Raw genomic sequence first — 112,273 nt, 5'->3', positions numbered from 1 at the left:
TACATTGATTTGTTTGAAAATTGAGGTCGCCAACTTCAGCCAAGCAAAATAAGGGACAATCTTGTTTCTCTCTAGGAAAATAAGGGACACTTAAAATATTTGTACTGTACCACATAGTGCATGTAATTGTCAGCAGCTGGGTAAAAAAAGTCTCTTTTTGCCTGAATTAAATGCTAAAATTATTCTCAAACATAAACACATTTGTTTTGCTTATGAAGAATTTAATTCTAAAAAAGAATTTTAATGTCATACTAAATACTAAAATAGTCACTATAGATTTGCGACTTCACAATTATAAGGAACAGATTCTGTTCTTTTAAGGTTGTCCTTTTTTATACTTTTTATTATACTTTTAACACAGCTGTAATAGCACAGCTTATTTTTTTATAAACAGCAACTGATTAAATGTACAAATGCTACTTATACGGTAAATGTAAATGTTTTTTTTTTTCTTATATGCATTACATTTTTATGAAGCAAACAAAAGTGAAAAAATTCACCTGATTGAAGTGTGAACAATTATTTAAACTTTTTTTTTCACTAACTTTTTTCCCCCCATGAGTAGGCTACTTCTCTTTTTTTTTTCATTTTTCGTATGTGCCATGAAGTAACCTACAGTTTTGTAAAATTTATAAAATGGTGTGGGTTACTCTTACACACATACACACACAAACACATACATACATACATACACATACACACACACACACACAAACACACAGAAACAAATACACACTCCATGTTACCAGTATTTTACAAACATAATTAAACTTGAGTAGTAGGCCTTTGTTACAATCAGCTAGCAGCTGTTTCTTTGTGATTCCAAGTTTTTTTCCTAATACTTTCATTGTAGAATGACTTATAGCCAATCATCTGGTTGTCATGACAACAAAGGGTCGCTTGCTGCTGCCCTCTGCTCAGTCAGTCTCGTGCTAGACAGACAGTGAGCTGATACGAAAGAAGGGAGAAAAACATACGGGCGCAAACTGAAAGAAATGAGGATGATTTTCAGTTTCAGGTAAGAAAACATTACCTATTTTTTAGGTTGTGCACTTAAATCATAATTAACACTTTTGTTTTTTTTGTGTTTGGTTTGTTGTTTTTTGTTTTGGAATAAAAAATTAAATGAAGGTGCAAAGTGGCCTGAATGTTTCCTGTGATGATTTTTAATTGCAGGTAAGAAAAAGTTCCTATTTTTAGGTTGTTAATAGAACTCATATTTAACAGTATTTTTTTCTTTTGCTCCTGTAATAAAACATATATTTATATATTTATAATATAAAAATAATATATTTAAAACTATATACACTTATTAAAAATGACATGCTTTTGTGTTGACCAGGAATACAATATATATATATATATTTCAAAATTCTTTAGAATTTTTTTTTTTTTTTTTTTTCATGTTAATGTAAATGTCAAATATGACACAACAGACTTTTGGGGAACATTTATTTGTCCATCTCCCAATTATCATTGATTTGCAATGAATTGCATATGAGCCATAAAGCCTAAAGCCTGTATAAATATGATACTCAACAAAAAAACACATATGCATGCATACAGTATATATACACAAGTTTTCATGTGTTTTTTGTTGAGTATCATATTACACACACACACACACACACACACACACACACACACACACATTTATACATCAGGCTTTTATGGCATATATATGCAATTCATTGCAAGTCAATGATAATTGAGAGATGGAAAATATTCCCCAAAAGTTGTCATTTTTGACATTTACATTAACATGAAAAAAATTTGAAAAGAATTTTTAATATTTAACATAAAAAAAATAATGAATGAATGTTTTCAATGAATTTATACCCCCAAAGGGGCGACGTATCCTGGGACATACAAACATTTACAAACAAATTATGAAAAATGTAAAAATTAAATTCATAAAATTTCAACATAAACATAATAAGCTAACACTGAACAACAACTTTTTAAACATGTAAGTCCCCTCTAAATATTGTCAATATGTGAAAAGTATCAACTTTTATCAGAAGTTTAGTAGATTTCCGGATACCTGCCAGACTTTCTTATGGGGGGGGGGTTCCTAATGCCTTATGGGGGGTCCCGGGATCCCCCCAGCCCCACCTCAATTCGAGCACTGTATGGAGTCCTTAGTTTACCCAAAAATGAAAATTGTGTCATTTACTCATCCTCATGTCATTCCAAATCTGTAAGACTTTTGTTCATCTTCAAAACACAAATGAAGATATTTTTAATGAAAACTGAGAGATTTCTGTCCCTCCATTGACAGCTATGTGATTACCACTTTGACGCTTCAAAAATTTCATAAAAAGTTCGTAAAACTAATCCATATGAATAGAGTAATTTAGTAAATTTTCTGAAGATACACAATCACTTTATATGGTGAACAGATTTAATTTTTTTAGCTTTTATTCATAAACATTCATCAACGCACGCATCTATTATGGTAAACGGAAGCTCAAGCATGCTTGCTTGATGTGCGAGTACCAATGAGGTTCATTGCCATTTGTTACGCAGCACATTTGAGCTTCAGCAAGAACCAATGAGGTTTGTTCTCACGCATCAAGCACACTGCTCCAACGTTTACACTGCTGCTTTGAAATATGAAATGTGCATGTTGTTTAGATAACATATAGGCTACAACTTCTTCAATGATAAATGGTCTCCATCCAGCCACATGGCCAATAATGTGAAAAATATCCATATTTAACAAGTTATAAAGTAAAATATCTAGATTCCACCAGACCGCCTTCTGTATTCAACCTACAAAAAAGTAAGTTCTAAGTTGAATATGGAAGGCGTAGGACGTGGCATAAGCATTTTGAACTGTGAGAGGTGTTACTCTGTCTTCATAAGTTGAATACAGAAGGCCGTTTGGCGGAAGCTAGATATTTTACATAATAACTTGTTAAAGATGGATATTTTTCTTACACAAACACATTGCTTTGCTTCAGAAGAACTTTATTAACCCCCCGGAGCCATGTGGAGTACATTTATGATGGATAGATGCACTTTCTTGAGCTTCAAACTCGTTAGCCCCATCTTGGGGTAATTTTCATTTTAAAGTGAACTAATCCTTTAAAGGGATAGTTCACCCAAAAATGAAAATTTGATGTTTATCTGCTTACCCCCAGGGCATCCAAGATGTAGGTGACTTTGTTTCTTCAGTAGAACACAAATGATGATTTTTAACTTCCGTTGTCAGAGCGCGTTCAGACCTCATCAACCGAATGCGCAAGGCAGTTGGACATAGTGGTATTTTAGAGGTAAAAAATGATATAAATACTGTTCGGTTTCTCGCACAAACCGATCATTTTGTGTCTTAGGACATCAGTGTGTCGTCATGAGCCGCAGGGTTTAATTTGGATTTGTCTGTGTATGTTTTTTTTGACTCTTATAGATGGAGTTACCATTGACAAGCATTATATGACTGACAGACTGCAACGGTTGGAGTTAAAAATCATCATTTGCGTTCTACTGAAGAAACAAAGTCACCTACATCTTGGATCCCCTGGGGGTAAGCAGATAAACATCAAATTTTCATTTTTGGGTGAACTATCCCTTACGGAACAAAAATATATGGGAATATACTGCAAAATATAATGCAATATATTATATAATACATTTCCATATATGGGAAACTAGTGCTTATATTTTTCAGTATACTGCAATATATGCATTGACCATGTATGGCTATATATTGATACATATAAAATATTTATAAATGAAGACAAAAATAGCATTACATTCATAAAGTTTTATCCTTTATTGTGTACATTGCGCATACATGTTCCCATATAAATGTGAATGTATTGTACATATATATATATATATATATATATACACACATTATTGGAATGAGTTACAATCAGTGGTTACCACAGACTTCTAGTTCCCAGCATGCTTTGCTTCTGACTGTTAAAGGAGAGTAAATGTTAAAATGAAGTGTTATTTCATGTGTTTTGCTCAATATTGACATAGGGGGAGATCTGTTAGTGTTTAAAGTTCTATTATTTTGGAATTTAAAAGGTTTTCTGGTATGTGTGGGTTTTTGGGGTTACCATTGTGCTGAAGAGTAGAGCCTGTGGTTAGGTTTATGATTGGCTGAACACCATTAAGCCTATAATAACTTTTTAAAAAGTAATAGAGTAGCACAGTGATAGTCTCTTTGGTAGAAACTTTAGTACATGCAGGTGTGCTTTTGTTAACTAACTTAAAAATATGAAACATTTAAAATGTAAATAATTATAAAATATAAGAAATGTGTTACATAATATGTTTTACCATATATGTGTTTATACTGCATGAGTAAATATATCTGTGATATATTATGCATGCAGTACCATATCTGATCACATATAAATCTATATATTATGAAGTATATTACTGAATATAAAATGACATACATTATGATATATTGGTAAATATATTATCACATATTTGTCAATATATGAAAAGCGGCAATTCCTTATGTATTATTCAATATATTGTAATGTATTTACGCAATATATTTTCAAATATATTGTTAAATCATGTAATATATTGATCATTCATATATAGGGAAATATATTTTCTTTCCATAAGGGATCCCTTTAATGTGCTTGGCTGTTTCTGACACCAAACGTTTAACATTGCCATCTGCTGGCTCTTTTGAGGAACACATTTAGTTCTGGTCTGAAAGAAGTGTTAAGTAATCAACACGAGTGTGACTGCTGAAGAGAACAGCACCTGACATTAGTAATAGTGCTCTAAAATGCTCAGTGCTTCCTAGGCTAAATCTGAAAAGAAAAAAATTCTTCTAGAATAAATTGAGATTTTATAGTGAACATTAGCCTTCTTGTAACAGAAAGAATGTCTAAAGCCTCTGAAGACGGTCTCAACTCCACTAGATCAAAACAGCTTTAAAATTAATAAAATTTTAAATGCTTCCTCAGGTCAGGTCAAGTAATCAATTTGATTATTATATTGATTATATATCAATATGATTATTATATTGCACTGGATTCATTGGAGTACAATTATGTGGATACTGTATAGGGTAAATGGACAACATCTGCCATTTCTGTCTCTGCCTGGTCAGTTAGGCCTATATCACAAAAGTTCAAAAACCACATCAGACAATGGATAAGTAACACTACCATATAGTTTAGGTTGTATTTTAATAAATGTGCATGCATCAGATTCAGTCACATTCACAGCTGTTGAAGTAGGAATTAAATTATAGCTAAGACACAAAGCAAAATAATATAACACAAAAATAATATAACCAAACATTAAAAAAAACCTAAATAAATAAATAAAACCATTATTAATCAATACAGCATTGACACTTGCCTGAATGTATGCTACTGGTTTTATTGTTTAGCTTAGGCTATTTATTTATACAGAAATTATTAGCCTACAAAACATGATGGAATTTTAGTTTCCAAAGAGAAAATAAAACGAATTCACACACACGCGCGCACACAGACACACACTTTGTTTTTGTAATCAATGACTGGAAAACCCACAGTACTTTATTCATGAGAATAATGATTTATTTTACAATTGACACTATAGCTTCACTCATGCATAATTGACAAATGTTCAATAAATAGAAGTGACGTGCATTTTGCTCGGGTTATTACGGTAACAACACCCGGAAATGCGCGAATATTCATATATTCTTACGCTCGTAACTTCGTATCCTCTATAAGCAAGCATGATACATACATCTATGTTGTTTATATGCAATGTTACAACCGGCACTGTAGCATAGCCTAGTATTTCCGCGTTAACACGTTTTTGGGTGACTGCGCCTTCCGTGTAACCGTTTCTGTAGAAACGCGGCTTGTAGTCTTTTGTGACATTGTTGTCGCTGCTATTCCACGTGTTGCAGAACAGACAAATACATTGCAGACTGCCGCCACCGAGCGAGCTGCATCGACAGCTTTAAGTCATCGCTGTCATTGCAAGACATCACGATTCTGTAATCTTTTTCAATTCCCTCTAAAGGCTGTACAATGAGTGAATACTTCTCGCTGTCGGAGTGTGATGTGATTGGCTTTGATTTGGACCACACGCTCTGTCGATACTATTTGAAGGAGACCTCCAGGGTGAGTCGTACTGGCATCATGCATATCATGACACAATCGACCTTAAACGCATAATAAGGCTCACAGTGCGCGAACACTGACACGTTGTTATAATAAATCAGAAGTATATGATTTGTTCTGTCTGCTTTACATTACTGGAACTGAAGCGGAACAGTCGCGTGTTGATGCGCTGATGTAAAAGATCGATCTATTCTGCAGGCCTTGTTAGAACACAGTGAGAATGAGAGAGAGGAGTGTCTACTTTATCTGTCATTTTAGGAGGACGTTCATGCATTCACCATTTGTATTGATTGCATCTGACGTGTAGTTTACGGGCAGCCTACCTATAATAACACGAGGTGAAGCTTCAGTTATGGTTAGGCCTGACATCTTGTCACTGTACCTCATGTTAGTACTTACATTTATTTCTTTTTATGTCTGTGTGCAGCTGATCTATGAGAGTTTTGCACGGTATCTCGTGGAACACAAGGGATATGATAAAGATCTACTTAATTTAACACCTGCTACTTGGGATTTCTGGTGAGTTGTTTCAGCAATGCACACACAGAGAGATTAATCTAAATGACTAAGAATACCTGCATGAAACCATGTTCTTCAAGACCAGACTTAACAATTACTAATTTACTATGACACACACAACTCTCACTCACACTTGCACACACAAACACACACATATTCATTCAGATCACGATCTTGTTAGGTGAGAGTTCTGCTGAACTGAAATAAGTAGGTGCATCCCAGGCTGTTTACGCGACAATGTACTAAAAAGTTTTCCTTTGCATTTTTTACGTACAGAGTGACGACAACATTGTCAAAACAATCCCTGTTCACGTGCATCTGCGAAAATGACTAAAAATGCTGTATTATGCATGCTTGGCCAGTAGTTGCCACTTTGTAAAGAAACAGTATGTGCATATAGAACATATAAACACATAATACGCTTGTGCATGATGTTACCATTTTTACAAATTGAAACCCGTTTTCAAAAATTTGTGTTTTCAGGCCCCTAAAACGCTGTTGTCATGTAAATGAATGGCCAACGCATAAAAAGTTTTCAGTTTTTAGTTGAAAACATGTCGTGTAAATTGTCCCTCGATCAGCTCCCTAGGTTGTGAATCAGTATATCGTGTACACAAATTCGGGCACTGGTGAGGACCGTAAGGACACTGCCTCACTACACATTGGGACACTGATGGCTCTATTTCCAGCATCATGACAACATGTACAATGAGTACAACATCACTACTAGTATTTATGAACAACAGCAGAACTGATATTTTTCTATATGATAAATACTTTGATTGTTACATATACCTGATATGCTCATATACCTAATCTATTCAGACATAAATTAGTTATATATGTTAGCTAGATCATGGCTACATCTGAAAGCTTAAAAATGCTGCCTTTGGAGGATGCATTCCAAGGTAGGAAGCCATCAAGTCATGTCTGAATCCAAATTCAATGTTAGCTTCACTTTCTGTCTCCTGAGATACCTTCATAATTTTTTGAAGGCAGCATAGATGTATCCTTCACTGCCTTTGATTATCCCACAATCCTGTGCTTTCCATTCTGTGACAGTTGAGCTAAAGTGCTTTATAAATAAAGTGAATGAAATGAATGAATGAAAAAATAAAGATGGCATCTGAAAATTGCGGTTGGTTGTCAGTTTGTGTGTAAATGTATATTTTTAAAAGTACTCAAAATTTGTGACAAAATTGAAAATGAAATTAAATGAGTTTTTATTTTAATTTTCATTTCCACGGTGACAATACATCATCCCTGTCAAATTGAAAAAATAAAATGCAATTGGTGATTTGACATTTCATTATCAATACAAGGCAAGACTGCCAATATTAAAATGAAAAGGCAAAAGTGAAAAATTTTTTTTGTGCAAATACAGTTTTTACAAAGATTGTTATTAATGCTCATGCAATAATGGTGACACAATTCAAATTAAAATGTAAAGTTTAGTTTTTATTTTATTTCCTCTTTAATTTCAGTTATCGTTTTCATTTTTAAAGTCAGCCTCTATGCAAATTCTATGTTAATGAGTGGGCAGGGCTTATTCGAGTAACAGAGAGTGTCTGAGGGTGAATGAGTGAGTGCAGAGCTATCATGTCGTGATCATTTTGTATTCAAGACGAGTCATGATGGTGAAATCTGTAAGCCAGCTTTTGCGGGAAGCTGTCGCAGCCTTGGAACAACAAGAGCAGAACACCACAAGCCAGAATGTCCAAGCCGCAAACCCTGTCTCTCAGCCAGAGAAACTGTTCAGCGTAAGTAGGCCATGTCACTGTTATGGCTCGTTTCCACTGAGCGGTACGGTTCAGTACAGTACAGTACGATTCGGGATGGTAAACCCTGATCCGGCTTTCGTTTCCACCGCGATCAACGTTATTCTTGCGTGAAAAAGAAAGTGACAGTAAAAAACAATGTAGGACATACAGCAGCTTTGTTTGAGCAAAGGCTAAAGGCTGCAAGGAAAAACAGCCAAAAAATACACATTGTGTTGCAATGGTATTCCTCTTGTAGCACGCACAAGTAACAATTCTTTGTCAACCAATCAATGTTCTGCAGTGATTGTAGCTCCACCCTTTTGGTGCCGGTACTATTGTGCTAAGTACCCCAACGGAAGGGTCCCAAAAAAGTTCGGAATTAGGGTACCATTCACAACTTTTGACAATGGAAATGACAAAAATTGCGTACCGTACTGTACTGTACTGAACTGAACCGTACTGCTCGGTGGAAACGATCCATTGTTTCCTTTTCCGTTGTCAGAAGTTAACAAAATAACAAACTGTACCATACCATTTTTTTTGGGACCCTTCCGTTGGGGTACCTAGCACAATAGTACCAATAGTACCGGTACCAAAATGGTGGAGCTACACGGACTGCAGAACATTGATTGGTTGACAGAAAATCATCACTTGCGCATACTACAAGGGGAATGACAACACAATATGCCGTTGCAACACAATGTATATTTTCTGGCTGTTTTTTCTTGCAGCCTTCAGCCTTTGCTCAAACAAAGCTGCTGTATGTCCTCCATTGTTGTTTACTGTCACTTTCTTCTTCATGCGAGAATGATGTTGATCGCTACTTTCCGGCATACACCACGCCTATCAAGTAAGGGTACTGTTGGCGGTGGAAACGCAAGCCTGATCAGGGTTTACCATCCCGTATTGTACTGTACTGTACTGAACTGAACCTTACCGCTTGGTGGAAACGAGCCATTAGACTAAGACCATAATCAGTGAGGTTCATTTATGTATTAGCCTATTTTGTGACATCAACCCCTTGGGTGTGCTAAAATATTTGAAACACTGACATTATTACCCACGATGGCTTTATGCAGAGATATTGTATCCAGCTATGACACTGAGGACCTCAGGAAATGTTTCATATTTAATGTTTCATATATAAAAATAATGTGAAGCTATATAAAACCAAATAAAAAAAAATCAGCTGTGGAAAACTTATGCTTGAGTGTCTGCATGTATAATTCAGTACGCCTACACCATCTCTCGGCATAGCCATAGCTGGTGATAATGTCACTCCCTGGCTATAATTGTTTTAGAATTGTGTTACAAAGATTTTAGTCTGATTTTTAGGACAGTCTGGCTTGTGGTGTTCTGCTCTGGTTGTTCCAAGGCTGCAGCAGCTTCCCACAAAAGCTAAAGATGGCTTACAGATTTTGCCATTGTGACTCGTCTCGAATACAATATGATTATATTCTCGAATACAATATGACATTATAGTTTCAATAACTTATACGCACTGCGCACTCATTCACCCTCAGACACTCTCCGTTACTTGAATAAGCCTCACCCACTCATTAACATATGAACTTGTCTGCCCATTTTTCATATGGTCCACACCATTGAAGTTGTATGGACTGGAAAATTAAACTGGGATCAAATAAACATATATATGCCCTACATCTAAAGAACATGGCTTGTGTTCAAAATTGAAATATGAACAAATTAAATCTTGTTTCAAGCAGGTATTCTTGTAATTAAGACAAATTGTGAAAATAAATTAATGAGGTGTGTGTGTGTGTGTATATATATATATATATATATATATATATATATATATATATATATACGTAATCTTGTTGTTTATGTAAGTTGTTGGCTTCCAAACAAGTAAGTTGTTAGTATGAGGTTGTTTGTTTCTCTAGTACACAAACACAGTTGCTTGTTGTCATGTGACCAGTTTTAAAGGTCTTGTGGTGGACCTTGAGGAGGGTAACCTGGTCAAGTTGGCAGAGGATGGTACTGTCTTGCGGTGAGTCAATTTTAATATGACGTGTGTGTTTGAATGATTACTCAGCAGTAAAATTTTAGTTTTTTTTTTTTTTTTTAAATAATTTATACTGTACATAAGGAATATCTAAACTGCTGTTAATTAAGCTGTTAATATATTTAAAACATATATTTGTAGGGCAACTCATGGCACTAAAAACCTGAGTACTGATGACATCATAAAGCATTATGGTCCAAAAAGAGAATGGAAGCATTTTAATAGCCTTGATACCTCATACACACGATCTGGTAAGGCTGTTTTGTTGTTGTTGTTGTTGTTTTTAGAGCTAGTTCAATTTAGAATTTCTGATGACAATATAACAATCAGTTTATTGAAATTGAGTATTTATTTTTTATAATGTATATAACTGTCTTTACCTAAATATGTGATTTAGTTCACTCATTTGTTGCAGCAAAATACTATTTTTATGACAACTATTTTGACCTCCCTGGTGCGCTTCTCTGTGCCAGAGTGGTGGATATGTTGCATAAGGTAAAACTAATTAAATTAATTCAATGCTTTTCAAAAATGCTATATTTCTATTTTAGATTTTAAGTAGCATTTGTTAATTAGTTGTATGGTGAATGTTAAATTATATAACAAAAATGTATGTTGTCATTTGTTGATGTTCATTTTTTTAATTAATTAAAAAAATTTTTTAACCCTAGCGAGGAGCCGAAATCTCATCTGACTTGTGGAAAGACATTGTTGCTGCAATTGACCATAATTACAACACATCTGCATTTCGGGGTATGTAGAAAAAACCTTTTATACCATCTTACCATTTGTAATCAGTATTTTAAAATGTAATTTAATTCTGATATTGTATAATGACTATAAAGGTCTTACACCATGTCTACACCAGACGCGACAAAGCAACATAGCATATCCATTTGTTCTTTGTGTCAAAAGTAGCACAAGCTCTTGAAGTTTGTCAGAAATAGAACGGAGTATCAGTTTACGGTCGGAATTTGTTGTGTCGCACTGTGCCTCATTCAGTGTAGACAGTATCACTGATTATAATGGGTTCAATTTGCTATCAAAATAACATTTTAAGCCCATTTTAGTCTAAGATGTTGCTTATGTTGTTCAAAGATAAGGTTAGGATTAGTACTTATTTTTGGGAACAGTTTAACCTTTTACTATAGTCATTAGTCAAACACAAACAGCAACACTGGCACTGAAACTTTATTTGTGTTGATTATTATAATACACACCTTGTGACATTACAGAGTTACAAGAAGAAAAAAAAAATCATAATTTTTATTATTCACTTTGAAATCCATTTAATCAAAAACTAGCTCCTTTGTCTTAAAGAGGCCTTTGTCTGCTAAGAGACTGTGTCTTCAAAGCATACTAAACACGGGAACCTTATGCTAAAATGTGGGCATGGGAAAAAGGTAAACAAACAACACAATTTCAATACATAACCATCAGTTCAGGTTCTAGGCAAATGCAATAGATCTGTTGTCTAATTTCTTGGATAATTTTTATTTGTGTTCCATAATAATTGAGATTATTGAAATATTTCCATACAAGTAGGTCTATGTAGATCAACAAGCTACAGACATTTTTTCTAAATTAGTCTTCATTTTGTACTCTGCATGACTTTATCTCAGGGCAACATGAACATGAGTATAAATGCAGACAATTTTTGAATTAGAAAGATTGAGGTTTTCTTGAGTGTGTTTATCACGTTGTGGCAATCAAGAAGCCAGAGAAAGAACAGTGAACATTATCATCAGCATAAATGCCATTGGACTGATCATCTGGAACCTGGATGTACACTGTGTCATGGGATTCCAGCATAAGGACAGCACTGCCAGACAACTGGTCAAGGAAACCTTTGTTGTACTCGTCATATGAGAACAGGACTGGCTCTTTGTTTTTGTAAAGTGCTACCAATGCATTTGCTCCATTGACATGCATATGGAAAGAAAAGTAGTAAAGTCCTGGAACCTGACAGGTGAATATGCCAGAGTTAGGATCATAATGGTTCTCTCCATTGTACACAATCTGGTTGAAAACAATTGGTGTTCCTGCACTAGGATAAGCTGTGGTAAGAAGAGCTGTGAATGCTGACATGGCTGGCTTAATCAGCTCGTGACTAAGAGGCATTACCATCTCATGGGATTTAATTGGCATGCTTTTCTCGTGGTGGTAAACAAACTCGCCTGGGGGGCCAGGTGGCCCAGGAGGTCCTGGTTGACCTGGGAGACCATCATGACCTCTGGCACCAGGGATACCAGGAGGACCCTGAGGTCCAGAAATTCCCTTGGCTGTGAGCCCTGTTGGGCCAGGGGGGCCTGGAAGTCCTGGATGACCCTTAAGCCCTGGTGGACCAGCCGGTCCTACTGGACCTGTTGGTCCTCTTGCTCCAGGGATACCATTTTCACCCCTTCCACCCGGTGGCCCTTGTTGTCCTGGATGTCCCTTATCACCTGGTGGCCCCTTGCTACCTGGGATACCTGGAGCACCGGTAAATCCTGGTTCTCCCTTGGGACCCTGATGTCCCATATGGCCCATTGGGCCTGCAGGACCTGCTGCACCTGGAATACCAGGTTTTCCTGAGAAGCCTTGTGCTCCTTGTTCACCCTTTGCACCTCTTGGGCCTGGTGCCCCAACCATACCAATGTCACCTTTAGCTCCCTGTGGCCCCGATTCTCCTTGAAATCCCCTAGCACCTTGAGGACCAGGTGGACCTATTGGGCCGATAGCACCAGTCTGACCTGTGTGACCTGTTGGCCCTGGTTCTCCCTTTTGGCCTGTTGTACCTGGGGTTCCTGGCACTCCACGTTCTCCTGGAAGTCCAGATGATCCAGGTTTGCCAGTACCTGGCAGACCTGGAGCGCCTGGCTGTCCTGCTGGTCCTTGAGGACCTTTTTGTCCTATTGACCCAGGCAGACCTGGAGCGCCATTCTGGCCTGGTTTTCCTGGTGCTCCTATTCCAGGTGCCCCTGTATGACCCTTTGGTCCTGGTATGCCCATAGGACCTGGTGACCCATCCCTACCTGGAATTCCTGGCTTTCCAGGCTCTCCAGGATATCCAGTTGGTCCAGGTTTTCCAATTCCAGGCTGACCGGGCTGACCAGAAGGCCCCTGAGGGCCCATTGGACCTGGGCTACCAGGTCCTCCTGGAATACCATGGCCAGGTTCTCCTTTCTGGCCTGGCAGTCCAGGAATTCCAGGATGACCTTTTAAGCCAGGTTCTCCACGTGGGCCTATTGCTCCTGGAATACCATGTGGTCCAGGCTTTCCAGGAGAAGAAAGGCCAGCAGGTCCAGGGCTTCCAGGTGATCCTGGTGCTCCTCTTGCACCTTGAGGTCCTGCAGGCCCTGGATGTCCCTTCTCGCCTGGAAATCCAGGTGCACCTGATTTTCCAGGTGAACCTGGGCTTCCAGGTTTACCAGGTGAGGAGTATCCTGTTGGACCTGGTGGTCCAGGTGGACCAATCGGACCAGTGTGTCCAACACCATTCTTTCCAGGAATTCCTGGTGGGCCAGGTGGGCCGGGGGGGCCAGGTTCACCTGGGGAACCTGGAATACCAGGTTCACCAGCAACAGCTAAAAATAAGATAAAAATATTAGGTAATTCATACACAACTCTGCATAATTTTAAAAATAAAATGAAAATTCTTAAACTGCTTGTAAGACATACACTTTTGGCTCAGTAACATAGCACTGACTTAAATCTATGACATTTGACTAGCTGTCCTCAGTAATATACTACAACCTGTTAAACACTGACTAGTCAGCTAGACCTCAATAGTTAAAATGGCTTATAAATTGGGCAAATAATGTTTTTATTTAAATCTTGTTTAAGTTAAAAATTGTTTTGTTAAAATTTAGGGGTAGGGGTCGAGATAGAAAACATCAACCTGATATAAAAACAATGGATATATCCTCACTAATATACTGAAACAAACGTGTGTGATAATGTTTGTAATTTGCAGTACACTTTGGTTCAAGAGTGATTGACAAGAGACATCCCAAACTGCAGATGATACTGTAGTCAGCACCTTTTTGTACTTGAGCTGAACTGTTACTTTTAAATATGTTATGTGCATTATGATTATCATGATATAAAAACTCCTGCATAAGTATATTTTGGTATAAAATATGTTGTTTAATTCATTATATGTAGTCATAGGTGCTGCACAGTTGGATTGGATTGTTTGACAAACTAGAAAACACAGGGAGTAGCCTTTTTTCCCTCCAATTTGAAAGTGTGCTTGTCCAGTAACTAATGGTATAATTTAACACAACAGTGTGGCTTATTTTGGGTATGCCTGTTGTATAAAGTGGTTACATCTGTTTTGGTGATTTTACAATTTTCGAAAGTATTGAATTGTTTATGTTGTGGTGTATACCAACGGAAAAGTAATTAACTAACAGTATTTGTGCACAAGGACTTTATTTGAAGTTAACATATTCTGGGCAATAAATGCAGTTTGGCAATTAAAGAGGGGCTAGATATCTAAAGAGTTGTTTGATGTATGTTGACTTTGTGTATGCACAAACTACCTGAGCGACTAAGAGACCTTTTGTGGCAAAGAGGTTAATCTAATTTCATATTCATTTGTATATATGTACATGTATTAGGCACCCCAAGCTCCCTTAGTTTACTGTCTCTTAATGGTGCACCTGCTGCTGTTATTCTATATACATATTCTGACTCATTCCACATTAGTTACGAAGTACGTTAAGTATGTATGGACCAAAAGTAAACTCACTGTGAGATTTTGTAGGATAAGGCTGTTTCTTCACATGATAGTATCTGTCAGGGGTCGCCTCAGCCAGTACCACAAGGAGAAGAAGAATGCTTGTTACTCTGAGGTCCATTCTCTGAAGCTAAGCCTGTAAAGAAATGATGAAATGAGAGCAATGATGAATGAGTGACAAAGAAATGAGAGGACAAACATCTCCTCATAGCACTTGAAAAATGGACATTTTAAAGAAGCATGTTGTCTCAATATATCTAAACACGTTGTATAAAATGAACATAAATAACAAATTACTAAAGAAAGCATCAAGTACATTTGAAAACACTCAGAAAAAAGTTCCCGTTAAATTGCAGACTTCATAAGTGTGGCCAAGGAACTCACTGACACACATACAATGTAGCAAATAAATTATCTTCTCCTCACACCCATTCTAGCAATACCACACACTCCCAAACCAGCATTATGCTGCCGCAGAAAGCCATAGTAGCAAGTGGCTGTACCCACCAGCAGGCCGGAGCTCCAGAAGTCAGAGGGGGTCGGGCTGCTCTCCCGGCCAATCTGTATATTTGTAAGTTTCCAACTCCTGTAAGTCCTTGGAACTCCTGTTCACAGGAGTGGATTCTTCTATTTATACCAAATTTGCTTCTCCAGCAGCACCCAAAATCTCCCTCCCTCCCCCTGTGATGTCAGTTTTAATGAAGGGTACTCCCTTGTGAGTGCATAGCAATTCGGCAGTTCCCATTATTTTAATCTGTGGTCATGGTTTCTTTTGATCCATACAGGCAAAAAATAAATAAATAAAAAATAAAACAGAAATAAAGGATGTTAAACACTGTTCTCTAAGGGGATATGGTTTTTATTTTAGTGTTGTGAATATTGTATAATACTTTATAAGAGTTTATGCATTATTTTGTGAATCTCAGTCCTTGCAAGTTTTAGCAAAGATGTTTTATTTTTTGTTATCATTTTATTTTAAAATGTTTGTGCTGAACCTGTAAAATAATAAGATAACTGGTTAGAAGTATAGCCTTTGTTTGTGTATTTTTTTTTTTTTTCCCCTCCATTTTGCCTTTTAGATTTATTCCTTTAAAACATCTCAAAATCAGTGTCAAACCACAGCTCAGAAAATGTGTGAAAGTGTGGTTAATTCTACTCTAGAACAGCAGAGGGCAGAATTGAAGTCCTTTTCGTCCTCATGTGGGAACTGTGGGGTGCATCAATATGCACACATGACAGGGGTCATGATTAAGGTTATTTTTAGAATTTTGATGACAGGAAAGTGTTAGAGAAATGAAACTGGTGAAGTAGAATTCTGTGCTTGTAATTACGGTTAATGCATAGCTGTCAATCATTTGCCTGTGCTGTTTGTCTTTGTGGAGTTTTCACACAATTTTAAAATGAGTTAAACTTAATATAAAGTATATATATAATTTTTTTTTCTTGAGTATCTGATTGAGAAGCTGCTCAGTTTTGCGACCCACAGCTGACCACCAGCAGAACCATGGTCCTCCGACAACCCCATTTAGTAAAATAACAGATCTCAAGATTTAGAAGTCTCTCTTTTAGTCTGTTCCTGATGCTGTCTCTTGAACCAATAGAAAAGACTGCACAGTGGTGTGCATGTTTACTTATTTTGATGACAATTTTGGTTGGCTTATCAGAATTTTAAGCATTCCATTCTAAAAAAAAAAAAAAAAAAAAAAAAAAAAAATTCATGATTCGGTAAGAAGCATTTGTTTGTGTGGCTCAAAGGAGTGTGTTTGTTTCTATGTATTTGTGTTCCATTTTTTTCAGGTCTGGAACACTTTGGGGACAATATTTTGTTTAAGTTATGTTTTTGGGCTTTTGCCTTTTTAAATAGGACAGTTTGAGAGAGACAGGAAGCAGTAGGAGAGGAGTGAAGGGAACAGGTTCAGGAAAGGACCTCAAATATGATGGAATGCTGTCTACAAGGCTGTAGCTTTGACCAAAATATTATGTAATTCTAAAATCATCAAAAGTAGCTTAATAACTTTAAATAACTTGGAAATTTAAAGTAATAGAAGTGGATTAATGTTTTACAATATCCCCACAAACCCTGAGCATCCTCATTATTGGATTGCTGCTATTGTAGGGTTGCCACAATGCCACCCGTCCCGTAAAATACGGGATTTAACGGTTAAATGATGCGTCCCGTATCAAATCAATACAGGACGTGATTTGTCCCATATTTTACATAGGCCCATACATACTTGAATTAACAAAAAAGCATATTGCAGTGTGGATAATACTAATAGCAGCAATAATGAAATAAATTTCACAAGAAATAGCAAAATAATCTTTGTTTCCATAGAAATCTGCGTGTTTTAAAAAAAAAAACAAAAACAAGTCGAGCTCGCATCCGCCATTTGAACGCGAGACGGTCTCCGGATATAGGGCTGAATGGGGAAAAAGTTATCACTCGGGTCATAAAAGTAACTTATGATGAACGCAAGACAAAATGTACTGTTAAAGCAGCATGTGGTGGCAGACACATCCATGCTTATAAAATTTGGATAATCTATTAATATAATATTCCATACACTTTCGTGGGCTGGTTAGTCAGATAATTATTATATTTTTAGACATTAGTAGACAGATTAATTAATGTTATTGATTTACCATTCATAATAATCATATACATACATAATAAATAATCCTCTCTGTCATATATAATTTTTGACATTTAAAAAAGTTTTTATTTACATAAAAATGGGGCAAAAAATTACTTAATAATGTAGTCCTAATTTAAGTAAATTAAATAAAAATTAAAAATTCATCCCATCCAGGTACAAACCCGATTCCAAAAAAGTTGGGACACTGTACAAATTGTGAATAAAAAAGGAATGCAATGATGTGGAAGTTTAAAATTTCAATGTTTTATTCAGAATACAACATAGATGACATATCAAATGTTTAAACTGAGAAAATGTATCATTTTAAGAGAAAAATAAGTTGATTTTAAATTTCATGGCATCAACACATCTCAAAAAAGTTGGGACAGGGCCATGTTTACCACTGTGTGGCATCCCTTCTTTTTTTTATTACAGTCTGCAAACGTCTGGGGACTGAGGAGACAAGTTGCTCAAGTTTAGGAATAGGAATGTTGTCCCATTCTTGTCTAATACAGGCTTCTAGTTGCTCAACTGTCTTAGGTCTTCTTTGTCGCATCTTCCTCTTTATGATGCGCCAAATGTTTTCTATGGGTGAAAGATCTGGTCATTTCAGTACCCGGATCCTTCTTCTACGCAGCCATGATGTTGTAATTGATGCAGTATGTGGTCTAGCATTGTCATGTTGGAAAATGCAAGGTCTTCCCTGAAAGAGACGATGTCTGGATGGGAGCATATGTTGTTCTAGAACTTGGATATACCTTTCAGCGTTGATGGTGCCTTTCCAGATGTGTAAGCTGCCCATGCCACACGCACTCATGCAACCCCATACCATCAGAGATGCAGGCTTCTGAACTGAGCGCTGATAACAACTTGGGTTGTCCTTGTCCTCTTTAGTCCGGATGACATGGCGTCCCAGTTTTCCAAAAAGAACTTCAAATTTTGATTCGTCTGACCACAGAACAGTTTTCCACTTTGCCACAGTCCATTTTAAATGAGCCTTGGCCCAGAGAAAACGCCTGCGCTTCTGGATCATGTTTAGATATGGCTTCTTTTTTGACCTATAGAGTTTTAGCCGGCAACGGCGAATGGCACGGTGGATTGTGTTCACCGACAATGTTTTCTGGAAGTATTCCTGAGCCCATGTTGTGATTTCCATTACAGTAGCATTCCTGTATGTGATGCAGTGCCGTCTAAGGGTCCGAAGATCACGGGCATCCAGTATGGTTTTCCGGCCTTGACCCTTACGCACAGAGATTGTTCCAGATTCTCTGAATCTTTGGATGATATTATGCACTGTAGATGATGATAACTTTAAACTCTTTGCAATTTTTCTCTGAGAAACTCCTTTCTGATATTGCTCCACTATTTTTCGCCGCAGCATTGGGGGAATTGGTGATCATCTGCCCATCTTGACTTCTGAGAGACACTGCCACTCTGAGAGGCTCTTTTTATACCCAATCATGTTGCCAATTGACCTAATAAGTTGCAAATTGGTCCTCCAGCTGTTCCTTATATGTACATTTAACTTTTCCGGCCTCTTATTGCTACCTGTCCCAACTTTTTTGGAATGTGTAGCTCTCATGAAATCCAAAATGAGCCAATATTTGGCATGACATTTCAAAATGTCTCACTTTCAACATTTGATATGTTATCTATATTCTATTGTGAATAAAATATAAGTTTATGAGATTTGTAAATTATTGCATTCCTTTTTTATTCACAATTTGTACAGTGTCCCAACTTTTTTGGAATCGGGTTTGTAATAGCTGCAGAATTGTCAAAAAAGTGATGGCTGGTTCAGAATGACTGCTTAAGTCACACCAACATATATTGAAGAGTTCTTCAGAAATAAATAAAAAAATCAAATGTAAAATAATAATATAAAATGTGCTCTTTTGCAAGTTCACATAGGCTACTTGATCTCATGTGTTTTCATGTTTATTGCTGAGATGTCGATATTGTTGAAGGTCGTAAATGGGTGTCCCTTATTTTGCCTTACTGAAGGTGGCAATTAAGAGAGATTACTGGATTCCTACACAACACTCCAGACTGTGCAGTGAGAGCTTTATTTCATGTAACGTGACTGGCAATACAAGAGATGTGCTTTACTGACATTGACAATTCCATTCAGTGATACTTGCTATTCATGTAACTATAATATCATTAACCCATCCTGAGTTGAAGTAGTGGTAGTCTTTAAAAGCACGTGCTTTTAATGCCTTGAGAGCTTCGCCGGTGTATGGGATTGTGGACGATGTAGACGCAAATGTCAGCAAACGTAAAATTCGGCAAGTTTTACTAGACTTTAGTGGAGTCAGCAGTTTGCGTATAGTAAGTAAGAATCTAATCCTAAAGTATCTATTTTCTTTAAATACCGTTGCTTTTCGTCAATGGTGAGGTGTGCTATTTTGGTGTGTGACATCTTTTCGATCACCAGTAAATTTCATGGAAGCCCTTCTCATTTCTTAGTGTAGAAATGACCTGAGCCACCTTTCTGGCCTCTTTGTAGGCAGTCATACGATCCATATTTGTTGACTGTAACTCTTTAGTCAGTGGCTGTATGTAGCCTAGAATTTTGTTTGTTGTGACAGCAGTGACAATTGTTTCAAACGACTCTATACTGTGTCGTAGGTTGCTGACCTTGTTGGAGTTTGATGATGTTTGTGATTCTATTTCTATGAGGGCAGAGTGGGCTGCATTGACATGATCCAGAAAAACACCTACTGTCTTCCCTCTGGAGCCCCAGTGTGTGTCGGACATGAATGGGATGCCTCCTGTTTTTCTTTTGTCACTAGCCTGTGTTTCCTTGCTTCCTTGTGGTTACTCTTGTAACATGTTCATCCTAACAGCAGATGCAGAGAAAAATGCTGCAACATTCTCAATGGGAGCCATGGTGTTCCTTATGAGGGGGATATCAGAACATCCATGGACAACCACAAGGTATAGTGCGTGGCTTCAGCAATTTGTGAATAGTGCCTGTGGTTGAAGCTCTCTGATGCTTTGTTAGTACTCCATTCACATGTCCACTAATGGTTCTGGCTCCATCATAGCCCTGCCCTCTGAGATATTCAATCTCCAGACCCCACTTCTCCAACTGTGACAGGATGGCTTCTGAAATAGATGCAGCATCTTGTTTGGCAAGGGGACAGAAACCCAAGAAGTCTGCATATTTCAGCTCCATTGTTATGGTTGATGTAGCAAATGCAGACAGACAGTCCCACTCACATCTATTGTTTCATCAGCAAGGACTTTGAAAAACTTGGCTTTTTTATTTCCTTAACTATGTTCTCCTGAATCTCAGCTTCAAAGCATGGATTGCCGATAGGCATGTGAACACAGTGGCCAATTAAAGGTGTTTACGAATCCGCTCAACAGCGCTCAAAGCCTCCCCTTTTCTAAAATTTCAGTACCGACTTGGTACCAAAATCGGTACTTTTGACAACTCTAGTCTCAAGATGATGTTTCAGTGTGGCGTCGATTTCCATGTGAGGAAATTATTAAATTATTTTTATAGGAATTTTTTTTTTTTTTTTCTGAAAATTTTAGGAAATTATTAAATATAAAGTGCCATCTTCACTTTCTCCTGTCTGTTGTCCAAACAATGCTATGTTTCTCTTTGACAGATTGATTACAGCAGAATGGAAAGGAGAGCTTTGCAATTCACACTAACCTTCTCTGCATAAGCATTGCTTAGAACAGAATTAATGCTTTTCTGTTGCCTGAAATGATTCCCCACTTCTTTCCAGTAGCATTTTTCTAGTCACGAAATCTTTAGTTTATGAAAATCGTGTTTATTGTTTTTTTGATAAATGACGTACAAATAGCACAGTAGGTGGAATCTTCTGAAACTGAATATCTAAGCCAAGCCTCCCACTTCATATTATAGCATAATTGCTTTTCACCAAACTTTATTTTAGGGTAATTATGGTTATGTTTGAACCATTTATTTTTTAGAAGTCAGTACTTCTCTATATCTGTTAGCTGTTTATTTTTAAATTTGGCAGGATCAAATGTAGATATGCGCCTTTTTGGCTGCCATCAGTTCTCTCCACTCTCTCTCCTCTCCTCTTGTCACCTTGTTCCCAGCTTTGTCTCATCTAGCATTGCTTTATTCCTGTGATTTCCTGGAGTCTTTTCCCTTTGTATCTCCTCTTTTTCTGTCTTTCTGCTTTCTATAACCTGCTCCCTCTCCCTCATCTCCTCTTGTCTTCCTGTCTTCATCTCCTCTTGTCTCCCTGTCTTCAGCATTACAATATTTCTGTTTCATTTCAATTCAATTTTCAATTCAATTTTATTTATAAAGCACATTTAAAATCAACCTGAGCTGGCCAAAGTGCTGTACATAAAGTTAAAAAGAAAAAGAAAAAAGAAGAACATAAATACAAAAGAACATGTACAAATTACCAAGAATTAAAAGCACAGGAAAAAAGATGTGTTTTTAACATAGATTTAAATTTGGCAAACATGGAAGCAGTTCTGACTGGTAGTGGCAAGCTATTCCACAGCTTAGGGCCCGCTACTGCGAAAGTTTGGTCTCCCCTGCGTTGCAGGCGAGATTGTGGTACCAGCAAAAGATGACCATTTTGGGATCTAAGTGATCTGGAAGGATTGTACATAACAATCAAATCAGATAGATATTTGGGAGCTAAATCATTGAGAGCTTTGTAAACGAATAACAAAATCTTGTAGTCGATACGGTATCGATACGGACTGGCAGCCAATGCAAAGAATGTAAGATTGGTGTAATATAGTCTCGTTTGCGGCTACCTGTGAGTAGACGGGCAGCCGCATTTTGGACCATTTGAAGGCGAGAGATGGAAGAGAGAGGTAACCCAGAATACAAAGAATTACAGTAATCGAGTCGAGTTGAGATAAAAGCATGGATAACAGTTTCCAAACTTTTCCTGTTTAAGAAAGGTTTGACTTTAGCTAGGCGGCGAATATGATAAAAACTGGTACTAACTATGGTGTTGATTTGTTTGTCTAATTTAAGACCATTATCTAGGTGAAATCCTAGATCTTTAATATCAGAAGTAAGATAAGGAGTAAGAGTGCCGAGGTTGGTTGAGTCTTCATCTGGGTGCTCTTTTGGCCCAAATTGAATGATTTGGGTTTTATCATCGTTAAGTATTATGAAATGCTGTGTCTTTTGTATGCTGAGTTATCTTTACATTTAATACGTATATAAAGTTGTGTGTCATCCGCATAGCAGTGATACGACACCCCAAATTTACACATAATTGATCCCAGAGGTAACATAAATAGTAAAATAATAACGGTGCTAAGATCGATCCTTGGGGTACACCACAGGTGACGTGAGCCACCGAGGATGAATGGACACCTAAATTGACTGTAAATCTTCTGTTTGACAGAAAAGATTGGAACCATTTCAACACTGTACCAGCGTTTTCTCTCTCCATCCTGTTTTACTCTGTTGTCTTTCTTTCTCTGAATTCACTGTCTGTCCCTTCCTCTGACTCCTCACTTGTCTCCTGTCAGTGTATTAAAAATAATTTAGTAAATTATATATACTTTATTTTATCTGTAAAACTTTATCATACGGTTTCATTGTTTAACATTAGTTAATGTATTAGCTAACATGAACTAACAATGAACAATACATTTGTTAGTACAATATTTATTAATCTTTGTTAATGTTAGTTAATAAAAATCTAGCTGTTCATTGTTTGTTAATGTTAGTTTACAGTGCTTAACTAAGATTAATAAATGCTGTAGAAATATTGTTCATTCTTAATTCATGTTAACTAAAGTAGTTAACTAATGTTAACTAATGAAACTTTGTTATGTTACCTTTTTTCTTTGTTTGTTTTCATCATTTTGGATTTAGATGATAGAAATGTCTCAAACAGTACATACACATAAGAAAAATGTGTTTTATATAAGAAATATGTATGAACATCAAACATCAGTTTCAGTGACTTGTTTCCTTTAATGAATGTTTTTGAAATAATTTTCAGTGAATGGTTCAATTGCTCACTCGTAAGATAAAAATTGCTCAAAGATAAAGAAACATTTTATTATTATCAGTGTTGAAAATAGTTGTGCTGCTAAATATTTTTGTGGAAATTTATTACTGTTTTTATTGTATTTTTGATCAAATAAACAGCTTTGGTGAGCATAAGAGACTTCTTTCAAAAAAAAAAAAAAAAATCTTGATTCCAAACTTTGCCATAATTACAAATTGATTTTTTTCATTATTCAAGATGTCGCCTGTGTTGGCTTGCTGTCTGCTGTCCTCTATGTTTCTGCCTTTGGCATTTGTTATTCTTTTATTTATCTCCTTTTTAATCACTAATTGTAATTCCACCTTGGTTTATGACCGCCTTGCTTGACATCCGTAGTGCGGTTGCTAATTTTACTAAGAGTGATGTTAGTGGACCTTGTCTACTCTCTCTGAATCTCCATAATCTCCGACCACTGTGTCGAGCAACACAGCTGGAAAATGATTAATCTGCAGTACTGAAAATGGAAAAATCAACGCACGGCCCCTGGTAAATAAAACTTTCATTTTAAACAACTTCTTTACCATGCAAGCATTGGACTTCATTTGTGTTACAGAAACATGGATTAAGCCTGGTGAATTATGCTCGCTTGCTGAACTGGTACCTCAAGGCTGTAATTTTTTAAACACCCCACGCTCATCTGGTCACGGTGGGGGTCTAGTGACGGTTTTCAAAAACACTTTTCCTTGTCAATATCTTTCTACTGTCTTGTATCGCAGTTTTGAGGTGCCATTATCTCAAATACTGCTAGTAGGCTAAACCCTGTCACTGTTGCTCTGGTGTATCGTCCACCCAAACAAAACATGGACTTTCTTGACGAATTTGCTGCATTTGCAGGGGATTTTATTGCTGCTCATGACAAATTATTGCTGCTGGGGGATTTTAATAATCATGTCTGTTGTCTATCTAAAATCTTATCCATGGAGTTTTTAAATCTTATTGTGTCATTTGACTTTGTTCATTGGGTATCTGGCCCAACACATTTACATGGCCATACTCTGGACCTGATTTAACTCACGGACTGTCTGTTTCGGACATTGCAATTAGCAACACAACTTTCTCTGATCATATGCCTGTATCCTTCTCTGTTCCATACTCAGAAATCAGCCCATGGTGCGTAAGTCTCGTACCTTTAACTCGCGCTCTAGTGAAGAGTTTACTGTCGCTTATCATGAAGTACAGGTTTCTTCAGAAATGGAATCTACTCTCCACAACTTGGATGCTGAATCTCATTCATTTTAACTCCACTTGTGCCTTCGTTCTGAATAGCAATGCACCATTGAAGCTTAGAAATCATAAGTCAGCGGCAGTTCTCTGGCATAAGGAAACAACGCGCACTCTCAGACAGGCTTGCAGACATGCTGAGCGCAAGTGGAAAAAGGACAAACTGCAGGTTTCTTATGAAATTATGAGAAATTCTCTTACTATGTTCCAGAGGGCAGCCAAGGCTGCAAAGTGCAAATATCTTTCTAAACTGATTCTAAACTAAAAATCGGCACAAACTCTTTTCCACTATTAACTCTGTGCTAAATCCTCCTGTTAAACTTTCCCTGAGCCTGAACGTTTTTTCACAAATAAGGTCACGACTATTAAATCTCAGATGTCTCAGAATGGATATACTTTGCCTGATGTTCCTTTATAGTCCTCTATATGGTCTGTGTTTGAGCCACTCAACTTGCACTCCTGTGCGCATGGTCTGAAGCGCATGGCGCAGGTGCTCTTAAGGCATGTCCGAACCCACTTTTGCTAGTTTAACGATGGAAAAAAATTAAATACATGTGTGTATTGCCACGATTGGTCAAATAATTAGCCAATTTCATTCGTCATTTCTGCAAATAGGTTATTCTGATACATGCAATGACTATCCATTATGACATGTAGGCATTTTTATCTTTATGTACACAATAATAATCTTTTACATTGCAATCCTTTTATTTTTAATATTTGGCATGTTTGTGCGCTGCGTCCCTGTGTGAGTAACAAACAGAGTGTACACGTGTTGTGCACCCGCTTATAGGCGCATATTACTAACGCACCCTTTAAATAATGAAAAAATACTGCTCCATTGACTTTAGACCAGGTTGTTGTTCTTCAATGGCGCAGTCGTTTTCAGTTGCTTCAAAATAGCAACACGCCAACAATGTGCCTGAACACACCTAATTTTCAGACCAGCACCCCTATTGGCGAACAGGTGACCATGAGTGCATTTGCTATTTACATAACGTGGGCACTGGACATGAAAATGATAACTGCGTCGGGCTGGAACTAGCAAAAACACATTGCGCCGGTTGTATGATAGGGCCCATTATGCCCACAGGACATTATTCATCCGCATTTCTTATTATTCCTACTATTATGGATGCTGTTGGTCCGGGTCTGTTTTCATTAATTAATAAATGCTTACTTACTGGCATTGTTCCAGCCTGCCTTAAATATGCTGTGGTAACACCATACCTTAAAAAAACCTAATATTAATCCTACGTCTCTTCCTAATGTTCGGCCCATCTCAAACCTGCCTTTTATCTGAAAGATCATGGAGAAAGCTGTACTGGCCCAATTACAATCCTTCTTGTTAGACAATTCCATCAATGAAGTTTTTCAATCAGGATTTAAAGCTCTATATAGCACTGAAGTTGCTCTTTTAAAAGTCTCAAATGACATCTTTCTCACAACAGGTTCAGGGAAATCCATGGCTCTGGTCCTTTTAGATCTAAGTGTTGCATTTGACTTAGTTTACCACAACATACTTCTGTCACACCTAGAGTCCTGTGTGGAATTTCATGGTACTGTATTACAATGGTTTGGCTCTTATTTGTCAAATAGGTGTTTCACTGTACATCTGGGGCATTATTCATCTTCCAACATACCTCTTGGCTGTGGTGTTTCGCAGGGATCAATCCTTGGACCTGTGTTGTTTTCCCTGTATTTGTTCCCCCTGGCATCTATTTTTGAAAAATATGGCGTCTCCATTCATTTATATGCCGATGATACTCAAATCTATCTTCCCTTATAACACAACAATAAATATTCTACTGTTAGATTGCCCAAACGAACTTAAATCATGGCTTTAAAGCAATTTTTACTCCTGAATGAAAGTAAAACTGAAATTATTATGTTTGGCCCTAAGGAAAATGTTTTCGTTTTGATCTCTGCTTTCTCGCTCCATATAATACACATTGTGCCAGGAATTTGTGCATCCTATTTGACTCCAGTCTAAAGTTTGACAAACAGATCACTGCTGTTGTCAAGTCACGTTTTTTTACCAACTTCACCTTCTCAGTAAAGTTAAGCCCTTTTTATCCAGGAGCAATTTTGTCAATCCAGCAAAACAGCAATCCATGCCTTTTGTAACATCTCGGCTTGACTACTGTAACTCGCTGTATTATGACATTTCTCAGGTCTCCATCTCTTCAGCCGCTAGACTGCTTGTTGGGAAGTGAAAATATGACCATATAACACCTATTGGAATGTCTCTGCACTGGCTCCCTGTCAAGTATATGATTGATTTTAAAATGCTGTTACTTGTCTAAAAAGCTCTCAATGACCTGGCACCTCGATACTTAACTGACCTATTGCTTCCATATACCCCATCTAGAAACTTGAGATCTCACAATCTTGGCCTACTTACAGTTCTTAGAATTAAACTTAAAAATCGTGGTGATCACGCTTTCGCTACTGCTGGACCAAAACTGTGGAATAGCCTTCCTCCCTATATTAGGCATGCCCCATCTCTCACTACTTTTAAATCTTATCTCAAGACATTTACTCTCCCTGGCTTTTAACACTCCTTAGTACATTATCCTGGGTTTCCCTTGCATAATGTTGATTGCTTATGTTTGTTTATTTAGTTTTTTGCTTAATCTTTTATTCATTGTGTTAGTTTTTTTTATTCTTTGTAAAGCACTTTGGTCAATCTTGGTTGTGTTTAAATGTGCTCTATAAGTAAACATTTATATTTATCATTAAATTATCATATTGACTGTAATACAGTCACACTGGTCCCACTGAGTAGTTTTTCATTTATTAGATTGCAGCTCCATTGTAGGGGGTTAAAAGTAAAAAAAATAAATTGTCGCTATCTTTATCGACTGTGAATGATCTGTATCTGCCCTACACCCCTAATCAAAAGTTACACTGAAAATTCCCTACATATTGATACCAAAACTTTGACAGTCTAATCTCTTACTATGTGTCTGATTCAAGAACCAGAAGCAGACCTGACAGGGTTCCCATAATGAGTTCTCCTGTGGTTCACCCAGGGCCGTCAAGAGTTTAAGTTTTGCTGTCTGGTGAGGTAATCTACCTCCTCTCTGATGTGGTCTTCCGCTGAGGTTCTGTCTTTAGTGAAGAGGTGGTGCTGGAAAAACTTAATGCTCATTTACAAAGCTCCTATATATAGTAAAATACACCACTGTCAGTTTCCATATGTGATACCATGTGATTTCCATATGTTTGCTTGCACTGTGCTGAATCCTAACATTGCCATTGTCTAACTGTACCCCCTGAATTATGGAACAAAAACAAAAATGCCTCAAACCAGTAGTATACACATGTAGAAGTGTCTCATATAAAATGATCTCATAGGCCATTTGTTAAAAGCACTGGTGTACCGCCTGTATTCAGAGAAAATAAACAAAAAGATAAGCTCATGATTTCAGCAGTCACAAAGCATAAGACATTACAAGTCAATGGAACCTGTTCTTGTTCTTCATCGTGTGTTCTCTGCAACCCAGCTTGACAATCTGTGAGATAAGAATAAATGGAGTACTGTGCGAAATATGTTATGCCCACTGTTACCCCAGTTTTTGGAACCGAAAGATGAGGTTATCCACTTATCCGTAAACCTACCCGAGTATGTCTCATAACCTGCTTTCTGGAATATGCTCTGGCACCAAGCCCCATTGCCCAACATCTCTTTTATGAATGGGGAAAAAATCCACTGTTATAGGACCAAAGGGAGGACAGACTACAATTGATTGTTTATGTGTCATATACTGTACTGTTGACCACTAGTTCTTTCTTTAAAAAGAAGAAGATCCTGCTTCAAAATTGTAATCATAATAATGTTTGACATGGGTCAGAATGAAAATTTTGCTTTTAGACATGTCTCTAGTCTTATTTGTTTGTTCATTTAAGAAGAGCTGGCAGGCTGTTTTTAGAGTTCTTTGAAACAGATGTCTAGAGAAAAGAAAGACTAATGAAAGGCTGATGAGTGTGGAAAAGCTAAAGATAGTGGAAAAGATAAAGATAAATAGATAGATAGATAGATATAAATTTAACATTTTAATAAACCCAGTGTGCCACTAAGAGGCATTTGTAATTTTATGGATGGAGAGATTGACGGAAGAGCTTCAGGCAGAGTTATTGCAATTACAGGGATCAAAAGACAAACTGTGCCAAATCACAGCCGGAAGCTTAACCCAGCAATCCAGACACTCAGAATAGGAGCTGAGGCTCAGAAGTGCCATCCACTCATCGCTTTCAGATATTAAGACATTTTGAAAAGCTCTTGCATTTATCAGGGTGTGCCATTTTAATCAGATGTGTATTTACTTTGCATGCTTTTCAGTATTCTGCATTAATAGGGACCAGCATAGGATGGCATCATCCATCTCTCTGCAGGGTTATGCAATAGTACATCTTCCACGATGTCATGGTTCACTGTCTTTACTCTTTGTCCAGTTTCTAAACACAGGGCTGCCACACACATCTGACTGTGCCCACCCAAGTTAAAGAGGACCCACATGTCCTCAAAACATAAATGTTCATTCATCCTAGGAGCTGCTTGGCATGGTAGTGGTTCAAAGTGCAGAGGAAACATTACTGCACAAAAACACAGGTTCGTGTTCATATAAACACTTGCGTGGACCTTATTCATGAAACACGAGCAGGACGGATTTCTGATTTATCAGTAAGTTCCACTAAACTGGATGAAAAAATAAACCATTTTCATATAAACCTGCACAAACCTGTTTCATAAATAAGGCCAGCTGAGTACAGTTTTAAGATAATGAGAGATATGAGCAGCAAACACTATATTGATGTATAGATAGTGTGTGTGCTTATGTGTATTTATTCTCTGGAAACCTTGAAATTGCTGACTAGATTGTTTATTTTTTGTTCTTGATTTTACACACTTAGAAATTATCTTCATTGAAGCAGTAAAAAGAACTTTTTCCATCTGTTAGACAAGTAGTGGAATTAAATTGTCTGTGTCAATAATTTATTTTTCTTTTGGCCATTACTTTGATTTTCTTAGATCTACTATTTAAGAAGAAACTTAAGTGAATATTTTGGAAAAGTCGACAATGTTAAAAAGGTGAAATTAAAAATTTAAGGTAAAAGTTTTTTTCCCTTTCTGTTTTGGACCAACCCTCCAGCTTCTAAAGTCCAGAGACTGCATAAATGAAAACTTGTCTGACAAAAGAATGATTGAGGGTATGTTGGGCTAGAGTCAAGAACTCTTAAAGATAGTGTTGATGAATCTTGTTTGCCAAAATGGATGCTTCACATGTCCAGCAGCCATTACTCGGTTGTTTTCTGCGCCAAGGTTGTTTCTGGCTGATGTGCTGCTTTTGTATCCTGGGACAATTAACTCTTTCTTGAATACTTGAATAAATGTGAAAGTTTTCAACAAGATACTTAACTACCATTTTAGCTTCTGTGTTTGTGTTTACATTTGGGTTGTCAGTAAACAATTTTGCTCTATAGTGTCCAGTCACATGGTGCCCATTTGCAATGCCCATTTGGAGTTTATGGAAATGTTAAAGTGGCTGTAATGGAGTTGGAGAAGCAGACATTGACCCTTAATGAGAGGCTATTCATTTGAATCAGGCCACCATGGAAAGACCCAGCTCACTGATGTGAGGGTCACTATGAAGGCTTAAATTATTCTTCCTTGAATAAACCAATAGCTGGCTAGCCAAAATGCTGTAATTGCCATAGACTCTAAAATGGTCCTGTAATAACCATTGGTAAAGGCGTTGGTTGTGTGGTGGATCCAAAATCACTTTTAGCAGAATTTAAAGAAGTCTGCGTAATTTTCTGAAATTTGTCTCTAACTCTCTGACCCTGGCTGCATTCACACAGCAGCAGGTAAGGTGGCCAGTCCGTTCGTACATGGTTAGTTTTGAGAGTGAGACTCCAAAACTTTTGGAGAGCAAGTTCAGTTAATGTGTAGCATGTGTTGTGTTGAACAGAACGACATTCAGTTAGTTGTGTGTCAGGTCATTTACATGTGTGACATCAGCACATGCTACAATGCCATTTAAAAAAAAAAAAAAGATTTTCTTCTGGTCATATGTACATTAACCAATTCAAAATTCTCACTCTTAAAATGTTCATCCCTTGTCATTCTAAACCCTGGGTTTCCTCTTTTCATGTTTCACACTCTTAAATCTTTACCCTGGATTAGGAATTAATTTTCAGTGTTGATGTTTTACATTCTTATTTGCATATTTGCTGTGCCAATATCATTGATTGGATGAACATAGCATGTGACTAGTTTGAAGAACAGTTTGAAGAGCTTCCACATCACATCTGGTTAGGACATGGTGTGATGCGGAAGAGTGAGACAAGGATTCCAGTGACTGAAAGGAATTTGTCTGTCCACACCATCATTCAATCATTCAAAAACATCACAAGTGCCTGTGGGAGGAGCTTTCACTGCACTCGCAATAAAATGGATTGCTACATAATCAAATTCATAAATATTACTCCATTTTAGCATTATTATAAATACATACTAAGTGACTGAAACAATTTTTCTCATAGAATACACTTGTTTGTTTACACTGTGTTCATTTTTGAATGTTGATTTTCTTTTAATTTTCAAGATCTGAGGGGATTTTTCCATTTTTGTTTTCAGTATGGCTATAAAGGTCATGCAAAATGATATTCAAATTCACATTAAAATCTTTTAACATTAAATAAAGCACATAATCAGTACCAAAGTACTTTGTATGTTGTTGCTCCAGGTGTGACGTTGCAGAAATAGAAGCCATTTCTAAAATAGAAAAACACTTTGATTAACATGAAAAAGATACCTTTTAACATGTCACATCTGGTTAGGACACAGTGTCAGCTGCACATGCATTTTCCAGTCTGTAACTGCAAAAATAACATGATCACTTCTTTCTTCCAATGTCACTATTTGACATTTTGAGTGTTCCCTCAAGCACAGAAATGAAATCCAGCATGTGAATGTTTCTGTGACTGTACAAAGCACGTGAATATTTAATGAGGCAAGTGCTGTTCATTTTAAGACTGATTGTTTGTTGCTTAAGCAACTACATTGTTTCACACTGTATAGCACACTGACACCACAGTGTGGGGTTAATTCTGCAAATTTCATAAACCAGGGTTAGCGGTACAAATATTACTGAAAGCTTTAACAAGTTGGAAAATGAGACTGACTTTTGTTACCTGGAGCACAAAATAGCGCCAAATTGCTTTCAAAAGGTTATTTACTCTATTTTTGGGTACTGCTTGGAATCTTTATATGCTCTTAGATATCAAGATAACTCGTAAAATCCAAGCTTTCTCATTGTAAAATTAACATACAGTACATACAGGCCTAAGTATTAAAACATGTCCCTTACAGTGGACTTAATTTAAATTTCTGTTGATTAAACAAATTACCCATAATTGCTTTAATTCCAGAGGTGTATTTCTATGTTCTACATAGTGTGTTTGTTAGACCTTGAAGATTTAACCTCAAACACATACTGGAGACATACTGGAGAAATGGGCTAAACCTAGATTTTATCATGGCATTCATAGCATTTACTATTTCTAATGACAAGTTAAAAAAAATACACATGCATTCTTTTCATTTGTCAGGTGATTTTTCTAGAGAACAATGTTTCTTTATATGTATATTTTGAGGGTCACGGTCCACTGGTTCAGAACCACTAGTGAAGAGTGTGTAGATTTGCTGAAGTTTTTCATCTAAATGATATTGTGTGTGGCGGTCTGAGTTGTTGGGCCAGTCGTGGTTCTGTTCTAGAGCTCTGCACAGTTGTCACCCTGTTTTCCTCTCTATTTAAAGCCAAATGTTCCACCCCAAATCATATGTGGGGAGAACACATATAATTATGGCATGCTTTGTTTACATCCTTATTTTCTACTTGTACTGTTTACATTGAAGGATTTTCTGCGAGAGGATGATGAGTCATGATTGTCTGCCTGTTGTCTCTCAGAAGTAGTTTGATGTTGTTAAAAATGAATTATGTTTGCTGCTGTGTGTTGTTTTTTTCCTCAGAATAGCATTAGCTTCAATGCTTGTTTCTACTTCTATTTGGCTGCACCAATTATTTCTAAAAAGACAGCATCATGACTCCAGTCTTCAGTGTCATGTTCCTTCAGAAATTATTCTGATATGCTGTTTTTCTGCTCAAGAAACATTTTTTAATATTATCCATGTTGAATATTATTAAAACTATCACTGTTGTGCTACTTAATATTTTTGTGAAAACCGTGATGCATATTTTTTTTAAGATTCTTACATGAAATGGAAATTTGAAATACAAATCTTTTTTTTAACGTAATCTTTGTAATGTAAATGTCTTTATTATGACTTTTGATCAATTTAATGTTCTAGCTGAATAAAAGTTTTTTTTTTTTTTTTTTTTTTTTTTCAAAAAATGTATAAAATATATTAATGACTCCAATCTTTTGAATGTACGTGTATCTTCTATCAATCTTTAGCTGTAAAAGTGTATCATGTGAACAAAACAGGTTGACAATTTTCCCACTGTTTATGTTTTGGTGCATATTAAACTTGTCTAATGAAGCAATGGTACTATTATGAAATTCTTTTTATGACCCAAGTAATTTTACAGTGGAAAGTTGTTAGTCTCTGCTTTGTCTGGAGTCGTTAGAGAAAGAAAAAGAATCCAAACCACTCCTACATAAATACAACTTGGCTATAGTGCTGTTAAATGAACTGTACTGTCTCACTAATGATTAGGGTTGTCAATTGCCCATATTGAAATATAAAATGCTGTGTCCCTTATTTAATCACTACAGCTTTTTACAAAAACAAAACAAACAAAAAACATACAGTAGTGGCCCAAAGTGATGTCCAGCCTAGGAAAATCGACATCTTCACCCTTTATTCAAATATTAGGTGTCCTTAACTACTATGCACTTAAAAAATAAGTACAATGTGTTTTATTGCAAAACACTTTTGCAGCTATTGAGGTGGGATATGGGTAAGGTTAGGGACAGAATCGGTGGTATGGTTAGGTTTACGGGTGGGTTAAGGTATAGTGGAAGACTCAGCAGTGTAATTAGGGCCCGAGCACCAACGGTGTGAGGACCCTATTGGAATTGCTCCATTTATTATTTATATTCTAATGGCTCAATAGCAAAACCTACAAAATTTCAATGAAGCACCCCTCACGCTACATTTCATGTACAAGTATGAAATGGGTACACACATGTAACAGCCCAATACCTACAAAAAAGTCTTTTGGAGCAAAATCTGAAAAGCAACAGGAATTCAGATATTTTGAATTTTCTCTGCAAAAGTTTTGCAGTTTTTGCCATTTCCAGACATTGTACTTTAACAAACTCCTCCCAGAGATTTAATCAGATCAACATCATATTTGGTCAGTCTAATCTAAAGGCCTTTGCGACGTTAAATTGCGAAGATCTTGAGTTTTTGCTGAAGGGTGTACAATGTTTGATCTTCCCCAAACTCCAAGTTTGATAATAGTCCTGGCCTGAAGACATCTAAATGGCAATATTCAGTTGTAGTCAAAGCACCACCTGCTAGCAGCAGGAAGTGTGGCACATTAAATTGACTTACGGTGTCCTCCACAATTATTGGCACCCTTAGTAAATATGAGCAAAGGCGGCTGTGAAAATAAATCTGCATTGTTTATCCTTTTGATTTTTCATTCAAAAAATTCACAAAATTCTAACCTATCATTGAAGTAAAACAATTGAAAATGGGAGGAAACGCTCATTATGAAATAAATGTTTTTCTCTAGTTCATGTTGGCCACAATTATTGGCACCCAATTATTGCAACGTCCTTTTCCCAAGATAATAGCTCTAAGTCGTCTTCTATAATGCCTGATGAGTTTGGAGAACACCTGACAAGATATCAGAGACCATTCCTTCATACAGAATCTCTCCAGATCCTTCAGATTCCCAGCTCCATGTTGGTGGTGCTGTTCTTCAGTTCACTCCACTCATTTTCTTAAGGGTTCAGGTCAGGGGACTGGGATGGCCATGGCAGAAGCTTCATTTTGTGCTCAGTGACACATTTTTGTGTTGGTTTGATGTTTGTTTTGGATCATTATTGCGATGGAAGATCCAATCACGGATTTCTAGCAGAAGCAGTCAGGTTTTGATTTTTATCTTTTAGTATTTGATAGAATCCATGATGTCATGTATCTGAATAAGATGTCCAGGACCTCCAGCAGAAAAATAGGCCCTCGATATTAAAGATCCAGCAGTATATTTAACCGTGAGCATGGGGTACTTTTTATCCATGTGTGCACCAAACCCATCTGGTGGGTTTGCTGCCAAAAAGCTCTTTTTTTAAGTTTCATCTGACCATAGAACCATGTCCCTTTTGAAGTTCCAGTCTTGTCTGACAACTGAAAATGCTGGAGATTTTTTTTCTGGATGAGAGCAGAGGATTTTTCTTGAAACCCTCCTGAACAACTTGTGGGGATATTTACTAAGGGTGCCAATATTTGTGGAGGGCACTGTATATATTGCCAAATATTGCCATATTTCTTCTATATTTACCTATATTTACTTGCTTAAATGCATCTTGACCACTGTTCACTGTTTTCCTAAGGCCACCGAGTGGCAGTGGCCCTGGGTGCGAGGGCCCTTTTAACTAAGGCTGGGACGATACACTTATCTCCTGATTCGATACTATCACGATACTTGTTGATATGATATATTATTTTTATAATTTAATGTAATTTTTTTTTGTAGAATTGTAATTCTATATTGATATTGCAATGTATTGCGATTTTGAGAAAAAAAAAAAGTATAATTAATAAAACAATTAATAAAAAAAAAAAAAAAAATCAACAGATTAATCCATTATCAAAATAATCGTTAATTGCAGCCTAGGCTTTTGTAATGCCAGTCACAAACCATGATTTGTTACTTGCTTGTCAATTACAGGTGGTTTTAGAGGGAGAGAGATTTTACATTCTAGAGAGAAAAATCTATGTAGTGCATCATGTCATCACTATTTTTGGTTATTCTTACTGGAGAAAGACTGCGAAGTTTAAATGCATATACTGTATCTGCTAAAAGTTTTACATGAATGCATGACCTTACATGACCTTGCACAAATTTATAGGGTTGTGCATATAAATGCACTCAATGTTAGAGTAGTGAACCAATGTCAAGGTCCCTCAGTTTAACATGGCGGTAATTGGCTCTGGGTGGGAACGTACACAGCATTACAGTTAATGTAAATACTGGTTGATGTTGTTTGGGCTGTAGTCTCTTTAGCACTGGCTATGAGATAAGTAAGCCAGCTTTGTTATTGTTCGATCAAACACAGGCCGGCAACATTTTTGCAAACATATTTTGCAATATTTGTTTGTGGGGAGGGTGAAGCGATTATTTATTTCATCAAATTAGGCCATGTTTGAATGTGTTTATATATTGAAATAAGCTAATCATTCTGTGTCATGCAATAACTGGACCTTGACCCTGGGCACGAATTTCAAAGCAGGTCATTTTGTGACCGCAGTAATTTTTGCATTTTAATGGCCTCTTAAAGTGCCCCTATTTGGTTCATAACTTTGTTTTGGAGGTCTCCTACAATAGATTTACATGCATTCAAGGTAAAAAAAAAAAAAAAAAAAAAAAAAAAACACTTTAATTTTTTCATAATATGCATCACCTCTTTTGTCAGTGTCTGAAACTGTTCGATCAAGGTTCTGGTCTAAACCCTTCCTTTTTGATAGCCTACTCTGCTCTGATTGGTCAGGTGGCCCAGTCTGTTGTGATTGGTGGACCACTTACAGTGCATGTGTCAGAAACGAAACTCCCATTACCATATCGTCCCCTTGGAATTATAATTATAATTATTCTATCTGACATTTTGGTCAAAATTGAGTTATTCACATGTTCTTATTCTGTGACAACTTATTTACATTATGTGATGTTTTTTATGTTGTATACATTTTGGGACTTTTTATTTAGAAAACAAAAAAGGTTCTATCTACAAAGTTAAATAGAATGCAAAAACTTTGAAGCTCAATATCTCAAAACTGCAGATAGAACTTATAATTCCAAGGTGACGATATGTGAATTTCAGCTCTGGAGGCTTCCTCAGTGCTTGTATGCACAGTGAAACGAACAGTAACGATGGCAACTTTTTTTTACTGTACCGGATTTGCTTTCGCAGTGCAGGAAACAGCGTCTTCTCGACCTGTCAACAAAACAACCCAAACTCATCCAGGCTTCAGCTACAACTGTAGTTTTTCAGAGTGGGTCAAAGTAGATGTTCTCAGGCAGCCAATTAAGACCATAGGTGGGGATATGCAGATTTGTTACAAACCTGCGTAGGCTCAAGCAAGAAGTAAAACTGGAATTACTGACTCATTTTAAGTATTTCAGGATTGTTTTTTTCTTTTGGGAAACAATAACTCCATTAGTCATGCACTTTGATTTTTGAAACTTTGCAGACCTTTTACATTCACAAACAGTTATATTACACGCTACATTAAAAGGTAATATTCAAAAAAGCAACTTCAGCCCTGCTCTAATCCTGACTGAAACCCATTAATCTAAGATTCATCTAAAATTAAGCTTTTTTAACACCACCTACCTTTCATTCGAGGTAGTGGTTATCAACTGATCCAAAAACGGCCCGCCGGTCTATTCTGATGGAATACACAGGGATGGAGAATTTGGTTGGACTTTTAAGGTGAGCTTGATTAGGGATGCAGCATCTAGAATTTTGCGGTGTTAAAATTCTAGGTAAGGTGCTGGCTTTAAAGCCAGCATCACATGATCAAACTGTCAGGTTTTTTTCTAATATCCACTGTTTATATAATATAATTTACTCTCTGCAGCAGGTCATAACAAAGTGTGTTGTTGAAGAAGGTGTTTGACAGGATGGAGTGGGAGTAAGTTTCTGCAGTGGTTTAAATATTATTCAGTACTCAAAATTATTTAATTTGTATTACAGTACTTGACAGGGCTGCCCCCTTAGACTGTTAGTATTTGCTTTCCCTGCTTGAATGCTTTGGTCAGGTTTATTGGATAAAAGCCTAAAGAAAAATAAATGTATGTACCTTGTTGTTAGTGTTCCATGCCATTATAAAACACCTTTTAAAACATATTAGTTTAATTTTTTTTTGTACAAATAAAATATGATCCAAGTGGTCTAACTCTTCTTCAAATCTAGACCTCATATTTGGAATGGTAAACATGAAAGGTCTAAGCACAGCAGTGGCATTGCCCTCCCCCAAAATTAAATTTTATTATTGGGCAGAACAGAAGATCTTGGTCAACTAGTCTCAGAAGACACACCGTGTCCTCCTGTGACCCCTTCATCAATGTGTGCTAGGCATTCGCTCATACAGTTTAAAGTAGTGCACTGTCCAAAGTTAGCTATATTTGACCCTGAAACTAGCCAACAATGATGCTAATTTGCAGATGTTTCATTTATGAACATGTTCTGGTCCAGGACCGTCGCAAGAGGCCATGTGTAAAGCTGACGTTTGAGGTCCTTTGCAATGGTGGGGGCGGACAGAATGCGCTGGGAAGTCTACTGTTGCTATTGTAACAAATGTAACTTTCATTTAGCCGTCCCTGGCCTGCTTGGAAGAGGTGGGCCAGAGCGCGGTTCGGTTGGGCTCGAGCGCTGTTCGCATGCAGTGTGAGTGCTAACCTTGCCTGAGCACGGAACAGCTTCTACTTTGTGTGCGCTACTGTCATAATTACGGTGGCAAACATCTTTATTACTACTTTGATAGTACAATTTTCAATTCATGTACTTAATTCGAGTGTATGTAGGTTTATAACGGGTCTGGTTCTCACCTTATTGATGAACAGGAATTGTTGTTAAGCTGCAGATCGAGTAAAGCTGCAGATTCCTCCACAGGACGTTAAATGCAAGATGAGTGCAGGCCAGCGGGGGAGTGCCTAGTGTGAGTACACCCTAAGACTCTCAACAGTTATTCAGCACAAGCTAGACCCAGACCCAGCACTGTTTGGAGTTGCCCTGGAGGTGGTACTTGACCTGAAAAGTTTGACAACCGACCAAATAAAATAAATAAATAATAAATATTTTTCATGGGGTGTACATACCTATAAATCGCATGTGTCAAACTCCACTCCTGAAGGGCCACTGTCCTGCAGAGTGTAGCTCCAACCAGCTCCAGAACACCTACCTGGAAGTAGGGCTGAACAATGTGATGACCTAAAATTAAAATCTTGATTAATTGAACATTTTATCTCGATTACGATTAATGAACGATTTTTTTTGTTTTGTTGCTTTGTTTTTATTTTTTTGTTTTTGTTTTTTGCTCTCATAGTTCACTGACAAGGTTTGTTCTGTAAATATTCTTGACTATTAAAGATGGAATATTTTTTCCTGATGAAAGAGTGCTCCAACATAACGGCTCACTTTCAGCAGTTATTTTATCTATGGTTCGTAACATTTCTTACAGATTTCTGCTCATTGTATATCAGATACCGATAAATTAGCACAGTACCAGTACATTTATTTGAATGCATTAATGAGAGAGCTATTGCGTGTGTATTAGTCATGCTGTCTCTCTATTAATTGTGAAGATGTGGGTTGTAAGTAGTTACTTCAAAAGTAGAAAAATATATGCTATAACTTTTGAGTTTCTAAGCGGTAGTATGTTTTTAAAGGGAAAGTATTAACAGGATTAAAAAAACAAAATAACTGACATGGGAAAATTATGTCATTTAGAGGTTCTGAATTTCGGTTTCGATTACTTTTCAATTAATAGTTCAGGTGTGTTTAATCAGGGTTGGAGGGAGCTAAACTTTGCAGGACAGTGGCCCTCCAGGAACTGAGTTTGACACCCCTGCTTTAAGGAAAGCCTGTTGCCTCACTGGAAACCATGGATCCATGGTTTCAAAAACGACTCAAACGGAAATTCAAGTTAATTTCTGTTTCGGGGGACAGGACAGATTGATGTTGTCTTTGAAAGCGGGCTGAAACATTTTGTAAAACTATTCAGTTGCCAATGTTACACATTACACAGTTAGGCTTTGTGTCCACCAAAGTGTTTTTTTTTTTTTTTTTTTTTGTATCGAGGCTAACATGTTTTCCCAATTGTTTTCAATGGGAGCGTCGAGTTTTTAAAACGGCAGCAGCATGACGAGGCACTGAGCATCTTAAAAAAAACGCTGCACTGCCAAAGTGCTCTCAAGCGTCTAAAGCTAGGCGTTTGCAGCAGAGCACCTGGCATTTTCAGCTGGCTAAAACTACTTTGGTGTGAACACGGCCTTACTGCTGACAAAATGTTGAAGAGAAAACCCTAACTAAGATCTAAATGTTTTATCAGCATTATTTCAAATCCTATGTCAAATCTAGATGTTTCTAGTGGTGTATAGATGATAATCCTTTCCATTTGGATGGATTTTCCTTTGCCTGTCATCAACCTAAGTACTGCCTTTCCATCTATATTTTAATGACCGTGAGAGAGTGAAAGTGTTTGATTTAAGATGGAATTACTGACTTATGCATCTTACTGACTCATACAGCAGTTACAATCATCATTGGCTAGGTTTAAGAGAAGGTTGCCCACTCCAATCTCTGAAAGATTTTATGTTAGAATATATGGTTTAATTGCAGAGTCATTTTTCAGAAGGATTGCCACAATCCATAGTGAAGGTGTGCCAGATCTGAAAAGGCTCCAGTATATCAGTTGATTTTTCCTTAGTCTATTTTTAATTTATTTTTGTCAGCATTTTCTTTCTGACTGCTGGTCGCTGTTTACAGGCATGATTGTCAGGATGGCACAGTGGGGTTTGTTAGGGGTCCAAACAAAGTACAGAAATCTCTTTTATTAGGGGTTCAGGCATGAAGAGCTTTTTTTCTGCCTTGAAACAGAATGTAGAGACTAAACTGCATCTGATTTGTCCAATCAACTTGAAATTTTGCGTACAGTGTCTTTCTTCAAATTTCAATCATTCATTATGGAGACATTCACGTATGATATTCTGAACAATAGCGCTCATGTGATGTAGCTTATTTATATACCTAATTTTAGGAACTAGCCCAGGTTGTTCAATTAGAACAATGCCTGTAAGTTGGAGTCTCAATAAAACAGTTATCCAAAACATTTAAACTTTAAGTTTTATATCACAGCCACTCACATAAATAGTAGTTACTTAATATTCCATAATACTGCATTTAACTGCACTGACACTATTCAATGAGAACAAAAACTTGAACTGAACTGAGCTTGATGATGACATCACTGTCTTCTGCAGAGCTGCTTTATAGCTGAATCACCTTTGTTTTATAATAGTTACATTTTGCAACACTGTTATTGAACTACATTGAATCAGCATTGAAGTGACTGAAAGTGAATAACGACACTATTGTCTTCTGTAGAGCTGCTTATAGCTGAGTTGAACTCAATTGAACTAAATTTTCAGCATCATTACTCCAGTCTTCAATGTTAAACAGTCCTTCAGATATCATTTTGATATGCTGATTTTCCTGCTCAAGAAACATTTCTTTATCATTATCAATGTTAAAAACAGCTATGCTGCTTAATATTTTTGTGGAAACCATGATACTTTTTATCAGGATTCTTTGATGAATAAGAAGAACACCATTTAGTTATTTATATTGTGAAGCATGTGTGAAACACTTTTCTTGCAGAAAGATATATTCTTCAAAAATAGTCAAACTTTTAAAATAACACATCTGGAGAGCCCTTCTGTTCTATTGTGCTCCCTCTAGCTGTTTTTGAACACAAGAGCACTTCTTGTCTAAAAGCTTCCTAAGTAACATGTCCAATCAAAAGGAGGTTAACCAGCCTAATTATACAGACTTCCTTAAGACTGGTTTGTCAACTTGCCTAGTTTGCATGATTAATGTGAATAGCATGTAGATATGTGTATGTGTTATTTTATAGTATTCTTCGCATCTGAAAGTCTTTGAGCTAAGCACAGATTCTGAAGAACTTTTCCTTCACTCCCAGAGATTTGGAAGCTTGGTTGGGGTTTCTGTAATGACAGATTGTTAGGTCTACAGTTTTCCGCAGCCTCAAGGGACAAGTTAAGGGAAGACTTACTTTGGAACTGGCGTCTGAGACTCTTAAATCTTAACCAAATCCCACCCTTAAACCCAACACCCTGTTTAACTCTTGTGCCATTCATTCTTCTATTATGCTATTTCCCATCCATTCAGTTTTTAATTGTACTTCTCGTACAATATGTAGTTCTGCTTGGCATAAGATCTTTATTCTTTTTTTATGTGAGGAAGAATAGCATATGCACACGTAGGAAACCAAAGACAAACCTACAGGTTTCCAGAGAAAGAACTTATGGCTGAGCACTTGTGGTCACAAAGCATGACCTTTATTTTACCTTTATCTAAACATTTACATTGGCCATTGATGCTTTTTTAATTTAAAAGGAAATTATACATGACTGGCTGGCCAAATTATTTTATGTAAATATATCCAGAAACTTATCCAGCTCACTATCCTCTCATCCTCTCATTAGACAGGTTTTGCTGCTGCTGCTGCTGCTGTCTGTCTTGTCAATCATGTTGCATTACATTATGAACGAGTGGGCTGGCAGTGTAGATAGGGCATTATATAGACAGCTTCATTGATTCTAATTAACATGTTTAATTAGTCGGAAACAAACATTTCAAATTATTATTATATGGAAGTAAAATAATGCCAATGATTTTGAAACAAATCAGCTTGTTGAATTGCACTTGAAAAAATATGCATTGTGTTAAATGTGCATGCTTGGGCTGAAATTCAACATGGTTGTATATTTAAGCTATGAATATTTCACTTCAAAACATTTCACACACATTTTCATTATTAAAAATTCAATAATCTATATTCAAATTTCAGATTTCACTTCCAAAATATTTGGTCTGTTTAAAAATACAACCTATAATATTCGGTAGGCAATTTGTCGGTCCATTTTATTTCGCTTTACAAATTCGCTTCCACAAATTCAGTGGTTCAAATTCGACAGAAAATTCAACATTGCACATCCGGGAACTGCAGGAATAGAAGTACATTGCAGATGCATAATCTCCATCTGCTGTTAGTCGGCCTCACCAGCAGGTGCTGCAAGCAGCTGTTAACGAAGCCCAAAGCAATGGCTAGAGAAAGTCAATTCATTCATTCATTCATTCATTCACAAAAACAGATTTACAGAAATGAAGCAAGCAGTAATTATATGTGATGATTATCAGGGCCAGTATACTGTATATGCAATGTTGAATTTTCTGTCGAATTTGAACCACTGAATTTGTGGAAGCGAATTTGTTAAGCGAAATAAAATGAACTGAAAATTGCCTGCCGAATATTATAGGTTGTATTTTTAAACAGACCAAATATTTTGGAAGTGAAATCTGAGAGGTGTATATAGAATATTGAATTTTTAATAATGAAAATGTGTGAGAAATGTTTTGAATTAAAATATTCATAGCTTAAATATGCAACCATGTTGAATTTCAGCCCAGATAAATGCAAGCCCTAAAAATATAATGCATTAAAATGCAAGCACTGTTAATGCAATGCATATTTTTTTCAATTAGTGCAATTCAACAAGCTGTTTTGTTTCAAAAACATTTGTCATTATTTTAATTCCATATTATTATTTCCTGCATTATAGGTGCTGGTGCTTATGGTAAAATTATGCACAATACTAGTAAATGCGAGCCAAAATTCAGACCCTGGATATACTGATACTTGGTGTCTGTGTATCGATATAATATCACACAGAGTATTGCGATACTATGCTGTATTGATTTTTGTTTTTTTGTCTTTCACCACCCGTACTTTTAAGTCCCCACTGAGCAAGCCAACATTGCAAAGCAACCATTTATGGCTGCTTTATAAAAATTAGAATAATATTCTGCCAAATAGGACTTAAGATGTGCATGAATTGTTTTTCAGGGGCAGATTTGTAGAGGCACTTTGGAGTAAGCGTGTTTGATTTATTTGTTTGTGGTCAAGCTGTCTGTTTGTTTATGTGTGCAGTCTGCGAGGACAGCTCAACACAAAGTCTTCTTGCCTTTAATTTAAAGTTGCATATGTCTTTGACCCTGTGTTATAGGTGTTTCTAATTTCAGCTGATAACAGTTAACATCAGTTGACATAATAGAATATAATTTGGAGAATTAGCTTTACCTCAGTCTCATTTATGCTTGCATAGAGGATAAAATGACGACAAAGAAAAAAGTGGCACAGCTTTCAGCACTCTCCAATATAGTGTTACTAAACTTTATATATTCAAAAGGAGTTTCACATTCAGTGTGTTTAGCAGTTTCAGCTGGGTTTTATGATGACCCTTTGGGACTGCTCATTCAGTTCCCCTCTTGTCTTTTAGCAACCACAGAAAAATGCCACATGGGAGACATGCATTCATTAGTGGCCTTGCTGCTAAAAATGGTGAGGGTTGGTTTCTTCAAGCTGTTTTGCCAGGGTTCAAACAGGTGTACAGCGGAAAGTAATGCAAAGTCAAGTAAGGTCACTGCATCCTCATGCAAATATTATACAATCAGCTGTGCATCGTGCAGATAACACTGACTGCGCAGAAATTAAAATGGATGTCCTTTTCCCAGTTGTCATAAATAGAGACTGGTTGCTATAAAAATATAAATAACTTTATATTGTAAGAGATGAATAGCACGTCTTCCTGGGTGTGTGTGCTTTTCCATCTTAAATGGTCAGTATCTCTTTGATTCATTTCTTTATGAGGAGGTAGCTGAGCTCTCTCTTCCCATAAACTGTGGTGTGAGTGGTTCTAAATGGAGTGGCACAGCTTATTTTATCATCTTGCATTTAGTCTTTGAAGTATTTGAGGATCTAATCCAAGCATCTCACAGATGCTTGGCAGTTCCACTGCCAGCCCTGCACAGCACTAAAACACAGTAAAGTAAGTTGACATAATAAAGCATAGAACTTTAGAGTTCTTTAAAACTTTGAGTTTTTAACACATTTTGATATAGGTTAGAATGGGGCTAAAGGCGCATTTAATTTGATTTTATTCTAAACCACTAGACTGCAAAATTCACCACTGTACTTAACTGAACATTCTCGGTTCACTGTGCACCTGGAAATTTGGCTGGCCCTTGATGTGATCGCAAGCAGCAATGCAAATTCAATTCTTCTCTGAGTTGATCTAATAATTTTTTTTTCTTTTTCTTTTTTTTTTTAAACTCTGTATTTATGAAGCAAATGTTAAAATTACCAAAAATATTTTGCAACAAAGGTCTTGTCAGTGATTTAATGGTTTGTTCAAGGATATGTAAAAGTAAAAACATCCATAGCCAACTTATTTTTTTTCAATTATGATTTTTAAATAAAACAAATTACTTGATTTCTTTTCCCACAAAATGTTTTGCTCTATCAAGTTTGTTGCTGTGTCAATTGTGGTAATTAAATTTACAATTAAATTATGTTTCATTTATTATTATTATTGTTAACAGCAAACGAACTGAAAAAAATTAAGAACTTCTCAGAGAGTTACATTGTGCTGATCATTTCATAATTGATGAATTTTATTATTTTCCTGTTTATTTCTGTGAGGCTGCTTTGATAGTCTGTGTTGTATAAAGTGCTATTTGAATAAATGTAACTTGACTTAAATTGCAGATTCTTTATAGCATGTTACTCACTCCTAGGTGACTGTCAGACAGATTATGAATTTAAAAATTGAATTATTAATTCACAATCATGTTGCAGTATACAAAGGACTCAGTGAACTACTGGATGCCTTTAACTGGATGTTGTATGTTTTGGAGAAAGGGTGTGTTGTTGAAGTTGAAGCAAAACATCTGAAAACACTTATAGCACATTTTCTGAAGTGTTTTTAAAATAGCACAAGAGCAGGAACTGAACACAATTTTTTTTTTTTTTTTTTTATTAAGCACATACCTGTAAAGCACAATGCAGTCCATTTAAAGGGTCATGAAGCCCACAATTTCAGCACCAGTTAGTTCTCACTGCAGTATTGAGAAATGCTACAAAACTGGATGTGGTAAGCTGTGGAGTGGAGGCGGATGAGTGTACAACAGATTCAGATCCAGTCCCGGTTTTTTCCACTCTCATTGAGTTAAAGCATCAAATATTCCCACAAATCAGGGGTGTAGCCATCATTTCAGAACTGAGGGGGACAGAAATGTCAAGTGTAATACCATTTTTTTTCTTTTCTCTTGCTTTTAATTGGCTAAGAAATCAAATACACTGCTGAACAATAACAAGCAATCTGTATTCTATATATATTTTTTTTTTTCACAGTATAAGAAAATATATAAAATAAAGTTTCTATGCTGTAATAAAGACTATGTCAATTAGCGCTGAATTATTCATATACTTAATTGTCATGAAATACACCAAGATGGCTTCACTAGTCAAAAAGTTTGCGCTTTTTATTCAGCTACCTGCTTTTGTCCATATAAGGAATTTCCTGGAACGTCTAAGTTATTGCTTCTTTGAGTCCATTTTGGACCTTTTTGTGCGAGGGCTCCCTCCAGCTTTGAGTGTAAATGAAACATACATTAAATGAGAAGGTTTAGCACTCCATAATTCTTACATGATGTAGGTCTAATATGAAACGTATATCCTCGTTTTTATAAATATTTAATGTCAGGTCATGCATCGACTATGTTGTCTCTTTGAGTTTAAATCTTAATGTATTCAAATTGGGACATGAAAACCTCTACATGAACGCACTCGCCCTAAAAAAAGTGCGGGGGACGAAGTTACGTTTTGTGCGTAACTTGTGCGGGGAATATAGGCATATTCTACGCCAATGCTACAAATGCACGCTGCAATTCACCATTGCACGCATGAAAATGAATAAATATATTTGTATCCTCACAGTACATTACACAAATACCTACATATTCTTTGATAACTATAATTTAATGCACAAATAAATGCACAGCTGTTTGTATTTATACTCCACATTGAAAATATATGTGATGAAAGTGAATGCGCTGTTGCACTTTTAATACTTTTTTGATTTTTTTTTTTGCAGAGTTCATACCTATAAGCCAGGGGGCAGCAGCCTTTTCCCCATGAAGTGCCATTTTTAAGTTTCCTAGTTAATCACTCTGCCATAACCACACAGTAGCTTGTGATGCGCAGCAGTCGTGCAAATGGTTTGTCAGAGCTGTGCATCTTCACTGACTTCCACAGTTTAATTCTCACAGCATAATAGCTCCTAACCAGAAGCTCTAAAGGTTCCACTCACTGTACACAGAAACTCTTACAAAGTAAAAACAAGCACTAATTTTTGGTCCATGAACATGTCTCTCTCTTTCTGTACTGTGCATGATACCACAGTTTGCTGCGTCTGTTATAGGAAAGCAACATACCCTGTTGTGAATAATTAAGAAAAGCACCTTCTCATAGGATAAGCACACACAGTCTCAATCAGGGGCGTCGTAAGTGGGGGGAAAAGGGTGACGGAGTGCATAGGGCCTTGGCGTATAAGCGGCCCTCAACGATCCTGAAATTATTATAATTATTATTATAAAATTGTGCGCATATACACTGTGTCTGCGCTATTTCTCTGTTCGCAAGGTTTGGCACACGTCTGTTTAGGCACCTCCTACAAGCACAGCATGCATGCAATTCACATGATTTGATTGGTTGTCTAGGAACATTGCAAAGCGCTAAATGGCTGTGAGGGAGAGCGGACGCGCTGGACTCCGGAGTGTGGTGATCTTCGAATCGCGCCGCCGCCGTTCAAGCTAAGATCAGGCAAAGAGACCAAGTGAGAACCTATATTGTTCGAGCGAGGCGACAGCGACCTATATGCCGCTGTTTACGTTGTGTAAATAGATGCTTGCTGAACAGGAGTCTGCATTTTCCTACATAATGAGAAACAACTTGTTTCTAAGCCAGTAATTAACGCTCTTATCGAACTCTCTCTTATCGAACTCTTTAGAGATAAGTTGTAAATATGGAAAACAATATGTAAACAATGTTTGTGTGGATCTTGCATTATATTAATATGAGCAAACGGTCATATAATCTTAAGAAAGTGTGATGATAAACTAAAAAAATGTATATCAAAAACAATTAAAAACATTAAACACTCACAAAATTCATCACAAGATCCAGACAGCTATTGTTTACAAATGCAGCACAACATTTTACAGAAAATATTTAAAATATATAAAAATTGGCCATCTCAGTAACAGTCATGAAAGATTAAAGTAATATCACAAGTGTCATTACTTCTACCATGTATACTATTCAGCAACTATTTTTAAACTATACACATTATGATAGCATAATATCAGACATGTAGCCTAATCAGGGTAATATCAATCCTGTGTTCATCATGCTTGTAGAGGTACCTACAATGTTAAATAGTTTAGAAAGATTGTAATGTTTTGGAATACAAGGCACAATGTCTGTTAATAAAACACAAAACTGTCATTTTTATGTCAAATATTACTGGGGTGCTCTTTTTATAGCACAATTCAAACACAAGAGTGTTACATGATATATAGTACAACTGTTTTTCTATCAGTGAGTGCTCTGTGTATAATTGTGCACTATTATTCAAAAAAAGTGTGACAAAATAAAAAATATAATACTATACATACATACATATATATAAGTGGGCCCCCACACACTGTCTTTGCGTAGGGCCCAGGAATCTGTGCTACACCCCTGGTCTCAATTATGAAACATTGATGACGAGTCATCAATGTACTATAGGTGTAAGAAAACGTCACATCCTGTGACATGGACACAATGAAGATTTTATACTCGGAAGATGGAAATATCATGAAAAACTTAACCATTTTTTCCAACAACTGTTAACATTTGTATTCTGTGATGTGCATCTCGGTTAAAATCACAGAAAATGCTACATGACCCTTCAAAGGCCTGAATGCGAGCTCTGATCGTAATCGTTGTGAATGCGGGTGGTCGCTGATTACACTTGGTCATCAAAACTACAAAGCGTTGTTATTTTTGTTTGTTATTCCAAGTATCAGGGAGCGCGTGCTGCTTCCAGCATGCTGGATAAGATCACCGTTCCACCCGGAGGATGTCACGCCTCTGCTGTCACGGAGGACCTTTGCGTGTGTCTGTGTGTATGGAGGAAATGCAGTTACAAAAGCAAGAGCAGAAGTATTCCTCCTCTATAACGCCTCCCTTCTCCGCTATAGGCATATTGCTATATTGTTGTTCGACTTGCTTTGGATAGTGTTTAGCTATGTCTTATGTGCACTATTTGTGCAAATGTGCAGATAATAACCCATGTCTTTTGTCGGTTAATACAGTGGTGTGTATCAGCTGGTAGGTTGCAGGAGTGAGTGTGCTTCTAATCAAACAATAGCACTCTCTACTGTTCATTGGTTAAAACAGTGATTCTCAACCTTTTTAATTCGAAGGCTATCATGGAATCATTTTGTGATTCCAGAAATTTCAAGTGTCTGTATGTTCTTCATTTAAAGAAATAGGCATTTGATGGAGAAAATGAAATCTTTATTTTGAGTGTTTTTATCATTTAATTAAGATTAGGTTAGACTATTTTAATATGTCATTATTTACTTTTTTAAGTCATCCTGCAGCCCCTTTTTGCAGTTTTCTGAGGCCCTCTAGTGGGCTCCAGTATAATTCTTGTTTTTGTATTTGGCAGAGGTTTTTTTTTTTTTTGCTTGTTTGTTCACCAGTAACTGAATACTAATTTACTAATTTGTCATTTATTTACATTATGACAAGGACAGTCCCCCTGCAGAAACCTTTTAACTGTCTTGCTCTTGGTGATTTGAACCTACAATGTAGGTACTTCTCTTTGGAGATCCAGAGGCGTTTTCTCTGAGATGCAAGGGAACTAATTCAGAAGAAAAATAATTGCTCAGTATCTAAATATTGTTGTAGTGTTTATCTTATTGCTAGGGTGAATGTTTTATTAGAGGTAGCTTAAAAATAAGCCTAGTTTTTTTTTTTTTTTTTTTGGCCATAATAACTGGCGTTCTGCATCTATTAATTAATGCATTATTAAATTTATGGATTAATATTATTATTAAAATATAATAATTACATATAACTTGAATTAATAAATATAAATGTGCAATTCATTTCAAGGAAAAACAACAATTCAGCAATTTCAGCTAACTAAGGGCCACCTGGTCACTTCATGCATTTTTACTCATCGGATAGCTATCTGATTTGTTAAACTGTTCCATTTATGCTTGGCCACATAAATGTGTCTCAGCAAAACAATGATGAATCTGATCTTTATACAAATATACAGGTACATCTCAATAAATTAGAATATCATGAAAAAGTGTTTTTGTTTTTTGTTTGTTTTTTCTGTAATTTAATTCAAAAAGTAAATTTTAAATATATTCTAGATTTATTAGACATAAAGTAAAATATTTCCAGACTTTTTTGTTTTCATTTTGATGATTACAGCTTGCTGCTCATCAAAATAAAAAAATAAGTCCCAAATTATTAGAATATTTAATTTCAAGTTCTATTAAATTACCATTCTCAGGGTATAAATACTGGGTTTAGGTCAGTAATCCCAACAGCAGTCATGGGGAAGTCTGCTGACTTGACAGTTGTCCAGAAGACGATCATCAAGACCCTCTACAATGAGGGTAAGCCTGTTCGCAGAGTGCTGTGCCAAAGCATATTCATGGAAAGTTGACTGGAAGGAAAAAGTGTGGTAGGAAAAGGTGTATAAGTGAATTGAATGACCGCAGGCTTGAGAAGATTGTCAGGCGAAGCCGATTTAAGAACTTAGGAGAGCTTCAAAAGGAGTGGACTGAAGCTGGAGTCAGTGCATCAAGAGCCACCGCACACAGACATATTCAGGAAATGGGCTACAACTGTCACATTCCACGTACCAAGCCACTTCTGAACCAAAGACAATGTCAGAAGCGTCTTACCTGGACTGGACTGAAAAGGAGCTGGACTGTTGCTCAGTGGTCCAAAGTCCTCTTATCAGATGAAAGTAAATTTTGCATTTCATTTGGAAATCAAGGTCCCAGAGTCTGGAGGAAGAGTGGAGAGGCACAGAAACCATGTTGCTTGAAGTCCAGTGTGAAGTTTCCAAAGTCAGTGAATATTTTGGGCTGCCATGTCATCTGCTGGTGTTGGTTCACTGTGTTTTTTGAAGTCCACAGTCAACGCAGCCATCTACCAGGAAATTTTAGAGCACTTCATGCTTCCTTCTGCTGACAGGCTTTATGGAGATGCTGATTTCATTTTCCAGCAGGATTTGGCACCTGCCCACACTGCCAAAGGTACCAAAAGCTGGTTCAATGACCATGGTGTTACTGTGCTTGATTGGCCAGCAAACTCGCCTGACCTGAATCTATGGGGGGTATTGTCAAGAGGAAGATGAGAGACACCAGACCCAACAACGCAGATGACCTGAAGGCCGCTAACAAAGCAACCTGGGCTTCCATTACACCTGAGCAGTGCCACAGGCTGATTGCCTCCATGCCACGCCGCATTGATGCAGTAATTCATGCAAAAGGAGGCCAACCAAGTATTGAGTGCATAGAAATGAACATACTTTTCAGAAGCCTGCCATTTCTGTTTAAAATATCCTTTTTTTTATTGATCTTATGAAGTATTCTAATTTATTGAGATAGTGAATTGGTGGGTTTTTGTTAAATGTGAGCCAAAATCATCACAATTAAAAGAACCAAAGAGCTTGTTGAGCTTCAGGATGCAACGGCAAACTTTCAGTTTCATTCACAGCAGATTGCATGTCTGCTTGTTTGAAGAGATTCTCAGCTACTCATCCGCAACGGGCCATATCTGTGGCGATGCGTGCTGCAGTAGTGCTGTCATATCTTGCTACTGTGAGCTGATATAACACTCTCACATTATTTTTTTTTTAACCATTTGGGGAGGAGTAAAATTTACATGTGGCTTCAGTCAGATGCATTTACACCTGAAGTGGTTTGTGTGATTGTATTTGAGTCTGTCTCAAATGTGTTTTGTAGGGCGTTTACACCATATTTATTTGTTTGTTTGTTTATTTATTTATTTATTTTATTAACATTATTATATATTGGGCCCTTATCATACACCCGGCGCAATGCGGCGCTAGGTGCTACAATTGTTTTTTGCTAGTTTCAGCCCGACGCAGTTATCATTTTCACGTCCTGCGCCACATTGTTTAAATAGCAAATGCATTTGCAGCCATTTGTGCGCCCATGGGCGTGCTGGTCTGAAAACGAGGTGTGTTCAGGTGCATTGTTGCGCATTATTATTTTGAGGCAACTGAAATAGACTTATTGTTTTGTTATTTAAAGAGCGCGTTAGTAATATGCACCCACATGTGGGTGCACAACGTGTGTACACTCTGCTTATTACACACACACAGGGACTCGCAGCAGCACACAAATATGACAAATATTAAAAATAAAATTTTACCTTGCGCACGAGCAGATCCGTTTTCTCACTAGATAAGCATTCAGTTTTTTCACTTGCAAATTCTGCCATGTAAATTGCAAATCTGCCATGCCACGAGTGCAACTGGCTTTTAAAGGGAATGGAAGATGAGACTCTGATTGGTTTATTGCATGTTATGCCCAAAACACACCCATTACTCATTAAGAGAATTTGGAAAACCCTTTTGGCCCATGCGCCAACCATTTTTCCCGTCCTTAAACTAGCAAAAGGGATTTATGGATTCGCCCTAAGTGCACTTGCCCCACTCGCTTTTGACCATGTGCTTAGATTGTTAAAATAGGGCCCAATATCACATTGTATTGAATGTGAGCCAAAAGATGCTACTCTGAACATCACAAACAATTAATGATTTTTCTATACCATGATTCCAGTTCTGGGCACACAGAAGACGTGCATGTAATCATTCACTGCAGCCAAAAAAATGAACACTTCCCTACTATATAGTATGCAAAATACAGTATGGCAAAAGAGTAGTATGTCCAAATACATGGTTTTCGAAAAACAGTAGGCGAAAAGTCCCCAGATGATCTACTATTTCTGGCGAGATTCTGAAGTGTGCATTAGATGAATACTTTACTACCCCGTGAGGCCACGGGAGAGGCTGATAGGTCACGTGACAGTTACAACATGTCAGATGTACATCCGAATCTCATTTATACTACCCATATTCATACATATATAACATACTTTTTTAACAGTCCCAAAGTAAATTAAAATATAGTAACTGCTCAGACAGTATGCGATTACGGTTGCGGCAATTCACTTTTTCCCTACCATTAACGTAATTTTCTGGCTATCCATATTTTCACTGTTATATGATATGGGGTGCTTTTACACATCTTCTAAAAGATTACAGAATTTCTGGATCAAAGCACAGATGAAGAAGCAGCAGAATCAATCGATAGAAGCATTGCTTACGCACATGTAAAATAACGCAATCATCAAATATTAAACAGCATATAAATCAATACTGCCTAACGTTACTGAATGAAATGTCAACCCAGGTAGGGTACAGGACTGTGAAGGTTTGGGGAAGTGAAGTGAAGTGAAGTGTTGATGGAAGCGATCTACTCCATCTATGTTTTGATCATCATTGTGAATCCTATCTGGACAAAGTCTCAAAGTCTTTTATTACTCGCCCTCGAATTGATATTGTAAAATCGACATCATTGTTACTGTCTTTACAGTGTGTACAATCGCTGTGGATTTAGGAAGCCTCTGGAGCAAAAATTAAGTTATGGTAATGAGCGTTTCGTTTCCGACACGCATTGTAAGCAGTAGACCAGTCACAACAGACTGGGCCATCTGACAGAGCAGAGCAGGCTTGCAGAAAGGAGGGATTTAGAGAGACTGAATCTTCTTGTTCTAGTTGTTTTCGAATTTTTGAAAAATGAGGTGATGTGCAGTGTATATTTTGAGAAAATGAAAGTGTTTTTTGACCTTTAATGCATGTAAACCTGTTTTAAGAGACCTCCAAAGCAAAATTAGGAACCTTTAAAAAGGCATAATAGGGGCACTTTAATACAACAAAGTATTATCTTTCAGATAATATTTTAATAATTTGTTCTGTTAGTATAATTGCAAATGGCAGACCCACACAATATAAATGTGTCCTTATACATGAAAATATATAGCTGATGCTGTATGTTTTATATGTTTGCTGACTTGGCTGATATGACATGTTTGCTTGACAAAGTTCTGCTATTTAAACTTTTCTATTAATGGTGTGTTCTTAAAGATGTGATATGTGAATTCCAATGCTATCTGGAAGTTTCTGTCTGTCTGTCTGTCTGTCTGTCAGTCGGTCTCTCTCACTGACTGTTTGTCCAATAAAACCTTCAAAGCTTTTAAAATTCTTTTTCTATCTTCAGTATCTAGCTATATTTGGGGTCCTTGGCAACTCCTGTAACCATAGACAAAAGCTTTTTTTTTTTTTACTTTTTTTTTTTTTATTTAACCATACAAAAACAAAAACAAAAAAATTCTCAATAGACACTTTTTCATATACTTGCACTAAAAAATGCCATAACATGTTTAAGCTAAATCATTGTGGGACTAATTCAGGATGTTTCCCACATGGGGGCAGCATGGCAATAGTAATTCAGTTGGATGACTCCATTATCACGCTGTTGTTTGTTTAGATTTTAATGTGTGAACCTTTTATTTTGTACATATATTCAACCTGACAGAAGTCATTTTAAAGGGAAGTCTTATAGAGTTCAATAGAAGTACTCTGAAAAGTGTTATTCAGCACACTCCAAAATGCACAAGACATGCATGTGTGCTCTTACGGACCTGCACATATAAGCAAAGAAACATTTATGCATCTAAATAAAAAGAGTTGTGCAAAAAAATTGTGCTTTTGGAAGAGACCACTAGTGTAAAAGCTTCTATTGTGCTATCCAGCAGAGCCCAGAGTTTATCTGTGTTGTAGGTTGAGAGACGTCGCTGTGTGTGAATGTGTGAGATGATTCAAGGGCTTGGAGACGTGGCTGTGTGTACGTGGTGCAGCAGTATTTGCCAATATAAACTGAAGACTACTGAATATGCCTGTTTTCCTAAGTCTCCTTTTCTGCTGTTCATGAAATGAAGACACGGTACTTCTCACATATGGAGCGCATTCCTTCACTCCAGGCAAACACAGTCCACTTCCTGTTTTAGTAAGCTGGCCACCCTGTGTATACTGATACTTTTACTCTTTCACTAACAACTCGCCAATCTACACACTCTAGTGGCTCTGTTTTTCCATTCGTCTTGGTTTTAGTTCTCAAGAAACTTGGGTTTGTTTGGTTTGTAAATTCTGATAGGATCAGACTGCCTTATGCAGAAGTTTTCAGTGTTGTAGTGAAGCATTTGACGTGTTAAATCTGAATGTTTATTACGAGCGTTTCAGGGGTATATTTGTGTGTATGGCTTATGTTGAGGGCTGAACGCGATCCAGTGTGATGCTCAAGTCTGTGATCTGGCAGGCTGTCTGGGCATGTTTTTGTGTGAGAGATGCGGGCTGTGGAAAAGTTTTGGAATCATGTGGGGTGTGTGTCTGTTTGATCTAAACCATATGGGCTTGGTAGGTCAGATAGAAAGCTAGGGTAAGGAATAAAAATCAGATATAAATAACGAAAAAGATGTGCTGACAGTTGGGGGTTCAAAATCAACACACACCAAATGGCGAGTGCGTGTGATAATTAGATTGGCAAGTAAATAAAAAACATTTGGAACACAATTAATAAGAACAGCTGAGCAACCTTAAAGCATGATTTAAATGGAATTGCTATAATGATAATCTGATGCGCACTGATGTAAGCATTTGAATCAAGACATATAAATTGTCTACTATAAAGTGAACATACACTGCCATTAAAAAGTTTTTTTTTGTTAACACTTTATTTTAAAGTGTCATTGTTACACGTTACATGTAGTTACTGTAGTAATAACTAGAAATTATGCATAATTACATTTAATTAACCCTAAACCAAACCCTCACCCTAACCCTAAACCTATAGTAAGTACATGCAGTTAATTATTATTACTCAGTACTTAGATGTAATACTGACACCTTAAAATAAAGTGTAACCATTTTTTATTATTATTATTATTATTTGAAAGAAATGAATACTTTTATTCAGCATGGGTGCACTGATTACAAGTGATAATTAAAGGGTTAGTTCACCCCAAAAAAAAAATTCTGTCTTACTTACTCACCCTCATGTCGTTCCAAACCTGTAAGACCTTCATTCATCTTCGGAACACAAATTAAGATAATTTTTGATGAAATCCGAGAGCTCTCCAACTCCTCCATAGAATACAATTTAACTACAACTTTCAAGGTTCAGAAAGGTACTAAAGACATTGTTAAAATAGTCCACGTGACTGCAGTGGTTCACCCTTAATTTTATGAAGTGACGAGAATTTTTGTGCACAAAAATAATGACTTTATTCAACAATTTCTTCTCTTCTGTGTCATTCTCCTACGCTGTTTACATTCAGAGCTTCCAGGTTCTATGCCAGAATGCCGGCTCATTATTGGCCGACGCTGTTCACGTGAGCAGCACGATGTACGTGTGTGATGCTGACGCAGGAGCCGGCCAATAATGCCTCGGCGTTCTGACATAGAACCTGGAAGCGCTGAACGTAAACATCATTTGGAATTTGGAACAACATGAGGGTGATTAATTACTGTCAGAATTTTCATTTTTCAGTGAACTATCCCTTTAAGACTTTTAAATTGTTACAAAGATTTCTATTTCAAATAAATGCTGTTCTTTTGAACTCTCTATTCGTCAAAGAATCCTGGAAAAAAAATGCATCCACAAAAATTTTTTTCAAAAATGATAATAATCAGAAATGTTTTTTGAGCAGCAAATCAACATATTAGAATGATTTCTGAAGGATCATGTGTCACTGAAGTCATGATGCTGAAAATTCAGCTTTGATTACAGGAATAAATCACATTTTAAAATGTTACGATAGAAAAGTAGTTAAAAAAAAAAAGTAGTTTTTTTATGTATGTGTGTGTGTATGTATGTATGTATATATGTGAATCTTGGCATTGTAATCATGGAATATGGCCATGAGAAACGTCTTCCGACATGGTTGTTTAAGAAATAAATATCTACACACTGCATCAGTTAGGGTTAAAGAATTTTTGCCAAACATATAACATGCCAGAAACATTAATCACTGCAATAGTGATCCAATCATAGACTATTAAGTATTTGCTTATTTAAATCCAAACTGTGATCTTTTTTTTTTTTTTTTTTGGCCAGGCAGTGTATATATAACTTTATTTATTTGTCTTTATTAAGGCTAATATTATATTAGTGTTGCCCTTTTTGTTTTGTTTGTTTTTTGGTTTTGTGTTGGTGTTTAATCCATAAAATATTCTCACAAAAAAAACAACAACAACTAAATTTTTAAAATGACCCCATGTTTGAAACCTTGAATGTTTATATATAGAATGTTTTACCTTATTAAGAAATGACAATGATTGATGTTTTTTATTGCATGTTTAGAGGACACAGGGACGTATTTCCCCAGTGTGAAACGTTGTCCTGGCCGTTACCTGCAGCCCTGCTCGGATGCAGTCAAGAGATGGTTGAGGAGCATGAAAAATAGCGGTAAAGTCCTACTGCTCATCACTAGCTCACACTCTGACTACTGTCGACTAGTGTGTGAGCACATACTGGGGTGAGTTTTACATGTGTAAAACCATACACAATAGATAATAACAATAAAAAGACATAAAGACATAAGAAAACATTTATTTACAATGTAAAATAAAAGAAACTTTTGAATTTAAAGTGTTATTTAGAACTAATGGATATATATATATATATATATGAGAAACATTTCTCTATCTCTGCTTGCATAGTTATATAACGATATATAGCACTAAGCATTCCTCTTCACGCTGTACTGTATATATGAATTTGCATTTTGTGTAGGATTCTGGTCAATATGGAGGATCATGGCATTCAAATTTTACAGCAAGGAGATGGTAGCTTATTTATTTTTTTAAATATAGTTAATGTACTCGGTTACTAACGTAACCTCGGTTCCCTGAGATACGGAACGAGTACTGCGTATGGGGAAAGGTCTCCTTTTTCCCCGTTACTGAAGCCTTTTTCAATAACGCAGTGTAACTGCATCGTCATTGGTTCACTCATAGAAAGTTGTTGAACCAATGACGGCGCGGCATAGCTGCGCAGCCTATGGTGACAAAGCGTGCGAAGAAGCCCACCAAAAGGGGCGGGGCTTACGACTATATAAGCAGGCATTTCGCCATAGGATTTCAGGTCATACGACTGAAGCGATGACACTGAAGCCGCAGCCTCGTGGCACGCCATGTAACGCAGTACTCGTTCCGTACCCGTTCCGTCCCTTTCGATACTTCACTCGTACTGCGTATGGAGAACGAATTCAACCGCGCCGTGCCACGGCAGGGAACAACTGAACTTGTCATGGACACCGCGAGGGAACCAGCGGACAAGTGAGAGGGCCGGAGCCGTCGAACCCAAGTGATACACTTGCAAAAGGGGAGCTAACTCCCGGAGCTCGATAGAGGCCGCTGAGTCATACCGAGAGGACCCGAGCTTGTAAGGTCAGGATATCCAAGTTATAAAATCTGACAAATGTGGACGGCGAGGATAATTTTTCTATTTAGACGCGCCGGATGGCAGCAGGAGACGCGCTGAGAGGCGGCCGGAAGCGGGTGGCTCGAGAGCGGTGCTCGAGGCGGCAGTCTGCGAGGGCGCCGGCGCTGTCTTCGTCCGGCGAGTTTAGCTCAGTCCGCTGCGGGAGCCTCTTCGACGGCGGCAAGAGCTTGCCTTCGGGCGAACTGAAGCGAGTAGCCCCGACTTATGGTCCCCAGGACCCAGCTTGACACCCCGGGGATGGCCTGCCAGGCCTCGGCCCGCGTGACAAGGGGTTGAATGGCATCGGATGACGGATCGCCAATCGGGGGCCCGTACACCAGAGAGAGTGGAAGAGGAAGTTTGCTCTTTCTTTGAGGAGGTAAAATATTTATCGTGTCCGCCGTGAGAACGGCGTTTTGCATGGACGCAACATTTGTGGGCCCAGTTAGCACAACACTGAATATATCTCCGACGCCCGGAACTAAACGGGGCGGAGGGGAGACTGAACGAAGGAGCTTTTGGGGTGGTCCGGCCTCGGCGAGACTTTGCCCCATCCTCTTCCTTCCTGGCAGATCAGGAAGACTTAGAAGGCATCGGGTCCAGCGAAATCTTAGGCCGGGGTCCCTGACGTCTCGGGAAGGAGGAGCGCTTTGCGGGGCGTGAACACTGGCGCTGTTCCTTGGGAGGCGCTGCCTGAGAGGTAGAGGGTGCAGGCTTGCTCTGCTGAGTCGGCGCAGGCCTGGGGCGGCTGGAAGCAGAAGCAGAACTGGAACGCTTGGGCCGGAAGTGTCGCATGGCTTGGACGAGTAGGCTCTGCCAGCCAGGGCAGAGGTGGTCCTGCAGGGCTTGGATGGAAGGGCCCTCTTCATCTTCCAGCCTACAGCCACGGGGGGACAGAGGTGAGCCGCCACTGCTTCATCCAGGGGCGGTAGGTGCTCATAGCCCTTCTCTTCAGAGCCGTCCACAGTGGTGAGAGCTGAATGGTGCGTAGTGTGTAGGCTCTCGCAGTGAGAGCATGAGGTCCCGGTGAGCGCGGCCTCTGCGTGGGACTTGCCCAGGCAGCCGACGCACTCACCGTGCCCGTCGTCATCATGCAGAGGGGCTCTGCATGTGCCACAAGAGTGGCGCGGCATTTGCAGCAACGCCGCCGCCGTGAAAACGGCGTTTGAGTTGCTCTTTTAGAGTGGCGAGAGCGGCGGGAAAAAGCTCTTTTAGAGTGGCGAAAAACCGCGGGAAACTGCTCTATTTAGACGCGCCGGATGGCGGCAGGAGACGCGCTGAGAGGCGGCCGGAAGCGGGCGGCTCGAAGGCGAGGGCGCCGGCGCTGTCTTCGTCCGGCGAGCTCAGTTCAGTCCGCTGCAGGAGCCTCTTCGACGGCGGCAAGAGCTTGTTCAGGCGAGAGTTTCTTCCAGGCGGCGAAGGCTTCAGCTCGGAGATCAGCGAAGAGATGTGTTGTCGTCGCTGAAGGAGATAGAACTGAAATCCTATGGCGAAATGCCTGCTTATATAGCCGTAAGCCCCGCCCCTTTTGGCGGGCTTCTTCGCGTGCTTTGTCGCCATAGGCCGCGCAGCTATGCCGCGCCGTCATTGGTTCAACAACTTTCTATGAGTGAACCAATGACGATGCAGTTACACTGCGTTATTGAAAAAGGCTTCAGTAACGGGGAAAAAGGAGACCTTTCCCCATACGCAGTACGAGTGAAGTATCTCAGGGAACTAAGTTAACTATATTTAATTTGTGTTTCCCTATTGCTGTTCCTGTTTCTACAGTGTAGCCCACCAGCATATATACACACACATAAAAATCACCCTACAAATAATTAATACATTCTAATTTTTGTAGAACGGACTTTGAGGAGCTGTTTGACATCATTATCACTAATGCTCTGAAGCCTGGATTCTTCTCTCTGGTTCCACAGCAAAGACCTTTCAGAACCCTGGGTGAGTAACAGATATTTCTCGTGACTCTGAAATCAACTACAGTGCAGTAAAAAGATGTTATCTATTTGTTGTCTTTGGATGAATAATAATTAGTCAGTTTAGACTCCAAATTTACAGTTCTGCTAAAGCATAATTTCCTTTGTCATTGTGGAGTAGCAGGAATGATGCAGGAGACACTGTCAGAGTGTTTTAGTATGTTGTTCTGTTATCAGTTCAAGAGCCACAAACACAATAGAACCATATGAAAATAATTTGGTTTCTGTATTTTTTTTTCTTTTTTTTTTCTTTTTTTTTTTTATCGGAGCTGGTTCTGAATAAGATGTTCTTCATTCTCAACCCAAGTCATAACATGCTTTTCATAAAGTATGATACTTAGTTTAACAAGTTTACAAGTTTAACTCTCTCTGAAAATCCCAACCAAAAGAATGCTGGTCCAACCTTTTAACTGAATTCAAATCATAAACTGTTGTTCTTTTCTAATAGCATGTATGACACAAACATGTATGACACACCATGGGTAACAGAGGCTGGGTAATAGTTTTTGCAGTTGGTTATTTTTATAGTAAGAAGAGTGACGCTTTCTTTTACCTCAGGCAAAGAACTTTACGTGGGATTCATCTTAAAAATATATTTGCACAAATGGCAGATATTTGTATCATTTTCAGATCTGTAAAACCATACATGCTGGATATGCCAGGGCCTGTGCAAAGAGGTCCCTTCACAAATCCCAATTAGTGTAAGATGCTTTACTTCTGGCCCCGGCTCCTTCACGAATGAAAGGCCAAGTGTATTAACTATTACTGTATAGAAGTATTGTTTATTATCCTCATTACGTATCTTAAATATGCCCCACTTTCTCATCTCTGTCTCACTAGTGGATGATGTTGAAGATAGTGAAGGCTTGCCATCTCTGGAAAAGCCTGGTTGGTATTCTCAGGGCAACTGGCCTCATCTGCACGAGCTACTGAAGAATATGACCAACAAATCAGAGCCCAAGGTAGGACAGGATTGTTTACTTTTGTGTAATGTAAGGAGTCAGCACTCCTGTGTAATGCAGAGTTTCAGAGGGATGACAGAAACAGGCTTGTGTGTATTTGTAGGGGAAGGAGGCTCAGGCTTTATGCTTGCTGTAGCATTTTGAAGCCTACTTGCAATCCTTCAGGGTGTTTAGATCTTTCCATTTGGTGTTTTTGAGAGGATTTTAACAATGATTAAAGGATGGCGATTCATGTGCTCTCAGTTGTGTCAGAAGAGACTTTTGGTACAACCCCTTTTCCCTATAGACATGGTATACAGACACACCTGTAGAGAAGCGAACACATAAGATCTCCTTCTGCAGTTATTTTAGGGTAGCCTTCTTTATCAGTTTACTTCACAGTATAAAGAAATGGTCTGTAATCACCCAAATATCAAATATTTAAAGAGGACCTATTATGCAAAATTCACTTTTACTTGGTGTTTGAACATAAATGTGTGTTAGCAGTGTGCGTACACAACCACCCTATAATGATAAAAATCGACCCACTCTTTTTTTTAATCCCCATAAATCGTAAGCAGTGTCTCAGTGTCTCAAGCTGTTTGCAGATTCTATACAAAGTGACGTCACTTTGTACAGACCCCATCCACGTCTGCTGACGGACACTGCCGTATTAGCATAGACCCTGCCCTGAGCAAGTTGTATACAGTCCACCATTGTCTCGATGCCGGAGCAGCTATAGTGACAAGAATTTCTCATAAGCGATTGAGTTTTGTTGTCGGATGTTAGAGTGACTATAACTTCATTTACTCCCGACACGTGTGCTTTAGATGTGCGCACTCAAAAAAGTTTAAACTGATATATCTTTAAAATGCATGCAGCTAATAAACTTTAATGATGAAGATGATCTGCAATGTCCCTGAGCGTGATCACGATATAGATGATAATCAAAACCAAGCAGATGTCTTGTTAGTATTTGGCAGAGTGTCCAATGTATGCAGGAGCTGTGAATGAAGGAAGCGCTACTCTGGATAGGGGGCGATGAGCAGCAGCTCATTTACATTTAAAGATACATGCACGAAAACAGCATGTTTTTGCTAGCACTCAAACATTGGTATTTACAACATGGGATCATAAATGATCTGTGGGGGTATTTTGAGATGGAATTTCACAGACACATTCTGGGGATACCTGAGACTCATATTACATCTTGTAAAAAGGGGCATAATAGATCTCCTTTAAGTTAGTCATAGTCATAATGGCTTTGTTATAAACCTACAGTATCTTCAGTGTCACATGATCCTTCAGAAATCATTCCAATATGCTGTTTTGGTGCTCAAGAATCATTTAATATTATTATCAATGTTGAAAACAGTTTTTGCTGCTTAATATTAAAAAAAGAATATCAATATTTTAATATTTTATAAAAAAAAATAATAAAAAAATATTTTAATTAAACAAGGATGCATTAAATTGATCAAAAGTGACAGGTAAAGCCATTTATAATGTAACAGAAGATTTTTATTTCAAATAAATGCTCATATTCATCCAATAAATGTTTCACGGTTTCGACAAATATTACTTCAGTCTTCAGTGTCACATGATCCTTTTGAAATCATTTTAATATGCTGATAAGCTTTGCTTATTACCGGAATAAATTGCATTTTAAAAGTATATTGTTAGTAATGGGGGTTTGCTGTTGCTGTAATAATGAACAATTTGTTTTTTGTGTTGTGGATATTTAAGAAAAAAGTTTCCTTCGCTTCGTATTCAGTTTAACAGCTGTAACTGAACTGCGCACAATATTTTGACACTTAAATTATGTTCTAAATTATGAATTGGTCAAACGCTTTTGCAAAATGGTCTAAATCCACTCGCATTTGTTTAGAGTGCTCTCTTACTGAATCATCTGAAGCGATTTCTCAGTTTTTCACCCTACTGCGGTACTTCCGCCTACATCACACATGACCTCCAATGTGATTACGTAATGCGTGGCGTGTCGCAGAGCAGTGCAAGACGAGCATTTGTGGTTAAAAGTATATACATTTTTATCTTTTTTAGAAAATGACTGATTGTTTTGCTAGACAAGACCCTTATTCTTTGGCTGGGATTGTGTAGAGCCCTTTGAAGCTGTACTGAAACTGCAATTTGGACCTTCAACCTGTTGTACCCCAGTCAAGTCAACTATATGGAGAAAAATCCTGTAATGTTTTCCTCAAAAACCTTAATTTCTTTTTAGCTTAAGAAAGAAAGACATAAATGACATGAGGGTGAGCAAATTATCCCCATTATGAACTAATCCTTTAAGCATTAAATAATGTAGTAATGTTTATAATGTATTAAGTGTTTCTGGAGGTGATTCTGTTGAAAAATGTTGCACTGTATACTGCTGTATTGAGTGTGTGCGTGTGTGTGTGTGTGTGTGCACTGATTTGTGTCCACATGTGTGTCTTATCTGATGCAGGTGGTGTATTTCGGAGACAGCATGCGCTCGGACATGTTCCCAGCCTGCAGCTTTGCGAAGTGGGAGACGGTGATGATTGTGGAGGAGATGGAGGGGGAGGGCGTTCCACGTGCTAACGCAACCCCCTGTAACAGCCCCACCCCGGGTGAAGGCCCTGTAGAGAAAAAGGGCAAGTTTGAGGTAAGAGACTGAAAGACTGTTTCTGTTTAGTCAAGCTCAGAATCTTTTCCACACTCCATTTCAGAGGGAAAAGAATTGGAATGATTGTCTATATGTGGCACAAATGTGTTGCTTTAAAGCTCCATCAAAAAAAAAAAAATGTGTTGTTTTTTTTTTTTGTTTGTTTGTTTTTAAGTTTATCTAGTAGGATCTTATTTTATTCATAGAATCATTTTGGACATCTTTGATTCTTAAAATCTTTTATGTTTTGGAATAATGTCTTTGGTGATAGTGATTTTAAAATCCTGCAAGATTGGCTTTTCTTTTTTCTTCTTCCTCCTCTTCTTCTTCTTTTTTTTCTCCTTTTTTTGTAGACACACACGGGTGTTTTATCCTGTTGCTTTATAATTGTTCTAAAAAGATTTAAAATACATAGTTTTAAAAGATACAGTTTGTGTTTTGCTGGAATCCTGAAAGAAAATTAACATTGTCTCAGTGACTCTGAATTCTGCTTGTAATTCCAATCAGATTATAGATAGATAGATAGATAGCATTCTTGAGTGTTTCATCAGAGATTTAAAAAAGCTGCATGCATTTTTTTTACAATCACTTGTTCTCTTACAAAGACACCACTGGGGAAAAAGGCATTCAGCAGGAAGGAGGAAGTGGAGAATTTCAGGAAAGACTGTGGATGTTCTTTTTAAAAATGTGTTCATACAGCAGAAATATAATTTATGTGGAAGCAAAATTTCTTAAAAACTGAAACATCACTCAACCCCCTCAGTGTCATTTAGGGTGTATGATTCCGTTTTCAGATAAGTGTATTTTTTTCTATATTTTCACAGAAAACTTTCTCTAATAATTTTAACTCTTTGTAAAGGCAGGGAAACTGTTCCACTTAAGTTGCCTCTAAAAAAAGAAATACTGGAAATCTAATACACCTAATTATTTTTCAGGATGTCTGTAAGTGAAATTAAAAGAAAGTATGTATTAGTAGAATTATGGATTTTCGAGAAGAAAACAAATAATTTGAAATTAATCATGTTTCAGTTTATGGAACACTATGCTTAATTGTAGTATGGTATTTTGGAAAACCCTGTTCAAAAAGTAGAGCTGATGTGAGGTTAATCAGCTTTGATTAAATTTTTTGGGAAATTAACTGATTTATATCTCAGACTTGGATCCCTTTGTATTTTGCGATTCATTTTTCCCTTTTCTTCAAAAAGTCAAAGAGCCAGTATTATGCCAGTGCGTGTGTGTGTGTGTGTCAGACTATGGGAACTTCTGATAAAACATTTCCTCTTTTACCAGATCAGAGAGTTTCATTCTATTGAAGTCCTTCAGTTCAGATTGCGAAATTGTTTGCTTCAGGACTTGTTTGCTTTTATATTGGACATCAAATGGTGGCCCAACATAAAAGCATGTCCTAAAATCCAACTTTTAATTTCATTATTATTTATTTTTTAAGTCAGTAATTTATGGCACAAAACACTGATTGGCATATTTTCTGTTGCTTTGTGTATTTTTGTGTTTGGTTTTTGAGGATGAGTACAAGTCACGTAATCTGTCAATGCTGATTTGGGCTGAATTTACACCAGAATATCAAAGCTCAATTGGACTTTGTCAAAAAAAAAAAAAAAAAAAACGTGTGTACAGCATTTCCTACCTACTTTTAAAAGTTGTTTAGTAAACAGAGCCATAGCCTTGTGGGCAGCGCTGTCATTTGGCGACTGAGTTAGAGTCCGAACTTGTGGTCTTTTTCTGACCCTGTTACTCACTTCAAACTGTCCTATGAAATAAAACCAGAAAGGCCAAAAAATATCTTAACAGTAAGGGATGATTTACAAGTCAACAGCAGTTTTCATAAAATAAAATCACAACAGAGTGATCTTGATGCAAAGTACATTAGCAAACTTTTCATTAATGGTTATTTTTTAAATGTTTGAACATAGAATGCCACAATTAACCAATTAAAATGGAGAATTCCACAGACGTGTGTATTTTGCTTTCCCAATTATGCACTATTGAATGGTATTCCAGCATTAAGCATTGAGAATTATATGTAGCTTTATGTCTGACATGGCACACGTTTTTGCAGACATCCCACCTCTCCTGGACGTTCCAGGAGTCTCCCGCATATTGATAGTGGCTCCCTGATGCCCGCAAATTATATACAATATCCCAGAAATGGAGCAAGAGAGAGAGAAGCCCTGTTTCCACCTGGTATTAAGATGCATTTTCGATGATCACAAGTGGTCAGCCAAGACGTATTACCTATTACAGCTGATATTATCATGCGTTTTAAATACATCCCGTGACCACTTGCGTTCGATTTCGTTGAGATCCTCCCCTCTTATTTCGCCACACTCTACTTTACTTTTGCCGCACAAATACTATTGAATGAACGAACCCGTGTTAGCCGGCTTATGCGTAAATATGAATGTAATGTAATATAATATATTATAGTGTAATATTATGCAATGTCCTGTATTCATTGGCGGTGGTGGTGATTGACTTTGTGTGCTCTCTCTCTCTCTCGCGCGCTCTCTCGCTCTCTTTCTGTGTGTCTACTTTATATAATCTTTCTCTTAGGATCAGGGAATGAAATCTCCTTCAGCTGTATCAAACCAGTGGGGCTCATATTTTGTGGACGTGCAAAAGAATGAAGGAGAGGAGACACAGAGACTCACCTGGTGTTGCCACAGTATCCACACATACAGCACCATGGCTATACCCAGCATTGAGGCTATAGCAGGTATGTGTGGTTTAATGGGGGTGGAGGGGGGTGGGAGGGGGTGTCAGAAAGTCTGAGACTAGTGCTTCCATTTTGCAGTCTTTTTTTTATTTAATACAATGATTTTGATTGCTATATTGTCAAAAAATTGAGCAAAAAGTTTACTTTAAACTTTGCATGAATAATGAAATTTCATAGCTGTAATTTAAGATTTAAATGAAAAGATCCCAGATTTTCAATATGGTCTCCGATTTTGGGGTTTCCTGTTCTCTTTTATTCCAAAGCATGCAAGCATGGAAGAATGAGTATCCATTAACTGCGAGTATCTTGAATTTGGTGAATGTTCACTTCTTAAGTGACTAATAAAAGACATGAAACTTACATTACAAGAGTTCATCTGAATTTTACATTTAAGCTGAATCATCACTAAACTGTTTAAAAAACCTTTAACCATCAAAATTATAGGATTGTGGGTTTGAGATGTTTCCTGTGATGTTTTTCAACATAACACTGGATCAGAGTCATCATTCGATTTTGAGGATGTGTGTAAATACCAGGCGATTCTCAGCCCATTACTGTCAGTAGGGACAATTGTATTGGGGACAGTTGTAACTTGGTAAATTTCAATCAAAATATTTAAAATGAAAAACAACAGAAACAAAGTATATTGCAAAGTATAAAAGTGATTTTTTGGATTTCCAATATTTTTCAGCTTTCTAAAGTTTTGATGCAGTTTGAATCCAAACTAATCTATTTTGTCTGTAGGTTGTTGGTTAAAAGTCAATGAATAACACACGCTGACACTGGTTATCTGCCATACAAGATTTTTTTTCTAGACTATGGGGTTGAAGGAATTATAACACAAGAAATTAAAATTGCATTAAGAGATGAAAGAATTGCACTGAATTGAAAGAATCTTTAAAATATTTAACGATTATTAAAGTGCCCCTGTTATGTTTTTTCAGATATTACTGTTCACATAGTGTCATATAGCTGTTTGCAAATGTAAAAGCTTTGCAAAGTTTCAAAGATCAACATGCACGACAAATAAAGTTATTGTCTCCTAAAAGAAAGAATCGATTCTGAACAGCCAAAATGAGTTGTCAGTAATTCCAGTCTTACTTCCTGCACAAACCTACGTAACAATGTAACAAATTTGCACAATGCCAGCCTATGGTCTTCATTAGTTGTCCGTGAACAATGTCTACTTTGACCCTCAAACACTGCAGTTGTAGCTGAGACTGGAAGAGTTTGATTCATGTTGTTGACATGTCAAGAAGACGCTGTTTTCTGTGCTGCCAAAGCAAAATCACTTTGCACACACTTCCAACTCAGGCTTGTATTGATACGGTAAAACCGACGCCATCGTTACTGTTCGTATCACTATGTATCAAGCACTGAGGAAGATCCGGAGCTGAAATTCAAATATGGTAATGGCTGTTTTGTTTCGCGCTGTAAGCAGTCGACCAATCGCAACAGACTGGGACATCTGACCAATCAGAGCAGAGTAGGCGCTCGGAAAGGGGGGGTTTAGAGAGACTAGATTTGCCCTGTCCTAAATGGCACATTTCAATGGCACACTTCATATTTATGGTATTGTGGACTTACAATGGCTGCTGTATGCATGTGATTGTGAAGTCCACTAGACCATAGGGCGTCCCATTTGTCATTTTAGGTTTCAGAAGGGTGTTTTGCGGTTGATATGCTCCTTCGATGAGCACTTTTGCTGAGGCTGCACTGAAGTGAGCTCAGCAGCAGACTTCTACCCAAAAGTCAAAATGCCGCTACATCGTGAATATTGGACTCATAGGAAGACCGCGAGTGTTTAGGGTGCCATTTGGGTCAAGTCCGATCCTTTTGTGAGAAAAGAGGTAATGTATATTATGAGACAGAAGTTTTATGACCTTGGATGCATGTAAACCCATTGTAGGAGACTCTGAAACAAAACAAGGAACCTTTAAAATGTTAGCATAATAGCATAATAGGGGCACTTTAATTATCCGTAACCCCACACTTCCTAAAAACTATTTTCTTGTTCTATTCTGTTTTCACTTCTGCATTTCAGCTTTTGCTCTAGTTTACTGACGTTACTCAGATTTTCATACTGTAGATATTGTTGACTCTTATACAGTTAATTTCTTGTGATGGTCCTTATTTGTAAATCACTTTGACTGAAGGTATAAATTAAATGATTACATGCAGTGTTAAATTTTAAAGACTATTTTGACTGATCTGATTATATATATATCTGGTTATATATAATTTAGCCCATTTCAAAGAATTTAGCTTTAAATATTTAATATTAAAATATTAAAAGTCAGAGTGATACAACTGCCCCATTACAGATGGTTGGGGATACTGTACCAAATGAAAAAAAAAATCCCATTTAATGCCAGATAAGAGCATACATCAAAGTAGAAATATAATTAATAATAACTGTTAATATTATTGAATAGTAATTGTTTTATCTTTCAGAAATATGTGCTTAAGATTTATTCAGGGAAAATATTTAATGGTACTATGTACATATAAATGGTGTGTGACTTTCAGAAAAAAAGTGTCCCCTTTTTTAAACTTCACCCTGTTCCGTCTTTCTTCCAGATCTTCCTCTAGACTTTAAGTTCCAGAGATTCTCTTCAGATAAGCCCGTCACGACAGGTTATTACCCCAGACCTCCAGACTCACTGCTGAAATGGGAAGAGAACTTGTCCTGAACCTACACGCCTGTCAGCATAGACCAGGAGATTGTTCCACCGTCACATTCTCAATCTTCACCACAGAGCTAGACCATCCATTCATCCAATCAGTGATAAAGCTGTGTGAATATAACACCCAGAGCACTGTCTGTGTGTCTTCTCACCCCTTCCTGAATCAGTCTACACAGTATGAAGTTGTGTCGGTTTAGATGCTGAATATCCGTACGTTGATTGTTGGATGTAGAAGGAAGTCACAATGTATTGTGTCTCATCCAGCTTTGTGCATTCACTACCATTAAACTTCTTTTAATGGTGTACAGAAGAAAAAAAGAAGAAGAAAAAAAACATAGCTTTCCCATGGCCATGAGCTGTGTGTGGTTTTTTGTTTGGTTCTGTTCTGTTCCATTTTATTATTGAAGGGAATGTTACCTCAGAGGATTTGTTCCTGCAGCTGATGTATATTTCTGCAGGAAAGCAAGCACAAATTATATTGAATATTCATGTAATCAAGAAACAGCCATGAGTTCTTTTGTGATTGGTTGATGTTTTGAGAGTGTTGTAAACTGCAAGTTCTGTAATTGGTTCAGATCTGGGCCAGTTTACTGTATTCTGCAAAAGTTTCTGTGACAGTTGAGAAAATGAACATCATAGTTCCAAACCTCAGAAGAGTATTAAAGGAATAGTTTACCCCAAACTAAACAAAAAGTTTATTATTTAATCACCATCATGTTGTTCCAAACCATTGTGATGTTGTTGGAACCCAAAGTCATTGCTGAAGAATCTTCACACAGCTCTTTCCATACAAAGACAGTTCATAGTGACCACATATTTAAAGCTCAATATAAAAAGCACAGAAAATCTAGTCCATATGTCTCATGGGCTTCAGATGCCTCAAGAAGAACATTTCAGTTGTTATTCACTGATCATTTTTTCCCTTCACTGAACCATTGAATTTAGTTCATTGGTTTAGTGAGCTAAACTCAAGAACCAGTTCAGTGATTTTTTTTTTTTTTTTTTTTTTTTGAGGTGGGTATGTTCAAGGAACTAGTTGATCCAGTGAATCAGACGGATTTGTTCAACTCACAGACTCCAGTTACAACAGTTCTTGAGGTAACAGCTCACTGAAGGGAAAGTTAACCAATGAATACTGACTTGCGTTTTGATCTGTTCTTTACACTAATCTATCAGAAGTCTTGAAATATAGCTAGCAAGTTCTATGTAGATTTTGGATTTTTCAAGAATATCTAATTATTTTGTTCCAAGGAAGAAAGAAAGTCGTACAAGTTTGGAACAAGGTGAGTAAAGATAGTGGTGAACTATTCCTTGTAATTGCCTTTGTTTCAGGTCTTCATTGTTACTGAATGAAGAGGGGTGAAAATTTTTTCTGTGTATGTAATGTTATCGTAACATTGTGTAAAAAATATTGTGCTGTTGGGTGATAGTCAGTGTAAACAGTCAATTTCTGTCATGCGCAGAACCAATGTTGAATGGTGCCAAGCTTTATCCACCCATTTAGTGATTTTATGTGTCTGGGCAAATCTCTCACCTAAAACCTGTTATTTGTTTCATGTGTGTGCTGGCCCTGAGCTTTAATAATGATTTGTTTAATGCAATGTAAGTGATGTTGGTGGTTTGCTTGTTTTTATATATATATATATATATATATATATATATATATATATATATATAATATGAGTGCTCTGATGAGGTTTCTACAGTGGTCAGCTGTAATGGAGTTTACATAAAAATGGTACAGTTTTAAAACACGCTGCATGTCAAAAGTTTAACAGAGATTCCCAAAACTGAGTTGAATGACACTAGGCAGCTTTGTCATGGGTACAGAAGCGTGGAAATCCTCATCATAAGCATGACCTACTTTTCTCAAATTAAAAAAAAAAAAAAAAATGTCTCTTCTGCTGTATGTTGTGAGTAGTGTCTGTTTATTGAGTGCAGGGAAAGTGTCCATATGTGCAGATAAAATAAAAAAAGAAAGATGTTACAGTATTTAAGAGATTTTGTATGTTGCCCTCCTGAATGCCATTGCATAATTTATACAATATCTCATTCTACAGCATTTTAAATGCTTTAATCTATTTAGAGGAGATGGATAAACTGGATTGTGGATGGTATCAATTGACAATCAACAAGATTGTGGGTTTAAATTTACAAAAATATATAAAAGGAACAGTCTTATGTCCTGTGGTTATACCTTTATTTATTTATTTATTTTACCTACACTAGTTCATTTTAAATGGTCATGTGACAAATATAATTTAAATACAACTATATTTATATATTTATTACAAAATACAATTATTCGCAAAGTTGTATAAATACTTTGTAATATAAGGGCGTGGATATAGTGCATTATACAGGCTGCAATGAAAGTTACCGAAAAGAGTGAGAAAAGATCCACGGGGGGAAATGAATACATCTCCCCTCCTTCTCCTCCAAACCGCACCTCCTCCAGCAGATGTGACGTTAGGTTGGTGACTTTCTACTGCGCAGCTGATCGCGGTTCTCCGCATCTATTGACGACAAACAGTTTGAGGCCAACGGATGCTTTTCATCAGGCATGAGACCCAAGACTTCGGCGTTTTTTGGGAAGGTTAAGATAACGCAAGTGGATCTGAGAGGTAACGGAACTCATAATGACTTTCATTACGACTTGATAGAAGTTTTGATGCGTTGTGCTTTAAAGAGCGTTTTGGAATCCTGATTCTGAGAATCCACCAGTGAACCCACACGCGAAGTCAGAAAAAGTTAAATATATTTGTTTTCCTTGTTATTAGTAGACTAATATACTATATATACATTTGTTAAATGTGCTTTATTTAAATCTAGTTTAGTTTTTAAGCGCCCTAATGTTTTCATAGAGCTTCAGTTTAGGATTATTGTGCGATCAGTCAGTGACTTGCAGTCATTGGAAATTTCATTCTTTTTTATGAAAAAAAATGACTGGAAGTTATAATTCACAATATACAAAACAATATAGATTTTCTATTATCTGTAGAACATAATTAGATATCTCTATATCTGATAGCATGTGGTTTTTTTCTACATTGTAGATTTAGAAGACCATTAAAATGTACATAATGTTTCTCTTTAAGAGTCGAACTGGATTGAAACAAGACTGTTCTCTACATCTTTGAATGTGTGTGTGTGCTGAGATCTTTAACACAGCTTATGCAAGCATTAGTTGTTTGACCATGTGTTTAGCAGGAATGCAGAGGTTGAGGGGTCAAGGGCCACTGCTGTGACTTGCCCTATGCGGTTTCACCTTTCGTAAGGAATTATCTAGAATCCATGAGCATAGTGCTAACTGAAAGGAAATGATGCATTCAAGATGCCACAGAAGTTGCGATTAGATCACTGATATATTGAGCAACAGGATGGCAGGATAATATTTTGAGTGAAGGGTGATTTTGTCTGGAGTGTGTCTCTGTGTGTGTGTGTGTGTGTGTGTGTGTTTTAAGACAAGGGTAATAGATACCGGCTGCGCTGGACACATGTCTAGACACCCCATAAAACTGGACCAGCTAATTTTCCATTTGACCAACGGCATGTTAGTCAGTCTGGAGGAGGAGCAGAGAGCTCACATTCCGGCTGTTGAAAAGATGCAGTTGTGGTTTGCTGAATATTAGTGAGTTCTCAGTGTTCTCAGGCACAACAGGCTTAAAGCAGCTAATCAAAACAAATAAATTCTCTGGGACTAAATGGCTGTCGGTTGAAGGTCCTGCTTACCACTCCGTTTCATGAACGTTAATTTACTTTCCCCTTTCCCAGCTGGTATGCCAAGCCAGCTATAAGTAAGCCATTCGTAGGTTGACTTCCTCAAAAGTGTAAACACTGTGGCTTTGTTTGTCCAAGCCAAGGAGATCTGTGATTCTTGGAGAAAGCTATTGGTTTGCATTCCCATACATCTGCTAGGCTATTGGCAATTGCTAGGCTAACGAATGACCCCGTCTGATATTTTTTTTCTTCTTCTTCTGCCAATAACTTACATTATAAAAAGCATGCAAGACTAATTAATCTGGAACTACAAGAAAATGGCATCATGTTAAACATTAGAATGTGCACAGTCCTAAGTTCCCTTGACAAAAAGCCAATAGGATTTTTCCATTGGCTTTTGGATTATTGCAGAAAATAAGCTCTGTGGCCAACAAAAGTTTATGAATCTTACACGTTGTGTTCAACAAAATGATCTTCACACATGAACACAACATTTATTAATTCTGAAGCTGAAATACAATCACCAGAAAGCTAAAGTTAGGCTATAATGAACTAGACCACGATTGCATGACTTCAACATCACCACCACTAACCTTTCGACAAATCTTTTAGTCTTTATTTAAAATCTACAAGTTGAAAAGTTTTAGTTAGAATGGTTTGCAAGAGCACAAGAATAAATAGCTGTAAAAAGTGAACTAGTGTGATAAGTTTACCTGTTCTGTGTGATGGTGTTTAATGTCCCAGACAACCTCTGTAGTCCAGTTTACTTGTTAGCAAGCACCTGCTAACTCGTTTCCAGGTTTTAGGACTCGATCCTGCAGGACTCTAAGGAGAAAGATGGAGAAGATTCTTAGAACTAGATGGTGCAGCCATAGATATGTATATGTAGATGCCACATTTGACCGCTCCAGGTACGTTGGCGTGCCCGCCATCTTGGAACGGTCAATGTGTTGTCACTCACAGTAAGAATCAATGATGCCACAACATTGCACAGCTTCTGGTTGTGAAGCCGCAGAGATTTAACTTTGGTATGGTAACTTTTTAATGTCGTGTTAGCTAACGCCTTCATCTTATTGTATTGGGTTAGTTTAGCAAAATCATCTGCTGAAGTCTTTTGCAGATATAGATAATCGTAATGTGTCTAACAACGGTTGCAGACGCACTGTCAACTCGCCTTTGGGTGTTCACTGACCGGCTTTGACTGTTCCAATATTGTGGATGACTGGCGTATTGCAGTCCATAGAAACAGCCACTAATGAGGTATATATATAGCAGGGCTTGGACCATACTTGTACCATGATAACCAGCCAATCCTCGAGCCCTTCATTTGAGCATTTCAACCAAACCAACATCATTGATTCAATTTGATGGTGTGAGTTTTGTCTGACCAATGCATGGCAGGTTGTGGAGGAGTGTTCTGCAAAGCGGTTCAGGAACAGCAGTAGTTTACATTTGCTCAGACTCTATTCAAACACTACTCAATTATCATACAGACATGTTGACCTTTAAAGTTTTGACTAATTGTGTTTTTGAATGCTGAATGTAGGGAGCTTTCAGGCATGAGGGGTTTCTTTGAGCTTGTTGAAAAAAACAGTATAGTGAACTTTCGTCTCTGTTTCAAAAAAGTGCACAAACCCAGAGAGATCAGCCCTACAGCTGGGTCTAATTACTGCAGGCATTCAGACTCTGTAGTGTAACGCAGGGAAAATAACGTCTCTCTCTTTCTGTCTCCTCAGCTGAGAGGGAGCAAAGGGATGTGGTCTCTCACTCTCTGATGCCAGAATGAGAACTTACACCCGTGGTGCACCAACAGTGTTCTTTATAAGTGCACTGTGGATTCTGGCATCCCTAGCACTGGCTGAAGTGGACCCCAGCGGAGGCATTCCGTTCCTTGGAGGGAACTACGAGGGAACTCACCCCATGCTGTACTTCGGCCGGGCAGAGGTTGAGGAGCTGCAGCGGGCAGCAGTGGGGACGCACAAGGCTTTGGCCCGACAGATCCGGGAGGCTGGGGAGGCCATACTGGAGCGACCAGAGGATTATCTGCCCCCTTGGAATCCTGCCGAGTTTAGTGCCCGCTGGAACGAAGTCTATGGGAACAACTTAGGTCTGCTTTCTATGTTCTCCCTGCTGTACCCACACCGCGCCGGTGCGCTGGATGTAGCCAAGGAATACATGGAGCGTATGGCTGTGCAGCCCAATTGGTAAAATAATGTGTGTCTGAGCTTGTGTGTTTGGTGTTTCTTAAGGCCCCGATATACTGCCGAATTTTTTCACTTAGGGGTAAAAAGAAGAAATTCCTGAGCAGCGGAATACTGTTAGCAAACATCCCAACGCCACCTACAGGGCTGAGAGTGGCATTTAGATGAATATGTAAATATGTCCTGCATGCTTTCCTCTCAATAACAAAATAAACACTTAATAAAAAAGCAGTTAAGAAAAGCATTGATTATAGCAATGTTTGCATCAGCTCTACAGTTTGGCACTCCAGTCAAGTCAAGACACATCAAGTTTATTTATGTAGCACTTTATACAGTGGATTGCTTTAAAGCAAGTAGGCTTGAATCCTGTTCGGAGCTGTGCAAGTAGGACCGGTTACATTAGTGCCGTGAGTCGTGACACGGATGGGTGTGGGGCTTGGGGGGGTTAGTGTAACAGAGGCCAGCTAGTAGCTATGCAGATAAACCTCATTGCCCCAGCCTCAAGAGGTTCACTAGTGATTGACGCTAGCGACTGCGGTCTTTATCATTCTCGTTATAGCATGCTCACTTTCCATGTCAGTTGACGTTGGTTCAAATCCCATTTAGAGCGAGTATGACCAGTTACACCTGCAAGGTGCTTTGATATAAATTAATCTCGTAATTTAGCTAAAACATTCATTAGACCTTTTTAGTAAAGGCTGAGTAGTAATATGATCCTAAGCAACAACTGATGGGTTTTTTTGAGGTATTTATTAACAGTTTTGTGAGCCTTGTCCCTTCATCGGCATTCGCAACACAACCTAGAACATGCGAGGTTCACACACACTTCACTTTGCTGGATGTTTCTGAATCTTACACTGTAAAAAATATTGTTGCTATTAGCTATCACAACTTAAATTTTAGCATTAGAATTCCCCTAGATTTAACCTGGAAAACTCAAATATTCAAGTTGTCAGTAAAAAGAAAGAAAGAAAGAAAGAAAGAAAGAAAGAAAGAAAGAAAGAAAAGTTGTAAATCCAAGTATGGTAATGAATGGGTCAAGTTAGTGCACACACATTAGGAGTAGTGAACACAAACACACCACAAACCGTGGACACACACACCCGGAGCAGTGGGTAGCCATTTTTGCTGTGGCACCAGGGGGGCAATTGGGGGTTCAAACCCCGCAACCTTTGGGTTACCAGTCTGACTCTCTAACCATTAGGGCACAACTGCCTAGTTAAGTTGTCAGATAAGACTTACTTTTTTAAGTTGAAACATTTTTTTTTAAAGTGTAAAAGCCACAAAACACCAACTTTGATTTTACCGGGTCTTTATTATTATTATTATTATTATTATTATTATTATTATTATTGTTGTTGTTAATAAGCATAAACTTAATAAGCATATTGAATTTCTTAGAACTTAAGACAAAAGGTTCCAGACATTTATGTTCTTAGAAAACCAGATAAAAAACAGGGTGCATATACACAAAGTTGTTATTATCTTTATTTTATTGTTGATGAATCCTGATTATTCTAAATGAGAGAGTGTATGTCAGTCAATTAATAAAATACACACCAAACCTCTCCTATATTCCCATTTGTCACTTTCTACACATGCATCCTTACAAGATTTATACATTTGGCAGATGCTTGCGACTTGCATTGCACTCCTACATTTTTCCTTATGCTCTATAAAGATGCACTCTTTCCTAAAGAGCATGTGTGGCAAGATCTTCAAGTAAAGCCAATTGTGCTATTCTTAAAACCAGATGAAACACAATAAACACCTTTTATATTGGCCTACACTTGGTTGTATGATTTTTTTTTGTTCAGAAACTATCCCACATCCAGCTGTAGCACAAATCATGTTTATCGCTCTGCAATAGGTATGACATATTGTAGAGTCGCTTAGGGCCACAGTTTCTTTTATAAGCATAAACCTTTATTATTATTGTTGTTGTACGTGTCAGTTTAACACATGCCAAGTTTCTAAGGCCATAAGGATTCTCTTTTCTAAAACATGGTTTGAGTTTACATGTAGAAAAAAAGCTTATTATGTGAATTTCTTGATGAATCAGGATTGCTGCGTGAAAACATTTGCGCACAGGTTTTCACTGTGTTCCTGTCACTTTATCTTTAATCTTGATCATTTTGATAATACTTGCTTCTTTTTCAACCACATTCCTTCCTGTACAACATCTCTAAAATATTGACACAGCCAAACCTGCCTCTGACACTACTACCACTACTACCACAAAAGCCTCGAATGCAGTGAGTGACAGTTAGACCTGTCTCTGATGCGTCTAAACTTGTATCTGATGCTTCTTATGCTCTTGCATTGCCTCTGATATCGCTTGCTTTGTGTCACTGCTTTATTAAGATCAGTCTTTTCCTATATGTTGGCCAAAAAATAACTGCAGATTTTGACCTGGACTTATATGCAGGGGAAAAATAACTAAATAGGACAGTTCTAAAGTTTGATGCTAAAAGTCAAATTAAAATACAGGGCTTCAGAGCTTTATGTAAAGAAGCTAAGAGAAACTTTCCATCAAGAGTAAACTTAGTTTTTAGTTGTTGAAGCCCTTGTAATAATCCTCTGAAAGCTTAGACATGTAGACGAGCTTAATTATTTCTTTCCCCACAATATCTAGTTTCATTGTATTCAATAATCCAAAAAAAAAAAAAAAAAAAAAAAAACCTTATAGATTTAACTTTTTTGCTGAACTATGAATCATACTGACCCAGATTCCACTGTCATCATTTGATTCCAACACATTCATTCTTATTTGGAAAGTGTGTGGCCACCTTGCATAACAGGAATTGCATAATGGCTCTAACTAGGTTAGGATAAATCTCCAGCTATCTTAAATAATTTAGCTAAGACAAAGTCTTAACACTTGTGAATATTTATGACATTTATTCTTAATTATAAGTTAACTCCAGTCCTTGGGCATATGACTATCTTGAGTCACAGAAACAAGTGAGTCATTGAATCATTCATTCGTTCGATTTGTTCAAAAACATTACAGTCTTTATGTCTATAATGTAGGATGATTCTGTGGAATGATTCACTCTTGAACAGAGCTCCCATAGAGGCTACTGAAGCAGAGTCATGTTCCTTCATTCAGGGAACCAGGGTTATATGCACAACCCAGAAATGTAAAGTTCTCTGTTGCTTTCATATTTGGAGTTATATTTGATATTTGAGTAGAAATTTGGGTTTATTCATATGTGTGCACATAGTATGTGTTTGTGAGTCCAAATATTCAAAGTGCAAGTTTTTCCTCACCTACTCCAGTGTGTTCTCAGAGTGAGTGCTGATGTTTCTGTTTAAGTTGCTGTGGATGGTTGGTTGGGGTTAACTGCTGCGGTTCTGCACTCTCATTTACACTGCCGCCAGCATGTAGTGGCCAACCAGGACCAGCCTAACACAAACCTCCAACTTCTGGAACTCATAACGTTGTCGTTATTATTACGCACACTCCAGATTGTAGGTATACAGTAGCTGTAGCACTGATTCAGATCTACAGCATCCACTGCTCTTTCATAGCTGTCAAAGTGGAAATCTGTTACATTTTTGCTACTAGCAGACACTTTCTTTCCAAAGTAACTTAAAAATAGTTCTCAAATTGCATTACTGTAAACACATGAAACTTGCAGGCCATGCAAGTTTGTAACAAATTCCAATTGAAATGCAGTTCACTTGTCTCCTAAATGCTCCTAAATGGATGAAGTAATGTACTGTAGTGTGGACATTTGTTTATCTACTGTTTATTAATCTAAATCAGCTCTTTTTTAAATCATTAGTGCCTATTAATAGTTATTGCAACAGTATCAAATATATTACAGTGATATTTGCATTCTAAGCCGAATTTCATGTATGTTGTCATGTTTGGTAAAATGTCAAATATATTTCATATGTTAATACATTTAAATACTTAATCATCTTACAATTTGTTCTATTTTTATTAAATTATTTGTCTGTTTTGTAATTTAATTCATTTTATTTTGTCCACTTTATTTGACAAAAACTTAAATTCTAAATTCATTTAACAGTCAACCAGAGAGTTTCTATACAGCCAGAAATGACAGAGCTTCTGATAAAAGTTTAAATAATCTTTTTTGGTCAGTTCACATAACAAAAAATTAGTAGTTTCTATTAATGTTAAAATTCATACTGTCAATACAAATCTGTTTAGTTAGCATAATTGAGCAGTTTTCCTCTCTAAAATTGCTGTCCTTTTAAGCTCTCTAAGGAAACAGAAACATTTTTCTGGCTAAGCAAATACTGTTTCTCTGGTTGCTAGGAGATGTTGTGTGAAAATATGTGTTTCAGAGTTTTAAAGACAGCTGTTTTGTTTCAGGATGGTGAAAGATGCACCGTGGGATGAGGTTCCAATAGCTCACTCTCTGGTTGGCTTCGCTACGGCATATGACTTCCTATATGAGTACCTTAGTAAAGTTCAGCAGGAGCGTTTCCTGCAGGTGATTGGGAACGCTTCACGCTACATGTATGAGAAATCGTACCACCGTGGCTGGGGATTTCAGTACCTCCACAACCACCAACCCACCAATTGTGTTGCTCTTTTGACTGGCAGTCTTGTGGTCATGAACCAAGGTGAGTCTAACATTTCTTTAGTGGTGTATGTCCAGACAGTGTGAATTAATTTGCATGGGTTTATGTGTGACATTCTATCAAATTGCAAATCCTACAAAAATAGTAACAAATTTTGCTCAAGTCATGTTGTAAACTGGATTTTATTTAGGCTGGTCCAGTTATTGCACATGCAAGTTCTAAAGTAAACAACCTCTATGAAAAAAGTGATTGGCTTTTTTACCTGAAAGATAGGACTTCTATTACTACAACTGCTAAACTGAGCATTACGATTTCTTCTATTAATTTTTCTGTGAATGGTCTGTTCTATCTCGTTTATATTTTCTCTGGCTCTATGGACAGCATCTGTGACATGGGCTGTGTCGAAAGCTTAAAAATGCTGCCTTTGGAGGATGCATTCCAGTCAAGGCATGTCCAAATCTAATGTTAGCTTCACTTCCTGTCTCCTGAGATACATTCATCTGATTGATTTTTGTAGGCAGCATACAGTAGATGTATCCTTCGCTGGCTTTGATATTCCACAATCGTTTGCGTTCCATTCCGTAACAGTTGAGCTAAAAAACAAAGATGGCGTATAAAAATTGCAGTTGGTGGTCAGTTTGTGTAAATGTACATTTTTTTTTGACCAACGTTTTCCACTTTTGCTGTCATTTCTTGCAAGAAATTAGTATTGTAGTAATTAAATATTCACCAAAGCTTCCTCTCGTTCGTTGTAGATCATTAAACCGTTACGCTGGTACAAGTCAGCTGCATAAGCTTTTGGACACAGCCATTGGTGTTTAAAGTAATGAACTTGGAATTTGAGTTCTATGGGGAAATGCAAGTCTGAAATGGAAGTCGCGAACAACTTTACTAGAGTATTGTAACTTGTTTCTGAGTGAATCGCCTATTGAACAAAAAAAATAAATAAATAAAAAAAAAAAGACAGGACTTGATTTTATCCATTGGTAGTGGATTGACAATTCTATTTTGTAATTTTGTAAAATTACAAAATAGAATTGTCTTTACTTTACATCAAAAAAGAAACCAATGTTCATTTAACAAGGAAGACAATGTAACATGTAACAATGTAATGTTCTATTTATCAAAACCAAGTCAATCTCATCAAGTTAGTGTTTTAAGCATTTATTGCTCATGCTCATGCCGTTCCAGACCCGTAAGACCTTCGTTAATCTTTAGAACGCAAATTGAGATATTTTTGTTTAAATCCGATGGCTCCGTGAGGCCTACATGGGGAGCAATGACATTTTCTCTCTCAAGATCCATAAAGGTACTAAAAACATTTAAATCAGTTCATGTGAGTACAGTGGTTCAGTATTAATATTATAAAGCGACGAGAATATTTTTGGTGCACCAAAAAAAAACAAAATAACGAATTATTTAGTGATGGCCGATTTCAAAACACTGCTTCAGGAAGCTTCGGAGCATTATGAATCAGCGTGTCGAATCCGCAGTTCGGAGCACCAGAGTGACGTGATTTCAGCAGTTTGGCGGTTTGACACGCGATCCGAATCATGATTCGACAACGCTGATTAATTACGCTCCAAATCTTCCTGTAATGAAGGGTCGACAGAGTGGGGATCCATTTGCAGCTTTTATTAAGATGATCACCAAGGCAGACAGGGACAAGGGCAGAGATATAAACAGGGACAGGCAATGGTCGAGGCAGGCGGCAGACAAACAGAGTCGGGTCACAGGCAAAGATCAGGGCAGGCGGCGAGCAAACACAGTCCAGTAAACGGGCACAGATCAGGGCAGGCGGTAGAGAATCACAGTGAATAAACAGTCCAACGGCAACAGAGATACAGTCCACAAGAAAACGCTCAGTAGTGATAACCGGGGCAAATCAAGACTTCACAATGAGTGTGTGTGTGTGTGTGTGTGACTTAAATAGTGTGAATGTGATGAGGTGCAGGTGTGTGCGCAATCAGTCCCAGGAATGAGGGCCTATGGGAAACGTAGTCCGAATGTAAACCAGTCAATACTCAGGTGACGGCTCCCTCCGGTGGTGCGGAGGAGGAGGCGCGGGAGCCACATTCGTGACACTTCCTGAAGCAGTGTTTTGAAATCGGCCATCACTAAATAAGTCGTTATTTTGGCCCACCAAAAATATTCTCGTCGCTTTATAATATTATTATTGAACCACTGTACTGACATGAACTGATTTAAATATGTTTTTAATACCTTTATGGATCTTGAGAAAGGAAATGTCATTGCTCCCTATGTGGGCCTCACGGAGCCATCGGATTTAAACAAAAATATCTTAATTTGTGTTCCGAAGATCAACAAAGGTCTTATGGGTGTAAAACAGCACGAGGGTGAGTAATTAATGACAGAATTTTCATTTTTGGGTGAACTAACTCTTTAAGAAACACGAGTGACTTGCGCTCTTTTTAATGTCATAATTTGTAATATTTGTGTACATATAAAAATATGTAATATGGATTATTTTCTCATCCTATTTTTTTGAGGAGGCACTGCCTCCCTTGCCTCCTCGGAGGAAACGCCCATGGTGTGTGTGTGTGTGTGTGTATATATATATATATATATATATATATATATATATATATATATATATATATATATATATACAGTTGCAAGAAAAAGTATGTGAACCACTTGCAGAATCTGTGAAAATGTTAATAATTTTAACAAAATACAAAATGCATGTTATTTTTTATTTAATATTGTCCTGAGTAAGATATTTTACATAAAAGATGTTTACATATAATCCACAAAACAAAAAAAATAGCTGAATTTATTAAAATAAATATTAATTCATAAGTATGTGAATCATTGATTCTTAATACTGTGTGTGGTTACCTGGATGATCTACGACTGTTTTTTTGTTTTGTGATGGTTGTTCATGAGTCCCTTGTTTGTCCTGAGCAGTTAAACTGAGCTCTGTTCTTCAGAAAAAATCTCCAGGTCCTGCAGATTCTTCAGTTTTCCAGCATTTTTTGCATATTTGAACCCTTTATAGCAGTGACTGAATGATTTTGAGATCTTTTCACACTGAGGACAACTGAGGGACTCAAACACAACTTTTAAAAAAGGTTCAAACATTCACTGATGCTCCTGCCTTTACATGCACATGAACTTTAATGACATCCCATTCTTAATCCGTAGGCTTTAATATGGTGTTGGCCCACCCTTTGCAGCTATAACAGCCTCAACTCTTCTGGGAAGGCTTTTCACAAGGTTTAGGAGTGTGTTTATGGGAATTTTTGACCATTCTTCCAGAAGCACATTTGTGAGGTCAGGCACTGATGTTGGCGAGAAGGCCTGGCTCGCAGTCTCCGCTCTAATTCATCCCAAAGGTGTTCTATCGGGTTGAGGTCAGAACTCTGTGCAGGCCAGTCAAGTTCCTCCACACCAAACTCGCTCATCCATGTCTTTATGGACCTTGCTTTGTGCACTGGTGCGCAGTCATGTTGGAACAGGAAGGGGCCATTCCCAAACTGTTCCCACAAAGTTGGGAGCATGAAATTGTCCAAAATGTCTTGGTATGCTGAAGCATTAAGAGTTCATTTCACTGGAACTAAGGGGCCAAGCCTAACCCCTGAAAAACAACCCCACACCATAATCCCCCCTGCACCAAACTTTACACTTGGCACAATGCAGTCAGGCAAGTACCGTTCTCGTGGCAACCACCAAACCCAGACTCATCCATCGGATTGCCAGACAGAAAAGTGTTATTCGTCACTTTAGAGAACACGTCTCCACTGCTCTGGAGTCCAGTGGTGGCATGCTTTACAAAACTGCATCTGACGCTTTGCATTGCACTTGATGATGTAAGGCTTGGATGCAGCTGCTCGGCCATGGAAACGCATTCCATGAAGCTCTCTACGCACTGTTCCTGAGCTAATCTGAAGGCCACATGAAGTTTGGAGGTCTGTAGCTATTGACTCTGCAGAAAGTTGGCGACTTGCGCTGACCCCGCTCTGTGATTTTACGTGGCCTACCACTTTGTGGCTGAGTTGCTGTTGTTCCCAATTGCTTCCACTTTGTTATGATACCACTAACAGTTGACCGTGGAATATTTAGTAGTGAGGAAATTTCACAAATGGACTTACACAGGTGGCAACCTATCACAGTATCACGCTTGAGAGCGACCCATTCTTTCACAAATGTTTGTAGAAGCAGTCTGCATGCCTAGGTGCTTGATTTTATACATCTGTGGCCATGGAAGTGATTGGAACACCTGAATTCAATGATTTTATATATATATATATATATATATATATATACACACAATATATATATATATATATATAATATATATATATATATATATATATATATATATATAAATATATATAAACATTTGATGTGTTAGAAGCAGGAGAAATGGGCAAGCGTAAGGATTTGAGTGAGCTTGACAAGGGCCAAATTGTGATGGCTAGACGACTGGGTTAGAGCATCTCCAAAACTGCAGCTCTTGTGGAGTGTTCCCGGTCTGCAGTGGTCAGAATCTATCAAAAGTGGTCCAAGGAAGGAACAGTGGTGAACCGGCGTCAGGGTCATGGGTGGCCAAGATTCACTGATGCACGTGGGGAGCGAAGGCTGACCCTGTGGCTGGCCCAACAGATGAGCTACTCTAGTTCAAATTGCTCAAGAATTTAATGCTGGTTCTGATAGAAAGGTGTCAGAATACACAGTGCATCGCAGTTTGTTGCGTATGGGGCTGCATAGCCGCAGACCAGTCAGGGTGCCCATGCTGACCCCTGTCCAGCGCCAAAAGTGCAAACAGTGGGCACGTGAGCATCAGAACTGGACCACGGAGCAATGGAAGAAGGTGGCCTGGTCTGATGAATCACATTTTCTTTTACATCACGCGGATGGCTGGGTGTGTGTACGCCGCTTACCTAGGGAACACATGGCACCAGGAAGCACTATGGGAAGAAGGCAAGCCGGCGGAGGCAGTGTGATGCTTTGGGCAATGTTGTGCTGGGAAACCTTAGGTCCTGCCATCCATGTGGGTCTTACTTTGACACGTACCACCTACCTAAGCATTGTTGCAGACCATGTGTATTCCCTGGTGGCTGTGGCCTCTTTCAGCAGGATAATGTGCCCTTCCAAAAAGCAAAAATGGTTTAGGAATGGTTTGAGGACCACAACAACGAGTGTGAGGTTTTGATTTGGCCTCCAAATTCCCCACATCTCAATCCAATCGAGCATCTGTGGGATGTGCTGAACAAACGAGTCCGATCCATGGAGGCCCCACCTCACAACTTACAGGGCTTAAAGGATCTGCTGCTAGCATCTTGGTGCCAGATACCACAGAGCACCTTAAGGGGTCTAGTGGGGTCCATGCATCGATGGGTCAGGGCTGTTTTGGCAGCAAAAGGGGGACCAACACAATATTAGGAAGGTGGTCATAATGTTATGCCTGATCAGTGTGTATATAAAGGATAACTAGGAGACTATGATAGAATCACTAACCAACCTTTTCTGTGCACAGTTCTAATAAAATTAAAAACTCATGACATGGTTGTAAAACAATTTTCATGTCACACACAAGGATCCTTGGAAAGGGAAACAGAAATATCTGTAAAGGACATATGGAGTAGACTCCACCCACAGGAATTCAGTTGGTGTAACACACAACCAGAAGTTCACAACAACTTAAAAGCTCAAATAACACATTTTAAATTTAACAAAAATATGAATGTCTTGCCCCATAGTTGCATCACAGTAAGCCTGTTTGATTTATAAACTCACGGCAAGTCAAAATTATGTTCTGTAATAATTGACAACATGCCTCAGATGCTGTTCATAGACCTTTAATTGAACCCGGAAAATTCCTGTAACAGCACTTCTTAAATTAGAATGTTTCATTTTAATACCAAGTGAAGGTGAAATTCTCAGTTTGTTTCAGAACTGTTCTCTGAATCTGTGGACTGTCTGTTACTCCCAAGTATACTGACATATGGTTTTTGGAGAAAGTTCAGTTTTCTGCCACACACACACATTTTGAAGAAGGAAGGGTCTGCCCCCTCGCTCAGCATTCCTGCCTGGAATTTAAGGCTGCTCAGGGTCATTCTGCTGAGCTGAACTTAAGCCTTCGTAATTATTTCTCCAGTGAAGCAGTTCACCACATGACTCCAGTATTTCAGAACAGATATTTTCCCCTCACTCTCTTACTCTTTTGTGTTTCTCTCTGTCTTTATTCCTCCCCTGCAGCTATTCATAACATAATCTGTAGTTTTTGGCCCTGAAAGTATGTCCTGCCGTTCTTTTGCCTTTTTGAAACAGCTTCTCTCATATCTGTCCAAATATCTGGAGGTTCTTTTTGCCCCGCACTTCCCAGCATTCCCAGCCTAAGCTGCTCAATTTCATAGCAGAAGATTCTGTATAAAATAACATCATTGATACAGAGTAAATGATGTGGGTTTGTGGAGATCAGTCTGGATGAAGGAACACCGTCTTAAAGGGTTAGTTCACCCCAAAATTAAAATTCTTTAAGCATTCACCCTCATGTTGTTCTAAACCTATTAGACTTCCTTTTGTCCATTGAAAGTCCATGCAACTAAAAATTTGACGCATCAGAAAGTACAAATAGACATCAAAAGTATGGATTACTTTTACAAATGTCTTTTTGTACCTTTTATGCATCAAAGAAAAAAAATTAGTTGCATGGGCTTTCCGTGGATGGACAAAAATTATGAAAGAATATTAAAAAATATCTTCATTTGTGTTCCAAAGGTGAATGGAGGTCTTATCAGTTTGGAATGACATGACAGTGAGTAAATGACAACAGAATTTATTTTAGGGTGAAATATACCTTTAAACTAAACTGTGCATACAGAGCTCCTTGTAATCCCAACTAGCCTTTTCAATTCTACATTCTGCCTGTCGGAACAGTCATGAATTTGGTGGGTTTTATTATTATTATTATTATTATTATTATTATTTGCCATTTAAACTTCACTTGGATCATTTTGATGACTGCCTGGTTTTGCAGTTTCACACTTTTGAACATCAAAACATGGTACGTCTGAAAACGGCCCATATCACACCCTTTTGGTCTCACTTCATTTCATCTCTAGCAATTCATATAAAATACAAGGCTATGACTTTGGCCATAAGGGCTACCACTAGAACAGCACTCCCCTACCTCACCACACTACTAAGCATCTGTTTTCTACCACTGTCTGGTGGTTCCATCACAACAAGGTATGAAGTCTCTTTCCAGAACGCTCTTTCACGAATGAGCTTCCAACCTTCACCTGATCTACTGAGACCATTAAAGCTTTCAAGAAGACACCTTTGAGATTACTTTTGAGAATGAGAAGACTTGAGCTTGAGTTTTCATTAAATGGGTAATATGAAGGAGATGGAAGAGACCTTTGTGAAAAAGGAGTGTGCTTAATTGTTTGTACACTTGTTGTGAACTTCAAATCTTAAAAGTATATTTTTAAAAAAAACTGCATTTGCAAATAGTATAGTATTGATAAAAATAAAAGGCCACTACAGTGTACTAAAAGAGAGTACACTTTCATGACTGTTTCTTAACACACTCTAGGAAACTTTTAAAAAGTGCACTTTGTAATAATGTCAAATTAAAAGTTTTAAAGTACATTTTAAACATTTATTTTATTTTTATTTTTTTCATGCTTCAAGTACACTTATTTTGATGCTGACTAACATACTAGAGCACATGTAAGTACTTGATTTTAATTTTACAGTACTGTAGTGCTTTGTTCGATATTACATTTAAGTTAAAGTGGGTTAGAATTTAGAAACACTTGTTATTAGTGACGTCGGTGGCCGTTAATGGAACTGCAGCCAGCTTATTGCTCGTGCTCGCACTCATGCAGACGTAACGCACAAGAGACTGAAAGTGATTCAAGCCCCCAATATACTCACGGCAAAGTTCTTTTTCGTTCTTTGCTTAGATGTAAAAATAAGTTGCAAATACCTTTGTACTTGTAAATACCACACTGCTGATAGTGACATTTAGATAAAAATATATATATATATATATATATATATATATATATATATATATATATATAAATAAATATGTGCTGCACATTTTCTTCTCAATAACAAAAACAACAAAAATGACAGAGGTGAGAAAACAGCAGTTAAGAAAGCATCTGATCATAGTGAAGTGGATATGTTTGCACAAGCTCTGAAATGAGGTAATTAAAATGTACAGTGTTATGATAGTTTGATTATAAAGTATATCTGAGACTATAGACTATATAGATCTGGCTATGTGAGAATAAGTTTTGAATTAATCCCTTATTTTGCATGACACATTGACATTATAGTACAGAATGGCTCTTTCGGCATTATCCTGAACATTGTATAAGCATTCGTTTCATGTGTCATTGAATGGAATGATGATCTCTGGAGCGCACGTAAACATCACATCCTTTTGATTTTGCCAGCAAAAAGTACATATAGTCCTTCACATATAAATCAGTCCACAGGCTTTCATAGACAACCTAGGAAGTCAGGGAAGGTCTCAGTTTTTAAGTTTCGGTACAATCTGTTCACACATTGTTTACACAATCTGTTCACCAGTTCATATATCAATTTAAATAGAAATGACAATAAAAAGTATATTTTACTTTACCATAAATGCTTGTCAGTATATTCAGCAGTGCACTTTAACCATATATCAAAGACAATAGAATTATGAAATTACATATAAAGATGTGCTTAAGTTCTACTTGTATTTAATTGAAATCTAAATTATAAATAAAATATAAAATATATGTTTGTTAAAGCGTATTTCATTTTCATAAGGGAAGGAAACGTCAATAATACTTGGAATCACTCAATATCCAGCCTATGACATATATGTAGTTTTGAATAGACCAGGGGTTCTCAACTCTGGCTACTTTCCTGCAAAGTTTTGTTCCATCGCTAATGAAACACACCTGAACAAGCTAATCAAGGCTTTCAGGATTACCAGTAAGTTATAGGCAGGTGAGTTTGATCAAGGTTGGAGCTAAACGTAAAAAGTGAAACTTGAGGGCCAGAATTGAGAACCCCTGGTGTAGACCATGATAAATATGGTTACAGGACTTTGAAAAGGTGGCTTATTACAGAAATATTTTATCCAAAAATGAAAATTCTGTCCTAAACCTGGACATAGAAGATCAAGTCAAGTGCATTGTGCTGTGTGGCACAGCTGTGTACAGCTGTGGTTGTATACTGCATATTTTGTCAAATGTGCTCAGTACATAAACAGCAAAAATAGCATGAGTAGTGTGGTGGTATGACTCTCCAAACATACCCGTTTTCAACCATGCCTTGATTGAGCTAAAAATTGGAGAACTAATATTGGAATATTAGAGCATACTATGTACTTCATTGTAAAATGTAATAGAAAAAGACTATTTGTAGTAGAAAAAGACATTCAAAGTCATTCATGGCAAAGACTGTTAATTTATAAAATGTTAAAAGCAAACGCAACTGAAGAAGTCATTTAAAAAAAAAAAAAAAATTCAAGGCCTTTGTAGTATGGTCAGTGTTTTTTTACTGTGAATGTTTGCTTGATATGGTACAGTCAAATAGTACATAATTTGTGCTTTGATAACTCTAGCTTGTGTGCTGCTGGGTTTCTGCAGTCTTCTGAATCCACAGAGTAGGGTGATATCATGTTTGTGTAAATGTTGTTGTTAACTGAGGTTAATTCCTGTTTGATTGTAAATCTCTCTCTCTCTCTCTCTCTCTCTCTCTCTCTCTCTCTCTCTCTCTCTCTCTCTCTCTCTCTCTCTCTCTCTCTCTCTCTCTCTCTCTCTCTCTCTCTCTCTCTCTCTCTCTCTCTCTCTCTCTCTGTGTGTGTGTGTAAGAATAACTTGGATAGTTGTTTGTGGGTGGACCTAGTGTGTTCCAGGAAATCTGTGGTGTAGCAGTATTACTCAATAAAATGATGAGTTGTGGTCTAAATATTTATGTGGTTCTTCTCATATTCACCCAGGCATGCAGGCAGAGGAGCTGGGGGTAATTTGAAACATTTTCCTAAAATTAAGCCTTGCTGAGCACTTGAAAGGTGCTAAGAGTTTAGATCAACTTAGTACAGGAAGGTTTAGTGAGGTTTGCAAAGAGTCTTAGTGTCTTTTTGTCTTCTGCTTTTCAGAGTTATAATTATAACTGTACAATTTGTCATTTATACCATCAAACACAACTCGATGAGGTTAAAGTGATGTGGTTTCTGAATGATCTCTCTATGCTAAAATGAGTTGGCTATAACAGCTAAGAGCTGCTTTTTGCTGACACAAGCCCATTTACATGCACATAAGAAAACAACTTTTTCCAGGGTTATTGCAGAAAGCAGCACTCTGTAAACATGAGCACTATTTTCCTTAATGCCATTTAAGGAATTAAATTGTCTAGTCCTGTTTTGACTGATGTTGTTTTCATTGTTGTTATATGGATAAACAAATATATTATGGGTGTTTTCGGGTCCGTTTTATGGTTTATTACCTCAGGTAAGTCTCAGGAAAACATACTAATTGTAATGCTGAAGTTCAAGATCAAGAAAAATATTTGCGTTCCATTACAACATGTGCTGTATATTCAAACTTTAAAAGGAAAATCACTGTAAAATGTCTTAACTTTTAAAGACAGAAGCCTTTTTTTTTCTGAAGGTGCTTAACTTTCAGATAATACTGATCGTCAACCTCAAGAGGTAAATATATATATATATATATAATATATATATATATAATTTTATAAGATTTGTATTTTTTCAGCCATGTTACTAATTTTGAACTTGGATCACTTGAGACGCAGTTGCGCTATATAACAGCGTTGCCCCAACACTATTACTAACATATTTAGATACATTTTATAACCTGTTTTTAACAAATAAACTAAGATTAATACATTAGACAAAATGTATAAAACAATAATAAAATATTAAAATATGCCAGAATGTTTAGGAAGTAAAGGGTTGTAAAACTATGTTCACAAAAACATGAATTTGTGAAAACAGTGACGTGTATTATGTGTTCAGTCAATACTATTTCTTTACAAAGTGACATCGCCAACTACTGGCCTGGCATGCATAATGCAGCTTTTTTTTCCCCCCCGTTTTTGCTGATCTGTGTGACAACGTTGACGCCTGTACACAAAAAAATGTAAAGGAAAAACTTTTTTTGTACTTTTTAGTACATCGTTGACGTTTAAACACCCTAAGTGGTAGCCCATTTACAGTACTATTAGTGCACCATATTCATGGAAACAGCTTTCTCATCACAACAAATTATTCTCTTTGTAATATTTACTATGTTCTTACTATGTTTCAGGATATCTTCAGGAAGCATACCTCTGGACAAAACAGGCTCTTGCCATTATGGAAAAGTCCATGGTGCTTCTCCAAGATGTGACTGATGGTTCTCTGTACGAGGGTGTGGCCTATGGAACTTATACCACTCGTTCACTCTTTCAATACATGTATTTGGTACAGAGGCACTTTGACATCGGCCACTTCAGTCATCCCTGGCTGCACAAACACTTTGCATTTCTCTACAGGACATTGTTGCCTGGTAAGGCTTTGGTCTGTCTGGTTCTGTGATAGTATATTACAAGCACAACATTTAAAAGGTCATATTGTAAAAGTTTTATTTTATTTGGTTATCATTTTTCACCCTCTCTCTGACCCATAGAATTATATGGGATGTTTTTTTTGCTGCTGTTCTACTTTCCAATAACAAATACAGTTTAAAAATTCTTTTTGAAAAATAAGTAACAATGCTTACTTTATGTGGGCTGCGGGTTTGCTGTTGGGTCCAGTTTATTTTGCCACATCTTTCAATAACAGCCTCTTTGTAAAGCCTGTGTTGCATTTTGACAAATTCACAGCTTTGTTTCAATAAAGCCATCTTCAGTTTTAAAAGTTACAGTATGTTTCTGTAGTACGTTTTAAAAATTTGTCAGGATATGACCCCCTTTAAATATTTTAGTAGCTAACAATTGTGGTAATAAACAAAGTGCTTTGCCATGCCAGTCAAAGCAATAAACTCCTTTTACACATGATTTGCTTGCTCTCACCTTAAAACCATGAACCGGTAACCTGGCCAAAACCAAACCAAAGCTCAGACCATGAACTGTAACTGCAACAATAGGTCTTTGTGCACATCAAAGAACTAATAGCCGTCAAGCTGTTTGTGTGTGTCTACAGACAAGTCAGGTTTGGACAATTTGCAACCTCCTGCCAAAAGCCATTTTATTGTAGCGGAAAACCAAAACCTTAAGCAAAACATTAGGAGACGGAGAAGGTTAGCAGTCACAATACACCCTCTCAGTTGTTCCGTTCTGCGAATCCACACAGATGCAGTACTGTCAGGACTATATGGCCTCTTCTTAGTTGTTTTTGTGTTTATTTCAATGTACCAAGGGTTTTGGTTTTCTCTGGAAACTAAAACAAACTGGTGAAAATACTAACATCTAACTCTCATTAGTGCTTACTGCTGTCGTTCTTTTACACACAAGTGATTCATTCTGGCTAAATATTTTCTAGTGGTTGCTAGATTTAATATCCCTTTTCACAGTAAACTGCTTTAATCTTCACCCAAACTCGTTAATTAAAAAATGTTTACTTCTGCAGCAGTCAAAGAGCCTTCTACTTATTGTGCAGTGTGTAGTGATCAGTATGAACAAATACTTGTGATTTTGGTTGACCTTCAGGATTTAAATGCTTCAATATATTATTTTCTGCTCCTGCAGGTTTTCAGAGAACCGTTGCAATCGCAGATTCCAACTATAACTGGTTCTATGGGCCAGAAAGTCAGTTGGTCTTTTTGGATCGGTACGTCATGCGAAATGGCAGCGGGAATTGGCTGGCTGAGGTAATCAGACAGAATCGTGTTCTGGAGGGACCAGGACAGGCAGGGAAGGGTCAGCGTTGGTGCACACTGCACACTGAGTTCCTCTGGTAAGACTTCATGTGTTCCTGAGCAGGGAACTTATTTGCAAACATTTCGCTATATTTTACTTTTGAATGCTGTATATTAAATCCTCAAAGAGGATTAAAGCTTTAATATTGATGATATTATTTTACGCTGTTAAATAGGTTTGTAGGAAGCCATTAATTATGAAACTCATGATGTTTCTGCATATTTATTCATTTTGATGTTTTAAAATGTCAAACATTAATGTTGCAAAATTCCACAGATGTTATATTTACGTTAAGTACTTTCTTTAGAAGCCTTCTTAGCCATAATAATTTTAGTTACATTACACTATCATATTACTGTAGTAACTATAATTTATGCAAAATATATTTAAAAAAAAAAAAAAAATATATATATATATATATATCTCAAAATATTAGTTATGGTTTTAATGACAAAAAGTATTCAAAATGTATCATTTAACAGTCTGCAAAGGGGTTTTCAAATACTCCATATAGTGTCAAAAAACTTAACAAACAGTTTATAAGTTTATATTTATTTAGTTTTTTTTTTTTTTTCTCACAAAATTTTGTAATTTTCTGTCACTACTAGCTATGTTTACATAGACAATTTTGTTTGAATCAGAATGAAATCATTAGGAGACAACGATCACATGAAGCTTTGTGCCTTGCTGTTTGTTTATCAAGCAGTAAAATTGCCCCTTCCCAAGCTGGGACGATATTGTCCCACAGAATTTAAAAGGCCATGAGTCAAATTAGAATTTTAGATTGACTTGAAAGTCATTTATTGTACTATATTGAACAACAACAGCTCGTTTCGCGCGTCATATGTAATTACACCATTTTTACATCATTGCATATGCGCAGACCTTTCCAGTTTCTGTTTTCAATTCGGTCTCATTTCAAAAATTTAAATCGATTTTGGCCAATTGATTCCGATTGACGTGGTTTCATGGGACTTTTTTATTCCGACTGTGCTACTAGTCCGATTAGAAACAGATTATTAGGGTCCATGTAAACGCATCTACTGTTTGGATGTAGCAGAAAACATCTGGGTCATGTTTACTTTTTCTTTTGTCAGGCATAAAATAATGTCGAACGTGAAAATCAGCTGAGAATTTAATAAATAGTTGTAACCTGGCTCAGAGGAAAATAGGAATCATGTCGTTGTGGCAGTTTTTCTTGTGATTGAGGGATAATAAGACTTTTTCACCTTTATAAATGGTTGTCTGAGACAAAAAAATGCTACAAATTGCACAGATAATAATCATAAAATATTTTGTGAGAAAGCATGATGTGCTAGAGCAAAACAGGCAGTATTTTTGGAATCAGCACCACAAAATTAGTAAGAAACAAATATTGGATTTTACTAGAACTTTGTGTATTATGGTTTCACTACAAAATTTCTATGTGCTTCTCTCACTGTATAGGTATGACGCCAGTCTGCAACCCACCCCACCTCCTGATTATGGTACATCCCATCTGCATTATTTCGAAGACTGGGGAGTGGTGACCTATGGAAGTGCCCTGCCTGCTGGGAGAAACCACACATTTCTGTCCTTTAAGTCGGGGAAGCTTGGTGGACGTGCTATTTTCGACATTGTTCACCAAAACAAATACAAAGACTGGATCAAAGGGTGGCGAAACTTTAATGCGGGCCATGAGCACCCGGACCAGAACTCTTTTACATTTGCTCCAAATGGAGTCCCGTTTATCACAGAGGCATTGTACGGTCCCAAATACACCTCTCTCAACAATGCCGTCATGTTTGGTCCTGCTGTGTCTGAGAGCTGCTTTGCACCATGGGAAGGACAAGTTACTGAAGTTTGTAACTCAAAATGGCTTAAGTATAAGCACGGTCAAGCAGCAGACTGCCAAGGCCAGGTGGAGGCGGCTCTGGAGCAGCAGGGCATGGTGTTTATTCGCGGGGAGGGTCATGCAGCTTACAACCCTGAGCTGAAGATCAAGAATTTTCAGAGGAACTTACTTCTACTTCATCCTCAGCTGCTGTTGGTGGTGGACCACATTCAGCTGCATTTAGGCAGCACGACACACAGCATGAGCGCCTTCTTCCACAACACAGACCTGCCCTTCCAGAAAACCCAAGTCGATGGAGTTCATGGTGCTCTGATCAGACACGGAAATGAAATGTCCAAGATGTTCTGGTTGGACGATACGGGCGGCAGTGAAAAGGCAATAGTGGGATATAGGAGCTACCCCCGTGGATACCCCTATAATGGTTCAAACTACGTAAATGTGACTATGCCTCTGAGGCACCCCATCAGCAGAGTGGCATACATCTTCTTCGGATCTGGAGTGGATGTGCAGAGTTTCAGCGTGCATGGAGACTCAGAAAGACTAGACATCTATCTGGCCACCAAGGATCAGACCTATAACATCTATCTGCTCACAGATGAGGTTCCCAGCAAACCAATGGCCATGGTATTGGTGGACCAAAAGAAAGTGGTGTTTGAAAGGACAACAGGGGTAAATGAGCATCCCTTGGAGGAAGTAGAGGAATATGTTAATGTTGTGGAGGACAATCTTCAGCATGTCAAACCAGTCTTCCAACAGCTGGAAAGGCACATCCTTTCACGGGTTCTTAACACAGACAGTTTCCACAAAACTGCTGAGCGTCTCCTAAAGTCCTCAGACAAGAGGAGGACACCAGGGACTATTGAGAAGATGTTTTCCCTTTCTAAGAAGCAGGGGAAGGGGAAGGGAGGCAAGAAGGCAAGCCTTTCCGACAGCCTTCCAGACATCTTTGCTCAGATTGAGGCAAGTGAGAAGAAGGAGAGGCAGCGGACAATGAAGCGAGTCTATGAGGAGCTTCCAGAGGAAGCAGACGGTGACTCAAGGGCATTCATCGATTACAGTGATTTACGCAAGGGCAGAAAAGTGGGATTTGTAAAGGGGCGGAAATTCAAAGAAGTACGCATGGGGGCTACGGCAGAGAGTGATGATGTGTTTAGCACCACCTCATACATTCGCCTTTTCCTCATTTTAAATATAGCCACTTTCTTTGTCCTGCTGGCCGTGCTGTTGACACGCTTCCAGAGGGCGCAGAGTTTGCACATGCAACGATGCCTCTACTGTGTCCTCCTCATAGACAGCTTCATCCTGCTCTGTCTATACTCCTCCTGCTCTCAAACACAGTGCTGACATCTATTCTGTGGGACATTCAGCCTGGCGCAATACACCAGCCTTTCGCACAAGTGTTGACGCCAATACTTTGGAGGAATATCCCTATTTGCAGCAGCAGTGCATCTAAATGAGGCATCATCAGTATGGTACATGGCTCCTTCTCATAGGCACAGTCACATCATCAGTATGAGATAGAAGTGAGAAGTATGTCTGCTCCACCATGCAGTGCTGCTGCAGTTCATTTAGCACAACTCTCAATACTGAGCCAGTATTAGCAAACAGATGTTGCGAAGTTTGCCATCCCACCTCAAATCAAAAGCTTTTGTGGAGCTTTAAAATAGTTTACAGGAACTTTGTCTTGAAGTATGGAGCCCTGCACATTAAAATAAAGGGGGTATTTGGATATCGTGAATTGGTTCCAATGACTTAATTCATTTCCTCACTTTAGTTAAATTGTGGCCACATTGTTATAGTTCATTCTGTTGCTTTAGTTAAATCATGCCCAGTATTTACCAAAACTGAGGGAATTAATTAGTACAACATTGCCACAATTTAACTAAAATGAGGAAATAAATTAGTTCAACTGAAACAAGGGAACAAATTAACAAAACATGGCCACAAATCAGTAATTCATGGAAACGAATTCTTAATTTGTGGCCAGGATATTTGTTTTATCTTTTGCATGTCATGTGCGGGGCTCAATATTGAAGTGGGACTCTCCATGGCTACCCACTATTATTCAAATTCGCTTCAAGCTATGCACATTTGGGAACAACATGGACAATCATAATATGTGTAAAATGTATATATGTTAAAGCAAAGTATATTTTTGGGTGTTGTTTTATACTCTTCCTAATTAAAAGGCAACTACAGAAATATGATGTGTATTTTGGTTTCTGGTGATTTCATTATATTTACATCTTAAAAATGTATACAGTATATGTTCAAGCAGACCTTATATCAAAGAATTTTAAAATCATGATTTCCATACCTAAAAGAAATGATTAAAATCTTGAAACATTTTTGGGAGGAAATCAGACAAGTGTGGTCACTGTGATTTTGCCAAGTAAGGCATGTTCGTGGAGCAACATATTTTGTTGATAATGGAACGACATTCCTGCCCGAAAATTTAGTCCTAACCCTATCTCTACCATTAAAGGATTAGTTCACTTTAAAATGAAAAGAAAAACTCCAAGATTTACTCGCCCTCAAGCCATCCTAGTTGTATATGACGTTCTTCTTTCTGATGAATACAATCAGAGTTATATTAATAAATATTCTGATGCATCTAAGCTTTATAATGGCAGTAAACAGGACCAACGAGTATGAATCTGTAAAATAGTAAAATATCTAGCTTCCGCCAGACCGCCTTCCGTATTCAACCTAGGAAGAAAGCATAACTGACGTCGCGTCTGTTAAGTTTTTTTTCGTTAGTTGAATACGGAAGGCATAGGACATAGCGTAAGTGTTTTGAACTGCGAGAGGCATTACACTTTCTTCATAAGCTGAATACGGAAGGCGGTCTGGCGGAAGCTAGATATTTTACTTTATGACTTGTTAAATATGGATATTTTCCTCACACAAATGCATCGCTTTGCTTCAGAAGGCCTTTATTAACCCCCAGGAGTGGATGCACTTTCTTGAGCTTCATACTCGGTGGTCTCGTTCACTGCCATTATAAAGCTTAGATGCGTCAGGATATTTATTAATATAACTCCGATTGTGTTCATCTGAAAGAAGAAATTCATATACACCTAGGATGGCTTGAGGGTGAGCAAAGCTTGGGGTCATTTTCATTTTAAAGTGAACCAATCCTTTAAACCTAGACCTACCCATAACTTATCCCTAAAATCACAGGGAAATGATAAGTGAATAGCACCTAACCCTGTTTTGTAAGCCTAAACGTGACATAAACTGTAAACTCGTCTCTCAAATCTGATTGGTTGATTGGAATGTTGTTCCAGGATCAACAAAGATGTTGATCCAGAAACATGTTGCACTTGGTGAAATCATGCAGCTATATAATAAAATAATAAAAGCTCACCTTTATTATTAATAAAGGTGATTGATTAATGGAAATCAGATGGAAGACATTTCCCCTCATGAATTTAATGACACAATACGGTTCTTTGTTCTTTGTACCAATCATAATACAGATGTTACAGTCTGTGATGTTGCTTTTTTTATATTGTTTCTTAAAGAAAAAAATGACCTTGCACTAATTTTAAAGTGTCTGATATAATTGTTTTAAATGTGAAACACATGCACATAAAAATACACCAAAGAAGAGGCTATCGTTTATTGACAAATTAAAAATGGTAAGATTTGACAAAGAGAGACAGTCAGGTGTGTGTGTGTGTGTGTGTGTGTGTGTGTGTGTGTGTGTGTGTGTGTGTGTGTGTGTGTGTGTGTGTGTGTGTGTGTGTGTGTCACATTTAAAACAATCAGTTAACATCTAAAAAAAAATATATCTTAGGATTTAATGACACTTTAACACACTGGTTTCTTTCACCACACCACACATACTAAGAGACTTAGTAAGAGACATTTCACAGAGTTGTGTCTTCAACCATTAAGTTTTCATTTCATTTTACACACTTTATTTAAAATAAACAGCTAAAAAAAGCATGTATACTTCTGTCAAAATACAAGCACACATGGCACATTTTAACAGTGCTCTATGTTTGAAGAAATTCATTGTCATTATACTTAACAAATCTTCTGTATTCCAAAGTCAGTCTTTAGATATTGTAGCTATTTAGATACAGATACATACAGGTGCTGGTCATATAATTAGAATATCATCAAAAAGTTGATTTATTTCACTAATTCCATTCAAAAGGTGAAACTTGTATATTATATTCATTCATTACACACAGACTGATATATTTCAAATGTTTATTTCTTTTAATTTTGATGATTATAACTGACAACTAAGGAAAATCCCAAATTCAGTATCTCAGAAAATTATTTGTGAAAAGGTTCAATATTGAAGACACCTGGTGCCACACTCTAATCAGCTAATTAACTCAAAACACCTGCAAAGGCCTTTAAATGGTCTCTCAGTCTAGTTCTGTAGGCTACACAATCATGGGGAACACTGCTGATTTGACAGTTGTCCAAAAGACAACCATTGATACCTTGCACAAGGAGGGCAAGACACAAAGGTCATTGCAAAGGAGGCTGGCTGTTCACAGAGCTCTGTGTCCAAGCACATTAATAGAGAGGCGAAGGGAAGGAAAAGATGTGGTAGAAAAAAGTGTACAAGCAATAGGGATAACTGCACCCTGGAGAGGATTGTGAAACAAAACCCATTCAAAAATGTGGGGGAGATTCACAAAAAGTGGACTGCAGCTGGAGAACCACTACGCACAGACGTATGCAAGACATGGGTTTCAGCTGTCGCATTCCTTGTGTCAAGCCACTCTTGAACAACAGACAACATCAGAAGCGTCTTGCCTGGGCTAAAGACAAAAAGGACTGGACTGTTGCTGAGTGGTCCAAAGTTATGTTCTCTGATGAAAGTAAATTTTGCATTTCCTTTGGAAATCAGGGTCCCAGAGTCTGGAGGAAGAGAGGAGAGGCACACAATCCACGTTGCTTGAGGTCCAGTGTAAAGTTTCCACAGTCAGTGATGGTTTGGGGTGCCATGTCATCTGCTGGTGTTTGTCCACTGTGTTTTCTGAGGTCCAAGGTCAACGCAGCTGTATACCAGGAAGTTTTAGAGCACTTTTCCAACAGGACTTGGCACCTGCACACAGTGCCAAAGCTACCAGTACCTGGTTTAAGGACCATGGTATCCCTGTTCTTAATTGGCCAGCAAACTCACCTGACCTTAACCCCATAGAAAATCTATGGGGTATTGTGAAGAGGAAGATGCGATATGCCAGACCCAACAATGCAGAAGAGCTGAAGGCCACTATCAGAGCAACCTGGGTTCTTATAACACCTGAGCAGTGCCACAGACTGATCGACTCCATGCCATGCCGCATTGCTGCAGTAATTCCGGCAAAAGGAGGCCCAACTAAGTATTGAGTGCTGTACATGCTCATACTTTTCATGTTCATACTTTTCAGTTGGCCAAGATTTCTAAAAATCCTTTCTTTGTATTGGTCTTAAGCAATATTCTAATTTTCTGAGATACTGAATTTGGGATTTTCCTTAGTCGTCAGTTATAATCATCAAAATTAAAAGAAATAAACATTTGAAATATATCAGTCTGTGTGTAATGAATGAATATAATATACAAGTTTCACTTTTTGAATGGAATTAGTGAAATAAATCAACTTTTTGATGATATTCTAATTATATGACCAGCACCTGTAGTATTGCCAGTTTTAGGTTGTGTTGAGAGATGTGTCTATAAGAGGTCACTGATTATACACTTGTAGAGATACAAGTGGATGCACTAAGCTGAAAAAACAGTTGAGGCACAAGAACAAGGACAAGTGTTATGACAATGTTATGCTAATGCAATGCAAAGTAAAAGGAGATTATTCTTTTAGATTATCGAAGTAAAAATCACAGTTTATTATTTATTTATTTATTTATTTATTTTTTTTGGTAACACTGTACAATAAGGTTCCATTAGTTAAGGATAATGCATTAACTAACAATGAGCAATAAATCAGTTACAGTATTTATTCATCTTTGTTAACATTAATTAATAAACATACATTGTTAGTGTATGTTTATTACTGTTCATTGTTAGTTAGTCAGCTCAGGTTCATTAAATAATATTAACAGATACAAACTGATTTTAATAATGTATTAGTAAATGTTGGAATTAAAATGAACTAAGATTAATAAATGCCTTTGAAGTATTTTCACTGTTCATGTTAATGTAGTTAACTAATGTCAACATATGGAATCTTATAATAAAGTTTTTCCCTTTTTGTATTATTTGCTTCACTGGAACCATGTTCTTGAATTTAAAATGAACTTAATTTAAAGAAGGTGTTTTAAGCTAGCAATGTGCAATAATGATTTGACCACAAGAGGAATTAAAGTCCAGTCATTAAAAGGGATTTGGTGACCCCTATGGGTCCACAGCGGTACTGCAGATTTTTTGTCTAATAATTTTTGGCAATATTTAAACCATTTGAATCATATAGAAGTATGCCTATATGACACTGTTTATCGGTAATGATTGCTTAAATGGCTTTGCAGTTTTTCAGAATCATAACAAAGTAAATACATGCCCTTGGCTTGTCCTGAAAAGAGCTGAAAACTCCAGTGCTCCTTGTTTGCAAATATGCCTTTTTGTAGAAGTTATAAGTGTTTTATTTAGGCCTAAGTGCATTGTGAATGTAGGCATATTATCTCCTAAATCTCTCTGTATATAATGGTATGGACACGATTTTAAATAGCTAAAGAATCACTTTACAGTAATTTGATTTAAAAATGTTTTTGTTTGAGGTGTGATATTTCTTCCTTCCTAAACACTGAATGCATTAAGACTGAATGCACTACATTTTAATGGAAATATGAAAGGCTATAATCAACAATTAAAAATGTAAGATGAGTCATGCTAACTACTATAGACTAATTATTATTATTATGATAAAGAATCTTTTAAAGATAAGTAAGAATTCTGTTTGAGGTTCCACTAAGATACATGCATGAAATAAATATTTAGACCGGTAATGATATTAATGGGTTATATTTTAAATTAGTAAGTAAAAATTACATTTATATTTTATTTGAATTGTGCATATGTACTGACGGGTGACGCACGCTGAGAAAACCGTTTGTCCCTTGTGCGTTTCCGTCTGACGTTTACGGGAGACTGACGTGTCTTTTCCTTCAGTGGGGCCAGACTGTACAGCTGCTGTTTCAGTGTGAGATTGTTTGGAACTAATTAATTAAATGCTTTGGTAAAATCAGAACAACAGTTTTACAAATAAGTGAAGTCATGGCGGCAGACTGGGAGGAAATCAGGCGTCTAGCTGCGGACTTCCAGCGAGCTCAGTTTGCAGATACTGTACAAAGGTAAAATGAAGTTGTTGTTGCTGCTTCTGCAAGTTAAACAAATTAATAAAACGACGCGTTTCATCCCGGCCCTAGTTTCTTGTGTCGTGAATCAGTATATCGTACACAAGAAACAAGATTCTTGACCCACTAAATATTGGAAAACTGATTACTCAAATTCCTGCGACACGATTACCTGGTCGCGCATTAAAACGTCATTGGTGTTTATAAAAAGCCAGAACTGATCATGCGCCTTCGTTATATTATGTTTTTAAGCCATGCTGAGATGCCATACCTTACAGTGTCAAGCACATACATATGTGTATTGGAATCATCATGTAATACCATGTTATATATCAAAGCACCATTGTAGCTTATAAATCAATAAGATTTTTTATCACAGACAACCAAAAATCTTTAGTAAGATGCTTACCAAGTGCTTAGTTTTATGATAAAAGCTCAAACACATAATGCAAATACAATACAATGATAATTGAGAGATGGAAAAATAAACGTTTCTCAAAAGTGTGATGAATTATATTTGATACTACTACAATATCAACAATATCTAGTGATGAGCGATTTCAAAACAGGCTTTACGAATCTTTTGTTTCGAATCAGTGGTTCGGAGCGTGTATCAAACCGCCAAAGCCACGTGATTTCAGTAAACGAGGCTTCGTTACATCATAAGTGTTTCAAAATGTTTCGAAATTTCAATGGTTCACGTGACTTTGGCAGTTTGATACATGCTCCGAACCACTGATTCGAAACAAAATATTTGTAAAGCGTAGAAGCTTCATGAAGCAGTGTTTTGAAATCACCCATCACTAGATATTGTTGAAGTAGTATATTGTTTTTTTGGTGCACAAAAAGTATTCTTGTCGCTTCCTAACATTAAGGTTGAACCACTGTAGTCACATGAACTGTTTTAAATATGTCTTTAGTACCTTTCTGGGCATTTGAAAGTGTTAATTATCTTGCTTTCAATGGAGGCCTCACAGAGCCATTGGATTTTATAAAAAATATCTTAATTTGTGTTCCGAAGATGAACAAAGGTCTTTTGGGTGTGGAACGACATGAGGGTGAGTAATTAATAACTGAATTTTCATTTTTGGGTGAACTAACCCTTTAATAAAATCATTTAAAGATTTCATAGCAAAAAAGAAAGAAAAGAAAGTGTACCACAAACTGAAGATGGACAAAAATGATACTAAAAGGCCTTTTAACTGCTAATAAAGGATGAACTATCAATCAGAAGACAGATAGAAGATTGTGTACAACAGATTTATAAGCAAAGTTTTGATCATGTTTTGATCAGGCCTTCGAAATGCATCTTTCAAATATGATACAGTAGGCATTATAAGGTTAATAAAAGGGATTTCTATTACAAGGAATTCCCTATTGCTTTGAGTAAGATAAGAAATAACACTATTTTTTACACTGATTTGTCAGAAAGTATGATTTGACTTTAGAATTGATTTTGTTACTTGCAGATTTTGAGTCACAGTAATTGTGTATGTGTTGAATTCAGGTTGTCTGAGAGGAACTGCATTGAGATCGTCGCCAAGCTGGTGCTGGATAAGAAGTTAGATGTGGTTCACACTCTGGATGGGAAAGAGTATGTGACTCCTGCACAGATCAGCCGAGAAATGCGCGATGAGCTTTATATGCAAAGAGGTTAGTGGAATACATCATACAGTTGACTCAGCTTCTCCTTTACCCTGTTAATAAGTGTACTGTATGTCACTTTGGATCACAGAATCTGCTACAAGACTATCTGAATCTAACAGTTTGCTTTATATTTTAAGGGAGGATTAATGTTGTGGACCTTCAAAAGGTTGGTTTCTCGTTTTCATATGCATCTTGCACAGAGGTTGGGATATTATACATGAATACATTTTTAAGCTTTCTTTAATATTTCTCACAGATCATCAATGTTGATTTGGTCCATGTGGAGGGCAGAGCAAATGAAATTGCCAAATCAGACAAAGGCACACAGCTCATACTGGGTCAACTGATCGAAGAGTGAGTGATGGACTAATGTGTGTTTTTGCGTGTTTCTTGAAGAATTAAGGGAAAACTATTGAAAATGCTCTTCAGTAGTGTTGTAGGACTTGTCCTGGTCTCAGACTAATGGTGTGTTCACACTTGTAGTTTGGTTTGCTTGGTAGCGTTCACACCTTTCATATATGTCGAACCCTGACCCTAAAAGAGCAGTCGCACCAGGATTCATTTTAATATAACGAAACATGCGTGAACGTGTGAACAAGTGTGAACACACCCTAAGAGGACTCAGAATTTTATTTTAAGACCAGTGAAGACCAAAACTGTGATATCACTAATTGCCGGTGCATTGACTGATTTATTTGTAAACATCATTACTGTGATTTGATGTAAAGCTTCCTGCTTCAAATGCAATCAATAACTAATTTCTAATTTGATTTCTTTTGTTGCTGTTGTGCCGGGTCAAAAATTAATGGGGGATTGTGTCAGAAATGAACTTTGTTGTTAGTGATTTCATTTGATTGGTAACAGCTCTATACAGTGCCTTATTCTAATTGTATGTATTGATTAAATGTAAGACATTTCTCAGGCAGTAAATGTGTATCTTTTAGATTAATTTGAGGAGTTCTGGTCTGGTTTTGGTCTTGGTTACAACCCCTAAAATTCTTGGTCTTGTCTTGGTCTCAACACACTGGTCCTGGTCTTGACTTGGTCTTGGTTTAGGTGGTCTTGACTACAACACTTCTCTTCAGTTCTGTCAACGTTTTAGTTGACTTTTGTAGGTGGCTGATTTCATGCAATTTACTGTCCTAAATGCTTGTTCTGATATAAAGAACATACTTGGATCAGGCTTGCTGAGGAGGTGAATGATAAACTACAGGAGGCTGGACAGGTGAACATTGCAGAGCTTTGCAAAACGTATGATCTACCTGGGGATTTTCTTACTGAGGTTAGTCCAGTCTGCATGAAGTATTGTGATTCTTAGAATGTATAATAAGGAGAGAGTAATTTTCATTGCCGTTTTGGCCTCTACTGTTTTCAGTGGAGATATTTCAATATGGATGAGCTGCAACAAGCATGAGATCACTTTCTTTTTCATATAACGTGTAATGAAACATGTGACTGTCTTCTCTGACAGTTTAACATGTTCCTTCTACTAGGAGCTGAACGCAAGGCTGGGCAGAGTGATCCAGGGGCAGATTGATCAGTACAACAGGGGAGTGATCTTCACCCAGGCTTTCGTCTCTAGACACAAAGCTTGCATATGTGGTCTGTTCAGTGCCATCACAAGGTAAGCCTGTATTAGCCTGTTGATTAAAGGGCTAGTTCAAGCAAAAATGAAAATTGTTATACTCATTCCAAACCCAAAAGCCTTTGGTTCATCTTCGAAATGCAAATATATTTTTAATGAAACGTAATAAATTTCTGTCCCTCCATTGAAAGTCCACTCACCCAAAACTTTGACATTTCAAAGAGTTCTTACAGAGATCGCAAAAGTAAAAAGAGACAATACCTTTACGGAAGCTCAAATGTGCTTGATTGATGTGCAAGGACAAATCTCAATGGAGCTACCGTTTTCTGATTGAGCTTCTGTTTGCCAGCTTTGAATTGATCGATGTATATATGTGATTAAAAGCCTAAATGAAATCTGTTTATCATATAAATCAATTATCTCTGTTTATAAGGCTTGAATTAAACTCCTCAATTCATATGGCTTACTGTTACAGTCTCTTAATGATTTTTTGGGTGAACATACTTTCATTGGAGGGACTCTCAGGTTTCAATAAAATTATCATCATTTTTGTTTCGAGGATGAACAAAAGTCTTATGGGTTTTGAGCAACATCAGGGTGAGTAAATGAGTTTAAATAAATGTGTTGAACCTAAGCACATTAAATTGCATTTTAAATCTCTTAAGAATCTCTGGTCTCTTGAGCTTGTCAATGGAATATACATAGTTTTTTTTTTCTTTTTTTCCAGACTTACCTTTTCCTCTTATTTATCCTTAATAATTGATTTCTCTGTAGTTTATTAACGGTTGTGATTTCCATCCATAGGCCTACGCAGATCAGCAACTTGATAAATCTCTATGGTTTTCAGGAGAATCTGTTATACTGTAAGTTTTGAAGTCTGCCTTTTTACACAATCATTTCTTATTTGTGCGTTCTGCATATAGACTGCTTGTGTTCTTTCTTGTTTATCAGCGGTGCTTGAAGAGCTGGTTGACAGTGGCCGTTTGAAGGGCTCCGTGGTTGGAGGCAGGCAGGATAAAGCCATCTACATTCCTGACATCTACTCCAAAGCCCAGAGCACTTGGGTTGACTCCTTTCTCAAACAGAATGGATATTTAGGTGTGTTTATCTTAAATGACAAAGCCAAAGCTCGACTTCGTTTTTAGAAAATATAGATTATGCATTTGCAATTTTCAGTCTCCCTGTTCTAGAAATGGGGACCCAGAAAAATCAATGACTCCCAATGCACTGCAGTCGCAGCACTGGAGTTGCCCAATCAAATGCTTTCTAAAATGATAATGTCCCCTACACCCTAAATAATAAATGCCACCTGGCACCACCTCGGTCACTTGGTCCTTTTCACTGCTCCTATTTAGTGAATGGGGAGCAATTTCAAACACAGTGTAATATGCTTTCCAGTGGCACAAAGATTCTTGGTTTGACATCAGTGTTGCATCCCAACATGCACCAGTGTGCTCCGGAGACAACATAGCCCAGAGTGGATTATTTGCGCAAGTCTATGGAGGAGGTCAGACATCTCAGCACTGATAACCAAATGCCCAACATAAATTCCAAGGCTTTTCAAACCAGAAATCATCACCATTACTAAAATTGGTCAGTTATAACTGTATTAACAGTAACAGGCTTTATCACATAAGCTACTTGATTGTCAAAAATTGGTTCCATCTTAGTTGTAAGTTGCAGTAAAAGTGAAAAGGAAAAGGGCTTCAGTGTTAAGCGTTTTTACTGTAATATTTTTGCAGTCTTTGCCTTCTTCCTAGACCAATTGACTTGTACATTGTAATGATCTATTTTTCTTTAGTGAAAGCTTTGGTTACACTTTATTTTGATGGTCCACTTTAGATGTTCTACTAACTATAAATAACTTTGCAACTACATGTCAACTAACTCATCAAAGTATTAGTAGACTGTTAGGTTAGGGTTCAGGTTAGTAGAATAAGTTGACATGTATTTAAACCATTGAAATAAATTGTTAGCAAAGCTTTAACATTATATACAGGTAAATTATAAAATAATTTAAACTCAGATGAATATTTTATGTCTGCATGTTTGCTGAACAGCCATGTATAAGCAGGATAAAATGCAGTCAGAAATTATGATCTGTCAAAAATTACAGATGTTTCTTAAGTATCTGGGGTATTTGAAGGACTGAAGGGTGAATATGCATAAGTTCAACAAATCACAACATATACCGCCCTCAGCTACACAAGCACATGTATTTATCGTGTGCCTATACTGTATAATCCTACTGCTCTACTTCTACAATATAAAATAATTTATTCATTGAACCTAACCTAACCTAACCTAATTTTGACTGTTTTCAGTTTATAACTGAACACATTTGAGGTGTGTTAATAGTTCGTGTAAATATCAATGTCTCATGCTGACCACTTGTGATGAGTTTATCTGAATTAAGTTAAGCTTTGCCAAAAGTGCTTGTGGCATAATCGATTACCTCAAAAAATAATTATGCCAGTTTTATTCATTTATTTAGAAAAAGCAAAAATCGCAGATATCACATTAACATGAAAGTAAAATGTGTTCTGGAGGGTTTAAAAGCCAAACTGTGAACTGTAAAAGCATTTTTTAAAAATCAGTAAAAACCTCTGTAATTCATTTGTATTTTTTTTTTTTTTTTTTTTTTTTTTAAATCAGGGACTGGTCAAAATAACTGTGGTAATCAACACTATGCTACGTAAAGCTTAATTTACATTGACCCGAGAACAATCCTTTACAGCTCTTCTCAGTCCAGTTGTGTCTTTTCTTTTGCAGAGTTTGAGGCACTGACCCGTTTGGGAATACCTGATCCAGTCAGCTACATAAAGAAGCGGTTCAAGTCCAGCAAATTGCTTTTTCTCAAATCCTTGTGTGTTGGCAGAGCCATTGTAGATCAGCTTGAGGCCTCAGTGGAAGAGGCCATCAGCTCTGCCACTTGGGTTGACCTACAGGTGCAGTCATGCAACTTTTTTTTTTTTTTTACAAAAAACAAAAATATATCCACAAATGTTACAAGGTAATATTTCTCATTTAGCCAATGCTCCCAAGCAGTCTGTCTGAGGAGGATGTAGGAATCCTGTTGAATGAAGTGCTGAGGGCCATGAATGTGCAGTCCAGTGCCAGGCTTCTCTCCACTTCTGTAGTCAGCGAAAAGTTCATCAGCGGATGCCTTACTTTATTTGATGACATCATGCAACAGAAGGCACAGAAGGTATGTGAGCTTGTCCTGCAACTGTACACTGTACACCTTGACAGGGTCAGAAATTAACTTTTCCATTAAGGGGCGATATTTGCCCCCTGAAAGTGTTTTCCTGGGGCATTTTTTCCCTTTGTAAGGGCAATCTTTATAATTAATTACCTAATTAAATCTCTGTTGTTTTTATGTAAAATACTTAAATGTAATCATTCAATGCATAAATGTATTTACACAACAGCTACGTAACATTATACGGTTAATGCCATTTTAAATGGCCTACATAAACTATATAAATTACAACACTGAAAAAAAAAAAAAAACAATATTGTGAGGAAAAATCATTGGAATACATTATAAACTTTTTTTTGTGTGTGGAGAAACATTCTTTTAGGCTATGCAGCAGGCAAGCGCCTTACGCATAGAACCATTTATGAATTGTTTATTTTTTATGTATTAGAAAATCACATGGGTTATCAAAATAGCATGAAAAACTTTTGGGTATAAATTATACACAGAAAGCAAGCAAAGAACATTCTCCTTCACTGAAGCGGTCAATCGCAAGCTCATACTGTTGACTCACTGAGTTCATCGCTCTCGCTATAATCCATTATAATCATTGAAGCTTTCTACACTACAAAATTAAATTCTTATTTGCATCTGCTTTGGGTTCACAATACTTCTGGGTATTGGAGGTTGTAGACTAGAATTTTTGCTTCAAAGTGATGTAAAAATTATCCTGCCTACTTGTTTATATAAAACAATATATTGATTTAAATTTTGTAAGACACTTTTTGTCAATAAAGACAGTATATCGGAGGCTTGAATCTTCATGAATAATGCTGTGATTCACACCTGAGAAGACAAAGACCCGCATAATGACCTGCATAATGACCCGCATAATGAGCCCTTTCAGTCAGGTAGGCTATGTTTTTTTTTTTTTGGTAGTTTATTTAGAATATAGTTAACCATATAAATGAGACACATTTTAAATAAATGAAGGCACATTTTGAGTATGGAGTTTTACCTGGAAATAAATCCTGTTCAGAGATATAAGTGGACATCACTTACCTGGCATTCCAAGGTGTTTGGTGTTTCTGCACTGGAGGAAAAAAAAATAAAAAACTTTCCTGCTTCCAGTCAGTGATCTCACCATTGTATTCATTCAGAATGTCCATTGTGGGCCAATATCTGGTCACTATGATTCTCAAATCTGTGAGATAAAAGAAAAAAACCCTCTGTGAGCATGCTGATAACAAGATCTTATCAGCTATTGTATTAACGTTAATATAATGTCCACACTTAACAGAAAACATGATTTTTGTAATGTTGTACATGCATGCATGTAATTTTGCACATCATGTGAAGAAAATTTTGTATAGGCATAAATTTAAAATTACAGTACCAGTCAAAAGATTGGACACATTACTATTTATAATGTTTTTGAAAGAAGTCTCATGCTCATCAAGCCTGCATTTATTTGATTAAAAAATACAGAAAAAAACAGCAATGCTGTGAAATATTATTACAATTTGAAATAATGTTTTTCTATTTTAATATACTTTAAAAAATAATGTATTTCTGTGATGCAAAGCGTCTAAACATTCATATTACCTCTATGGTATTTTATATATAGAGCCTAAATGTTAATGTGCAGTTTAATACATTGCTAACACATTTTATTTCAGTATTTATTATGTATTTCAGTCGATTTCACTCATCTCAGTATAGCAATATAGTTTGGGAATAGCCATGGCAATTTACTAATGTAAGTTGTGTAGTAAACGAAACTGCACGTCGATCTGCCCCATTAATTCACACTGAGACACACAAAACTTGCAGGATTCATATTTATCTTTTTGCGGTTTAATATTCACAGACACTATATCACGATTAGGATAAAGAACTTAAGAATAAAAAACAACTTACCTTTCACAATCATCGGCTCGATAGCTGATCCTCGAAATGAAAGTGAAACCAGTCATGCTCATCCTCTGAGGCAAATCCTTTTAAAATTATTCCTCACCGCATCTCAAAACAATGAAAAGTACATGAAACTAACCAAGCTTGAGGCGTTTTTCCGAGCTGACGCAGGCGTTCACTCTATTGTTGCATGTATCACCTCAGAATTTGCGTCTGAAAAGCGTGCCCGCTCCGTGGGTATGGCCGCATTAGCGGATAATGAGCTGACTCGCAAACGTCTGACAACCTTCTATTTTCATACAGATTACATAAACGGAGAATATTTGTTTTCGATTTGACTTAAATGATTTAAAACCTGACATTTCAACGTTTCTTTAGACATGTCTCATTTTTGTGTGATTAGTATACACTAAGCTACAGTTCATTTTCTGAGGGAGTATCAGATTGGACTTCATTCAGAGAGAGATGACAGGTCGCGCATCATGTTAGTTTTCTTTATTCTGCAAAAAGCACAACATTTAGTTTTGACTGTGAGTGTACACAAATGAAAGAAGACATTCTATAGTTTCAATTGATATATTACTTCTGTCTCTATGACAAAAAATGACGGAGTATTTTAAGTTGATTTTGCTGCTATGTGAAAAAAATCCAGCAAAACGCACTGCGCGTTTCCCGACTCCAGAGTGTTAAACAACTATGTAGGAAGACACATCATGGCCATATTCCAAGATGACAAAGCCAAGATTCATCAGGCTCAAATTGTGAAAGAATGGTTCAGAGAGCATGAAGAATAATTTTCACACATGAATTGGCACCTCTGAGTCCAGACCTTAAATTCATTGAAAGTCTGGAAGAGACTTTAAAGAGTGCTGACCTCTTGCATTGTCAATACAAGATCTTGACCAAAAATCAAGGCACCTCTTGATGGAAATAAATGTTGTGATGTTATTTCCATCAAGAGGTGCATCAGTTTTTGGTCAAGATCTTGTATTGACAATGCAAGAGTTGAGCACTCTGTAAAGTCTACTCCAGCACATTCCTAAGACTTTCAATGAATTTAAGGTCTGGACTCAGAGGTGCCAATTCATGTGTGAAAATTATTCACACAATTTAAGCCTAATGAATCTTGACATTGTCATCCTGGAGTATGGTCATAGTTCATATAGATTTGTTTAAGAAATTAAAAGATACACACTCCATCAATTAGGGGTAGAAGAACTGTTGCTAAACATATAACATGCTAGAAACATACAGTATCTCACATAAGTGAGTACACGCCTCACATTTTTGTGAATATTTTATAATATCTTTTCATGTGACAACACTGAAGAAATGACACTTTGCTACAATGTAAAGTAGTGAGTGTACAACTTGTGTAACAGTGTAAATTCGCTGTTCCCTCAAAATAACTCTGTTTGGCCACTGTTATGATTGGCCAATGTCATTGCACAGGAAACGGTATCGGTGCCCACTCGCTATTGCACGTGAGTAAATGTTTTAAAACATTATCCATATAAAACCGTAATTTACAGATAAAGCATTACATACAGTTGGCTGCTTCTTTCAACAAAAACAATCTGCAGTAAACTGCTTTGAACAAACATATAATCCTCCGACATAATCCAGGACGCCATTAAATTAAGCCATCCACTTGTTCCCGACGCTGAGATCTTTCTCAAGTCTGTACATTGATGCATATGAACTGTTTAAACTGGATGCATCAAAGCAACATTCTTTCACCCTTCCATTTGTCCTGTTGTCGACAGACTCAAGTGCGTGGAATATGTCAGAAACTGAATGGACATCTGTATGTTGTATCCAGTGTAGACAGC

The 112,273-nt window shown here is 37.3% G+C and overlaps 4 protein-coding genes across 5 annotated transcripts in view; 3 read left to right on the top strand and 1 right to left on the bottom strand.

Moving 5' to 3' along the window:
* The first annotated feature begins 5,647 nt into the window (after positions 1-5,647).
* On the top strand, positions 5,648-71,550 carry nt5dc1 (5'-nucleotidase domain containing 1). The gene is made up of 12 exons (XM_051875364.1): positions 5,648-6,107; positions 6,535-6,626; positions 10,329-10,400; positions 10,557-10,666; positions 10,831-10,910; positions 11,087-11,168; positions 57,455-57,629; positions 60,420-60,517; positions 61,393-61,514; positions 63,958-64,137; positions 66,709-66,871; positions 69,452-71,550. Exons 1-12 carry the CDS (start codon positions 6,015-6,017, stop codon positions 69,562-69,564), a joined length of 1,380 nt encoding a protein of 459 aa, XP_051731324.1. The 5' UTR covers positions 5,648-6,014; the 3' UTR covers positions 69,565-71,550.
* On the bottom strand, positions 11,589-15,799 carry col10a1b (collagen, type X, alpha 1b). The gene is made up of 3 exons (XM_051875363.1): positions 15,646-15,799; positions 15,151-15,274; positions 11,589-13,981 (listed from the first exon to the last, which is right to left on the bottom strand). Exons 2-3 carry the CDS (start codon positions 15,257-15,259, stop codon positions 12,111-12,113), a joined length of 1,980 nt encoding a protein of 659 aa, XP_051731323.1. The 5' UTR covers positions 15,260-15,274; positions 15,646-15,799; the 3' UTR covers positions 11,589-12,110.
* Positions 71,551-72,001: 451 nt separating the features above from the next.
* Positions 72,002-96,978, top strand: dse (dermatan sulfate epimerase). Of its 2 annotated transcripts, XM_051875308.1 has the most exons (6): positions 72,003-72,182; positions 75,015-75,482; positions 79,828-80,081; positions 91,352-91,591; positions 92,772-92,979; positions 94,389-96,978. In XM_051875308.1, exons 2-6 carry the CDS (start codon positions 75,061-75,063, stop codon positions 96,118-96,120), a joined length of 2,856 nt encoding a protein of 951 aa, XP_051731268.1. In that variant the 5' UTR covers positions 72,003-72,182; positions 75,015-75,060; the 3' UTR covers positions 96,121-96,978. The 2 variants fall into 2 exon arrangements, with proteins under 2 accessions (XP_051731269.1, XP_051731268.1); XM_051875309.1 differs by lacking the exon at positions 75,015-75,482 and having other exon boundaries at positions 72,002-72,182.
* Positions 96,979-101,844: 4,866 nt separating this feature from the next.
* The window catches only part of ufl1 (UFM1-specific ligase 1), a 19,135-nt gene continuing 8,706 nt past the window's right edge, over positions 101,845-112,273 (top strand). The window contains 11 exon segments of the mRNA XM_051874708.1: positions 101,845-102,093; positions 103,604-103,749; positions 103,881-103,909; positions 104,000-104,097; positions 104,910-104,925; positions 104,927-105,025; positions 105,237-105,367; positions 106,133-106,191; positions 106,280-106,426; positions 108,101-108,276; positions 108,360-108,536. Coding sequence (XP_051730668.1) covers positions 102,017-102,093; positions 103,604-103,749; positions 103,881-103,909; positions 104,000-104,097; positions 104,910-104,925; positions 104,927-105,025; positions 105,237-105,367; positions 106,133-106,191; positions 106,280-106,426; positions 108,101-108,276; positions 108,360-108,536 — 1,155 coding nt within the window. The 5' untranslated portion in view covers positions 101,845-102,016.

Source organism: Ctenopharyngodon idella, chromosome 20, assembly GCF_019924925.1.
Source record: "Ctenopharyngodon idella isolate HZGC_01 chromosome 20, HZGC01, whole genome shotgun sequence".
NCBI classification, from domain to species: domain Eukaryota; kingdom Metazoa; phylum Chordata; class Actinopteri; order Cypriniformes; family Xenocyprididae; genus Ctenopharyngodon; species Ctenopharyngodon idella.
The sequence above is the reverse complement of the archived record's forward strand: the minus strand, read 5'-3'. Positions and strand labels throughout refer to the sequence as shown.

Bases quoted from the DNA above. Each gene is read 5' to 3' on its own strand.
- nt5dc1 (XM_051875364.1), top strand. From the start codon at position 6,015: ATGAGTGAATACTTCTCGCTGTCGGAGTGTGATGTGATTGGCTTTGAT. The intron at 6,627-10,328 runs GTGAGTTGTTTC...TCATGTGACCAG, and splicing joins CCTGCTACTTGGGATTTCTG to TTTTAAAGGTCTTGTGGTGG. The intron at 61,515-63,957 runs GTAGGACAGGAT...TATCTGATGCAG, and splicing joins CCAACAAATCAGAGCCCAAG to GTGGTGTATTTCGGAGACAG.
- col10a1b (XM_051875363.1), bottom strand. From the start codon at position 15,259: ATGGACCTCAGAGTAACAAGCATTCTTCTTCTCCTTGTGGTACTGGCT. The intron at 13,982-15,150 runs GTGAGTTTACTT...TCTTATTTTTAG, and splicing joins TTATCCTACAAAATCTCACA to CTGTTGCTGGTGAACCTGGT.
- dse (XM_051875308.1), top strand. From the start codon at position 75,061: ATGAGAACTTACACCCGTGGTGCACCAACAGTGTTCTTTATAAGTGCA. The intron at 80,082-91,351 runs GTGAGTCTAACA...ACTATGTTTCAG, and splicing joins TCTTGTGGTCATGAACCAAG to GATATCTTCAGGAAGCATAC. The intron at 91,592-92,771 runs GTAAGGCTTTGG...CTGCTCCTGCAG, and splicing joins CTACAGGACATTGTTGCCTG to GTTTTCAGAGAACCGTTGCA.